The sequence below is a fragment of the Mixophyes fleayi genome, chromosome 12 (assembly GCF_038048845.1).
Source record: "Mixophyes fleayi isolate aMixFle1 chromosome 12, aMixFle1.hap1, whole genome shotgun sequence".
NCBI lineage: Eukaryota > Metazoa > Chordata > Amphibia > Anura > Limnodynastidae > Mixophyes > Mixophyes fleayi.
This window is the reverse complement of record NC_134413.1, coordinates 42,056,710-42,200,888: the sequence shown is the minus strand read 5'-3', so window position 1 is coordinate 42,200,888 and position 144,179 is coordinate 42,056,710. Positions and strand designations below refer to the sequence as shown.

At 40.1% G+C, this 144,179-nt stretch overlaps 3 protein-coding genes across 5 annotated transcripts; 2 read left to right on the top strand and 1 right to left on the bottom strand.

Moving 5' to 3' along the window:
* Positions 1 to 10,371: 10,371 nt before the first annotated feature.
* NUBPL (NUBP iron-sulfur cluster assembly factor, mitochondrial) lies at positions 10,372 to 34,592 on the bottom strand. The gene is made up of 11 exons (XM_075193068.1): positions 34,445 to 34,592; positions 23,690 to 23,837; positions 23,275 to 23,309; positions 20,242 to 20,332; positions 20,031 to 20,070; positions 15,038 to 15,128; positions 14,817 to 14,910; positions 13,952 to 14,037; positions 13,017 to 13,137; positions 11,615 to 11,697; positions 10,372 to 11,499 (listed from the first exon to the last, which is right to left on the bottom strand). The coding sequence occupies exons 1-11, from the start codon at positions 34,541 to 34,543 to the stop codon at positions 11,449 to 11,451; spliced, it is 939 nt and encodes a 312-aa protein (XP_075049169.1). The 5' UTR covers positions 34,544 to 34,592; the 3' UTR covers positions 10,372 to 11,448.
* Positions 34,149 to 39,614, top strand: DTD2 (D-aminoacyl-tRNA deacylase 2). Of its 3 annotated transcripts, none has more exons than XM_075193071.1 (4): positions 34,149 to 34,250; positions 35,975 to 36,085; positions 36,282 to 36,351; positions 39,177 to 39,614. In XM_075193071.1, exons 2-4 carry the CDS (start codon positions 35,975 to 35,977, stop codon positions 39,500 to 39,502), a joined length of 507 nt encoding a protein of 168 aa, XP_075049172.1. In that variant the 5' UTR covers positions 34,149 to 34,250; the 3' UTR covers positions 39,503 to 39,614. The 3 variants fall into 3 exon arrangements, with proteins under 3 accessions (XP_075049172.1, XP_075049171.1, XP_075049170.1); XM_075193070.1 differs by lacking the exon at positions 34,149 to 34,250 and adding an exon at positions 34,338 to 34,660; XM_075193069.1 differs by lacking the exon at positions 34,149 to 34,250 and adding an exon at positions 34,695 to 34,801.
* A 9,181-nt stretch (positions 39,615 to 48,795) lies between these two features.
* Positions 48,796 to 134,966, top strand: HEATR5A (HEAT repeat containing 5A). The gene is made up of 36 exons (XM_075192616.1): positions 48,796 to 48,985; positions 49,701 to 49,912; positions 50,130 to 50,238; positions 53,378 to 53,527; positions 53,693 to 53,855; positions 54,503 to 54,663; positions 54,822 to 55,071; positions 66,450 to 66,605; positions 66,713 to 66,963; positions 67,683 to 67,794; positions 68,616 to 68,768; positions 69,562 to 69,661; positions 71,020 to 71,129; positions 71,348 to 71,511; positions 77,890 to 78,065; positions 78,189 to 78,294; positions 78,805 to 78,995; positions 79,123 to 79,282; positions 80,325 to 80,514; positions 83,278 to 83,447; positions 90,701 to 90,727; positions 93,760 to 93,898; positions 99,369 to 99,548; positions 99,679 to 99,918; positions 100,504 to 100,685; positions 101,177 to 101,245; positions 106,046 to 106,222; positions 110,265 to 110,448; positions 111,225 to 111,473; positions 121,175 to 121,302; positions 122,654 to 122,801; positions 122,975 to 123,247; positions 123,788 to 124,012; positions 124,101 to 124,243; positions 124,965 to 125,178; positions 128,458 to 134,966. The coding sequence occupies exons 1-36, from the start codon at positions 48,866 to 48,868 to the stop codon at positions 128,757 to 128,759; spliced, it is 6,084 nt and encodes a 2,027-aa protein (XP_075048717.1). The 5' UTR covers positions 48,796 to 48,865; the 3' UTR covers positions 128,760 to 134,966.
* Positions 134,967 to 144,179: the final 9,213 nt, after the last annotated feature.

Below are 144,179 nucleotides of genomic sequence, written 5' to 3'. Positions count from 1 at the left end.
TATGTATAAGCATTTACGATGTATGATCCTGAATGAATATAGCACATTTATTATTATTATGCTTTAATGTAATCTTGTAAATTCCGTCATTTAATTCCGATACGTATGCGATTGTTTTTCTTTTCTTTTTGTTGTTTAGTATGTTTATATCTTAAAAAATTTCAATAAAAATACTGGATTTAAAAAAAAAAAAATGTGCGATTTTTAGAACATCACCGTAACATCATCAAGGGTATTAGGTCACACAGTTTATCGTCACATATCAATTTTTGTCAAAAAAGTCAAAAAAGCAAAATAGAAGGTTTAAAGGTACGAGCAATTGAACAGATCAATCTAACTAATATGGGGGGGGGGGTCGTTTCAACATTCTCTGTAAGCGTGAAGCATTTTGGATCTTCAGATTAAAAACTTTAATACCGTTCGGCCTTAATGATACTATTGAACTCAACAATATTTGTCTAGTTTAGGTGTATACAGGTATGCCATCTATTTTGTTATATTTTGCCATTCTGACTTATAATTATTTTTTTTAGGTAGGGTATTTACCTCATTTAATCTATGTAATGTGCATGTTCTTTCAGACTAATTAATCATGTCCATGACATTAGGATTTGTTTATTATCTGGGTTGGTAGTCTATTTTAATTGCAACATTTTCGGTAGATCATATTATAATAAGATAGAACCTATTTGGTTGCCTTTTTTATATCCAGTTCTAATATGGGATTTATGCCAATGTTGGTTATTTTATATTTTTATTTTTTCTTTAGTTTATTTAATGTCTTATTGTTTCTATTTTATTTTACTTTATGGTGCTAGTTATGTGGATCATGCTAGGTTTGACTTTTGTAGTCATTGATTATGTAAATCTGTTTAGTTTTAAACTGTTATAATTTCCAGGAAAATCGTATACCTGAGTTTATATGCAAAAGGATAAACGATACACGTAAATCATCTTTTTCCGGTCATGTGACTTGTTACATAGGAGTTCAGACATCTCCGCACTGAATGTCAGACTGTCGGATACTTCCTGGTGATCAGCTGATGATCATATGACCAAGTTCCATGTGATGAGACCTACATATATGAGGAAGTGCTGTTGAGTCTCTTTATTATATTTGCCTCTGATGAAGCGGCGGTACGCCGGGAAAGCGTCAGGACTGTTATCTGAGACCACATACTGGGTACTGGCCAGTTTACAACCCCGGGGGTTGACTTATACTACTGCCGATTTAGCTTACTGCGGATTGCCATTTCCATCGGATTGAAGACACGTGGCTGTAATTACTCATGGTGGATAAAGTCCACGGGCTTATGGAGCAAAGCTAAGTACCTGTTTGAACTCTTTGGTGCTATATTGCACCTATCGGTGCTTGTTATCTGGACACTGTTACAGGGAATATACCATTTGCCACAGTTTGAGTCACTATAGGATATAATCTTCGGCATAAGTGCCATTCCGCGATCTGGTTTCTGCAACAGAAATGTATTTTTTCCACATATGGTACCATATATTATATATATTTTTCTGGCCTTGGATCCGGGTACACCTTCGGACTAATTGAAGTCTGCTGACTTACAGCTGTATATTAGCTAATTACTGTCAATATCAGTTTATTAGCTATATATCTTATCCTTTTTACATGCTGAATGAGTGTATATGCTTATAATAAATTGTTTATTTTTATCCATATTTTATGCTTGTTGCTTTGCGCTTTTCCTGTTTGTATGTATCTATTACTATTACCTTTACCTTATTTTCTCTTGGTCTGTGTGTGACTATGTTAGGAAATTTAGACTGCCTGTCCCAATGGGGGAGGGACTGAGTGAGTTCCATTTATCACTGAGTGATAAATAGCTGATGATGATGATGTCATCAGCCTTTCTTTGAGTTCTAAAACTGACCTGGCTCTAAAGAGATACATTTCAGTAGTAATCTGTTTAATAATCTAAAGCAAAATATTTTTGCCAAGAACTTCACATTTGTATTAATTAAAAATATAGGTCTGCAACTAGCACAGTCTGTGTGATTTCTGCTTTTGGGTACAGCAATGATAATTGCTGAGGCCATGTCCTTGGAATGGTTGTTGTTTAAGTATCCATTTCAACAAGAAATGGGACAAATGTACTCTGTGTGTTTTTGTAATATCTTCCGGTCAGACCTAGGGAAGTTGTAAGCTTTAAGGGATTTTATGGTCTAACTTCAGTAGCAGTTATAAGCCTATAAACCACAGCAGAATTGCTTCCAAAAAATGTGGTAAACAGCAATTATTCAGATAGTCACCAGCAACAGATTCCAAATTTTTATTCAAGGCAGGGACAGAGCACATGTTACAGTTAAAATCTCTGAACAGATCCATGATAAGTGAGATTCCCCATGGGCATTTCATAACCTGCATAGCTCCAGTGCTTGCAAATGTATTAATTTATTAACAAACAGGCAGCCCGCTTTTACACCAAGTTCATAAAAAGCTGTTTCATCCTGAGCAATGCTTTAGCTGATCTCTCTAAAAGTATAGTTGATTTCCCCTCATGTTCTACATCTTTCCATGTTTTCTCAGATTGTGTGCTTTATGGTGTGCTTCTAGACTTGTATAATACTAATTGTGATATTTGGCTAAGAAGAAGACCTCTAGTAGCCGTGTGAGTTTCCCAGACATGACGCAAACTTATGTCAGGTTTAGTTTTTTTCATGAAAAAAATATTACATTCTTGTTGTAATACAGCAGTGTAATCAGTGGTTGAGGTAAAAAAAAAACAACAAAACACAGTATAAAACAGTATATTATACTGCCACCTCTCAGTCTCACTCACCACTTTGTGATCAATTGGCACAATGAACTCTGTCTACAATGCAGAAGCTATAGTGGCTGAGCTATTTGTTATTATATATTATTAACTTTAATTTATAAGGCGCCACAAAGGGTCCGCAGCCCCGTATATGACATACAGAAAACATTGAGCCATGACACAATACGATACAGAAAGAACAATAAATGAACAAAAATATAAACACAGAAACAGATAATATGGTAGTGCAAATCAAATTATTACTGGGACAATGAGTGAAACTGATGGTAGAAATCAGCAAGAAGTAGGCCAAAGCTAAAGAAAATAGGGCTAGGGAAGCAGGCCAAGAGGTACAGAGGGTGATGGAATAGTAGAAGGAGCACACAAGGAAAGAAGGCCCTGCTCCTGGGGAGCAGCCTGGGCAAAGTCCTGGCGACGGGAGTGAGAAGAGGTGATCCGTGAAGCAGTGAGGCAGCGGTCACAGGCAAAGCGGAGGGGGCGGCTAGGAGTGTAGGTAGAGATTTATCTAAACTTCTGTGCATTTTGGTCTCCAGAAAAATGTCCGACATTTGTATAACTTAGTAAGAGAGACACATTGTAAAGCAAAAGTTAATTCATCTGATTGAAGTTAATTCACTGATGTTCTGGCAAAACCTGATCTAGGAACAATTGCTCAGCAAATTTCTGATAGAGCCAGATTTCTGCATGCGGTTTGTTATCCTCAGTCTCTGTTCTATCTGTGTATTCCAAGTGTGCGAAAGGTGGGGAACACAGTACTCTAATTTTAGATACTCTTTAACATAATTTAGTAAAATACAAAGACATATTAAGTGCTATAACTTAATATGTCTTTGTATTGTAATTAAATAGTGTTAAAAAAAAAGCAAAAATTTGGGCTAACATTAATTTAAATAAATTTTAATCAAAATCCCTAAAACTTTGGGGGCTAGGAGCACTCTGGTCATTCACTTATATTTACAATACTGCCAATTCTAAATGTCCACTTCGAGTACAGTAGTAAGAGTAGCATAGTCTAGTAAGGAGTCATTCATGCTCCATGTTCTAAATTGCGGAGTAGGATCAAGTATCTGTAGTTTTATGCTAATAGGTAAATCATTTCACCAAATGATCAGACTAATATATGTTGCAACAACATTTGGGAAGAGAGACTGATGTATATACAGAATTAATTCTGAAATACAAAGAGTGGAGGTGCAAGAACATAGAGGATGTCTTCCAGACATCTAAATCTGTGACAATACCCTTCAATGCCTTTGATCCATGGGTGACTTGCAATGTTATTTTTAGAGATGCCCGGGCTCGGTTTTCCAAAAACCGAGCCCACCCGAACATCGGAGATCCGAGTACCGAGCCAAGTCGGCTCGGTACTTTTGCGCTCCCTCCAAACCAAAAATGAGGCACCATTTTACAGAGACACAGAAAGAGTAGCAGAGTTCTTGGCAGTCTCCAGTGCAGTTGGGCAGTGTCATTCATGAAAGAGAAACAGGAGAGGTGGCAGTGTTCAGTGTTGAAACAGAAATAGTAGGGGGGGCAGTGTTCTTAAAAGTCTCCAGTCACATTGCTCTGTGCCATAGCTCACAGAGAAACAAGAGGGATGGCAGTGTTCTTGTCACTCTCCAGTCATATTTTAAAATATGGGTGGGTGAGAGGTCCCAAGGACAATTCCATCTTGCACCACTTTTCTTTTCTGTCACTGCTGTGTGGCAATGTTTCCTAGATGTGCTATAAACTGCCATATGTTTTTTTGTGTCATTGCTCTGTCGCTTAGCATCCAGGCAGCTCGCTGCAGTCTTTGTCCGAAAGTGTATGAAAATTATATTGTGACTTGTGAGGTGGCCGAAATTTATTGGAAATTACTGGAAATCAGTATTACGGAGGCTTATAATAATGTAGGAGCTAAAAAAGAGCAAAGTTATGGGATTTTAGCATATTTTAGCAATTGTTTGGCAAAACCGCCCTCGCTTGTTTTGGTTTTGGTCTGTATTTTTTCAAAGCCAAAACACAAACTTAATCCAGATCCAAAACCAAAACCAAAACACGGGGGTCAGTAAACAACTCTAGTTATTTTCAAATCTGCATTATAAAATTAAACAAATCTCCTGCAACAATTTATTTACCCTGGGCAAAATTATTAATGTCCACCATTAGATCTTTAAGGAAATCGGAGATGTTGACATTGGAAGTATAGATAATAAATATAATGATGGGGCTTCCTGCTGGTACACCAAGGAATCTATCCTCTGACCTAGGACAAATTTCAGTTACCTGGAATTGAAGATGTTTGGCTATAAGAAGCAAAATATCCCAGAGGAAACCATCAATTTTGAAAGATTGAAAAAAATGGGTTTCCTGTGAGAAAACTATGTCTGCATGTTGCTGCTTGAACTCTGCCACAGCCATTGTATTTGGCCCTTAACATTAAGTGACAATATTTTAAACCCAGGGTTTGTTATATTTTTTGTCAAAGAAGTGTAAGAGGCCAAAAAGAATATAAATGTAAGATTTGACTTGATAGCTAAACGTGAAATATACTAATCCTGAAAAAAAAGTTATATACTAAAACCGGACCTTAATGAAGTCAAAAAGACGTTGAGAGAACAGTTTTATATTAATAAATTTAATTAATCAAAACTAAAACATCTTGACAGGGTAAACAAAGTAGCATAACAAGGGGAATATATATTTTACGGTTAATTACAACCAGCACTATGATTCAACAATTGAGAGATACACCAATGATGTTACTATGCACTAAACAGCGTAGCGTTCGCTTCTGCAGGTTATGCAAGTATGTGCTGGCGTGTACGGCCGTAAACGGGTACAATAGGAACATTTGCGCAGCAAGTCATGAAGCTGTGTATGTGAGAATACGCAGCTTGATGACTTTGGCCGTTCGCAGCCACCAAGTACGTGCATTAGTGCACGTACGCTGCGCTCATTTTGCGTCCCTTAATGACTCAGGACCTTGGTGTTCAACCAATAAAATAATTTAACTTCCTTGGATATCACCCCATACTGTTTCTATTGAATTTGAGCTTCTCTCATAGTTACAACCCACTGCACTGCTTGCGATGGCTAACACCGACTTGCTTCATCCCAGTTGGTTGCTAGGCACATGGGACTGTTCTTCCTCTTTGTCGTCTGTCACATGACCGCAATTGCAGCAATAGACTGTGGGGCGTTTGCTCCGATTGGCTTCCATAACTCTTAATTTTGTCAAGATATCTTGACTGCACTGAGCAGGGATAATTGTCTGTATGATCTCTGATATGTTTCCGTTTTTTGTTAATAAGTGTAAGTGGCTAGAGGATAAATCAAAACCTAAAACCTGGAAATTATTGACATCAAATCCCCCCAAAAAAACAAAGCAACTAACAACTACCAAATTATAGAAGATATTGTCAACACAAGTTAATAAAAGTACATTCACAACATAGAATCAGGATTTAGTCTGGGACAATTCAATATAGTCTATAAAACTTGCAGATTTAAAAGGTCGGATCTCTTAAACTGAACACAATCCTCTGAGTTATAACTAAAGTTATATACAGTTGCAGTGGAATCAATACTCTCCTACTACTATGGTCAAACGGTCTCATTAGATTATAGAATTGGCATACGCTGTTGACAAGAGAAGGACGTTTGGAAGGAAAACACATTAATGGGAACCACCTTGCTATTGACCGTTATTATACTTTTTTGGTTAAAATATCTTAGTTTCATTTGGTGGTTTAATTGCTTTTGTTTATCTCAGTCTAGATGTGATAATTTGAGTGGATTGAGGGCATTCCAAGCAAAGTAATTTAAATCATACCAGGACATCAATGACCAGTCAAGCTACATGCTTGAAGTCAACAATTGCTTTGGGGCTTTGGGCAATAAGTCCTGTGAACAGAATCTTAACTGGTTTGTCATTTCTTTAAAAGTAAATGTGGTTATGTTCCTATATTTCTTTTTTTAATGCAGGTTGTGAACCTATTTAACATGATGGAAAAGTCATTTTTTCCAAGAGGTTGTCCTAAAATTGCAATATCACTCTGTGGGGAACATTTATATGGCTGCTGCTGCAAAAAAAGAAAAGAAAAAAGTCTATCTGCTGAAAACATTTGGTTTCTGCTTGTTCCCAGGAGAGTGTAGCCTGGTCTCTTAGTCTGAGCCAGTCAATCATGAAGCTCCTTAAGCAGAGGGAAGTGTGTGTGTTTAGGAGGGCAGGAGGCGACTTATGCTATAAACATTCTAAAGCATCTCTGCTGACGGGTTCGATTTGTGTTTTGAACCCAGGATCTCTGTGCAGTGGTATATTGCTATGTTGTAATGTTGTGTTAGTGCCTCTGCCTACAGCATTTGTTTTCTCTGCCATAACAAAACCCCTGTAAGGAGTTCCCAGTAGTCTTCAGGTCTATATGAGGCCTGCTAAAACACTAGAGGCTGCTGGAGCATTTTGTGGCTTGTCCCTTTTTCCAGACATGCATTGAGCCGCTGCATCTTCGTATGTCACATATGTTCCATTTCTTGTCCTATTCTTCTCTCAGAAAGCACAAGGTAACAGGCTCTCCCTGTATTTGCCTTGAATATCCTGGTTTTCCACTGTGGCCTATGAGTGCCGCAATCCAATTTTGTTGATATTGTCCCTTGTTTCTCAGTCCTGGCATAGTCACACTCAGTTTGCCCCACTGTCCTCAGGCATCTGTGTGCTTCAGGGCACTCCCAAATGCAAAGATGACTGCTATAGGCCAAAGTGCACGCTGTTTCTGGGAACTCCAGTTGTGGTCTAGGTGTTATTCCTGCATCTAATCTGATTACATAGTGTCTGTGTCCTGTTTTTTTTTTCTCGATTGACCCCTAGTAGTGACACCTGCCTGTCTAAGTTTCGGTTTGACACTTCTATCACACGATCTATCATTGCCCAATGCAGACTTGACCCTGGCCTGCGACATTCTCTGGTTGCCTATTCCTTCCATTGGTTACTGTAATCTAGCCATGCCTAGAAGTAGTTAGCCCATTTGCAAAAGCTCCATTTATGTTGGTTCCTGCTGATCATTACACCTGCTCACTGCATCATATGGCATATGACAGTGGTTGCCATGGTATTCGCATGACACTTGGCAAACTATAAATCATTAACAGTAGCTTGAATTAAAACACTAAGGGGAAAAAAACAACAACAATCCTAGTAGTGGAATTTTAATTGCCGGCAATGTGCTGCAAAGTGCTTCAGGAATGGTCCAGGAAGGCACTCCGTGCTGATGTATCTCCCCTCAACATTCTGGGTACTGTAGCATGCGAAAATAAGCAAATTCGAGCCTCGCTCAGAATTAACCCCTACCCCGTGTCATCTTACAGGAAACCAGACTTGAAATACACCTAATATTTAACAGTCATTATACCAATATGGACTATTATTTCTATTAACGTTAACCGTGAAAAGACAAGAGTAAAGTAAATAAGTTGCAGAGTGTAGTTGGTGGTGAGAAATGTATTGGGAAGTGTTCTTACTTGACAGCTATGCCATTTGCTAATTCCTCCACTCACTGAACTGGTGTATAAACCTCTGTCACTAATACTATACACAGACACAACACACATGCCATTGAATGTATTCATAGCATAGCATAGCCAAACCCTGGATATTTTACAGTGACTCTTCGTGTCAGTCGAAATCTAGACAGTCTGTTTTCAGACATTAATGCTAACTTTGTTAATGTTATAATGGACTTTGGCTTAACAGTTTTCAGTCAGTTTCAACATACTGTGCTAATCTTTTAATATAGATTAAAGTCTTAGAGACAAATTATGTGCAAAGCTGCAGTAATGCTTATTTAAAGATCCGTGTGTATCTGTAAGAAAGACATCTGTCCTTACTAAAGTGCTAAATATTAAAATGCATTCAATTTTCTTACAAACTACAAATATTTGTACCAAGGAAGGCACCCCAACATTTTACAGTATCCTTCTCTGCAACTTCCTCATACATTTATTTTGAGTGTCTATATTTAGAATAGGACTACAACCACATATATTTACGGTTGAGGGAGCAAACATTTCTTAAATATTTTACATGTCTGAGGCAGTGGCCTACTCCTATGTTGTAACTTTTCTCAGAATATAATGTATAAAAGAAAAGTATTCTGTTCCATCATCTTGAATAAAATAACATAAACATCATATAATTTGCATTAAGAGTCTTGAGACATGGGCTGAACCAGTTAGACTGGCCAAACACAAGATTTAGTCAGCCAATTTGACCAAACTGGCCCACCGTTGCACAATTCATATCCTGCCAGATCAAACTGTGTTCTGCAGATTAGATCTAGAAGGATGGAAAATTTGGTTAGCCTATCTGAATGTGAGCGATCACTGCCAAAACCAGAAATGGTAAGTTAGTTTACATCAAGACTCACATTATACTCTGCCAATGCCTGCACGACTGTGTGCAATTAAGCCCTCCACGTGTGTAGGCAAACTGCTGCTAGACTGTATGGCAATTAGGCAGAATAACTGTAGATGTATGCTGTGTGTGTTTGGTGGAAGTGACATCACTGCCATCCACTTGCCATTCAGGAAGTGCTGGCTGACAGAACTGAAGATGAATGCCAGGTATTTCCTCAGTATATACCACACAGTAAAGACATGTTCTCACAGCTCTCCAGCCTCTGCTTTTGATTTGAACTCAGACAGTTCTACAATAACTAGGGATATGCACCGGCCACTTTTGGTGTCTCGTGTTTTGGATTCGGATTTGCTTGAGGTTTTGGGTTCGGATTTGTTTCGCAAAACACCTGACGAAAGGTTTTGGTTCTGATTTATTTTTAAAAAAGCATAAAAAGTGCTAAAAACCAGTTTTGTGGGGTTTTTTTTTTCACTCCTACGCTATTATTAACCTCAATAACATTCAATAACAATCATTTCCACTAATTTCCAGTCTATTCTGAACACCTCACAATATTGTTTTTAGGCCAAAAGGTTGCACCGAGGTAGCTTGAGCACATAATGCCAAAAAAAGAGGTACAAGATGGAATTGTTCTGGGCCCTCCCTCCCACCCCTCGCGAGATTCGACGCGAGACTTGGACGACAGAGCCTCGTTTTCAATTTTTTGCCCGCCGGAAATATCCGAACAGTGCTCGGATCCCGTTCGGATCCGCACTGTTCGGGTGGGCTCGGATTAGCGGAATCCGAGCCCGCTCATCTCTAACAATAACCCAATTTAAACATGTATGTGCTAAACAAATATATTGCAGAGTCAAGTGTTCACCAGTTCTCTAGAATTTAAGTACCTATAAAACAGAATAGTACACTGGTGTTTACAAATGTATTTTGCTTTCTGGTTTTCTACAATCTAAAATATAAAACATCAATGCAGGGTGGTGGTTTCATATAGCATATGCAAATGTATTATTTACTCACATAGAACACAGATAAAACTGCAGATAAAAGTGTGGGTAATGTAAGGTTCAGGAGATGGGTGCCAGCATTCCAATACCCTTTCTTATTTGCTTTCCTTTGGAAGTTGTTTACTTATACTGAGGCAGAATGTAATAAATGAGAAATACAGCTGTAAGCTTCAATTGCAGATATGTTCTTTAATAAATAAAACCGTAACAGGTAAAAACATCCAAAAAGTTTCAAAACTCAATAGCAGGACTGTTCAGTTGGAGATACCCTCGTGGGTTTTAGGAGCCATCACTTTTGCTGACAAATTCTGTACGTTGCTATTATACGACATCCTATTTCTTTCGTTATTCAGTCCACATCCACAAGCAGCTCTCTTAAAAGCAAATGTTTGGACCGCCCAGAGCAGCTCTAAATAATGAGTTACTAATGAGTTTCCTGCCAGTACAGAGCATCATGCCAACATATTCTATATGTCACCTCCACAAATGAGAATAAAAAGTATCTTGTATATAATTAAAATATAAACCATTGTCTTCCTGCTACATTGTGTTCTGCAAAGCAATTATAGACTATAATGGTGGTTTCTGTGTTGTTTCCCTCTCTGTTATCCAATAACTATACAGTGGTAATTTATTACATGGTATTGTAAGGCACGTAATACACAATATATTGTAGGCATTCAGACAAAGATGCAAAAACAGTCACAAATCTAGTCATTTAGGTGGCGAGCTGAATGACCAGATGTCACAATGATTCTTGAGAGCCAATGACCAAACACCCACGCTAATGTGTTTATTGTTGGACAGGATTTAGTATCCTTTCTGAATAAATTTTAACCCAACACTATTTTGAACAGATCGGGAGATCAAAGTTTCTCAAATTCTTGAAACGCTTAATGGTGCCAACGGATCATGGCAGGAGCAAGAGGCACTGACAACACAATTCACATTTGTTTCTGGTGTAGAAGTGCAGTTCGATGACATTATGAGACTTATGACTGCATAATGTGCACAAAAGTATTTCACCTCCAAAAATCCCTAAAATGTCTTAAAGTTCTTATAAACATAGGAGCCTAACTCCTCAGGAGGCACCATCGTGGTGTTCTCTTCATCAGATAACAGTACCATGTCCTTCTCACCATACACTGAAGCTTCTCGCTGCTTAATGCTCAACAGATCCTTTTTCATGTAGCTCTTACAAGAATACGTTCATTTGTTTGTGATGTGGATATTTCACCACTTCCATTTAGCAGATTCTGCTCATTATTTGCTGTGCAATACTCAAGTAGGCCTTGGCCTGCAAAAATAATAGAGGTCTAGTTTGTCCATAATAAATAACTATGCCAAAAACACCAGTAAGTAACTCATGTGACAGACATAACTCATGTTACGAGTTTGGCAGGATAGCTTACCTCATTGCTCTCTGGATCAGATACCACCACTGGCTTGCCCAAGTCACAGGTTTCCCTAATGTTAATATGTAGGGGGATGTCACCTAGGCACAAAGAAAACACACACACACACATATATATATATATATATATATATATATATTAGTGATAGACCCATGATTCTTGAGTTCTACCACAAACATAAGCATGGAGCATGTGTCAATTTGCTAAAAGTGAACAATCACTTTAACTATGCAAAGATTTCTGTAAGAATGGGAAGGATAACTATCTGTAAATACAACAGATACATTTTATCATTATGAATAATTTAAAAGGCTAAACTCTCCCTTCTGAGACATTCCCCTTAAGGGAACATTTTCACTTAAAACAATCAAGGCAAGTCAGGGGATTTAAATGACCAGCATGAGTATTTGAGGAGGAGGGGAATTCCACGAAAACATTATTAGCAAAAGGGCATGTCCAGGAGCAGGATGGGCTAGGGGCATCTGATCTCCCAAGCCGGTCCCATAGCAGGTTACCTTAGGCTGGGTCACCTGCATTTTTTTTTCCCGTTAAAACACTTCTAATAGGCTGCTGAGTCGAGTGTTACCCCCCGGGCTAAAATTTGCCAGCCCTCCCCTGGGCATGTCATATTAAAATCTGTCAAAAAATAGAGTTAAAAAAATACAAATATGTGAAAGGTTAAGGGTAAATGGTATTTTTACATGGTAACCATTCAACAAATAGATGAACGTTTTTGTTTTTATGCAGCCCCTAAGTGGACAATGAGGGCACAGATATTGTTCCACGCTGCGCCTGGAGGATTTTTATACAGGTGAAAGGGGCCTCACTAAGCAATCTTACACACTAATGTGTGCCTCAACACTAACATGTGTTCTGGGATAGTACACGAAAAATCAATTTTATAGACACAAATGTATCACTACTTCTCCTACTGCTTTCAATGTAAAAACTATCAAATTCCATTCACTTACATTTTTCATACCGTCACTGTGTATATAATATGTACACACACACACACACACACACACACACACACACACACACACACACACACACACACACACACACACACACACTATTTGAACTTTGAAAATATGCTAGGGCAGTTTGACAGACCTTTCAATATTTTTTGATTGGATGTATAGATATAAATTGCCTTTCTACATCAGAAGTAGGCTATGTGCATTCCTGTTTGCCAACTCTCCTTTTAGGTGACATTTACGAGCAGGAGGGATGGGATAAAATTGGGAGAATAATTCTTGAAATCAATCACCAGAATAAGTAGGTCAGTGAGCTTATGGGTTTACTACACACTAACATGGACTGTGAGGGTGGCTTTGTGCTGTCAAAGCTTTTACAGTTGCTAATAGCAGGTGATTATGGGTGACAGTCTTCCTACCTAGAATATCCAGTCCCATGGAAGCTGCAAGTTGCCGTGCACCATCTGCTCCAAAGATATGGGTCTCATGATTGCAGTTTGGACAGCGGAAAACACTCATGTTCTGCACTAAGCCCAGCACCTGTCGACAGCCAGAAAGAACAATCAGTTTCCTTTTTATATCCAGAACTACTCATTTACAGGGATGACTTTCATGCTCCCATGTAGTCAACAATGTCCTAGCTGTAACTTTGGGACTTATAGTCCTCTTATTTCCCACCCCTCCTGTCGTAATATACCCACCCATGTCCCCACTATTTAATGTGGCGCATGTGAATGAGGGGAGGCCGCCTTAACTTAATATTTACTGTTTCTTTAACAGAAATATCTTCAGTACTATTAGTTCCTAAAACGTTTCCACTGATTAAACGCAGTTTGCATTTTAGTGCTGCTTTAAAGGCACAGAACACCCCAATAATAATTATTTTTTTCCTCTTTATCTTTAATAAATATCGCAAGTGCACAGAAAGCTTTTTCTGCACTCACTTATTAAGGTCAATGGGAGATACAGTTTTGCTTGTTCTGTCCATGAAAAATATAAATACCTTAACAGAGCAATAATCCCAGTGGCCAATTTATCAGAAAATGGTAGCCCGAATTCATGACCAAGCACCATAACCTGAAACAAATCATCTTAAGAATATCCCTGTTTTACACAGCATGGAAAGATCTTTGACAATTTAATTTACGATAATTCTCTTTAAAGAAATATTTTAGCCAGTTTCCGGATATGAGCAATTATCTAAACAAAGAGTATAAACTGATTTCAGAATGGCTAATAGAAAATGAACAACTGTAGTGGTGATTCACTCCTGTATGAATCCATCAACCTCTCTCCTCTATGACAATAAAATGAGATAAGGCTAGAGATAAAACGTAAGCGAACTGAAACTTACAGGAACATTGACTTTCTGAAACATTTCAGCCCCTCTGCGAGCATCCAGCAATGCAATGTCCTGCGGAGTTGAGACTATCACAGCCCCTGGGAAGATAAATCATTTAGTTACTGTGCTCCCACTCACTGGCTGGAATGAGATCTTGCTCCCACTGCCTCCTGCTGAGAACATATAATGACCAAAACAGTGGGCCGGGGAGGGGAAATCCCAATGCACATTTTAACTGAATGAGTACTTTAATGGTAGATGAAAACTTATACATGCCACTTCAACACTAATGATCGCTTCCTAAGCCAACTCAGCAATTTAACATAACATGTACTAAATAGATTAGGCCTCAGCAGAACAAGGAGTAGCACTGGGGAAAGACTTTCGGGAAATGAACCATGAGACAAAATATTCAAATAAGCCTCTCCAATGGGAGAAGGAACTTGTGGAAGATGACATTTACATGGCAGCTGTGTGAGTCATTTGGTTATTAGAGCATAACACGGGCTTCTCTCGACACAGAACGTCCACCTGCAGACAGATCCGCTTTGGCACATAAGTGCAGGGCAGGTAGTTCACCCCTAGATGATTCTTATATAGGTAGATTAATAAATCTGCTTTTAGTAAACACTATAGTATTAAGGGAAGATACATTAAACACATTTCATGCCAGGGCAGATGGAATATAAATGGAAATAATTGAAAATGGAGAATCATGAACTTCTTCACTCTAAATGAGCAATTAATAGCTCATATCTTGGGTATGTCTTTGTCTAGTTACTAATCCAGTCATATAGTGATTCAGAGACTATTTCTTTCTGTGATACAGAATAAGCTATTGGGCTGCTAAGGATTCTGGAATGCGTTTACTCCATACCAGAGATTGGGATGTTCTGAGAGATAGAAAGCTGCACATCTCCAGTTCCAGGTGGCATGTCTATAACAAGGTAGTCCAATTCTCCCCAATCCACCTGTACCAAGACATAGAGATACATTGCCACAGATTAATACAAGTAGATGCTGCAAAATTTGGGATATTTTGTCAGTGAAAAAACAGCAGGGAAATATTTTTTCTTCTTTGGGTTTTGCGATTCTCACCTGTCTTAGTAATCGCTCAATCGCAGACATGACCATCAACCCTCTCCATACAATTGGAGCAGTCTCTTCCACCAGGAATCCCATGGACATGCTGGTATGGGAAGATAGAAGGGGATTAGCAGACTGAGCACCTCTTAGATACTGTGTCACTTGTTGTGTATATAAAGAAATCAATCTCTGACTTAGCTTGTGTGTTTGCTACGGCTAAGATCATACAGAGTGCATCTGTTTAACAAATGTGTGGGTATGAATTATTTTATGCTTATACTAGCCAATAAATCACTGTGTTTATCTGTAATGAAATTGGTTTATTGATATGTTTATGTGATGAACAGAAAGAAATATGACTTACTGCATAGGGGAAGGTTCCAAAGAAATGGAATGGGATCTAGTAGCAAAAGTTTAAATATGATGGTAACCCCTCCCTCTAGGATGGTTATGTTGACACCATATGATTCACCACATTGCTTCAGGGTTTAAGGTTTGAGAGGAATGTACTCAGTAGACGGTCGGTTTGGCCTAAAGCACAGAGTTTGGTGTAGAGTATATGGCTTGATTTTTTTTGCTGTTCGGTCACAATGTCTCACACTGTCTGTATTAGGAAATAAGACTCTGGACGTTCCAAAAGGCTACATAGTTTTCAATCCACTAAGATCACAATAGTGAGGGCAAAACACTCATGGAAAGTTGACTAGAACTTACTGCTGAATCAAAATATAAAGTAAAAATGGAATGTTTCCCACTTTATTTTACCATGTTACTTAACCCTCCAAATAAGTGCTTTCATCTTACATGGCCCATTGCTGCCTAACAATGTTTATTTCTGCTTTACTTCCTTTTCTATTTCCCATCTTCCCACTAATAGCCCACTTTGTTAATGCAGCCAACACTTTTAGAATGGCATATGATCTTAAAAGCCTAAGCTAAATTTGCATGGTCATCAATTTGTACTTGAAAACCAATAACAAATACTAAATGAAAAAAATATGAAAGCATGAACATTGGGATGCTGAGGTACTACTGTATACGCTTTGGTAAAGTGTGTCCATTAATTCATATAGCCTAATTAAGTAATTAAACAAGTTGAGAATTGTGGCACATTAATTAGCAATGTACCACTGGATCCTTGGGTTTCAAAAACTGCCCAGTGCGCTCTTTGTGTGCCAACGTATCCTCTTCCTGTTTACACATGTGTGCTTCTAAATAAATTGACTACAGTGTATATGTGCATTTGTTCGTCTGTGATAGAGAAATTAGACTAAGGTCTACTGAGGCAATGATGGATGTGAATGAATAAACATTCTCTGTACAGAGGTGTATAATATGTTAGCACTCTATTAAAAAGGGTAATAACACTAATAATACATTTAAAAACACGGATAAATCAGTTGACAAGTAATAATCAATTAGTATTGTCCAATCTTAAAGTAAAGTAAAATAATAGTTTACTCTTTGTCAATGTTTTAGCACTTGTAAATCTTTGCAAGAATATGTTTTGTTTTTGCCTGTTCCCCTGAATGACGCACAAAAAAAAAAAAAAAAAAGAAAGAAGATAGATATCACACTATGGATAAAACTGTGTAAAATTTTCAGTTATTATAAAACAAAGTAACTTTACCCAATTATTTAAAATATGAACTCGACAAAAACGCATGGTTTAAAATCGTTATTTATTGATTATAACAAACAAATAGCAAACTATTGCTATGAACGATTCTGTTGAACCTATCCACTTCTGTGATTGAGATCATAGCCATTACGTATCAGGTCAAGTTGAATTAGTCTGGGTGATCATCATCCTTTGCCTGTTCATTAACACAGGACTCCACAGGGACCCAGATCAAAGACATTTTTTAGAATACTTTATTTCTCAGTCAGTTGGCACTTAAATTGTTAACTAACTGCTGCTGGCTCCTCCCCTCTGCAACCCCGACAGATGGGGCCTTCCCGACAAACTCGATGGCCTCTCGTCACAATTGCTGTGTACCAAGGTTTTGCACAAGGGCCAAGGATCCCTTGGCAGCTGAAGGGGATGTAATGATCATGCATTGGGAATTTCAACTGGGGTACTTGTTTCCTCTCATTCCATTGATTCAGCGGGTACTTGAACAGGTGGCTCTGGGGGACCATCCAGTAATTCTGGTGGCGCCGAACTGGCACAGGAGGGTTTGGTACATCAACATTCTTCTGCTCGCAGTCGGCCAGGGTTGGCCACTTCCTCTCAGGCCCAATTTATTGGAACAGGGACCTTTCTATCACCCTGATTTTGTTCGGCTAGCTTTAACAACATGGCTGTTAAGGCTGGACTTTGTTGGGGCAGGTGGTTCTCTGAAGGGGTCGTACAGACCTTGCTGAGACTGCGTTCGGCTGAGCTCAGATTTGTGACTTGGAAGGTGGTATTCTTGTTGGCCATCGCTTCGGCACGCAGGAAGTCAGAGCTTGGGGCCTTATCCTGTACGGCTCCTTACCCGAGCCCTGTGCCCTCTTTTCTACCTAAGGTTGTGTCAGGTTTCCACATGAAACAGGAAATACTGGTTCCTGCTTTTTGTGAGGGTTCTTTGTTGGATGTTGTGCGGGCTTTACACACTTATGTGGATAGAACCTCTGCTTATCGCAAGACGGACTCTCTCTTTTGATGACTCTCATAACAGATGTCGGCCGGTATCTAAGGAAACTATTGCCCGTTGGATTAAATCTATGATTCGGCAAGCTTATGCGAGTTCTAGCAGGTCAGTGCCAGAGAGGCTCACAGCTCACTCCACGCGCTCGGTGTGGGTGTCTTGGGCTGCTCGTCACTGTGCCTCAGTGGATCATCTGTACAGGGCTGCTACCTGGTCCTCTGTTCACACTTTTACCAATTTAATGTTTTTTGCCGCTTCAGATACTACCTTTAGCCAGTGTTTTGCATGCAGAGGTTCCCGAGCAAACCCTCCTTTAGGGACTACTTTAGAAGGTCCCCATGGTAGCAGTGTCCCCCAGATTGGATGACTGGGAAAAGAAGATTTTGGTACTTACATTAAATCTCTCTGAATCCATCTGGGGGACACTGCGTTCCCTCCCTTTTGCTCTTCTGCTGGATGTTTGTTTGTTTGGTTCTTTCCTTGGGGCTTATACTGAGGCTAGCAGGGGTTGCAAAGGGGAAGAGCCAGCAGCAGTTAGTTAACTATTTAAGTGCCAACTCCATGCGCCCTCATACAACTCCATGGTAGCAGTGTCCCCCAGGTGAATTCAGAGAAAGAGGTTTGACGTAAGTACCAAAATCTTCTTTTTGTGTTGTATTCCAATCAGTACACAACACAGTTAAGTTGTAAGTAAAATACAGCAGGTTCTGTGCTGCATGCATATTCTAATCCAGCACTTGTCTGTACAAGATCTTAGTGCTGCATAAAAAAGGATACGCTTTAATGCTGTGTTTTAGACAGGATGCAACAGAAAGAAGAGCAACAGTATTTGCAAAATGAACTTACCCATACCTGCCTACTCTCCTGGAATGTCTGGTAGACTCCCAAAATTTTTGAAAGTTCTCCTGGACTCCCAGGAAAGCAGGGCAACATCCCGAATCCTACCTGCTTCATTGGCGAAGTGGGTGGGGGTGGGGCTAATCACTTCATCCTGGCCCCACCCGCTGATAATGTCAAGACAAAGCCAACTTTGGAGATCTCCCTGAGGGATGATCTCCAAAATTGTTCAGTATGATCTTACAATCATCATGGAATCTAAATAAAAAAAAAAAATGAGTGGACATCTAATTTTTAAAAAAAAAAAAAAAAAAAAGTTTGGGGAGCTTTCCTGATGGTAGTGCAGTTTGTCTCCCTGTTTTATTTTGACTTTCACTAATCTGCAACTCTACAAAAAAAGAAGAATGGATGAGGGGGCAACATGAGAGTCACCCACATAAAACATCTTAGGAGACCCTTTGAAAAAAACAGCCCAAAAGAAGAATCTAAAGAGGGAGAAGACCATTTTATTGTTATTATTACTTTTTATTTATAGGGCGCCACAAGGTGTCTGTAGCGCCGTACAGGGACAAACGAATTACAATACAAGGTGAGACAACACAGTACAGTAAACAGTAACTCAGTAAGCTCAATGCACAGCTAGAGAGGGCGGGGGAAGGGGGAGGGAGGATCCGCAAACGACGGGGCCCAAGAAGGAGGGCGCTGAAGACAGGGAGACCCCCAAAAGGGGGAGGAGGGAGCGAGAGGGGACGGGGGGGGGGGGGGGTGGAGGGCCCTCGAGGAGGAGGGCTAAGTAGCTGGAGAGCAGAGTTAGAAGTGGTGGAAACAGGAGGAGAGATGGCCCTGCACAGAGGAGCGTACAATCTAAGGGGAGGGGTGGACAGACAGAGACGAAGGGGAGAAAGGGAGAGTAGGGGGATGGAGGCAGGGAAGGGGAAAGAAGGGGGAGAGGCAGAAGATAAGGATGGAAGTTAAGTGGGAGACTGAAAGGCTTTAAGAAAAAGGTGGGTTTTTAAAGCCCGTTTGAAACTGGACAGATTAGGGGAAAGATCTGATGGAGGGAGGGAGCTTGTTCCAGTGGAGGTGGGCAGCGCGGGCGAAGTCTTGGATACGCGCGTGGGAGGAGGTTATAAGGGGGGGAAGAGAGGCAATGGTCAGAGGCAGAACAGAGAGAGCGGGATGGAGCATGAATAGAGAGGATAGTGGAGATGTAGGGCGCAGTGGAGTTGGCGAAGGCCTTGTATGTGAGTGTGAGGAGCTTAAAGAGGATTCTGAAGGGGAATGGGAGCCAGTGAAGGGCTAGGTAGAGGGGGGACCATATAAGCAAAGATCCAAAAGGATTTTAGGAAAACCACGAACATACATGAGGTATATCCAATAAATAGGGACAACACTCTATTAGCACATATTTAAAGAAAAAAAAATATAATAATAATCTTTAAAGAAAAATGACAATGTGGTGCTAGAACACAGTACTATCTAACAACCAATTTCGTTTATTAAGAATTACATTGGAAACGTATAAAGAGTCTTACCATCGAATTCCATAGTTATTAAGAGGGATCATCAAGTTCTCTGGAAAAGTAAGACACATAGCGTGAAATAGTGTTTTCTGCTCCCCTAAACAGTCAGAACCCAACACAACATAATTCTCAAGCCCTGTTCCTCATATAGGTTTGAATTCATTTTAAACTGTCCAATATGAGAAAGAAAATGGTACTATGAGCTTAAAAAGACATCACTTACTGCTTGACACCTCTGGGTTTCCTTTCAGATTCATCATTCGAGGAATGGATGGTCCGTACACATCAGCATCCAGTAGACCTACTGCATTTACCTTGATTTAATAGACATATAGGTTTTATCTCAAATGCTATACTATGCAACTATCACATCAACAGCTAAAACAAGAAAGGGAGGCAAGTGTGAGTACATGCTATTTACATCATTTTATTGAACATTTGTTTTTGTACCTTTTGTGCTGGTCAGAGAAAAGAGCAAGATGTGTACTTTGCATGGCCAACCACTTCTAGATCACCACTCTACAGTCACAGAGTTTACAATACAACTCACAGAAGTTACTTCTAATGCTCAAACCCTTTGTGAGTGATGATGTGTAGACATAACATTTACAATAAGAGGAAAAGAAATGCAGCTTCCATAGGGTACAGTAAGAATTTTTTATTTATTGGATGAATGCGTAGAAGATAAAAAAAACAAAACAAAAAAAGGGTGTCATTTTTTGCTTTATTTTCCCAGGTCACAGAAATCTGCCCATTCATCCAATAAACACCATGGTGGAAGGTTTGTTGGACAGTATAGAATGAGCATGCCAAACTCACAATGACTTATTTGGAACTTCTACTGTAGCTTCCTGTGCAATGATTTACATCATGTCTACCAGTGTTTAATGTGAACAACTCCTTATACAATAGAGAAGCAACTGAGTGCTTAATTTTCACCAGGGATTTCCTCCTAAGAGACAGGCCTTAGGTTTTGCTTAGGATAGCCATCACATGTAAAGTATTGCTAGTAGATTAATGGTTTTATGTATTTAGTAGTAACTTTTATTTTAGTTAGTGATAGATCCAGTTTGCACTCATCTGTGAGAGTCTCACAGGCAAGTAAGATTTTCTTTTTTTTATCTTACATAATTCCAGCCAAAACTACATTTTTAGGTTTGGGCAGACATATCCTTTAACGGTTCCATAGACAATAGTAAAAACTAACTGCCATGTTGGCTGTCTGCCATCTTCTATGGTAGTGAATAGAGAGCAGGAATGCAAGAGAGTCGACTACAATCGAAGCTGAATTTATTGGTGGAGCACCCAGCGGCAGCAGCCTAGGGCCTATATGTGAAGAGATGTGAATTTTAAAACATTGCGTGGAAGCATTTACTATTTTGCTGTTTGTCCCCGATTTTCCAATGTATAATGCACTTAAAATAAGAACACATTTAATTTACTATGCTACCAAAAGAAATGCTTGCAAAAGCACCACTGAAGAAAACACCAACCAGTGGCGAAATGCGTTTGGTAATATCTTCAAACTCCATGGATTACTCAAGGCAGTTTGATCTGGATATTTTTTTTCTCTTAATCCTATCTTTTTATTTTTTACTAATATTAGTGTTTTATTACTTCTTTTAGATTTGCCTAATCTTATTTCCATTGCCACTTTATCCATAAATGTAAATTAATCTTTACTCATCTCTTTAATCATAAATCTTTATTCACTCAAATACTCATTCTATACCTGTAGGATTGCCATTACTTTATAGTAATATATACTCTATTACATTTTTACTCCATACCATATCCCATTTTACTTTTAAATATACCGCCGGCCTGCCTATATCTACAAGATACAATCTACATTTTATTCACTGTCATGTCCAAAATTTCCACTGTACTTCCTATAGACTAACACAAGTTGATTTCTCATTATAACCTTATATAATTAATATATAAACCAAATCCCCAACCCCATTTGATGAAATGCAGTCCCAAACTTGCAAGGAACCTCCACCATGATTCACTGTTGCCTGCAGACACTTCTTATTGTACCACTCTTCAGCCCTGCATTTCAGCAAATGGAGTTGGGAATTTGGTCAGGATTAATGGTGTGCTCAATGCTGAGAAATGCAAGCAGGTAATTATCCATCATGCAATACCATCAGGGAGGAGTCTGACTGGCTCCAAATTTATTCTGCAGCAGGACAAGGACCCCAAACATACAGTCATTAAGAACCATCTTCATCGTAAAGAAGAACGAGAAGTCCTGCAAGAGAGGATATGGCCCCCAGAGAGTCCTGATCTCAACATCATTGAGTCTGTCTGGGATTACATGGAGACAGAAAGATCTGAGCAAGCCTACATCCACATAAGATCTGTGGTAAGTTTTCCAAGATATTTGGAAGAATCTCCTGCCGAGTTCCTTCAAAAATTGTGTGCAAGTGTACCTAGAAGAATTGATGGTTTGAAGGCAAAGGGTGGTCACACGAAATATGGATTTGGTTTAGATTTCTCTTCTGTTCATTCACTTTGTATTTTGTTAATTAATAAAAATAAACTATTAACACTTCTATTTTAAAGTTAGCTCTCAATTTAAAAACAAATATATGTATGGCCCAAATATATGGTACTCTCACTGTTTTGCTAATAGGGTGGTCCTAACGCTAAAGCGCCGTGGAGTGGCGGTTGGCTTAACATACATTTGCAAATATGTGCAACCGAGACTTTCATATTTTTATGTACAAGTAGACATGGCAGCTCCATTACTGGCTATAGCAGTGTGCTGGGGGATTATTCTCTGTTTTTGTTCCTTTCAGGATAACCCCATAATTTCAAGCACCTGCTATGAGCCTATAAATTGACTGAGCAACTTCCACTTCTGTACACTTCTATTTTTGAAAGCATTCTTACTTTGCAGCATTTTTTCCACACCTGCCTAAAACTATTGCACAGTATTTTATCTTAATATAATTTTGCTTGTATTAGAGCCACGCATCTATGTCCCAATTTGATAGACATCACCAGCACAATAGAACTATTCTATCCTTACTCTATCATATTGCCTTGACTCTTTACAGTCTCCACTCTATTCTTCATATATTTACCAACTGGCAAACATTTCTCTCGCTCTATTCAATTCCTATCCCATATATACTTTTTCTATTTGTATTCATTCATTTAATTTAACTTAATTTCTTACTATATATAAATATATGTGTGTGTGTGATCCACTAGTCACAGTATTCTGGAAACAAACTTAACTTACACGATTGCTTGCTGCGATACCCAATGCCAGGTTAACTGTTGAAAAGAAAATTAATGGATTAGGGTCGCTGATCATTAAGATCCACTCTATTCAATCATTAATGAAATGTTTAATCTAATATACATATTGAATGATTAATTCCAAAGTGGGTAAATACACCACAGGGGTATACAGATGTCCGTTGATGATTAAACGCCTACATGCATGCGAGTATTTTTTATGACACTTCAATAATGGATCAATAAACATGTATTTATCACATGTATATCACCCCTTCCCATAGAAAATGTGGACAGCTCTGGTCTGCAATATTCACGTTTTCGGCCGATATTACATCTTTCAGATCAGGCAGTATTAAAGTAAATACTTTTATTACACAGACTTGTGTATGTCATGAGAAAAGTATCCATTATACCTGCAGTTGTTGATTTGCCAACACCTCCTTTGCCAGACGCTACCACCAACACATGCTTCACTCCAGGAATTGGCTTCTGCTTCGGCAAACCGCGAGACATCACCTGGGCCTGTCTGTCCTTGAGCTTTTCTTCTCGAGATCCTGTTGTCTAAACAGAGGAAGCACCATCAGAGCATGACTAATACACACATAAAATATACACATGCTGCATTAATCCCAGTTGAGAATGTTAAGCAGCAAACCTCATACCTCTATAAAATAAAAATAACTCCCAGTGTTTAAAAGCACTGGAAAATGTATATTTAATAGAATAGAAAATTGTTATGATCATACTTTCACAATGAAATCCCACTGGTGCTGACAAAGGGGGTCAATGTATTAAGCGGGTGTGAAAACAATTTATAAAACCACTTGTTTAACCCTTCAAAACAAAAACTTGAATGCTCAGAACAATGCTGATTACTAATAGGTGAGGTCTATTCAACATTGTTGTTGGAGCAGTAGGATTTGGGTTAAGTAGAGGCAAATGTGGAACAGAGACAGTGAGGGTTTCTGGCTTCTAAGGATATTTTTAATGAACAGTTTATTTAGCCAGATTGGAGTGAAGGGTGGAGTTGAAAGAGTGACATTGGGTTTTACAGTTAGGAAATCTAAACTTTGTTATGAAGGTAGCATACATTTTTTTGAACTGCAAACAAAGTCTGGCAATCCCTGAAGTAAAGAAGATGAGGCACAGATGATTTGTCTTGGCGTAAGCAACACTGTGCAGAGGGAACAACAGTTTATTATTGTATTGGGTGAGAGCGAAGTCATGGAAGGAGAGGTTAGAGGTCAGGAAAGGATGGTTTACTCAGGAAGGAAGATAAATTATCATAATCCTGGCATATGTAATGAACATATTGTGGTCAGGGAGTGGTAAAACAGTTTGTAAAGTCAGAGACGCTGACATGTCTTGGAAAGAAACAAAAATTCTTTTAGAAGGCGACCACACTTTTCACTTAGAGACCTGTACGAATATAACACCTGTGGCAAGAACTAATTTTAAATAATAGTTAAATGGCAACTTCAAACTATTGTTAGGCATTACTCTGTATCAAGATAAAATAATGTATCGGAGATAATGTAAAATCCACAAATGTGTACTGTGCATGTCCACAAAAAAGCCAGACACATAACAGAGTTGCACATATGAACATTTGTGCATGCTTGCGACTGGTGAGGCAAGACGGGGGAAGGGGCGGTCTGACATAGGCTGAGTGTTTGTGTAATTGCAAACAGATCCGAAAGGAGACACAGATACATCTGTAAAAGCTGTATCAGTCGTGGGTGTCTGACTGTTTTTGCAAATACACTCTGAAGAAGATAACAGTCTCTGGTGCTAGTCTCTGACTTTATATACTGTCTTTTACCAGCAGCGTCTGATGGGGGGGGGGGGGGGGGGGGGGGACTGCAAATTCACCTCTGTAGCTGTTAGGGGCTTTCTTTATTGACCATGCATATATTATAGGATTTTGTGGACGGATTTTAAAACTATTTCTTGTTTGCTACTTTCATTAGTATTAGAAGGAAAATTATATAAAGCCTAATAGCAAATGTGATTTTGACTATCAAAACAAATGGTAACACACTTTTCTTGTGCTTATGACCTGGTTGTGTGTATGGCTATGTGGTTGTATATATGCCCTACATTAACCTGGTGCATATACTACAGGCGCAGAGCTGGATGCATCTTGCGATGAGTGCGACTCAGCAAATGGGCATAAATATGCTATTTTTCTGGGTAGATTTTGATCAAAAATTGTGCCCAACATGTTTCCAACTTAGAAAGAGGCCCAGAGTATTTATATTTAACTAGCTTTGTCCAGCCTCCATTTTGCTCTATTTCCTTGATGAAAGTGTACACATTAATAGAGTGTAGTGAAGGTGTGGAAAAGGTTTTTTTTATTTAATTTTTTTCTATATAATCTTCCAAATGAATACTTTATATATTTTCATTATTTTATGTTGTTAGAAAACATATTTCATAGTCAGTGACTAAACTGCCTTAAACATAATTAGAACGAGGATTTGGGCACAGGGAAGAGAAAGAGTGGCAAACACACCACATAGTAATAATTCACCTCATTACCATGAGTGCAATCCAGGTCTCTACCCTGGAGGAGGTTACATAACAGGGAGCTTAGCTTTAAGAGGTAAAGTATTTGTGTGTGCACATATTTGCCAGAACACACATTAAAAATGTGCTTCATTTTTATATACCCTGTTAGCAGATTACCACCTCATGCCTGAATTAATGCTCTGCGCATATATTTTCTAAATCACACTTTACCCACCCTCATGGACTGTCCGGGAGACTCCCGAATTCCGGGTATGTCTCCAGGACTCCCGAGAGAGCAGACAATTCTCCCACATCCTGCCCACTTCCTAGTGAAGTGAGCAGGACGTAAGCCTCAATGACGCGATTCGCTGAGAATCGCGTCTTTTTGGCTCTGCCCCTCCGCGACAAAATGACAATTTCATCCCTGGAGGCAAGGACAAAATGACACGACTATCCCCACCACACCTACCTCCGGGATCTCCAGGAATTAAAAAACTAAAAGTGGGCAAGTATGTTCTAAATGTAATAAAGTCTCTGCCTTCACAATATATTTGAGAAAACAGAGTGTTCACTATTGCAACTATGGAAGCCCATTTGAGTTGGGTGTTGATTGTTTCTAGGTGTGAAGAGTGGTTGTACCAATATGAATTCATTGGCAAAAGTCTGATCCACATTTCTGTGGATCATCTATTGGTGAAGGTAAGTGGTCGAGTGAATTTGATACAAACAGAAATAGTACTAATGACACCGTCACAGCTTTCCATTAACAGACTGTGGCGACGTGTGGTCTGTGTCATAGGTACTATTCCTGTTCGAAAATGTTAATAACACTCAGACACTTGGGGGGGGGGGGAAAGGGGGGGGGTTTGAATTGCTGGCGATGTGATGCGCCGACATTGCGCCATGCCATATCTCCTGCAGAAATCTTTGCTCATTTTATTCTTGGACCTCTTTGAGGTGCGAGAAAAGATGAGCAGAGAATTTACAGAAATCTCTGCTGCAAAGTGTCTCCGGGTCATCCGTGAGGCACTTTGCGGCTAATTGTATCCCCTCTTTTATATGCAAGTAACCACACTAACTTACTGTCACCACCACTTTGCTATCTATGTCAATATATCTAAGGAGGCATAGGTCACCTCATTTCTGATATTGAATTACTTATACAAATCCATGTTTGTGTAAAACAAATCCAATAGGTCTCAGGAACACAATACTTAAAATTAGGACTTGTGAGCAAGGATAGTATAGGTCCTACAGTGACTAAACCCTTGAAAGATAACATTAGAAACAGTGACATCTGCTGTCTGCAAAATGTAAAGCCCAACATACTGAAAAGCATTATGACAGAGTATTAAATGTATCCAATACTAACTGTCAAATAATCACATTTCACAATAGACAATATGTGAATACACATTAGAACCATTTTTTGTTTGTATGGAGAATCCATGTACTAATGACTAATGTAAATATAGCCATTTTGGAGCCATATGTATTTTATTATTTCATGTAATGCAGCTCAGCAACTGAGGATATATAAGATGATCACAGTGATTATATAAAACCATTATACGATGCCATGCAGTAATTAAATATTTATAAGACATAAATAAAATGGGAATAAAAATAAAAAAAAACCCTAGGAAACATACCAATGGATCTCCAGGGAGGTAAAGAGTTCGGTATCACACAATTAAAGGCAGATGTTTTCACTGTTCCTCACCAAAATTAAACACTCCTTATAAAATATATCTTTGTCCCAGTTAGAAACATTTCTTTTTACAGTTCAGCCTGCAGATGGGGTAGGTTTTATAACTTGGATCTCCAAGTGGTCTATTGCAAACCCCTTTGAAGAACACTGTCTGTTGGGAAAGACGTTCTGGGTACACAATTAACTGGCCCATAAACCTGCTCCTGAGTAAGTTTTTTTAAACACATCAATAGAAAATCCCCACAGATTCTGTCTCTGATCAGTGCTGTAAGCACATTATTTTAAAGGTACCGATGTATGTACATGACAGACACCACTTCTATTAGTTTTGCATATTGCTTCTTAGAAGCTTTCACAAATATAAATATGTATAAACCTTTGCAGATTTTTTTTAAAATTTCAAATGGCTACAACAGAATAACTCACAATAACTATTCATAATCAAGGATATTATTTTCAAGGGGTATAAACAGCTAGAGAAGAAGACTTACCCAGCCCAAAATATCAATCAATCTATGTATCCTCGTCCAGTGGAATGCATGAAGATCTGCTATTAAGCACCCAAAATTCAACCTGTCATAGCCAGATTGTCTCATTAATCTATGCCCTTCTTAGAAGATAAACCTTCCGCGCCCCCCCAAGGATAGGATATAATAATAGCCCTTAAAAATAACTTTGTTTCTCCTGGCTAAGCCTTTCATCCATCTGTATGGCTGGATTCCGATATTTCAAACAAGACACTATTTCAGAAGCCCCCAATTCAGAGATGATAAAACGATTTACAAGCCAGTCATGACAACTTATGATCTGCACCAGTGAGCCACAACATTTAACCACTTGCCTAATAGTGTGTAGGTCCCCCTCGTATCACCAAAACAGCTCCGACCCAATGAGGCATGGACTCCACAAGACCTCTAAAGGTATCCTGTGTTATTTGGCACCAAGACGTTAGCAGCAGATCCTTTAAGCCCCGTTAGTTGCGAGGTGGGGCCTCCATGGCTTGGACCTGTTTTTCCAGCACGTTCGACAGATGATGGATCAAACTGAGATCTGGGGAATTTGGAGGCCAAGTCAACAGTGTGAACTCTTTGTCATGTTCCTCAAACCATTTCTGGGATATTTTTGCATTCTGGCATTATCCTGCTGAAAGAGGCCACTGCCATCAGGAAATACCATTGCCATGAACTTGGTCTGCAACAATGTTTAGGTAGGCAGCACGTGTCAAAGTAACATACACATAAATGCCAGGACCCAAGGTTTCCCAGCAAAACATTTACAGAACACCACACTGCCTCCGACGGCTTGCCTTCTTCCCATAGTGCATCCTGGTACCATTACTTCCTTAGGTAAGAAATACACAAGCACTCAGCTGCCCACATGATGAATAAGAAAATAAAATTCATCAGACCAGACCACCTTCTTCTATTGCTCCATGGTCCAGTTGGGGCAATCACTTGCTGTCAGGACTGGGAGCTGGATGGAGCTACTAACTGGTATAAGCTCTACTGTACAGGGAGGTGTGGAGTCTAGCGCACCGCCGGTATTCGCCAGGGACCTCCATAAGGAGGTTTGGACTTCGCTGCTAGAGATGCGCATGTCGCGGTTCTCAAAGACAGTTACTAGTGTAATAGCGTAGAGGGTAGTAAGGACTTGCCGGGTCAAACCAAGAGGACAATGTGGTGCCGAGGAGGATTCACAAGAATGGTCAGGAAAGCCGAGGTCAAACCAAGAGAGTACACAAATCAAAACAGCATCCAGGAGGATAGTCAAACAAGCCGGATCAAAACAGGAGAACTGAAGCACAAATACAAGAAACGCTGGAGGCAGGAAACAGACCGGCGGGGGGGAGAGCAACAGAGTTCCCTCGGTCGGAAATGACAGGTGGCTGTCCCCGCTTCCTGATCGCGATGCGGGGATGGCGCCTGACACTTGCCCATTGTAGGTGCTTTCAGAAGTGGACGGGGTAAGTAGGGCACTTTGACCGGTCTGTGGCTATGCAGTCCCATACACAGCAAGCTGCGATGTACTGTGTGCTCTGACACCTTTCCATCATTGCCAGCATTAACTTTTTCAGCAATTTGTGCTACAAAAACCCTTCTGTGGACTAGCCTTTGCTCCGCACATGCATCACTGAGCCTTGGGCACCCATGACCCTGTCGCTGGTTCACTGGTTGTCCTTCCTTGGGCCACATTTGGTAGGTACTAATCAATGCACACCGGGAATATTCCACAAGACCTGCCGTTTTGGAGATTATCTGACCCAGTCATCTAGTCGTCACAATTTGGCCCTTTTCAAAGTTGCCCATTTTTCCTGCTTTCAACACATCAACTTCAAGAACTGACTGTTCACTTGCTACCCAATATATCCACTCCTTGACAGGTGCCATTATAACGAGATAATCAATGTTATTCACTTGACTTGCCAGTGGTTTTAATGTTGTGGCTTATCAGTGTAAATGTTAAAGCAACCAGTTCTTCCACAGACCTAGGAAAGCTCCATGGACTAAAATATTAAATGATCATGTTTTGCTTAACTGTGTCTCTCCTTGTGGATTCTGCACTAGTTAAAGTCATCAACAAAATTACCAGGGGAAAAAAAAAAAAGGGTTCTTTCCCCAAGAAGGGAAGTGTCACGGGCACTAGGAGGCTTTACCCAGTATCACCCGCTGATGGTCTTAGCAGAGCAGTAGAGTTGGTATATGATACTCTGATGGCAGGGTGATAATGGAACTGGAAACAGCAGATGGTTAGAGAATGCTCAGAAAGTCTATGACTAGCAGCACTGGTAAACAATAGGTAACTGAACACGAGGATCTGGATGGACAAGGGCACGTGAGGGTAGTCAGTGGTCTGTGCACAGCAAGTTGTACCACTGCTATAGTGAGAAGAATGTCCAGGAGTAATAAGGAGGTGGAAGTCAGCGGTCTGCGTATAGCAAGTTGTACCGCTGTCTGTAGTGAAGGAATGGAATCCAGGTGAAGGTAACGGGGAAGTCAGTGGTCTGCGAGTAGCAAGTTGTACCACTGCTTATGTGAGAGGATATATGCAACTGGTGACACAGGGAAACAGGAATCAGTCGTCTGCCTCTAGCAAGTTGTACCACTGAATATATATGTGAGGAAGGACACGAGGAGATGAATGCTATGCAGAGTCTACACGGGTACACTGAACTTGATCCCACGTTGAACTGCACACAATAATAATAATGAATGAACAGCACTGCACAGATAAACAAAGTCACTAGACTAGTCCAGCAAAAGGAAACACAGTCAATAATAGCAATAGTCTCAGAGGATGGAAACTCCGGAGGAGAACAACTCAGTCCAGATGGATATGCAATACACCAGCACAGTCAATGAGAAGTATGCATACCGTGGTTCAGATGAGCAGGCTGTTAGAGATAGCTGCATGGATACCTGAGCGGCCGGGAACAGACGAGATGCGAAGTCCTTGCAGAATGGAAGCGGCAGGTAGGTGCAGCGCACTGTAGGTAGGCCAGCAAGGATGACAAATACTCAGGAAGCAGTAGTATATTGAATAGAACAGCAGGAGACCACGGGAGAGTTGAAGCGATGTAGCAAAGCTGGAAGCCGAGGAGCGTAGACTCGATGCAACAGGCGAATAGACACAAATGGACACACTGTAGAAGCAGTAGGCAGCGGGTCAGCTGACGGCAGGTAGAATGCAGACTGGAGCGCTGAGACGAGCAGACTCTGTAGACACGCTGAAGTAGCGAACAGGAATCAGCTGGAACAGTAGCGATGTAACTCAGGAGAGTTTGCAGTAATCTGTAGCTGTAGATACACAGAGGCAGCGGATAGGAATCAGCTGCTGGAGTCACGATGAAACACAGGAGAGTTTGCAGTAATCTGTAGCTGTAGATACACGGAGGCAGCGGATAGGAATCAGCTGCTGGAGTCACTAGGAACACGAGGAATAGAAGTGGTCTGGAAACCACAAACGGCAAACAGGAATCAGCATTAGCTGAACACACATGAGTAGGCACTAGAACACCTTCAGAGACTCATGAGGAATGAGACTCCAAGATCAGGCCACGTGGTATTGACCACAGGTGCTTAATATAGGGAGTGTTGCCTGATCAGCCAATTAAGTTAAAGGAACAGAACTGAAGGTTAAAAGGGACTGCACATGCGCAGTGCCTCATAATAATGGACGGACACGGTTCCTAGCTGCCTTAGAAGTAGCACTCACAGTTCGGTGAATGACAGGAAGTCATATTAGCATTCTTCAGATTAGAATTGAGGATCAGGATGTAGAATATTAACAGGTAACTCCTTAGGAGTGGTTTACATTAAAAGGGAGGATGAATTCGGTACTGTAAATGCAATATTAAAAATTTTGAAAATTTGTAAAGCTGCACGAACATTTTTTTTTTATAAATTATACTAATGTGCTCCCTCCTATCTCCCCCTTGCTGGAGCCCCATGACTGTTACATGCAGCAGGTTTTTCCTGGAGCCTCTCAATCTTCTCTCAGCCAGGACTATTTTTTCTGCATTTCACTACCTTTAGTACAGGAGGAAGGAGCGCATTTTTACATATAGACAACCTTATTGGCAGCTCCTACAGCTGGTCAGGGGACATGCTGTGCTTGGACAGACCCCATAAATTCTCTAACCTGGGTCCCTGCACTCAAGCATGCTACTCAGGAGGTCCTCCACTGCTGGAAGTGTCTGTACTGCGCTTTGCAGTCAGCTGCAACCATGTTTCAGACATCACCATTATGGCATCAGTTGGGGATGAGGGCATCTTCAATTACTTCGGGATCTCCTCCCAACCCTACCAAAAAGCAGTGATACAGAAACACTTAAGCAGTAGGCTGCTGATGTGCAGTATAGTCACTTTAAATTAGAAGGTGAAAGAGAGCTAGTAGAAGAACCCAGATTGCAAGGTAGCTGAACAGAGGAAGTGGATGTAGGGGGCTCCTGCAAGCTGACCAGTACCTGTGATCGACAGCAGGAGGTAATGATCGGGGCAATCATTTGTGTCATATATGGTTGGGTATACACTACAGAAAATTTCTCAAGATGCAAAAGCTTTAACGATTTTACCGACAGAAAAAGAAAAAGTCCTGATCAGCATGCGGATGCATGTGTACACACTGTACACGTTTTACCTTCAGATCTGTGCTCTTCATCTGTCATAACTATCGACTGAAAAGATTGTGACTGTGCACATTCCATAGAGATCTATGGACACTGCTGGTCGCGAGTGCATACACACTGCAGGATTGGAACAACATTTTTAGTCCGGTTTAAAAATCAAATGAAATGATACGATGTGCTTTGGAACGATAATCATTCATCATTGCACCACACACACTAATGTGATATAGGGTCATACAACAAAAAAATAGGGAGAACCAGAATGTGTATATTGGGGCACTAAAGGATTCGGTGCAGTACTATGGAACAGTTGTGATATCGCGTCAAACAGTCGTTTATCATTTGTTTGGCCCGATAATCAGCTGAAAACACTGTAATGTGTACCCAGCCTATGTGTGCCAGTGTATGCACATGGACCTGGCAGCTGCTGAGCCATTACTGTCTGATGCCATAATTATTACATCTGATCAGTAAAAGAATTATCATGCATTTTGGAGTGGTAGTTTGGAAATGAAAGCATGTCCATTTGTGGATAGTTGGAGTGAATGGGGGAGGATGCTTGTGGTTAGAATTGTTTTAAAGCAGGGGTAATGTATAGGGACATAAAGAGCGGAGCATAACAGTTTGTGAGAGGGGGACATATTACCTAAAGTTTGCCTTTACAAACCATCACCGCTTTAAATATTCACTGCAGAGTCCCCGATTTCCAGCGACTTGCAGAAATCAGAGGTTCATACCCCCAGGTGATCATCTCTGTCCTGTGTCCAGAGAAGCAGGCTGCTGCTACACATTGGGACTGGTCATATTTCACTCCATCGGGAGATACTCAGCATGTTCTGGGGATATTAGTGTGCCCACAGGCAGGGGCGCACGGAGCATGCGCAGCAGCTCAGTTTAGGCAGCACTCTACTATACAGCAGCCGCGGCGCTGTCAAAGAAGCGTCCGCAGCGGTACTGTATACAATACAGCACCGCCGCGGACGCTTCTTTGACAGCGTCGCGGCTGCTGTATAGTACAGTTGCGCTATATAGGGCACTTTTTTAGCGGCGGGGAGGGGTTTCTGGAGACCCAGAAACCCCCCCCTGCATGCGCCACTGACAGGAGTGGGGAGACAGATACCCAGAGCCCCGTCATGCTGGTGGAGAGTAGGCGAAGTGGCCAGGAGCAGCAAGGTATATTAAGTACATAATTTACCATGTTTCACATCCCCTTTTCAGGAATATGTTCTTACTTCCACTGTTGTGTTGTGCTGTGCCTGTCAGCAATCACAATAGCACATGGACATAGAAACTGGTACGGAGATAGGTCCATGTCAGAGCTGTCAGTCAAGCTTGGGCCACACAATACCTCACCCTTCCTTACATCTAAAAGAATTTCTCCACCAGTCACAAACATGCTTAGCCTTTCTCCTTCCCTAAGCCGGATAAGTGTCATGCATTCCTAAGCAAACTCAGGAATGGGAGAGGCAAACAGCATGCATCCTGAACCAAAGCACTATTGACAACTTTGACATAGATAGACTTCCTCAAAAGGCGGTTCTTTTTTAGGGTCAGCATACAAATGAGGTCACAGAAAGTATGATGAAGAAAGTGATCAGGGATTCAGGAAAAGGGCAATAGAAATACAGTAAGTGACATACATTAGAATGGCTATGAAAAGTTACACTAAAATGCAGTATCTGGACTGCACAATTCAATAACAGCTTTTTAAGCAAAAAAAAAAAAAAGCTTCACAGTCTAAACATATTAAGTCTCAGAAATCGAATCTTGAGTCTCCGTAAAATAGAGAGCGACACTGCAAGGTCACATCCACACACTTACCGTACTGAAGCAGACTGCAGTGGCCGAAACATACTGTCCCCGCTGGAGAAATGTCTGCGCCCGCACTGCTATAAACACAAGGCCTCTGACGGCCGCCATCACCGTCACTTAGCAACGCGTGCTAGGTCCGCGGAAGTGTGCGTTCCAAACCTCTCTCTCGTATAGCCAATGACTTAGCTGCGAGTGGCTGGCTGTGCGTAAAGGATTACATGGACGGTGAGTGAGAACAGTGGTAATTGTCCAGTGATTGAGAGGTAGTCTCTTAATCATGGCTCTTCAGGTGCTGTTGCACTATAAGTTCCAGTATACCATGCCAGCGCCTGGTGGGACTCCACAGTAGAGGCGATGGTTGCCTTGGTGTGCTTTTGCATTTTTGGTGATGTGTGGCACGTCTATGGTATCAGTTGTCCTATAGTATTTAGTGGAAAATGCAGCAGACATACTCTGCTCAGCATAACAACTATGGATGTAGAATACTTATTTTGTTTTACTAGAGTTACCACATGAATTTGTACACAAACGTATTCCAGCAGATTGTGTGATGTAATTAGATCTTCAAATCCATTTCACAGATCTTGTGTTATTCTACTTTAATTACAATTATTTTAATTCTAACACCTATTTTTATAAGTTTATATACACTTTTGCTTCAATTAATTATTGTACCAAAGTTGTCAACGTTTGAAAATGATTTCTCGAAACACTGCTGGAAGGTGCATGAACGTTTGTTGCGTATGGTGCAGTCCAAGCCGATTTAACGCATTACATCCTCTATCATGACATGTGTACTAAACATAATCATAATAGTTTTGCATTTTGAAAGCTCTTCTTTAATAAATATTAATTTACAAAGCCCATAGGCTAACAACAGATAGTGAGAAGTGCGTCGTGTGAAGAGGAGAAATTGAATCAGTCAGCAGAGCCGTAACTTAGAATTCTAGCGCCTGGGGCGAGAAAGACTAATGCTGTCCCACTAGCCCTCAATTTTAACCAAATGAAACCTAAAATATTCCTAAACTGCGTCCCCCTTCAGCATTGCGCCCTGGGCAGTCGCCCCTATTGCACAGCCCTAGTTACGGCCCTGTCAGTCAGTTGGTTAGTATTAAAAAACTGGGATATTTCCAGGGACACATTTGAAAACCTAGGACTGTCGCTGGAATTTAGGCACGGTTGACACAACTATGTTCATATTATTTGTTTATAAAGTAGCTGTGCAGAGAATATTTATCATTACCATCAGTCTCTGCCCCTTTGGTGCTAACTGTAAATTCCCTAAAAAACACAGAGCCAGCAGCCTATTAACTATTAGTATGTTTTTGAACTGTGGTTCTGTGGTAGAAAACCTGAGCACCTAAGGGTAACCAACGAAAACTTGAGGAGAATATGCAAACTCCACAAAGATCGGCACTGGACCAGATAAGCCCTGGTTAGAAACCAATTCCCGACCCTAGCGGGCATCCCTGAACGTTTGGTATGTTTAAGGTGTAATGTTCATTTATCACCTGTCTCCTTTTCCTGCATAAACCACAGATGGCGGCACTTGAGAGGGAGGTAACTGCCCGCGTTGTTCTTCAGCAGTGTTTACATGCCAAGCTGCAGGTCAAACCTCCGGATAAAGACACTGATGCTGAGTGGGTGGAGGTAGGTAGTCTGTTTGTGCATTGGTGACCGTGTTTGTGGAATAATTAGAAAATAATGTAGACTGCAGCTAGGTTAGGAAATGCAAAGACTGGAAGGTGTTAATCATTGCTCTTATAGTAACAGTGTCCAATATAAATATTCTCTATAATGGATTTTTACAGTTAAACTATAACAACCTCTACTTCTCTATTTACAGATACAAAAGGGTATGATTATTTATATATGCTTCTTTAAAGGATCAAACAAAGACGTCATTCCAAAAATAGGTGAGTAAATAACCCAATTTGTCCTTTTTATCACACATGAAAAAATACAATTTTAATTTTTTGGAGCAAGAAATTATGCAACATTCGTTCCTTATTGTAATAGATCACATACACATTTGTAGCTCTTTTATGCAGGACAGAAGACCCTGAAATAATTGGAGGCATGCCTCTTTGTTGAAATCAACCATCTAACAAAAATTGCTATAGTGTTAGGAGCTGCGGGCACTGCCTCGACTCTCTGCTTCTCCCCGACGTCCTGGCCGTCTCCGTGACGACCGGGGCGTCACTTCCGTTTTTATTGGCCCCAACGGACGCCGAGTGTGCTAAAGAGAGCACCCCGGCAGGTAGTGCAGCCGGGCGCAGGCGCTGATTATATCCCAGCCTGTGGGCTGATTTATTAGGCACTTAATTAATTAACTGGGGCCTGTTGATTATCACAGGGCTGAGCCCTGATTGGTTGGTGGCAGTATATTGGAAACAACCAATCAGAAGTAGTGCCGAAGACCATCATTATTATCCACTATTTGCATGTTTACATCAATCCCTGACCACCCAGCTTACTCAGGCATATATGTATATTTTCCTCGGTCTGTATACGTTCTTAATTGCGCCAACACTTCCCTCCCGCTTCTCAGGGTGCAGCTGGCGTTAGTGGCAGAATCATGCAAATCTGCATGGGTGCATATGCATGTGCGCATACACAGACTGATTTCATGCAAGATACACTACACAAACTAGTGTGGTACTCACTCTGCATCAGCTCCTAAGTGTTATTTACTAACATTGCTCCAAGGTGCATATCTGTAGCAAAATTATAGCAACTAATCAGATATTCGCTTTCTGGGCCTAACCTGCACGAAACAGTTGGGCAGATGACAAATACGTAGTTTATCGGGTGAAAATCTGAAGTGAAAGAAGATATTAATGAATGGTGCTTGCACATTGTGATTTCAGTAGCCAGTTTGATTGTTTTTGATGCATTTTTTCAAGACTTGATTCGATCAGAAGTAAATCTCGTCACCCGTTCATCATCATCATCATCATCTCCATTTATTTATATTGTGCCACTAATTCCGCAGCGCTGTACAAAGAACTCATTCACATCAGTCCCTGCCCCATTGGAGTTTACAGTCTAAATTCCCTAATATACACACACACACACACTAGGGTAAATTTTGATAGCAGCCAATTAACCTACCAGTATGTTTTTGGAGTGTGGGAGGAAACAGGAGCACCTGGAGGAAACCCACGCAAACACGGGGAGAACATACAAACTCCACATAGATAAGGCCATGGTCGGGAATTGAACTCATGACCCCAGTGCTGTGAGGCAGAAGTGCTAACCACTTATCCACCGTGCTGCCCATTGACTGCATCAGCCTATGAGTATTTGGTCAACTGGCCTTTTGGATACCAGGTTTGTGCAATTTTGCCATCTGTGTGTGGCCAAATTAAAAACAGATAGTGATGTGAGTGGTGAACAGTTCACAATCCATGGAGATATATGTGCTCAAAGATCAGTACATGAAATATTATCATCATCATCATCTGGAGCTTTCCTTATCTACCTACAAAAACATTAAATATATTATTTTTTTAATTTTTTATTTTTTTTTATTCTAACCATAATCCAGAAATTTATGCTATGAAAACCAGGGTTACTCTGTAAATTACCATGTATGTCAGTTACCCTTTAAGAATTATCACGCTTCTTATACATAACATTTTAATATGGCTAAGCCAAAACATAAATTATACTATATATAAATGTGATATTACTGTGTGTGGGTGTGCTGTATTGCCTACATGGCTTATTTTACTATGAGTTTGTATTACGTGTAACAAAATAAGTGATTAAATGTGTATATGTTTATACAGACTGTATATACTTTATAAGTTTGCGTTTATAGCTAACAGTTCCAGAGGAGATGCATGTTTTCCCTTCCGCTGCATAATTTGCTGCATTACCATCTGCAATAGCATAACGGGTAAATGAATAATTCAAACGTTATGGACAATTTCTAGATTTTCTTTCTTTAATGGAATGTAGTATATTTTTTTTACTGTTGCCTAAATAGAAATTTTGCAGGCTATAAACTGGTCTTCAAAGGAATAAACACAGAGAGATCCCCCAGCACACTGCTATAGCCAGCAACAGATCTGCTATTTCTACTGTAGATAAAAATGCAAAAGTCTTAGTTGCACACACTTTCACGCACCTGCTATAGCCTATAAATTGATTGAGCAACTTCCATTTCTTTATTTGTCTGAGAGGCATGTTGGTGTCAGTAGCTGAGGGGGAGTGCTGACATTGGATTGCTATTTGGAGGCTTCTGGGGTACCTCTTTGGTAAGTTAGCTCTCAATTTAAAAACACATATGTATGGCCCAAATATGTGGGACTCTCATTGTTTACAGTTAGGACCACTCTATTAGCAAAAGCACCGTGGAGAGGTGGGTGGCTTTAACATACATTTGCAAATGTTTGCAACTAAGACTTTTGCATTTTTATCTACAGTAGAAATAGCAGATCTGTTGCTGGCTATAGCAGTGTGCTGGAGGATCTCTCTGTTTTTGTTCCTTTTAGGATAACCCCACCCTATTGTAGCATTGACAACTAACTGACAGTAATACATTCCCTCAAAAATCATATTAAACTGTGCATATGTTATTATAGAATGTAATGTTCGTATTTTAGCAGCTAATGTTACTTTTAGGCACTTTAAAACTGGAACTATGAAGTTCTGAGTTTGGTGCTCATGTGAATGGGGCCTCGAAGAGAAAAATATTTAACTACATTAATTTATTTTTATTTTTTTTCTGCAGTGAACTCCCTACTGAATGTGAAACTGAGTGAATCCGATACTGGGAAGCATGTGTCAATCACAGAACTCCCAGGAGATGTCCTTGTTGTCCCTCAGGCTACACTTGGAGGAAAGACGAAGGGGCGTTGCATGCAGTACCATTCAAACGCGGACAAAGAGCTAGGCATGGAGTTGTATGCTCTTCTTATAGCTCAGTGCCAGCAGGAATTAGAGTCTCACCCCAAATGGGCAGAGGGTGGCGCTGTGCTGCATTTTGGAACTTATGGAAACAGACAAGTTTTGCAGCTCAACACTAATGGACCTTACACTCATTTACTGGAATTTTGAATTCTGTACAGGTTATAGGATAGGAGCAACACTCCCTTTATTTAGTTATTGTGACTGAGGTGATTCATTATGTAAAGGCAATAAGTAAATACATTTATGAAAAAATGTTTAATTGACTTAATGGTTTTGACTTGTAATACTGCCAAACATGTTGCTAAACATCTCTAATTAAGTGCCCAGTTATAGTGTTTTGTAACTACTTCACTACTGGGTTCCCCGAAGTTACAAAAATGGCAACACTTAATATAATACAAGGAGTACTACTCTCTACAAACAGATGCACAGATGGAGCTTCAGTAAAAAAAAATCTGCTTCGCTCCTCATGGATGTTTTAACGGGAAACAGGTTAAAGGCATTAGAACAAGTAAGAGGTCTTTTTCATTATTAAATAATACCCATTCAAACTATAAGAATATCCCTTCAGGATTAAAGGTTCCTTCCTGACATTTTTATGCAATTCTTACAGTTAAGCACTATCCTGGTAACATTTTATTTTACTCATATGGATCATTATTTTAGGTTTGTAAACGTGTGTTTTGTTTTCACTGACAATTATTGTATGCCTGTAACATGGTTGCAGTGAATCATCCCGCACAAAGTGTGAAACGTCTGTTTCTTAAGTAGAAAGGGAATCAGGCGATCACAAAAGGTGGTCTTACCTTGGTCACATGACATGTATATCAGTGTTGTCAATATTAAGCAACAGCCAAAAGAATTGGAGTTGTAACATACCTGTCCTCATCACAGTAATCGATGCTGTCTTTCCTGAAGTGATTCACACGGACAGTTTCGATAAGAGAGGGGACATCACTCCCAACATGTTTGCAGCACAGTGTTTAGTATTGCTGCCTCAAATTGCTGGGGCCATGAGTTTGATTTTGACCAGGGCACTAAGTTTGTATGCTCTCTCCGTGTTTGCGTGCGTTTCCTCTGGGTAGGTTAATTGGCTATAGACAAAATTGAACCTCTTGTGTTTTTGTAATAGAAAATTTAGACTGAACTCCAATAGGACAGAGACTGATATGAATGATTAAATATTATCTGCAAGTGCTTCTATAATGGCACTATATACATAAACATTAATAATAGTTATAATCGATTTGATAATGTAACTATTCATAAAAGAAACATATGGTCTAAAAGGCAAATTGCTACACTATTCTTGGCCTTATTTAATCTCCTCCAATTCCTCACAACAAGCCACATGCACCACTACTCTCTCACCAACATCTAATTCTCTCTCCATTAACTTTTATATCAATTTAGTCCTTTTCTTCCACCCATGAGGTTTACTATATTCATTGAAGTTTGGAACTTTTTGGGTCTATACAACAAAAGACAAACATGTGTTTGAAACCCTATCAGACATGGCCAACACCATAATGCCATCTCCGCCCTGGAATATTTTTAGGGGACGGGGATTTAATTGACTGCTGTATTTATTTATTTAATTTTTTTTTGTTTTTAGGTACCGCAGCGTAAAAAATTGTGCAATTCAATTTAAAAACGGGTAACGCCTCCCCCGCATGATAACCATTGGTGCTTGCAAATTTTGTGGGCAGGGGATGGTTTAACGGTCATCTATAATAAAAAAAAAAATGCATTGGCATACATTTGTATTGCATTACATTACCTTTTAATTTCTAATATCTACACACAGTACTTTTTTTCACTATACTTTTTTTTTACTATACAATTATCTATGCCATGACAAAACACATTAGTACATACATATTAGTACATATATATATTAGTAAATATTGTGTTTATTAATTTTATTTTGCATGCTTTTGTAAATCACTTTTTCCATGTTATGCATTACTGAGAAACATAATATTTCTTTTTTTTTTTTTTTTTTTACATTATTACATGATTTCAATCGTTTTCTTATGTTTTTATAGTATAAAGCAAAAAAAATGGGTTGCGCACAGCTGAATATGTGGACGTTGACCTATATATGGTATAAAACTCAGCTGCTATAAATGGTAGAGTCCACTCCCCTTATAATAGAACTCACAAAAGAAGGTTATAAGCGCTAGAGTTAAAACAGAAAATGATGTGTCATAGATATTATAGGATGACTGTGCATAATTATATTACATGAGTAAAATAGCAATGCGTGGATTAATGGCAGCAGACTGCATCTAAAACAAGATTGGTGAAGTATCCAATAAATAGAATATAGACAATTTATTATAAACACATAAGAATCGTTGACTGACAGTTATGAAAATAGTAAAGGTAAACCCATATAAAGGATAAAAACAAATGAAGGATAAAATCATAAATATAGCTAAGAGATATGAAAATCGGGAACCCAATGATCCAGATAGACCCTAATGGATGGATTGTCTGCTTCCAATATAAGGGTAAGAATAGCTTGTCGAGAAAAGTCCAATATAAGAACTGTTCATTGAGGCCCACAATATTCTAAAAGACACCACAACATTTACTATATATATATATATATATATATATATAAAGACAGACCCCACCCACCAATACCAGAATCTACTGAAAGATGGTTGTGAATCAGGAATCTTACCAAAACAAGAACATTCTTACATAAACATAACACATCCATCCATACCTGTCTTTTACTATTTATCTAAAGTCCACAAAAATGTCATCCTCCCGGTAGAACGATAATATCGGGCATAAATTCTATCACATCTAATCTTTCTTAATATATCGATTTTTTTTCTGCAAAAATATGTGACGCATCAGAAATCATACCTACGAGATACATCGCATATATTGAACATACTACAAAACACACAATGGAATCAAGACTACCGGCTAATCACCAGTGATGTGACATCTTTATACACATTTATAGATCATCAACAAGGTCTCAACAGTATAGAATACTACTTGACTGCAGATTCTGTACTCCATCCACAACAGACACAATTTATTTTAGACAACATCGAGTTCATATTGACACATAATTATTTTTAGTTTAACAACGTATATTATTTACAGACTCGAGGAACAGCCATGGCGACCAGGTTCACCCCCAGTTATGCTAATTTATTCATGAGTCATTGGGAGGACGAATATATCTGGTCCAACCCAGGACTGGAGGCGAACCTGGTCCTATGGAATAGGTACATAGATGATATTATCTTCATATGGAAAGGAGATGATGTTTTAGATACAGTCTGCTGCCATTAATTCACGCATTGCTATTTGTTATGAGCGTTTTGTCGCTATCCAATAACGATTGCCGAATCTCGGTTTGTGTTTCCAACGCACAAAGATTTATTCTCAAAAAGTAGCAGAATATATTCAAGCGAAATAATAATAAGTACAGCCGTTACTTATCGCAGGCGCTCTGGATCCAGTGAACAGTCATTCAGTCCTGAAGTCTGTGGTCAAGGTGACTGAACACTACATGAGAGCTACTGCTTATATGCATACAGAGATACAGTGAAACAATGCAGATGGTATAGCTTGCTTCTATTGGTCCAGGCATCAGGAGGGTCCAGGGGGTTACACATCATAGGCTGATTCAATCTAAGGAATCCAAAGGTGGGGGTCTCTCCAGGGGATGAGCTCTGTTCTTCCCGCCAAACTGCTCTGTTCTTCCCGCCAAACTCCAATCAATCCATTAGCATTTGACAGTTAATATCATATTAAAGGTTTATTCCTAAACATCAATAACTAGAGTATGCAATGTGCGATCTCTTCGCCGAATGCACCGAACAGCTGCTGATGTAAAGGGGATTAATATGATATTAGACATGACACATTTCCTTTAACCTGAACCATATGTATCACTAATATGCATATAACTTATAATATTACACATAAACACTACTATATTTCGACATAAATAACTATGTGTTGCAACTACGATTAATGTGTACTATTTACAAATGTGTGTGTTGGTGCGAATGTATACTAAAGTGTAAAAACTGTTATTGCCACGTGTTGCGGCTGGATACGCCCTTCCACGCCGTAGTGTGCTCTACGCATAATTTCAGACAAAGACGATCAAGTTTGCTCGATATCAATTGAAATGACTTTATCCAATTTGCTGACTTCGACATATTTTACTCATGTAATATAATTATGCACAGTCATCCTATAATATCTATGACACAAAATTTTCTGGTTCAACTCTAGCGCTTATAACCTTCTTTTGTGAGTTCTTATGTTTTTCATTTTTTGCACAGCCATGAGAGGTGTGAGATAAAACTGGCGATTTGACAGTTTACCGCAAAGAATTGAATAGCTTTTATCTCTTCTCCCTCCCTATACTTTCAATGGATCATCTACTTGACCGCGATGGTACTGTTTTTGCGAACAAAATGGTGCATTAAAAATAGATTTGAATAAGGGGCAAAGTTAACACGCTCCAGAATGAGTGACAACCGTGTTAAAATCACTTACCGCTGTGTTAAAAAAATTACCATGAGAATGATTTCCACCCTTAAGGGGAAGAAGATCCAAGAAGATGAAGCGGAGGTGACTCAGTACTGCCTTAGTGGCTGAGTAGGCCTTTGTCTTTGCAGCTACTGACAACACAGCCCTTACAGGGGCCAGTGAACCATCCAGACCTAGGGCTAGATTTACTAAGCTGCAGGTTTGAAAAAGTGGGGATGTTGCCTAAAGCAACCAATCAGATTCTAGCTATCATTTATTTAGCACTTTCTACAAAATGAGATAGGCAACATCCCCACTTTTTCAAACCCGCAGCTTAGTAAATCTAGCCCCTAATCTTGTTAATTTTGCTTACATGCAAATTGAAAGTCCATGGATAAATAGCAAAGAATTTCTGAAAGTACAATCAATATTCTCATAGCTAAGAGAAATAAAAAAGCATCCAGAGTATATTAAAGAATATGCCCCTTATCTGTGTTTATCAAAAACATACCAGTATGAAGCTCGTTTAGTAGAGACCAAGGTGAAGTTTTTAAGACCATGCTAGTAAAATATAATTGGTTCAGTGCTCCAAAAAATATTAGCACAACTTCCCCTGCTAGATATATTTGCTCAGTACATTTAGTTTCCTCCTTTCATATAAACTAGGATATTGTCCTACCTTTTTCCAACTCGTCAAGATTAAAGAAAAACTCTCTTGCATGATATTGCAGTAAAGTTTGTTACTGGATAAGTGCACAGCCACCTATTAAATGGACCTACTGGCATTTCATTGCATTGGATCCTTTCCTGCCTCTGTATATAGGCATATTTACTGTGGCTGACGAGCAGAGGTCCTTGCACAATGTAAGAACTGATGCTCTGCTAAATAAACCCTCAGGAGGACGATGTTCGGGTAGAAACAAATCCTTTGTAACTGTAGTTGCCAAACTCGTTTTTTTTATTGCTTTTCAGAATCATAATTATGCATTAAATTGCATTTTGCAATATATATATATATATATATATATATATATATATATATATATATATATGAACCCTTATACACAATCATCCAGTTTTCATATATCCTGTTTTGGTCTTTTGAACTCACCACAATTGTCTATTGTGAGTCAGTGTAGGTGCTGTATTTAGAATGAGTCAATATGTCATTTATTACTATCCTGATAATCACTGAGTACTGACGTGTTACTTGTGTCACTGAACACTATCATTTCAACCTTATGAATAATAGACTTTTCCCTGTGAAGCAATGTTAAAAAGAAGAACATTCTTTTGTAGTAACAAAAGGAACCATAGCTGGTTCTGTCTGCACATACAGCTCACTTCTGTTCCATAGTTCCCGGGTTTTCGTAATGTTGTAATCAATAAATTAGGATTAGGTTTATTTGAACACGGACCTCCATCCTTTTGTATTCTAATGGTAAACGTTACTGTTTTTGAAAATTAGTATGTCATGTACAGTTGTCTACAAGCATTGTGTGGCAATATTTAAACTTGTATATCCAAGACCAGTCCATGATTTTTTTTATATATATATATATGTCAGGTGCCGTCCCTGCACATTCAGGAAATGTCAGGGACGGGCGCCTTCCTGTGCTGGGCAATCGTGACTTGTTGCCTAGCAATGGGACGCGTCTGTATTTGGGCCCGGCTGCTGCCGGCGCTTGTGTGGCTTCTCTGCAAGTCCATTGCTAGGCAACAGGTCGCTCTCCCTGTCGGCAGTCAGCGGATTCTGACCGCCGATCCCACTGTCACCAATCAGAATACAGAGAGTACTATTTAAGGGTGCCAGAGTATAAAGGTCCCCTTATGCTCCAGCACTTCTGTCTGTGTTTCTGCACTCTGATTGTCCTTTTGGTTACTGACCTGGCTTTCCTGACACTGTACTGGGATTCTCCCTCTGGCATATTTTGGATCTCCTGATTTGACCTCTGAACTCCCTGACTGTGCCTTTGTCTGTCCCTTTGGTACTTATCAGTCTGCATGATTCTGACCCGGATTGTACGACCACACCAACTCTTTATACCTCTCTGGTGGCTACCTGGGAGGCCCGCGACCTGCGTGTCTCTGCTGCGAACTCCAAACTCCCTTGCGGGTAGGCACGTATAGAGTCCGCACATCCTAGACTAGCGGTGTCAATACCAGTAGGTGGGTCTCAGTATTATGGCTAGCGTGAAAATGCTCCACCCAGCTCTTGGAGCCCAACAGAATCTTATTATAATAGAAGAATCCATTGTTTCTCCTATTATAACAGGCACTATGTGAGCACTACAGCTAGCAGTGTGTGTTAGGCCACTGACCACCAGTCGTGGTAGATGGGGAGAATAGTGATATATATATATATATATATATATATATATTGTCCATAAGATTTTGTAGCATAATTTGGTCATTTTCAACCACGTTGACCTGACATTGTACTATGTGATCCTCCTCCACTGATCAAATTCAGCAGGCTGGAAAATATGGTTGGCTGATGTGATATATTATAGGGTTCCTGTATGCCTGGCATCTGACTGGTAATAAATAGGCACTGTGCCACTGTTAATAGAGCAGAATCGAGGAAGAAGACAGACAGAAGAAGAAGAAGACAACAAAGCAAAGAGCAGACAGAGCATGGAGAAAACAGAACAAGAAGAAGCAAGATACAGAGACAAGAGAAGTTGAGGACCCCCAATGGAACCCAACATTCCAGGATCCGGCCAAGCAGAAACTGTGTTAAGACATCGGCAGCAGCACCAGACTCCAGGTTCAACTTTGGCCTACATAAGTTTAGAGCTTGACCTATTCCGTTCCTCCACTAGAACAGGAGTTAAAATGAGATCAGGTCAGGAAAGAAATTTCAGGTTTCTCCATAAACCTACATATCCACAATTAGCTCCATGTCTCAACATCGATACTCCAGATTCAACTTATATTGACCTAAGTTTAGAGCTTGACCGATTTTGTGCCTCTTCTAAACCAGGAGTGAAAATTAGGTCATCTGAGGAAAAGTGTACACTTCTCCAGAGACCTGCATGTCCCCAATTAACTCCATGCCTTAACATCCAGGGCTGTTTTAAAGAACAGGACAGTCATTAAATAATGTATACTTTGCCGTCCATTACACCTAATAACTACCTTTTCGTTCAGCAGACAGATTATGGGATGAATTCAAACAGTCAACTAATGATCTGCAATAAAGTGTTACATCAAAGGCTAGAATCAAATCTCAGTGTTAGATAGCCATCATATGACAAGCTCAGCCAGAAGATTGGTGAGTTCAGAGCTACAAATGTCAAAAAGCCCAAGACCCTGCCACCAATCAATTAAAGGATTTAGCTATATAAAATATTAAAAGTTGGGGCATAATAAAAAACATGGCCTTTGGCAATAAAAAAAACAAAACAGAGCAGAACCATAATGAAGAAAAGACCCTGGACTCCTTTGATCCGGGCCACACCATAATTGACAAGATCTATGCAATTTGTTTAGAGATCCAACTATTTGGAGTCAAGGCTGATGTTTAAATTATCAGTATGTGGCCGGTTTGCTACACTGGACTCTCTTTTGCTACAGGATTTTGAAGTTACTATATAAAGTGCACCAGTTGCTTACCGTGTGTGCACAGACATTTTGGGAATCAATTCACTTGGAATCAGAGGCAACACTGAGTCACTTTTTTGTTTTAAATAATGATGCCAAAGTTTCATACTGCATTAATATCTAACCATTAAGAACATTTAAAACTTTAAAATTGCAACAGTCAGGTTGTGTGAGAGGCAACACCAGTCAGAAACCACTATCTGTGACTGGTTTCCCTGCTTATTCCCCTCATCCCTCCCCTCCTCACATTAACCTCACACAGGCAGGGTATCCGATGGGCTGTGAAATGAACAACAGAGGCAGGAGAAAAATGGCTGCATGGAGCAGACCCCAAAGCAGGAAAGGAGGTTAGTAGTAATACTTTGATTTAGAGTGACATTAAAGTAGCAAACCCATAAATAAATTGTGTTTTTTTAATATACATCATGTGGCACAGTGAAGAATCTTGATATTTACCATTTTATTTGTTTTTCCTTCAGGTTTCAATTACTGATATATAATTCTGCCAAATGTCATGGACTACCTTGGCAACCAGTCACATGATGTAGTGAGCAGAGAGGCTTTGGAATGCCCCTCTGAGTTCTGTACAATCACCCCCCTTCTCCCCTCTGTGCCTTCAAGACATGCTGAGAGCCTGTGTGTGATTGGCAGCGATATTTTGAAAAGGAGATAATAATTTGTAGGAGGACTGCTAAGAAAATCAGATGCATACTTAAAAGATACTTAATTTAAAGAAAAAAACAAAACCTATGTGGGATTGCTGCGTTAATTAAAGTGATCTGGGAATGCTGTTCCTGTCACAGCACAGCTTTTCTGCTGTCAAAGAGCTGAATGAAAAATGTAAGGTTTCAAATTGCTCACATCATGTACATTTTTCCACTACCTCTGAGTCTTTGTCCAAGTTTATTTTATCAACTAAACAGTGCCACGTCTCTTTGTATGCAGGGTGCACTGCCTGTTCGCTTGTATTTAACATAAATTAATATTTAATGAACACAAATTATTATCATGTTCAATGGTCATGACGGTTATCTGGTGCAGCAGTCTCCTCTATATTCGCCTAATAAATGCAGTGCGTTTGGTATACATAAACGTACAAGATAGTGTTTTTTAATGTTGGTAATTATGTTGTGCAATCTACGAATTCAAACACTCAATGCCTAGAATCTATAGAACTATATTAATTAAACTTAGTCGAGTAGTTCATTGTTCTTTATACCTATTCTGCTGCTCAAATCTATTACATCGACGTTCTGCAGTTTTGAGAGCCGATAACCAAGCCTGAGATTGGCAAGTCTTCGAGCCGATTGCCGATAGCAAGACTGGCGGCCCCAACAGACCTGTTCATAGAGCCCAGATGTTGGATCTACGGTTCTTGACCGAATAATGGAGCAGTCGGGCCGGCTGCTGCTTTTGGATGTTGCTGGACTGGAGGAGCCTCAGCGGGGTCTGCGTATACTAGAATGGCTCCGGTACCTGAGGATAACGCTGCCCGTCACTGCTCGGGTAACTATAAAAGGGGGCGGATGCTGAGTGCATGAGTATGTATAAAAGACCTGACACTAGACTGGCATAATTGATGTGTGTAAGTGGACACATTTGGGTAATCACTGTTGAAATCTCAGTGTTTCGGAAGCTAAAATTCTAGGTGAAAAAGTATTGTTAAACTGACAGGCTAACATATTATCCACATACAGTATTTATATGAAGATAATTATCTGGATCAGGAAATGTCTTTTTAGATGTCATTAAAAGGTCTGCAAACACCAAAAAAAGTGTATAGGGAATAAATAAGAACTAGATCGCTATGACTTTGGATCCTAAACTAAACACATGCTGACACACTTTCCAGATTATGTCAAAATGTTCCTGGAAACAAATCCATTATTATGAGTCCATTTTCAAAGTTGATTAATTATTGGATGATTCCATTCAATTTTAATTGTAATTTAGCTCATGCCATCTCTATTTCATACGTTTCTTGTTGTTTAGGTCATTCTGTTATAACTCCTAGATTGAGCGATTCAACCACTGTGTTATGCTGACCCATTTAGATCTCACTTCACTGGTTGTTAATTGGTGACATAACATTGGATAGATTTCATGTTTCTGCAGATATATTGTATTTTCACTTTTGAAATACTTTGTGTGCAATTGAAATAAATCTGTAATGTAAATGTTATTGCTGTACATTTACTGAATTATTTCTTACTGTTTGCAGGCTGAAGTAAAGCAGAATCAGAAGCAGTTGGTTGAGCAATTGACCCTGGTAATGACTGGCTCTCCTGGTCCTCCAGTTCGTCGACTCCTGGCCCATAATCTTGCGGTTGTTTACGGTTTAGGAGACACTTTTTCTGTTTATGAGACAATTGATCAATGCAATGATCTGGTCCGCAGCAAGGATGATTCTCCTAGCCACCTGCCCAACAAGCTGTGTGTATTTGGAATTTGACTTTTTTTTTTTTTTTCTCACTATGTGAACCTGCTGTTTAAACCTGCTTTTAGTCTTCTCCCTATGGGATGTGCTGTCTTTCTTTATGACCTCTTCTGTATTGTTTTAAATGTTTTCATCATTTAGCACACAAGCTATAGTTCAGTAATGAAGTGTCTGTAACGAATCTGAAAATCATGTTCCTCTTTCTTAATGCAGCGCTGCTGTTGCGTGTCTTGGAGCATTATATCAGAGGCTGGGTCGTCTTCTAGGAAGCACATTCAGTGACACTGTTGCCAACCTTCTAAAAGTTCTGCGTAGTGCAGAGGTGAAGTAATGTTAATGGTTTCATTCTGACATTCTAGTAACATAGACTTGTAAACCTTTCATAAAATAGTGAGACCTCTTGGATCCAATTCATCATCATCATAATCATTTATTTATATAGCGCCACTAATTCCGCAGCGCTGTACAGAGCACTCACTCACATCAGTCCCTGCCCCATTGGGGCTTACAGTCTAAATTCCCTAAGACACACACACACACTAGGGTCAATTTTGTTAGCAACCAATTAACCTACCAGTATGTTTTTGGAGTGTGGGAGGAAACCAGAGCACCTGGAGCTAACACGCAGACACGGGGAGAACATACAAACTCCTTACAGATAAGACCATGGTCGGGAATTGAACTCATGACCCCAGTGCTGTAAGGCAGAAGTGCTAACCACTACGCCACCGTGCTGCCCAAGTACAATAATAATTTCGCACTTCATCCCACTTTTGCTCTAACCTCATCAGTTCTAAAAGTGTCTTTCTCTTTGCAAACTTTGCTGAAGAAATAGCTATGCACCTTGAACTGTAAGTTTTTTTTTTTTTTTTTAAATTAATTTTAGTTCTCTAATGCTGCTGTGGTTCTCACCTACAAATAACAATGTGTGTATTGCAAGTCACATATGTAGGGGATCAGTGTTTCCTGAAGAAAACGCTGTGTTGCCCTAGAAATCTTTACTAGAGTTTATGTTTTCATAGAACTCCTAAATTCTATAAATGAATTAAACATAGTTCCTATTTAGCTTCATTAGCATGAAAAATAAACCAAAATATGGCTGTATGGACTGGGTATTCTTCATATGAAACAAATTTTACTCGCTCTGGTGATTAGAAGCCTGCATGCACAGTTGTAAATCATTGTATGTACAGCAAACACACTGAAATAGAACAGGCAGAAAATTAGCTAGAGACTGAAAAAAAATATAAATAACCAGATATCTTTAATTTTCTTCTATTTGTCTTCTACAAATATTATGATAATATGCATGACTATATAAAAATAGTTTTTTAAAATACTGTCTCATTATTTGCATGCTCTTCCCCATAGACCCGTTGTTTCCTCCCCGAGTTCTCCTGTAAATCTATTTCAGGTGTGGTCATTTTCTTACACTACTAACTAACGTCTTTGCGGTGTAGTGTAACAGTAAGAAATATATCTGGCATCATTGGGGTGTGACCAGGACCAGACATATCTGACAGTACAGGAAAAGAGGTGGTAGACACAATTCCTGAAGTGTGCTTATAGATTACACAGGGGGATGGCATAACTTATTGTCTAGTATATAGTTTTCCCTGTGCTAAGCACAATTAAACATAGAAAATATTTTAAATTGGTGCCCTTTTAACTTCACAGTTACACAATAGTCAATACCAACCAACACAATACCTCTTGTATAGCAAGATAAGTACACTGTATATAAGAGGTGTAACATAGCCTTGTATTCTGGAGATCATTAGTCCTGCAATGTACTTATTTACCCATTTAAATTTTTTATGTACTGAAACTTGGAAGACTTCTAAAGGAATGTATAAAAATTAATTTATTTGGTACTTATTGTGTTATACATAATGAAAGTTTGGTAAATATTTCCAAACAGCTGTGAGTGAGACTCCCAATGTCAAACCCTCACACTATTGTTTCTTCAAGAACAGACATCAGAACAAACACATCTGTAGTAGAAGAAAGTCTATTACAATCACTTATTTACTCAGTAGTTTTATTTAGGCTCTCTGGGGCATATTCAATTAGCCACTTTACTCGCAAAAGTAACGCGGTGTTAAAAGTATTACGGTAATTCTAACCCGGATTTCAGCTTGCAGCTCCCTGAGCTACAAGCAGAAAGCCGGCGTTAAAGGTACCGTATTAACGGTAATTACGCGGTAATAGTGCGCAAGCAGAGTTACTTTTGACAGTAACGCGGCAAATTGAATATGCCCCTCTGTGTATTGAAGGAAATGTTTCTGAATAGTATAATAGTTTTTATTTAATTTAACAAGACATTGAAAAAGTGGTGTAACAGGTACAGTCCCTCCAAATATATGTTATTGTCTGTAAATGTGGTCTAGTGCCTCTGCCTTAGTAATGCTACACCTATAGCACTTTTTTTTTTTTTTTTAATATACATGTTTGCTCTTGAAGTATATAAGCAAACACGTTACAGTTGTCTGCCCCCACACCATTCCACTGGCCCATACCCCCATACTTTACCACATTCCATCTCATAAACTATATTCTTCTATACTGGAACCATTAGAATATATACAATGTTTAGGACATTCAGACCCAATGTGATACAATGCTATACTATTACTGCATCCAGAAATGGACTTCAGTGGCCGCCATGAGACAGACACACAAACATGACCAATTCCATCATGTAGTTCTTTATCTGATCGTGCCTTTCCCAATTATATTTTTGACTGAATTCACCAAGGATTAGATAACAGGCTGAAGTAAGGCGAGGTTTTTATGCTTGTTAATTGAGTCCAGATTAATTAATTGAACAGTAAGTGCAAAAACCAGATCAGACAAAGGTCTCCCTCCCTAATACATTTAGTCTGTGCTGGGATGACATGGCTCTGACACAGTCTTTGATGCCTGTGAGCGCTCAAGATGCACAGAATGGCTGCAGAGAGGCAACCAGAATTTTACAATGGATTACAGGACACGTATTTGTTTAAAAAGTAAACAATATGAAGTTATTTTTGTTTTCCTTTCTGTTTGAGTAAAGTTTTACCCCTTAAAATGTATACAACATTTTGCTGCCCAAATCCAGACTACCAATTACATACAAGTTTACAGTCTAGGTTTTTGATTGCCAGAAGGGGAGTGGCTTCACTCAAATTTGGTGTGGATTGTGGGTGTGGCCTAATTGACCCACTATTCAAATCGTACGTGGGGAGTTAAAAAAAATTATCTTTTTGTCATAGTGTCTTCTTCCTGTATGTAAAATCTCTGTTTACATAGTGAAAAAGTTTACAGATTATCCACCTCTTCTAGTTATTGAGATATTTGAATGTAAAATATATGGTACAGATCCAATTTTATTCTTTTTTTTTTTTTTGCTTGTAAAAGCCTGCTGAAGTTGAAGTGATATTATTTGTTGCAGCAATGTGTTTTTTCCTCTTTATGTACAGTCTCAGGGACGCTCTGAGATCATGCTGAGTCTGGAACGAATTGTGGCTGGTCTTGGAACCTCTGCCTCATCCTGTCATCGAGACATCTACAAGGCCGCTCGTTCATGTCTGACAGATCGATCCATGTCTGTGCGCTGCGCAACTGCACAGGTGCTTGCCTCTGAATCTGTCATTTGTGGGAAAATGTAACATTTGAAAACATTACAAAGTCCATGACCACCCAACCCAATTATTTAGTTTATCACTTTGTTTTCCTCATAGAAAAATATAGTATAATGTGCTGATCACTTTTTCTCTCCATTTCTACTTTTACAGTGTCTTCTGGCCCTTCAAAATGAGGCATCCTTTATGTGGGGCTCTGATCTAGAGAGCCTGGTATCCCTGTGCTTCAAGGCCTTTGAAGGCAGCAGTTATGATGTACGCCTAGGAGTATCCCGTTTATTGGGGAAAGTATTAGCCAGAGCCGTGCAAGGAACATGTGAGTGATGGGTTTAGAAAAGATTCTACATCTGTTTCATGAAAAGTATCGTTTTATATAAGCATCTCACCTTTCTTTTATATGTAATGCAGCCAATGATTTAAGATAAATTCCTAACATTTGATCAGTTATTTTATAGGCACATTAACACTAATTATTTTGTAAGCAATACATGTATGAAATCTCTTATGCAGAAACCCGATATGCAGAATGGTCTGAAAACCATAAATACAAAAAGTAAATCACATGCAGACAAGATCAGTATCTGCATGTATCAGCGCACCAAATTTAGTGCGTTGAGTTTAGGCTTTCCTAGACTAGGTTCACGAAATTAAAGAAGATCAGATAAACTGTATACTGAAATGAACAACCAAAGAAAGCAAAACCAACATACTGGTAAACTGCTAGCAATGAAAGCTGGTTTGTAAGTGTACTTAATGATTTTATCGAGGTTCCCCATGCCTCTCACTTCAAGTTTTGGAGAATTCTGGGAGAGCGGGTGCATCTTCCTCTGTTACATCCCAGTTTAATAAAGCACTATACAGCAAATAGAACCATACTTTGCATTACTGTATGGTATATATTGTATAATTTGTTATCTTTACATTTATATGATGAGCATTGTGCTTTGTTTTCCATGTGAACAGCTCCTTCGAGGCAAAACATGCGTAGATTGTCACAACAGGATGCTCTTGGTCTGCTATCGACTGGATTTCTACGTGGGAATTCTGGGTTTCTTAGAGGTAGTGGAGACCTGCTGGGTGGAAATGGAAGCACAACTCGCCATGTGCGACTAGGAGCTACCCAGGTAGATCCTTACATCACAAATTCTCATCTCCAGCAGTCAAGTTAAAGCTTTAACTGGATGTTATTGAAAGATATGACTATATTTGATGAACTTGAGCTATGTAAACTTGGTTACTGTTTCTATAGTTTATTACATGTTTACTCCTATTGTTTCCATAGGCATACATTGTGTTTATCAGTACACTTGGAAGCCAGTGGCTTGCCAGAAATGTCCCTGTGCTCTTGTCACATGTATTAGACCTTGTCTCCCATCAAAAAGTGACCCAGACCCCCATAGAGGCTGCCTGTGCTAGACGTTGCACATCCTACATTCTCCGAGCTACTCTGGGGGAGCTGCTGGGAGAGAAGGCCCAGTTGGAAGCTGCTCGAGAGATATGCGAGGTCATCAAGAAACTCATGAAGTCTGTGGGTATGTGAAAATGTGTTATCAACCTTACCACTCTTATCACAGCATGCTTTGTCTTTCTGTAATGGTTTATTAATCTTTTCTCATTTTTTTTGTTTCTCTTGAAATAATGTAAAATAAGCCATACAAAACTGATGGTATATTTACCATTAGCATTTCTTGAGCAAGTAAAGTTAATTCTGCAGAGAAGCTGATGAGTTTGAATGCTGTATTTATCCTTGCTTTATCAGAAACCCTTATGGCGAACAATGATTTAGGACTCTTTTTATAAGTTGATCTGAATGCAAACATACTGGTGCACATCCCTTTAAATGATTACATTTGCCTAGTTGGCTCGCTGATTGTAAGTTTTTTCTCTTGTTTATGAAAGAACACCGGTTGTGTTTACTAATGTGAGTTTGTGTTTGTGATCTGCATGCGCTACAGGTACAGTCAGAATGACATTGTAGATTAGTAAGCGTTATTTTGAGTCTTTTACTGGCAAAGACGTTTGTAATTTATGTTGTAAAATGTTTGTTTGGACTCCTTGAATTGTGACGTGGAGGAGAGCTCCGACTGTAGGTCCAGCCTCCTTCCAACAGAGATTGCAGGAGCTTCAAGACCGTTAATTGCTAAATGCACACTACTAGGTAATGTATATAGCTAATGGTTGTGGATAGGATGGGGGTTATATTTGCAGGAATGAGCACAAATTGGTTAGTCAATTCAGTTTTGGTTATTTAATTAGGCTAGCTGACAATATTTAAAATGTAATGATATAGAATACAGCTATACAAATCTCTAGAGCTAGGTACCTTAAAATTCACTACACATGCCAAACATTTTTGTTTAATTTCTAGAACCTGCTTCCATTTTCTGGTTTCTATAATTGTCTAACTGGTTCTGTTATTCTACATTGTTTTATGCTGGTTATACCTGAAATGTAGTTAAATCAGAATTTTGCTAGCCGGGTGGCATTAAGAAGTAGCTTGGTGGGGTCAGTTGTAATACTTTGTAATAGTATGGAAAAATGTTGGAGGTTATTGCCCACATCTGCCAGGAATGGTCAGACTGGTGGTCAGTGGTTGCCCCACACTGTAGGCTGTAGTGCTCACATAGTGTCTGTTTTACTAGGAAAAACAATGGTTTATTCTATTATAATAGGATTCTGTTGGGCTCCAAGAGTTAGGCAGCAAGTAAAAACAGCCGGGTGGAGCACCCGGGAAATGGGTGCTGGGGAGAACACCTATATGTTTGATGCAAATGGAGAAATGTATTTAAAAGTCTTCCTTGTGGTTCTTTGTGGATCTGTCTGGTCCCAGCGTTCTTGGGCTGCCTTCTTCGTTCCCAAGTGCTGGTGGGAATTGAAGAAATCGGCGCTAGTAGCACCCCTCCAGTAGATCCATGCAGAATTTGGTGGAATCTCTACAGGAACGAGTATGAGAAAATTGGACCAGTGGTGTCTGGCCTGTTGGAACACGGTTCCTCATGTGGGGACCAAAGAGCAGTAATGCCCGTCCCATTTCCTGTAAAGCTTCCAGGGACCTAAGCTCCATAGCCAGGCCTAAAGATCCCTGGCTGTGACAGCAGGGAGAATGATGATCTGGAGTCTGGCCACTGTCCCTCTGGAACCCTAGACCGCACCTTGGAAGATACTTTTTAGTGTGAGGTTTAAAGATGAGGAGGCTGAGACCCCTCACTCCGGCAGTGCATGGACAAGGACAAAAAACACCCTCCCCCTCTCCTGTGACTGAGTGTAATATTAAAGGTGTGAACAAAGTCCAGGGTGATTCACAGCAAGACAAGTCAATAACTTGGACTGGTTAAAGGGACCAGGGGCTGGATTGCTAACTGCCAACATGTGTCGAAAAACGCTTTAATCAAAGCCTAATGTAAACATTGTGTGTGTGTCATTACTACTTTTTAGCGATATGTAGCATATCTATTAAGAGCTATTACTGAGCATTAAACACTTATAATTATTCAACATCTATTCCATGCTAATTCCTGAGACTGACAGATAAGCGCTAGCATTCTAATCTATCAGCCTGGCTGCCCTGTGTTTAACTCAGTCATGAGTCAACACTCTGCCTGCTGCCCGATATAAGTGGTCAAGGAATACCAGCAAAGAGGTTCTGAAGCAGCTACACATACTACCCAGAAGCAAGTAGTTCCAGGTTACGATAAAGGAGCCTGATGGTGCTAGCAACTTCAACTGGGGGCACGAGTAAACCCATCCTGTCACAATAGAATACTTGTATTATTTGATGTTGCCAAGGTATTTTATTCAGTTCAACTACATTATTTAAAGGCTACCTAGGCTGTGTTCTAGTTAGGAGAGTGCTAATTAAATATATATACTTTTTCTCTATCCTCCTCTGGGGGACACCGGGGACATTGGGGTATAGAGTAGGACAGGGCGAACTGTCACTTTAAACTTCTGTTTAACTAAGCCCTAGCTCCTCCCGCTCCATACCCCACTTCCTGTTAGCCTCCGTTTAGTTTAAGTGCCCGGCAAACGGGCTGCGTTTAGGGCTGAGTAGCAGCCCAATTCTGTTTATTTTTTTGTTTTAAATGCTAATCTGAGATTTTGTCTCCTGATTCTGACAGCCGGCGGCTCACTGAGCCGCGTAGGCAGCTGTCAGTCACCTGCACTCCCTGGCTGCTGTTAGTGGGACAGACTGCAGTATGCAGCGCACAGCATGAACGGCTGTACGCTGTCTGGAGGGGAGGATCGGAGGTACCGTGGAGGTGCCTCCACTGCCAGTGGTGGGAGCCCGTCTTCTCTTGTTCAGGGATCGGTGGTTTCAGTCTACCACCGATGTCTGGGTACGGGAAGTGGTGGATCGGGGATACAAGAGCAATCTGCTCAGTCTTTATCTTCCTCCCAGGCGGTTGTTTGCCACACGGCTTCCCAATTGTCCACGAAAGCGATTGGCTTTACGAGAAGCGATCCAATCTCTCCTCTCTTCCGGAGTGATTATTCCGGTGCCAGATTCTCTAAAAGGTTTGGATTTTTTATTGCAACCTTTTTCTCGTGCCAAAACCAGACGGCTCGCCCAGACCCATTCTGAATCTAAAATCATTGAACACTCAGGTCAGAGTGACCAAGTTCAAGATGGAGTCTTTGCGCTCGGTCATTCACGGCATGGAACAGGGAGAGTTCATGGTGGCTCTAGACATCAAGGATGCCTGTCTCCATGTTTCTATCTGGCTGTTCAGTCAGAGTACTTCCAATTTCAAGCTCTTCCCTTTGGTCTGGCCATGGCTCCATGTACCTTCACCAAGATCATGGCGGTCATGGCTGCTCTGCTAAAGTCCAAGGGGATTACAATCATCCCTTACCTGGATGATCTTCTTTTAAAGATAGAATCTCCAGAGGTGCTTCAATCACATATCAAAGTAGTCATCCAGACTCTAGAATCTCACGGTTGGATTCTCAACTTCAAAAAGTCCAAGTTGATCCCATCCCAAAGGATGATCTTTTTGGGTCTTTTATTGGACACCCGACAACGATGGGTGTTCTTACCTCAGGACAAAATTCTAGCCTTACAGAAGATGGTGAAATCTCTGTTGGTGGCAAAACAGTCCTCTGTGCATTTTGGCATGAAAGTTCTGGGCAAGATGATATCGACTTTCGAGGCGGTGCAGTTTGCTCAGTTTCATGCACGGCTGTTCCAGTTGGAACTTCTGTCGCAATGGAACAAATCTCATCTGAATCTGATGGGCCAGGTATTCCGCCTGTGTCCGCTTCAGTCGCTTCTTTGGTGGTTGCAGAAACAAAATCTCTGCAGAGGACGCACGTTCTCAATTTGGAATTGATCCTTAATCACAACGAATGTCAGCCTTTGAGGTTAGGGGGCTGTCTGTCTTCACGCTTGTTTTCAGGGTCTTTGGATGCCGAAGGGATCCAAACTTCCAATCAATGTTTTGGAACTGCTAACAGTGCTTCATGCTCTCTTATTAGCGCACAACGCTTGCTGCAGGGAACGCCAGTGAAGATTCAGTCAGTCAATGCCACGGCGGTGGCATTCCTCAATCATCAGGGCGGCACCAAGACTCCCTTGACCATGCGAGAGACGCACAGGATTTTTTAGTGTACCGAAGCTCACGTTTCGGCGCTCATGGCCATCTTTATTCCCAGAATAGAAAATTAGGAAGCCTATTTCCTAAGCAGGCATACTCTGCATCCGGGCAAATGGTCCCTCCATCCTGAGGTGTTTCGTCAGTTGGTGGAAAAGTGGGGTCAGCTGAATGTCGACATGATGGCATCTCGGTTGAACCACAAGGTCCCCCTCTTCTGCTCCCGTGCAAGAGATCCTATGGCTGTCACAGTAGGTGCTATGTCTGTCCCTTGGAGGTACCGCTTAGTGTACCTTTTCCCACCAGTAGCCATGCTTCCACGGGTGTTAAAAAAGGTAAAGAGGCAGGGTGTTGCAGTCCTTCTAGTAGTGCCAGATTGGCCGCGAATGGCCTGGTACACCAACGTGCTCTCCATGGCAGGAGGTTGGTTTTGGCATTTTGCGCTACGCTCAGACCTATTAACTCAAAGTCCTTTTTGTCATCTAGGTTTACAATGTCTGGCTTTAACGGTGTGGCTGTTAAAGCCATGATCCTGCAAGCTAAGAGTTTTTCCAAAGGTGTGGTGCAAACCATGCTTCGGGCTCGTAAACCGGGTTCTGCAAAGATATATCATAGAGTCTGGAAGTCATATATTGGCTGGTGTGAAGAGAAGGGGTATCCTACTTCTTTTCGCTTGGCCAGGTTACTTAGGTTCTTAGGTTAGGTTCTTGCAGGTTTGCGCCTTAGTTTTCTTAAAGGTCAGGTGTCCGCTCTTTCGGTCTTCTTTCAAAGAAGACCCGCTGTCATGCCTGATGTGCACGCTTTCATTCAGGGCGTGCTCCATGTACAGCCTTCATATGTTCGTCTGGTAGCAACATGGGATTTGAATTTTACAGCATCCGCCTTTTGAACCTTTGAATACAGTGGAATTCAAACTTCTAACCTTGAAGACGGTCTTCCTTTTGACCATATCTATGGCACGAAGAGTTTTAGAGCTTGCTGCTTTATCTTGCAAGTCTCCTCTTCTTGTTTTTCATGAAGGCAGGGCAGTTCTTTGAACCAAGCCTTTTTTTTTCCGAAGGTTGTGTCTAGATTTCATTTAAATCAAGACATTGTCATTCCTGCCCTGACTTATTCTAGGTCTTCTGAAAACAATGATTCTATTCGTTATCTCGATGTTGTCTGAGCCTTGCGCATTTATGTGCGAAGGTCCCAGAATGTGTGCAAGACTGAGGATCTTTTGATTCTCTATGATGCTCACAAGAGAGGCTGGCCAGCTTCTAAGGTGACTATTGGTTGGTGGATTACGGCTGTTATCCATCAGGCTTATAGTGAGGTTGGGGAGTCTGTAAATACTTCCTGGGTGGCTCGCCATGGTGCCTCCAGTGAACAGCTCTGTAGGGCGGCCATGTGTTCTTCTGTACACACAATCACTAGGTTTTGCAAGTTTAATGTGTTTGCATCCAAAGATGCAAGTTTTGGAAGGAAGATGCTTCATGACGTTTCTTCTGAGCGTTCCCTCCCGTGAGCCAGCTTTGGGATGTCCCCGGTGTCTCTCAAAGGCGGATAGAGAAAATGGGATTTTTGTACTCTTAGTCCATTGGGGGACACCGGGCGCCCACCCTTAACACTCTGGTTTCTCCTACTGCTTGACATGTTGTCTTGTTGTCAAGAGAATGTTGTTGTTTGTTAATTTTATTCTCTTTTCCTGTTTTTCTCTATCTCTGCTTTCTGCGGGCTTGATAAAACATAAACTGAGGCTAACAGGAAGTGGGGTATAGAGGGGGAGGAACTAGGGCTTAGTTAAACAGAAGTTTAAAGTGCCAGTTCGCCTTGTCCTACTCTATACCCCAATGTCCTCGGTGTTCCGCAATGGACTAAGAGAAATGGATTTTGCGTAAGTACAAAAATCCCATTATTCTGCTTAAAGCCAAAGTGTGTACCAATAAAGTTTTTCAACTTATTAGAGGTGCCAGTCAAGGTAGTCTATTATACCTCTCCTGTATGCATTTACCACAGAGCCCGGACAGCCGAAATCAGTGAGTTGACATCTTTCTATCTTGGTTAAATCTCTTGACTAAATATGCCCCCACACACAACAAAAAACCTTTTCACTGAGTTATTGAGACACACACACACACACGTTCAAATTTGGATGGTCCTACTTCTAAAAGAAGTGTGAGGGAAAGCACATGCTGGTAAAATATTTGGATACATTATGGAGTACTTAGATGGATTTCAATTCTTTTTATTGAAGTTCTGTTAAAACGACTGTCTTCAAAAGTTACCTTATATATTTGGTGTGGAACACTCTTAACCATAAGCATGTACAAACAATGTATAATTATAAAAGCACATGCCTGCTTAGATAATTAGCTGAACAGTTAGATTTCACTAATTATATAGGTGTGTTACCTTAATTGTTAAAACCATTTAAAATATACTCCATATATATCACATGGGAAAATATATATGTGTATACTAAACATATGCACACATACATCTTAGCCACTATGTCTCTCAACTTCACACTTAAAATTGTCCAGTAGGCATTCTGCAAAGTAAAAATCCAGAAAAGTTCACAATTGTTTTGATGGCTGGATTGATCCCAAACTCTGTTAGGTACATTAACTGGGAAGTTAAATGTACTGGTGTTGAAATGATGTGCTGTTTGAAAATGTTGAAGCATTTGTGGGTTGAAAAACTTTAGGATTAACTGAATTTGAAAAGTGTTCCAAAAGTCAATCTCATATTGGACCTTGCATTTGAGAAATGTATCTAAATAAATGACCGGATTGGTGTTTTACTATGGCATTTGAGTATGATAAAACACTAGACACTTTTATGAAAAGTGCAACACTTGCAAATCCTGGGGCCATTGCAGAAATAGCTTTTATAATTTAAACATTTTTGGAATATAACTCCTGCCCGGATTTATATAACAACTCATGAAAGCTGTTGTGCTTTCCTTGTGCTTTCCTACTAACAAACTTGCTCATTGTGCCCAGATATTGTGTAGATCTTTCTCAGGGCGTGGAGATGTGGGCTGACCAGCAGGCAGCGCAGGTACCAGGCATTGGGAAGACACTGCTACCAGAATTTTGGGAGTGACACAGAACGCAACCTCATTTATCTGTCTGTAAACGGTTGAGGGCCACAGGACCAGAAACTGACATACATTAAATGATAGCCCACTGGAGACAAGTACCCTCTTCCCTATGGATATTCTGAACAAACTCTGGTTCGGAGAGTGAATTGCCGCCGGCCCCACCTGGATGGTTGGTCTGACTAAGGCCAGTAATCCAGAGGCAGCCCCTTCAGCCATGGACCATACCTGGGGGGCTGATCCTCTTTATCATAGGCGGCACCCAGATGCCTTGCTTCTGGAGGGTGTCAAGAGCTTGGGTTGGATCCTACTTGATTCTGTACCGACACTACAAGTCGGGATCCCACAACAGATCAACATCCCTAGCCAGATAGGCAATTCAGTCCCACACCCTACCTACTTTCTATCCTGTATCTCTTCTCGACCCTTGAGTTAAGATCTACTGTGGTCTCTGTTCTTTCATTGATATCTGATACAGTCTTACCTGAAAGCAGTATAGGAATAGGATTGGTAGTACATGGAGAAAGTAAAAATAGCTTGCTCTGGCTACCCCAGGCTCTGACCTGGTATGGTACTCCCAAGGCTGGCACTTTACTTCTTAGAGTGGGTTACTTCCAAGTGAGGTCTGTACCGGTAGGTGAGAACAGGTAGGAGTCTCTGGCTCCCAGCATTAGGAGAGATGCCTACAACATTACATCTCCACCTGGATGGCTTTTCAACCTCTTCTCCGTTTACAGCAGGGCCCTCGCCTCTTAAGTCTGGCCCTTCATGTGAGCACTGGTCTTACAAAGACCACAGCGGTTGTAGCCGCCTATCTGGTCCTGTGGGGTGGGGGGTGGGGTTAGTCTTGGTTAGTCTTTGTCAGCACTGGACAACATTATCAAGGCAGGTTCAACCTGCACGCTGCAACAGCTTCCTACCCATGCTTCAGGTTACGTGACTACAGCAGTGACAGTTCTATTTACCTCCATTCCAGTTGGTTCCCTTATCAAGAATGTTCTTCTGGAAATCGTTCTGAATAACAAGGCCACAGTCTTCAGCCGAAGTGTGTTCTGGTGTGACAGGCTTTCTCCCCATTGTCTTGTAATACTTCACAAACAGGAGGTTTCTTAGGTAATGGTACCCTACTTTGTGATTCTTCCTTAAGGGAGGTTATATCTTACTCATTTCGGGGGATCGGCTTCCACTTTCAACTGGGTAGTCCAGATGCTATGATTACCAAACTCATATCAAGAGGAGGCCCTTCTTAAATGAGGGCCCTAGACAGAAACATCTCACGACAGATAGGCTTTGGACCTGGGTAAATTGTGACACCAATGCCGGCCTATAGACTGGAGAACAGTGGTCCTTCGTCAAATGGGGGGCTCCAAATCCGACTTAGGTAACTGATCTTTGAGAGGGTTCTATAGATATGGGTTGGACCAAAGGGTCATGTTACTGCCCCAACAGAGGGCTCGGTCATTCTTCAAGGGTTCCAGTCCTTCTTTGGTTTAACTATGCCAGGGTTGTGGCATACATCAACGAACAGGGTGGGACCAGGAATGCATGAGAGTGTTCAATTACAGCTTAGTCCATTGGGTGGACTTCTGTTCAGTGGTTCTATCAGGGAAGGAATCCTCTTCACGCAGATCTTCAAAGGCTGTGCCGGCAGTGGATTTACCTGATATACATCTCCGGATGCCTTGGCATTGTCACCAGGACCTGGATTCTGTTCAGGACCAGGGTTCCAACAGGGTTGAGGTGGCAGTCATGACCATGCAGTGGAAGTTCCGAATGGGACATCCATTCCTATGCAGATTCCCCCGAATCTCCGGAGGGTCTATAGAGGGGAGGCCCTGTTAGAATTCTGATGACTTCAAATTGAGTCCATCGGATCAGGATGCAGTATTCTAATCGTGCTGTGTCCTAGTGAAGAGGTCTTTTACTTAACACAGTCCTTCTCTCTTGGAGCCCCCTTCCAACCGGGATCAACCTCGGCTACCCCTCTTGATCAGGATCGTTATGGCCGGCTTCTGACAGTTATGGAGGTTCTCATCCAGAATAATGGTCACCCTTTGGGTAGGCCAGGAATCCTCTGGCTACCACAAGGCATGCAGGGCCTCCGTGGGGACGTGTGAGTGTTAGTCATTTACACATCTACCCCCCTTTTCCTGCTCCTCACTTTCCAAAAGAGATTGCAGGTGGGTCTCCGAATCAGTTCCTGACAGTTCTGGTATGTGCTCATCTTCTTGGACTTGGTTTGTAAATGCAGAGATTTGTGAATGGGCGAGACGTGTGGACCCTTCTCTTGGGGTTCGGTAAACACCTCCACGGTTCCAGCTGCAGCTCCAGTAGGAGGCCTGACACTATGTCCTTCTTCACTAACAACTTGCTTACCACCTTGGGTTCAGCTGAAGTGTGGTTTCCACGTGGAGAGGATCTCCTTGATCAGAACCTTGGTGTAAAGGGGTCCCCTTGATGGTATACCTAATTTTCCTTTATGTGATGTCAGGGCTGTGGCACACCGTTCCTTTTATTCAGCCTATGAGGCTTTATATGGTTCATTTGAATTTGGAGTCTCTGTTCTGGTGTTTGGGAAGGTAGTTTCCTCTTGGGACCTTATCTTGGAGTTTTCTCTTACCAAATGGTTCGTGTTCCCCATCTTATGTGGAGTGGCCATCCGGATTTATAATTTACCCACTATATTGGGTTTATGCTGAGATAGGGAAGTCTGATGGCTTGGCAGATCATTTTCAGGAGCTTTTGTATTCTGTCCAACAGGCCTTGTAGGTTCTGTCGGACTCTGCATATACTGGCTTGGTATCCATTCCACACGGTCCATGTGGCTCGGCTGGGGTGAACTTATGGGTGCTTCGGCAGATCACCTCAGCCGAGGAGTCGTATAGTCCTCTGGCTGCTACTCACATGGATAACCTTGTTATTGTTGTGTCTTCCACAGCTGGTTTTTGGTCGCAGTGTTGCATGCTGGATTATCAGAGCATTCCCCCTCCCTTCAAGGGACTGCTCTAAAAATCCTCATGGTAGCAGTGTCCCCCAGATAGGGTGAGTGAGAAAATAGGATTTTTGTACTTGCGTTTAATCTCTTTCTCTGAATCCATCTGGGAATGTAGAGAAAGATTTCTGCTCTCTACCTAATGGCAGCGCCAGACATCTAGTGCGGTTCTGAGTGACAACAATCCGATAAAAAAACGCTGTCACTGATTTTAACTGCAATGCCGGTTTCTGTATGGTATGTCCTGTGTGCCTCCTGTGAAAGTTTGGATCCAGTAATAAAACACTTTCCACTACTGACCCAGAAAGTGTATGTGCTGCAGCACATACACCCTTAGTTCTAAGTTTTAGAATAAGATAAATAAAGTAATCTAAACTAATATCGTCAAAAGATAGCCGCAGAGCAGCCACAGAAGTCAAACTCCATGGGCACTTAAAATACACTGATGCTAGGAGGGGTTGCAGAGGGGAGGAGTTCAGTCAGCAAGTATAAACAAAAATGTATTAACTTAAGCGCCAACTCCCAGATTACCCACATTCAACCCATGGTAGCAGTGTCCCCCAGATGGATTCAGAGAAAGAGATTTAACCTAAGTACAAAAATCCTCCTTATTGTGTGTGTTTTATGGAGCCCATCACTGCTATTTTATGCATATGACCATATGACAGGGCATATGCCTGGCATATTCTGTGAGTGTCTGGGCGCATGGCTGGTATATTGTGTGTTTGTGGGGGGGGGGGCATGGCTATGAATATGATTCATTCAATATGTCATTTTGAGCTGTATAATATATTACTCATTGATTATTACTCATTGTGATCTACATTTGAATGATATTTGTATAGCCACACGTGCGTAGCTCCCCCATTTTTTTTATTTTAAAACACAATTCTGCATAATTGCTAGTTGGTTGGTTCATATGTGTTATAATAATTTGTCTGTGACTGATGTCTGCTTTTATATACAATACTTAACTAATGTTTGCTACCATGTGATAGCCTTCCCCACTGTATACTTATGTATGTATTTACCATAGGCTATAAAACTGACACCCATTATGGACCTATTTTGATTTTTGGAAAGAAACAAATAGATAATGTAGCACACATTGAATATTTATACAACATTATATGTTTGATGTTGACAAAGGTTTTGTCTAATTTCTGCTTGCTTTATGACATCCTTTTTTCTTCATCTTTGTCTGCAAAGCCCCTTGCCTCATCCTGTTTTATTTCCCATTAGATGCTGTGCTAAGTGACAGTAACATGGAGACACGGTTCTGTACCACTGATATCGCTGCCAGTCAGCATGTTTTGGTCTGCGCCCTGCAAGAGCTTGGGGATCTTATTTTGGGACTGGGTACCACAGTTGCTCCTTTGCTGCGTGACTCCAGTACTGGTAATCTATTTGTGTCTGCAGATATGGGGCTTATTGTCACGTTTGTGTAACTTGGCGTTTGTTAGACTAACGCATTTCTTCATTGCTGCTTTCCCTCTGTCTTGTAGGGGTCCTGGATGCTGTGATCTCAGTAGCTCTCCACCCTAGTCTAAGTGCCCGCTTAGCCTCCGCTTGGTGCCTTCGCTGTGTGGTTGTGTCTCTGCCTTCTCTAGCAGCCCCTCTCTTAGATCGTTGTACTGAACGCCTGATAGCCCTGAAATCCTCTTCTGAGGCAGTGAGCGGGTATAGTCTGTCAGCAGCTGGACTGCTTGGGTCCATCAGACTATGCCCGCTTGGTGTACCACAGGGGAAAGGCAAGGTAAGGATTGCTGTGTTGAGCAGTGATGAACAAATATAGTTTCATTTACCAAGACCGTTGCGAGTTTGTCAGTGTGCACATGGCATAATTACAGCTACTGTGTGCACTGTAGTAACATACAATTGCTGCTATTTTGCAGCCTACATAGCATGTGTATTTTTTGCAGAGATGTTAATTGCTCACTTCTGTACTTGGTAAATGATACCACTAGAGACCTACAATTACAGTAATTTAAAGGGGCTTTCTGACTTTTTGTTTGTTTTTGTTTTTAACCTTTTCCATTTTTATTTTTTGAATTTGTTATTTTATACCCTCCCTTCCCCCATATTTTTCTAGTTGGGGTTATCTACAAATGTGACCACCACCATTTCTATATAGCACATACTGGGATGCTGCAAAATAGAGCACTGCTTAAAGGGTCCTAGGTGAGGAAAAGTTGTCATTGGGGAGAATAAAAAACTTAATGAAAAGTGAAAAATGCCCTTTAAAAATAGCAGTATATTCATTATTATGTCAACGTGACTTGAGTGCCTTAAAGTAATTAAATATGGCATCGTGATTTGTTTGTTAATAACTCAGCAAAACAAAAATTATGTCATCCCAGTGTGTTTCTAATCACTTGATAATATTTTTTTCATAAACCCCACACAGCAGCATCAAGTAGTAACAGCATAAAAAGATGATGTTCAGCTGTCACTTAACTTGATTATTTGTTTCAGGTAATTATGAGCCTGGCAGAAGACCTACTGTGTTCTGCCACCCAAAACAGTCGTTTTTCCATGCAGAGGGTACAGGCCGGTTGGCTCCTCATTGCCTCTCTCATGACTTTAGGTAAGAATTTGCTGATATTTATATACAATTCACACGGCAGGTTCTATTTAACAACTTTAGTTAATCATTCCCCCTCTTGATATCCTGCTCTCCACCCTCTTACCTGGAGCAGCCTCTTACTGCGGTTCTCTGTATTGTCGTACTAAGTTAGTCCATAGCTCCCAAAAGAGCTCCGTGGAGCTTTTCCATGGGACTTTTCACAGCTCTCGGGCCAGGTAACTGGAGGAAGGGGGAGATGTTTGCATATTGGGAAGATTAGATTAAGAACAGGTTGCCCAAAACTTTACAGCCCCTTTTAAAGGTCTCTTGCAAATGTAATTGGTTTGCCTAGTCTGGCTGCAATATACGGAAGATAAACATTGTTCAAAGTAGGTGTTCAGGATTCTTTTATTTTTTAAAAAATTTATACTGACCCTGAAGGGAGTATTCTCTATAAGAGGGCTGGCTATCTGCTGGGCTGGTGTTGTCTAAGACTTCTGCTGTCATATTTCTCAGAAACACCATTGCCTCAGTTATAGAACTTTTGTTTTTAACATATGTTTTCACATCCTCATCATTGTTGGGGCCAAGAATGTTCAATGACAGGGTGACCGAGGATGTATGTAATTGACTCCTGGCATTGTATTCAAGTGTCCTGTTGAATACGTTTTTGATATGTTTATATATCTTTCATATGCTCTGCTTTCATTTAATAGGATACTGAATTTCCTAAAATCTATTCACCTCTGTTACTTGATGATCTCGCCTATAAATAAATAATAATAATAATTTCTCTCCTGGTCCCTTCTCACTCTTGTGCTAATTACCTACCTACTCTCCAGGCCCTGCTATGGTCCAGTCGCATTTAGGCCGGCTGCTTCTTCTTTGGCGGAGTGTATTCCCTCAAAGGCCCAAGGACCTGGACACTGAGCGTAGTAGGGGGGATGTTTTCACCTGGCAGGTCACTTTGGAAGCACGAGCAGGCGCTATGAGTGGTGAGTGACCTCCAAAAAATATTACACACAGCACAACTTGTTGGGTCTAGGGGCCTGATTCATTAAGGATCTTAACTTAAGAAACTTCTTATTTAAGACTCCTGGACAAAACCATGTTACAATGCAAGGGGTGCAAATTAGTATTCTGTTTTGCACATAAGTTAAATACTGACTTTTTTCATGCAGCACACAAATACTTGATAGCTTATTTGTACACTGAAATTTAAAGTTGATATTTGTGTGCTACATGAAAAAACAGTCAGTATTTAACTTATGTGCAAAACAGGATACTAATTTGCACCCCTTGCATTGTAACATGGTTTTGTCCAGGAGTCTTAAATAAGAAGTTTGTCAAGTTAAGATCCTTAATGAATCAGGCCCTAGATGACTATAATCATCACTCTTTAGAAACTATTTACAATTTATGTCTTTATGTATAGTATAATCCGGGCATGAGGTCTAAGTGAAGGCACTTCCTGCAGTTCAATATATGAAAGGGGACTCAATCCATCCATTCCTATTCAGTAAATCAGATTTGATTGCTTGTGTCCATCAAATCATAGTGGACAGACTAAGTTCTGTGATGGCAACTGCAGAGGCTGCCTTTTCATAGTTAGAAAGGTCCATCTCCTGGCTGCAGGTAACACCAGGTCCCAAATTTGATATATATGGTGAACAAGATGCAGAAAACAGCCTAGTTAACATGGTCATTTTTATGCCTTTTTGGTTAATGTTAAAAATTATTGACATGGGTTATATTTCTCATTTCTGACTCTGTGCTTTCTTTCCCAAGCTATCCAGAGCTTTATATTACACTGCAAGGAGCTCATGACAGAAGATATCTTACAAATGCTCCTTCCTCCTCTACCATGTGCAGTGACTTTGCTCACCCAGTAAGTGTTCCCATAGTCCATAAATTATATGTAGAATACAGAGGTATGGCAGACGATAAAAACTGGGGATGTTAAGCATACAGTATTATTGTTTACCTTAATTTATTTTTAATATTTTTTTATATTTAACAAGCATTTTTACATTCTTATAGCTTTGAGGCTGTTATTCTGGAAGCTATAGGAAGAAAATAAATGGAGCTTATCCCATTTAAAGCACAGCTAAACTAGCTGCGAGTTCCCAACGGGTTTGAAAAGTGGAGATGTTGCCTATAGTAACTATTCGGATTCTAGTTATCCCTTATTTAGTACATTCTACAAAATGATAGCAAGAATCTGATTGGTTACTATAGACAACATCTCCACTTTTCAAACCCGCCGAAAACTTGCATCTTGTTACATTTACCACAAAATCAAAGATAAGATTAGCGCCTTCCTAGATTCCTTTTAGGCTGCCGTGTGCATATAATACCAATAGATATAAATCACTGAATAAGACAATCAGAGTAAAGTCCACAATTCTTTATTAGAAACCTATAGTCCACATGTAAATAAATCACTATAGACCACAAGCCGTAACTTTGACTGGCCTATAACAATGGTCTAGGCTTATTCAATGATATATAGCTAAAATGCCAACAGGTTTCACCTTTAAGTCTGTTGTGCCATAAAAAGTTCAGTTTTACCAATAATGTCTCTGATATTTACACGCACACACTCGTCGGTGTTGTACGATATTACATGTCCTCACTCTGTTTTCCAAAGTTGGGTCCGCTTGTATTGTATATAAATTGTGAGTACTCATATGAACCATGAATGATGCTGTTTCTTGTGATACCCTGACAATTGTAGCGTAGGGTCTTTCCAAGCAGTTAGGGACTATGTATATGATGTCCAATCTGTGTCCGTGACAGCAGACTGCTGGAATGTGTCGATCTGATGCACTTCCTATAGATTGGAATGCACCCTGCGTTCCAAATGCTGAACTTCCGGTATCTGCTGTAGCGTTGGGAACCCCCTTTTTTTTTTTTTTTTTTCTCTTTTCTCTTTTCTTTTTTCCTTTCTTTTTTTTTTTTATTCATTGTACAATTTGTTACATTCACCCACTTATCTTTTATTGGAGATTGAGATTGAAACATTAACAAAAAACAAAACAAAAGTATTGTGAGTTTATCAGTATCACGGAATTGCACAATCTTATACCATATGCGGGGGACACAGCTGAATATCACTTGTAATGTATTATGTGACTCTGTTGTGCTAAAGAGATATTTTGCATAAATCACCTGTTTATGTGCATAGCCCCACCCCTTATTCTTTTTGTGAACTTTCCATGGCAATGACTTTCATCTAATGTCTAGGTTACCGAGTCTACAGAAGCTGTATGGAAACCCCTTGAAGTCCTCTTCTGTGCTCTACAGACAAAGACTTTACCAGTTGCTCATTTTACTGCCTCCCAAAACATATGAAGGTATTTTATGTTTCATCACGGTCACTCTAATTGTGGATTTTTGCAAGCACGTTGTGTGAATTACTATTAATGTTGATAATAATGGTTTGCTGCAACATTTTTCAATCTATTTTAACACAATAACAAGATATGTAAAGTTGCTATTTCCCTAGTGCAGGCTGCATTTTGTGCTTTCATAGAGAACTTACAACTTGTCTATTTCTTTATATTCCCAACAGAAAGCCTTTGTGCCATCATGAAGGAATTGGTTGCTGACCTATCCTCCCCTGACTACGCCCCTAGTGGGGCTGCAGTCTTACTGCCGTCACTTTGTCATCCTGACGACCTAGTTCTCTTTGGACCATCACTGCAGGAGAATGGCCACAGGGCTTTAGAAGAGCAGGTGAATTGGATAGTTGGTCTAACTAATGTGGTAGTTGTGTGCAGTCCTCTGGCTAAGGTCCTGGTTAGCAGACAACTGTTAGGACTGTAGTCCCAATTCTTGTTTTGAAGACTTTAATGCTGCCAGAAGGAATTCTGCATCATAGTTACTGGCTATCCAGCAATGCAACAGTGTGTGATCTTTAAATACTTGCCTCTATGAACAGTTCATACCAGATCTTTAAGACTCCCCTGGACCAGACCCTGCAGCTCTCTTCAGCAGTCTTTTGCAATTGTTTGTCTAAAATAGGGCTTTTGGCTACTTTAGGAAATATGTTATGTTTGAGAGGAAACAGCCCTCAGCCCCCTCTATACATTTCTGGTGAATTACGCCACTATATTATGCAAAGTTACCTATTAAAAGTGTCCCCATCCTGTTAAGTTTGTCTGAATACGGGCTACCTGGCTAAATAGGACATATTCTGGAAAAAAAAATTATTATCTTCAATCCAAGCACTTTGAAGTGCTGTGCAAAACCATACCGTATATAAGAATGTTTCAGGCTCTATTTTTATAATGGAAGCACCTCCATTCTAAACATCCTTTGAAATGTGACCAGGGTCCTATAAAGTCCTACATAAAACTGTAATGGGACTAGTTTATCTCAGGAGTTAATTACTGTGTCCATAGTTTTAAGTTTGACTTCTTTCCAGAGTTCAGCAGAAAGATGTGTAATATGCAATAGCGACTTTGAGAAGATGGAAAATGAAGTTAGTGAATACCTCCCAAACATTGAGGTTCATGCTTATGGGAACCCTATCATTCTGTTTTTTGAAAGAGGTGGATTAGTATTAGATCTTTTATTTAACAGGCAGAACAAAAAGACAAGATATTACTACATACCAACCTGACCCAAAAAAACAATTGAAGAAAAAATACAAGGCAAGGGTACCAGGGGCAAATGCAGGATTTGAAGACCGGTTTCCAAATGTTTGCATGGGGAAGCCTATTTAACAAGTATTGTGGTGGTACTTGTGCCCCTGCAATACCTGTTCTGTTATTGGCAATAACAGATTAATATAATATAAGTTGAAAATTCTTTATTCTTTAAGTAAAGTTTTTTTATTTTTTATTTTAATGAATGCTTCTTAAATATTCAAATGTTTTTAAAAGAAGTTTTTAATCAATTTTTTAAGTTTTAACTTATTTTTATGCACACATACACATAATGGGGGGGCACACATGGGGATATAGAGGGAGAGAGATGTACACTTACTAAATTGTAGAGAAAAGGACGACCGATTGGGGAAGATTTTAGAGACAGACACACAGTGGGGTGGAAAAGACACACTCTGCACAAATACGAGGAGACAGGAGTGGGCTGAGGAAAAGGTGTAAGTGAAGGAGTAAAGGTGGCAGTGGAATCTAGTCTGTTTAATGGTCGCTCGCTGCCCTCTTTGGGTCCTGACTCTGCATGTGGCCCATGGTGTGGAGGAAGGGGAGTCCCCTTCTCTAATTTCTCCCTTCTACCTCTCCTTACCCCAATTCCCCTCATTTCATTTATAGACTCCACCTTTGGTAATTTAGCAATAGAGAGGGGGAGAAATGAGCTACTCCATATGACACTACTCACACTCCGTTCATCTGTCCCTTTTCTTTCTTTTTTCCTGTCACTTTTATCTTGCTCTCTTATTTTTCTGTAGTGCAGTGGGGCAGCTGCGATCTGCCAGGTGTGTTCCTGCAGGGGCTAGTAGGATCTATGTGCTGCAGTAATAGGCTGCATGACCCCTATTTCACACAGTGAGAAAAGAGGGAGGGATTCCTGGTTCTGACCACTTTAAAAAAAAAAAATAAAGCTTTCTACTGACTCCATTAGGTCACTGGGGCCCCTGGACTACGTGAAAACCTCAGGTTACTGGAGGTGGTAATTTGAGCTTGAAGGAGCGAAAGGTCAGGGCAACTGGAAACCTCCCCACAAGTGCACACCTGGATTCCTCTGATTAGTTTAATTTTTGGGAAAAAATCTTGACTGTACTTAATTTAGTTGTTTGATTAATTTTCACAAACGCAAATGTACAGGGGAATTTTTCTCATGTGTGATAAATGTTAACATTTTTGGTCCAAATTGCAATGCAATATTTATCCTACTCTGTGGAGCAAACATTATGTCTGGATTGTTTAGCAAAGATTTAAAAAAAAAAAAAAAAAAACAATTTAGAAAAAAATTACTAAAGTGACCTTTATAAATTGTTATTATAAAGGTTTCTTTCTTTCTATCTGGGGGATACTGCTACCATGGGTTGTATGAGGGGAGCGTGGAGTTGGTACCCCAATAACTAGTTAGCTTTGTTAAATGTATCAAGGTGACAGACCCCTCCCCTTTGCAACCCATGTAGCTCCTCAGTTTTAGATTACGTGCCCAAGGAGTTGGGCTTACTTTCTTGCTAGTCTAGATTTATTTTATTTTATCCTTTTTTACAAAAAGTATTTTTTTATTTTTTTATTTAAAAGAATACAGGTAGTGTGCACTATAAAGAGTGAGCACACTTCCTACCTATACAGCCGCACTATAGCTGTCTTACAGTGAGAGCTGGACAGCTCTCACTGACATTTTCCGGCTTTTCAGTGCTGACAGACGACTTAATTAAGTCACTGTCACACTGATAGATTCCCTATATATTGGTACCATAAATGCAAGGAGCGCCTGTAATCAGAGCGGTGGTGGCTGGCACTTTTTGTAACATACCAAGTTCCTCCCTCAGGAATAGAAGGGGGGGAAACTTGGTTACAACTATTATCCATCACAGAATGGATGCAAAATCAGAGTGACTGCTGCAGGCTTACTAACTGAAGAAGTTGCAGCTAAAGATCACTATTACAGGAGCTGGAAAGACTCCAGGGCGTAACTAAGGAAAATAGAGTTCCCCCACCGCACACAGGACATTGGATTCTTCCAATGATGCCAAATAATGCCCGGGAAACCAGCAGACTCTCAGCCTGAACACTGCAGACGTTGCTGACAGACTCCTCTCCTGTAGACCTGGCTTAGGCTGTTGGAAGGCTAAGTACCTCAATTTATATATTATATTGCTCTATACTTCTATACTCAATTATTGCTAAGGGGTATATTAGTACTGTTTGTGCATTTAGCATATCTTATTATATTCTGCTTACACTCATATCAAAGGTTATTGTAATATACTACTTTTGACTACCGGTTATAGATTAGTTTTATCCTTGTATCTATACCAAAGCTTTCCTTTCTGACTGTCTATATTGCATACTGTTTCCTTTTGCGGTGACACCGTTTCCATTCGGAAACATGTCTGACAAGGGAATGGCACCTCGTGCAAAATACTTTACTTGTTCAAAGTGTAAAGTTAAGTTACCTATTGGACAACAGGACACGGGATCGCTCTGCATTGACTGTGATGCGTGGGTCCTGACAGGGTACCACCTCTACCGGAGGAACCGGCGTGGGCAACTTCTCTGGCGCAATCAGTTGTGACATTGGTTCAGCAGCTCACTAGGCCAGCGGAGATACCAGCGGTTTTCGCACTTCTCCCCTCCACATTAGTAGTTATTGACCCCCCTGTGTCCGTCACCTTTCCAGTGACGGTCGAGACAGTGGATTTTAGGCAGGCGGGCCCATCGTCCTCGCTAGCTATCTCAGGTCCTTCTTCTGGAGAACTGGCTTTGTCCACATCCCTGCTCAGAGGCCTAGATTGGTTAAACAGTTTCTTAGTCTTACCAAGACCAAATCCGTCAAGAAACAAACAACACCGACCTACGCATCCTCTTCGGTCCCTCTCTGATTCCGAAGGGTCATCAGAAGAGGAGGGAAAACTCATACATGATTCTGATTTCGCACAGCAACAGACCTGGAGGAATCCCACAGTTATCAAGGTATTGATAACCTGGTATTGGCAGCACATCAAGCCCTAGACTTCTTGGACCTAGAAGAACCAAAGGCTTCTGATCATGATCTTTTTAAAAGGAGACGCGCAATCCGTTTTCCTCTGTCAGCTGAGTTAACAGAGATTGCGGAAGCAGCCAGACTGTAGATTTACTATCCCATGGATATTCCTTGCCCTTGCAAAGGCCATGGAAGCATGGGCTGACCAATTGGCGGCAGGGCTCAGACTTGCTCCCTCTGGCCCTGCACCTTAAGGAGGCTTCAGGATACTTATAGGAGGCTGCCCAAATTGCAGCCTCCATTTCATCCTCTATATCTGCGTCTGCTGTAGCAGCTTGAAGAACCCTGTGGTTGAGGTCCTGGGATGCAAATACTGAGTCAAAGAACTATTTAGAAACACTGCCTTACTCAGGCGCAGTTTTATTCAGTCCTGAATTGGACAAAATTTTTTGCCAGGCCACTGGTGGCAAAAGTACCTGTCTTCCAGTAAATGTACCTAAATCAAGAACACCAAGATATGGGTCATTTAAGCAGCCCTTTTGGTAGTCCCCTTCTGTAGAGGCCAAGCCTCCAGGGCCAGACTGTTCGGGGACAGGTGACACTCTCCCAGAAATAAATCTTCCTACTCTTTGAGATGTCCCTGACCCAAGCTTCCAGAGAAGCTGGCAGCCTGACTGTTGTCCACCCCTTCGTGCGGCTACGGGGTTTGGAGGACATCTGCTTCTATTCAAAGTTCATTGGATGGCGTCCTCCAAAGACGGTTGGATTCGTGGCATCATGACAAGGGGCTTCATAATAGAACTTGCAGGTCTAACCCCTCGTTGTTTTTTTTACATCCAACCTGCCCCGCGACCCGGAAAGAAGCTTCATTGTGTTGCCTTTCTTCTTTCAGCAAGGGTCTTCTCCCTGGTTCCTGGAAACCAGGAAGGACAGGGATTTTACTCCAACCTCTTTCTGGTTCCCAAGCCGGATGAATCAGTCCGACCCATTCTAAATTTAAAGATGCTAAATCTTCACCTGCGGCTGGACAGGTTTTTCATGGAGTCCCCCTGGTTAGTAATAAATGGGTCGGAAGCAGGCCAATACCTGGAGTCGATAGACATCAAAGACGCATATCTGCCCATCCCCATTTGGAAGGGACACCAGGCCCTGCTTCGCTTTACAGTAGATACTTTATACTTCCAATTCAGGATGCTACCCTTCGGCCTCTCATCAGCACCAAGGGTGTTTACAAAAATAATGTCGGTTATGGTTGCCTGTCTTCACTCTATGGAAGTTAGAATACTTCAGTACCTGGCACTTAACATCAACACCCTGCAGCGCCACAGCTGGATAATCATTTGGCAACAAACAGTTGGTTACCTGCCAGAGCATGACCTTCCTGGGGGTCATGGATATCAGCATACAGAAGGTATTCCTCCCAGAGGACAAGATCCAAGCAGTTCAGGACACAATATTACAAGTTCTGGCCTGCAGCAGACCATCAGTGCGCCTTTCCATGCGCCTCCTAGGCAAGATGGTGTCCACCTTTGAAACACTTCCCTAAGTGGGATCTCTTAAAAAGTGGTCAGGACCCCACATGCACTTGGTTGCCAATTGAACTGGTTGTCCCCTGCGGCGCGGGTGTCTCTTTGGTGGTGGACAGTCCAGGAACACTTGGAGATAGGCAGGTCCTTCGACCAGTGTCCTGGATCATAGTGACCACAGACGCCAGTTTGAAGGGGTGGGGAGCTGTGGTCCACCATTTCCAATTTCAGGATCATTGGTCGTATCAGGAGACCCCCTTACCAATCAACATCTTAGAACTGAAGGCCAGGGGTCCCCAGTCCTTCTGGAATCCAACAATACCACGGCAGTGGCTTATGTCAACAGACAGGGCAGGACCAGAAGTTTTGCAGCAATGAGGGTGGCATCTCGGATCTTAGCATGGGCAGAAAGCCAGGTTCCCTCAATCTCTGCAGTATTCATGCCAAGCATCAAGAACTGGGAGCCACATTATCTAATCTTATCTCCCTTATGGGGGCTGCTTTAGAACGTCCCCGTGGTAGCAGTGTCCCCCAGATAGGATGAAAGAAAAAAGAGGATTTTTATACTTGCCATAAATCCGTTTCTCTGATTCCATCTGGGGGACACTTCGTTCCCTCACTTCTGCTCTTCTGCTGTGTGTTCTTTAAATGTTTGACTCCCCTTCCTTGTGGCTTTATAATTATACTGAGGAGCTACTGGGGTTGCAAAGTGAGGAGTCAGCTTGATACAATTTAACCAGTTAAGTGCCAACTCCACGCTCCCCTCATACAACCAATGGTAGCAGTGTCTCCCAGATGGAATTAGAGAAACTGATTTATCTTAAGTATAAAAATCCTCTTTTTATTATATTGGACCTACACAATAACTTCATGTTTTGTTAATAGCTTAAGTTGAATAACCTCATGTATGATATTAACATTGTTTGTTCATGGTGTTTTCTAATAATCATCTGTACAGCTCCTCTCCAGCAGTGGAATTCCGGGTGGTAGTTTGGACTATGACCCTCATGCCATCTACCAGATGCCCTCAGAAGGAGTGTCTGCACCTGCTCCCTTGCCACCAACCTTCACAGTCATCCAAGCTTCAGCCTCACTCTTTGGTGTTTTGTTATCAAATTTGCCAGAGTCGCAGAGGTAAGATCATGCATATGACATACCGAACTTGAATATTTTTGTGCACTGTTCTCTTTTTATTCCATGTACATAAATGTCTTACCATATGGGTAATGTTTACAATTTCTCTTTTGGTGTTTGTAGAGCTCAAATATTGGAGCAGTTGGTGGACTCTATCAAGCAGTCAAAGGGCTCTCGTCAGCAAAGTTTGCTGCTATCTGCTCTGTCTGCCCTGTGCTGCTTCCTTAAAGTAAGTTGTAAAATTGGGACATTGTCAAATCATCATTTTCAGTCACTGTGTCCTGCCAAATGAACGATTCATAGAGAACAGGCTCTGTAGTTTTGATTGTTCTCCTGTTTGGGTGAAAATTCACTCCCATGTGGTTTCTATTACACCGTTCTATTTTGCTGTCTTTCAGCATAGGTGGCTTAGTCAAAATTGATGGAGTGTTTTCTAAAATCTAATCCTTGTAATCGGATCTCTCTATACATATCTCTCTGTTTCTATATATTGTTACTCATAAATAGTAACCGACAGATATTTCATAGTGGCTATGTTTCAGTCGGTTAGATATGTCTCAGTGAGACAATTTCCCATATGTCTTCCAGCTCAGGTAGACAGCTTTGTTCGCAATGCTTAGTGTGGGTCTTATGCAGGTAGCAAAGTATTGTTATTTCTTTTATGGAGCCAGATGCATTCATCTTACTGGCTAACTACCATGTGTATATTACATTCATTAATTAATGTATGTTTCTGCAGCACCTGGCTTCCGATCGCATTAACTTGGAGCCAGAGGAAACTAGAAGACCATGTCTCTGCCTGATTTTAGGAGCACTGGAGAGTAATAGCCCAGGGTTGCGCTGTGCAGCTGTGGAATGCATGGCCAGGTTGGTCCATGTAGTGGCCGACCCTGTGTATACTTCTGGGTTAGCACAAGCGAGTTTTGACAAGTAGGTGATTTCTGGTTAACCTAAAATGGCATTTTATAATTTTATTCAATACCCCTGAGCTGTCCTTGGACTTAATGACTTAATATTGCTTGTTCAGATAGTCTTTTCCTTTTTTTGTGCTTTTCAGATTGAAGGTGGCTAGAGATGTGGTCGCTAGAACTGGTCACTCTCTAGCTTTAGGCTCTTTGCACAGATATTTTGGAGGGCTTGGCTCCTCCCAGCACCTAGCATCTTGTGTAGCAGTCCTCCATTCATTGTCTCAAGATACAACATCCCCTGAAGTTCAGGTGAGCAGTATAGCTGAGGAATTTCAGCTATAATGTTGGACTCTCTTCTTGAACATCTTTATTAAGAAATCTGAATAAATGCTATTATTATTAAGGCACAATGCTGAAACTTTGGCAGAGATTGTAGTATCTGTTAAGAACAAAAATCATCCTGTTACATTTGGTAAGAGTCGTCATAGGTTTGATAATTCCAATAACTTACAGGATTTGGGCAGTTGGAGCATGAAGGTACATCACATAGCACATCACATCAGCAGGAGGTTCAGGTTAGCCATTCAGCAAAGAATTTATAGAATTCAATTCAGAAGCTATCTGACTTGGTTATGATTAAAAAAAAGTGGGATACTTTGGACAGGAATTCTTGTAACAAGTATACAAAATGTCTAGTTCTTGGACCTTAAGTTGTGAGTGTACTAATAGATATGTTACGTTTGAGTACAAGTCGATCTAAAAAAGGTCACATATAGTAACATCATATTGCAGTCTGAAGTTACACCGTCATTGCTGAGCATCAATGAGTTGATGGGTTGAAGTTTTTGTGTCTATTTTTCTAGACAGGCCAGTAACTTGTCTCATTGTTGACCTTGTTTAAATACTTTTTGTTTGTGTACAACACTATCTTCATGATGTTAATGACAAACATACCAGGGCTCTAGAATTGTGTTATCATTTGATTGTATTATGTGATGTGGATTCTCACTCCATCTTTAATAACACAGATCAACTACAGAACAGACTGAGTAAAAAGAACTGGGAAAGATTGAGAACTACGTCCTTGGATGTCATTGTCATTATATAGGGATGTGATTATGGTTTATGGTTGTTGCATCACTGTAGATAACATTTTAAGAATGATAAAGGTCAACCTTAAAAAAATGTGCTTAAGTAATCCTTACTAGAAAAACCATTATAAATGACCAGCATAATCTGGCCATTTAACATTGATGAAAAAAGATTGGGATTATCTAGCATGTATATGTAAGGTTGACCAAACAAACACATGAAATTATGTCTAAAAGTGTCTTAATGTTTTTCTCTATAGACATGGGCCCTGCACTCCCTGTCCATCATCATTGATTCCTCTGGACCACTGTACTATGTGCATATAGAGCCCACACTCTCCCTCCTTATGACTACGCTGCTTAGCACACCACCATCGCATGCAGAAGTCCACCGCAGTTTGGGTCGCTGTCTGAGTGCTCTCCTGACTACACTGGGACCAGAACTCCAAGGTGATTTTATACATGAAATATCCAGCTACTACCAATAACTTGCTCTTCTGTACTCCCTAAGGCAGTTCAAGATACTTATGTAAATCATAAATGTGAAAAAAAATTTTTTTTTTAAGTGTTAGAGTAAGCACTATCACTCGTGAGATATTAGTAGTAGCAAAAGTGCTCTGGCTGTGGCTTGGTGTGAAGCATACTTTTATAAATTAAAGTTTAAGTACGTAAGTGTTTGGTTATAACGTAACTTTGGTGAACATATGTCGTTCATTGTGATTGTTAATGGAAACCTTAACAGGTACTGGATCACATAGCCTCATCTACCTCTGCATTTATTTCTGAAGAACAGGCATAAGCTCTATCCAGCTATAATAACAAATAGGTTTATGCTCTAATTGATTGACCATTACTAAAGCTAATCTTGATTTGTTTGGGGGAAAAAACAACAACTTTAATTGTAAAAAATGCATTTGGTTTCTTTCTTCCAGCAGCAGGCTTATCACATTATTTGCACCAGGATTACATTCTATATGTGCTGTACATGTGATCAGCACGGTCATACCTTGATAGCCACACAGCCGTCATGGTGTGCTATAGCGCGGATAATATGAATGATCCTTGAAGTGATTTTATAGATGGCTGCAAATGCTGTTGGAAGTTTTTGAACAACTACCTGAACATGTTGTTAACCAGTGTGACACCTTGTAGGCAAAATCCATTAATTCAATATTGAAGCATCTAAAAACAAAATGCTGCATTTCTCTGGAGGAGAAAAAACTTTAACATGTGTGTGTCACTTGCCTTAAGGCACAAGGAGTATGCAAGCTCTGTGTGTATGAGCTTAGGGAAGCTTACATTGATACCGTGTACATGGCATGTGTTTTTTATATTTTGTGTCTGTGTAGCTTTGTGTTAAGAGTGCTGATACACCCCACTCTCACACCAAAATTGTCCACCACATAGCAAGGTGAGTGGTTTACCATTAACGTATGTGACAGACCTAAGATTGATTTATCTTATTGGTTTAGATTTTTGCAGGAAGATTTGCTATTGTACACATATTTAAAGCTGTGTTACCACCTTGGGAGGAAGTGGAGCATAATTTTTCACAGGCTTAAAAACCTGTCTGAAAATCAGAGGTTTGTGATGTTTTGAAGGGGCTTGTCAGTGGGAGGACCAATGAAAGGTGCAATCAAGGACACCGTAGCTTCTCATTGGTCCTCCCTCCCAACCAGCATATTCTGCAGCCCTTTTAAAGTGATCAACAGAATTGTTCACCACTGTAGGTGGTTATGCAGCTGTAAAAATATATAATTTTCATTATGGGTGTGTGACCACCTCTCTTTTCACATTTGGCTATATTTTGTTTTATTTTTCACTTTTAGCACAATTTATATATTATTTTTTTTTAATAAAATCTCTTCATTCAGGACAGATACCAATAAAGATTACAACAAAATTTGTAAACACTGTGTGGCAGTCCAATCTAATGTATATTACCAACTTAATACAAGTCACAAACGTAGTATATTTGGCACCTAGATTGCATCAAATTGCGTAGTTTATATTGTGTGAATGATGCAGAAGCTGTGAGACTCGCATGCCTTGCACTAGTAGAGGCTGCGCTAATGCGGGTGTATATATTTTCATCAAAGAGAGAAAAAGATGGAAACCATTACTTCCCTATTTTAAAAAACAACTACGAATTGAAATGTATTAACCGAGGACCCCATGTTTTCAAGAAAGAAGATTCGGAATCATACAAAATACTTGATTCCATTGTGTGCAGCTGCCAAAGTCAACGTAGGACTGACATTAGCGCAGGGGTGTCAGGTCTTCCCCATGAAACTGCTAACTGGCAATTTGCAGATATAGAGTACATATATGCCTGCTTAATTTATTTACATGCTTTAAGGTTTTGGGAAGTGACTGGAGTAGTAATAAGTCTTATGGCGAAAAAGGCACTACTGTTTCCTTGACTGCTTTAATAAGATGCTGAATGCTGGACCAGCACTTCAGCCTGGACAGGCCCACCAAATAAGTGCAAAAGATCCAGTCTACAACCCCCTACAGCATCTATCTAAAGTTAAGGGGGAGAAATCATGAATCCTTGAGGAGGCCATAAATGATTGATAATAGTTTCTATGCGTTCTCTTTCATATGCACACAAATTGTACTTCTAGGGAGATTTGAATTTCTAGCACTCCAGTCATCTAGGTCTAGTATCACCGCCATCTCATGTTCACACTTAACTTCGTACACTTCTTTTTTGGGAAATATTCCTTTTACACTTCTTTTTTTTTTTCCGTCTCTAACATGCTGGAATATAATGTAGAAATAAGTCTATTAGCTGAATGATGGAATAGGTATAGTGCCTCCAGTGCGTACAAATTGATCCACAGTGGGACCAAGTTTTTGCGGGTTGGATAAAAGTTTTAATGCCACAAAATGCAGTCAATTATGCAGCATTTAAATGCTAAGTCGAGTGGTGCTGCCATTGACAGTATAGCAAATGGACAGGAATCAATAGAAGAGTGAAATTGAAACAGGTTTGAAGTGAACCAACTCAATTTCACCCAAAGCCAGACCACAATATTTCTGTATTTTTTTTTTTTATAGGGATCATAATTCTGACATCCTTGCAGATGTCATGTATCGTGTGTGTGTCTGTGTGTTTTTTTTGTTTTTATTTAAAATTTTTATTATTTAACCCCTTTTCCATCTTGTTTGTATGTGAGTAATAAGATTTGCTTTGTATGTTCTCTGTAGATAGCGGAGAGTTGGTGGCATCACAGAGGAACTATTGCTTGCTGGCCTGCTCTGTGATGCAGGAGAACCCAGACTGCTTGGTGCAGGCACAGGGCATCTCATGCCTACAACAGCTTCACATGTATGCTCCTAAATACGTCAACTTGTCTAGCTTGGTGCCAACATTGTGTGTAAGTAATGCCTTGTGGAGTCCTTCCATTGTCATCTATGTTCTTTTTCAGCATTTTCTAATGTGATCCTGTTTGTGTAAGGCTCTTTATCCCTTCCCACTAAGCAAAGTGTTTAGTATTAAAGGACCCAAATCTTCACCTGATGGCTGTGTTGCTTTCTTAGCTGATTTCTGGAAATTCTCCAAAAAACAAAATTAGGAAGTTATAAAAATGATATAAATGCAGGAAAATAGGATTTTTATACTTTATAAAATCCATTTCTCTTAGTCTATTGTGGGACACTGGGGACGACAGAGAAACTGGCACTTTAAGAACTTCTGTTAACTAAGCCCTAGCTCCTCCCTCTCTATACCCCATTTCCTGTTTCCTCGATTTATGTTTAACCAAGCCCACAGAAAGAAGAGATAGAAAAACAGAAAAGAGAAAAAACAACATTCTCTTTAAAGCAATACAACATGTCAAACAGTAGGGGAAACCAGAGTGTTAAGGGTGGGCGCCCTGTGTCCCCCAGTTGACTAAGAGAAACGGATTTTATGTAAGTATAAAAATCCTATTTTCTCTGGCCTCCTTTGGGGGACATTGGGGACTTCCCAAAACTGCATCACGGGAGCGAATGCTCAGAAGAAATTAAACGAAACAACTTTCTCCCAAAACGTGCATCCTTGGATGCAAACACATTAAACCTGTAAAACCAAGTGAATGTGTGCACAGAAGACCACATGGCCACCTGACACAACTGCTCACTAGAGGCACTATGACGTGCTGCCCAGGAAGCACTGACTGACCTCGTAGAGTGTGCTGCAAGATTATCTGGAATAGGCTAACCAGCCCCACTGGAAACCTGAGGAGGGACTGATCCCAGACTGATCCCTGAGGAGGGACTGACCCCAGGGACCTTCCCAGATGGGAACATGCAGATAGGCATTCTTGATGTCCAGAGCCACCATGAACTCCCCCTGTTCCATGCTGTGAATCACCGACCGCAAATACTCCATCTTGAACCTGAGCATTATGACTTGAGTGTTCAAAGATTTCACAATCAGAATGGGTCTGAATGAGCCGTCTGGTTTTGGTACCAGATAAATGTTGGAATAAAATCCCAAACCTTGTTGTGAATCCCACACCGGAATGATCACTCTGGAAGAATTGAGGGAGTGGATTGCCTCTCGCAGAGCCAGTCACTTTCATGGACATGTGGGAAGTCCTGTGGTAAAGAAACGTCTCAGAGGATGACGAAGCAGTTTAATTATGTACCCCCATCCATAACTCCCCGTACCCAGGCATCTGTGGTAGACTGAAGCCAGCGATCCCTGAATAAGAGAAGACGGGCTTCCACCATTGGTAATTGCAGAGGGGCAAAATGCCTGTCACGCGGACTGCTTGTCTGCAGACTTAGCTGCCGGATGCCCCCTGGTGGCGAATGACTGACATCTGGAGGCCTGGCCCAAAGAATATTGACTGCGAGACCTACCTGAAGACCTGATCCTGCACATCCTTTGTTTGCATTGACAGGAAGAAAAGTGCTCTTTTCTCCCGTCCCTTGACTGATAATGGAGTCAAGCTAAAGCCCAAACAAAACACCCCCAGAGAAGGGATCCTTGAGGAGGCCATAAATGATTGATAATAGTTTCTATGCGTTCTCTTTCATATGCACACAAATTGTACTTCTAGGGAGATTTGAATTTCTAGCACTCCAGTCATCTAGGTCTAGTATCACCGCCATCTCATGTTCACACTTAACTTCGTACACTTCTTTTTTGGGAAATATTCCTTTTACACTTCTTTTTTTTTTTCCGTCTCTAACATGCTGGAATATAATGTAGAAATAAGTCTATTAGCTGAATGATGGAATAGGTATAGTGCCTCCAGTGCGTACAAATTGATCCACAGTGGGACCAAGTTTTTGCGGGTTGGATAAAAGTTTTAATGCCACAAAATGCAGTCAATTATGCAGCATTTAAATGCTAAGTCGAGTGGTGCTGCCATTGACAGTATAGCAAATGGACAGGAATCAATAGAAGAGTGAAATTGAAACAGGTTTGAAGTGAACCAACTCAATTTCACCCAAAGCCAGACCACAATATTTCTGTATTTTTTTTTTTTATAGGGATCATAATTCTGACATCCTTGCAGATGTCATGTATCGTGTGTGTGTCTGTGTGTTTTTTTTGTTTTTATTTAAAATTTTTATTATTTAACCCCTTTTCCATCTTGTTTGTATGTGAGTAATAAGATTTGCTTTGTATGTTCTCTGTAGATAGCGGAGAGTTGGTGGCATCACAGAGGAACTATTGCTTGCTGGCCTGCTCTGTGATGCAGGAGAACCCAGACTGCTTGGTGCAGGCACAGGGCATCTCATGCCTACAACAGCTTCACATGTATGCTCCTAAATACGTCAACTTGTCTAGCTTGGTGCCAACATTGTGTGTAAGTAATGCCTTGTGGAGTCCTTCCATTGTCATCTATGTTCTTTTTCAGCATTTTCTAATGTGATCCTGTTTGTGTAAGGCTCTTTATCCCTTCCCACTAAGCAAAGTGTTTAGTATTAAAGGACCCAAATCTTCACCTGATGGCTGTGTTGCTTTCTTAGCTGATTTCTGGAAATTCTCCAAAAAACAAAATTAGGAAGTTATAAAAATGATATAAATGCAGGAAAATAGGATTTTTATACTTTATAAAATCCATTTCTCTTAGTCTATTGTGGGACACTGGGGACGACAGAGAAACTGGCACTTTAAGAACTTCTGTTAACTAAGCCCTAGCTCCTCCCTCTCTATACCCCATTTCCTGTTTCCTCGATTTATGTTTAACCAAGCCCACAGAAAGAAGAGATAGAAAAACAGAAAAGAGAAAAAACAACATTCTCTTTAAAGCAATACAACATGTCAAACAGTAGGGGAAACCAGAGTGTTAAGGGTGGGCGCCCTGTGTCCCCCAGTTGACTAAGAGAAACGGATTTTATGTAAGTATAAAAATCCTATTTTCTCTGGCCTCCTTTGGGGGACATTGGGGACTTCCCAAAACTGCATCACGGGAGCGAATGCTCAGAAGAAATTAAACGAAACAACTTTCTCCCAAAACGTGCATCCTTGGATGCAAACACATTAAACCTGTAAAACCAAGTGAATGTGTGCACAGAAGACCACATGGCCACCTGACACAACTGCTCACTAGAGGCACTATGACGTGCTGCCCAGGAAGCACTGACTGACCTCGTAGAGTGTGCTGCAAGATTATCTGGAATAGGCTAACCAGCCCCACTGGAAACCTGAGGAGGGACTGATCCCAGACTGATCCCTGAGGAGGGACTGACCCCAGGGACCTTCCCAGATGGGAACATGCAGATAGGCATTCTTGATGTCCAGAGCCACCATGAACTCCCCCTGTTCCATGCTGTGAATCACCGACCGCAAATACTCCATCTTGAACCTGAGCATTATGACTTGAGTGTTCAAAGATTTCACAATCAGAATGGGTCTGAATGAGCCGTCTGGTTTTGGTACCAGATAAATGTTGGAATAAAATCCCAAACCTTGTTGTGAATCCCACACCGGAATGATCACTCTGGAAGAATTGAGGGAGTGGATTGCCTCTCGCAGAGCCAGTCACTTTCATGGACATGTGGGAAGTCCTGTGGTAAAGAAACGTCTCAGAGGATGACGAAGCAGTTTAATTATGTACCCCCATCCATAACTCCCCGTACCCAGGCATCTGTGGTAGACTGAAGCCAGCGATCCCTGAATAAGAGAAGACGGGCTTCCACCATTGGTAATTGCAGAGGGGCAAAATGCCTGTCACGCGGACTGCTTGTCTGCAGACTTAGCTGCCGGATGCCCCCTGGTGGCGAATGACTGACATCTGGAGGCCTGGCCCAAAGAATATTGACTGCGAGACCTACCTGAAGACCTGATCCTGCACATCCTTTGTTTGCATTGACAGGAAGAAAAGTGCTCTTTTCTCCCGTCCCTTGACTGATAATGGAGTCAAGCTAAAGCCCAAACAAAACACCCCCAGAGAAGGGAATTTTCTCAAGAGCCAGAGAGGCCTGAAGCTGCAGAGGCAGATATTCGTGCCCCTATTAGTCCAGGTATGGTAGTAACTTTGGCCAGCCTTGCAACTGGAGCATTCATACGTGGAGGCGCCTCCCATTTTGCAAGACCCTCCGAAGGAAAGGGATTACATGACTGCAGCCAACGAGACACCTGGAAGTTCTGGTCTCGTGGAACCCGAGGTTCAGTGAGAAGGCTCCGCAGGGATTGCCGCCTTAGGAATTTCAAGTACCTGACGCACAGTTCGTATTAATTCCTCCACACACTATCAATCATAATGAACCTCCTTCACAACAGAATGAGTGTTCATGTCAGAATCCATCGCTAATACGCTCTCCTCCTGGGAAGAACAGTCAGAATCTGACTATATTCGTAGCAGGTGTGCCGGCGTGCGCTTGCGCTTACGTGAAGAGAACGGTGTAGTAGATGGTCTCCTCCTTCTCAGAGCGGATGTTGCAGACACCAAACCCTGTACCGAGGACACAAGCCCACGTACCCAGACCGATTCGTCAGAATCTGCCACCACAGGTCCAGCCGGACCCTGACTTGGCAAACCAGGAACAGAATCCACCTCACTCACCACAGAGGAAGAGGGATTTATAAAAAGACTGCCCACAGACTCGAGACCACACCAATTGGGCAAGTTCAGCCACAGTATTGGGAAGAGACCGAGCGCAGACGGGCTTTGGCGATTCAGAACTAGAACCTGCTGGTGCACAAGGCATGCAATCTTAAGACTGACAGGTTGCGCACAAGGCGTGCGCGCCTGGCTGTCCGGAAGGTAACTTAACATTACAGGCTGCACAGAGGCACCTCAACATAGAAGTTACCCCAGCCTTAACCTGTATGGATTTTTCCCTATCTAACCTGTTAACAGATGGGACAAAACACACAGATAATACAGTCAAATAAATCGTGAAAACACAGTAAATAAGACATGCAGCACACAAATCAAGTACAGAAAGTGAGTACAATACAGCCAAGTAGCCCCTACAGTCCAAAGGACAAAATACTGGAAAAAAAACACCCCTTACAGGACAGGAAAAGGGAGAAGCTGGAGCTGTAAAATGGCTGCCTATTCTGGTGTCTGCACACATGGGAGTGAGAGACCACCAAGAATGAAGTTCATGAGAGGAAAGACACCTCCCCCCAGGGCCCAGCACTGGATTGACAGGCGTCCAGCAGGACAGTCCCCTCCAATAATCCAATGCCTAGCAGGGCTCGCGTATCTCGGTGACCCTAGCCTTCCCAGTCCCGTAAGCATGTTAATGTTTTGTTTTCTTGTTTGTTTGTTTTTTTATATAAAAAAAGAGGCAGCCAACTTACCTGCTGCCATCCCTGCTGCACCTCCATGGTACCTACGATCTCCCTACTAGAGTGCAGCCGTTCATGCTGTGCACTATCAGTAGTGATTGACAGATGCGGATGCTGCTTAGTGAGCCGCCGGCTCTCAGAGAGCAGGAGGCAAAAGCCTCCAATAGTAAAATAAATGATTAAAAATAATATAACAGAAATAAACTGCTGCTCAGCCAAACACAGCCTGTTGGTAGGCCAATTAAACTAGAGAAAACAGGAAGTGGAGTATAGAGAAAGAGGAGCTAGGGCTTAGTTAACAGACATTCTTAAAGTACCAGTTTGCATTGTCCGTCTCTATACCACCAAAGGACGCCAGAGAAAACCAGAATAATGAAGCATTTGTATTTTTATAGCTGATAAGTGTTAAGAGCAAGCTGGTCTGTTTTTGCATCAGTTGATGCATGGCACAAGTTAGTATTGCTTCCTCTGAACATTGTAGCCCTGGGGCTAGATTTACTAAACTACGGGTTTGAAAAAGTGGAGATGTTGCCTATAGCAACCAATCAGATTCAAGCTGTCATGTATTTAGTGCACTCTACAAAATGACAGCTAGAATCTGGTTGCTATAGGCAACATCTCCACTTTTTCAAACCCGCAGTTTAGTAAATTTACCCCCTGGAGTCTAAAATTATCAACGTTTGTATCAACGCCAGACACCCCCACTCCCCCCCATTCCTTTGGTTTTCCTCCAGGTGCTAAAGTTTTTTTTCCTCAACAGACTAAATACATAATGGAAGACAAGATGTCTTCTCACTAAAATGGCCCTGGTGTATGTCTGTATGTACCTTTTGAAGTTAGATTGTAAGCTCTACTTAGAATGACTATTCGTCCCTATCAGCTGGTTTCTGTCATTGTACAGCACTGGGTAATATGAAGGCGCAATATACATTAATAATAAAAATGGGAAAGAGACACTCAATGTTGCTAGACTTAGGCAAAGGAAATTCTAAGCTGCGACGCTACACCATGTAAAACTAATCTGGAGGGAGTCTAAAGGCCCATTTTTATAGGGTAGGCTAAAGTTAACATGCCAGTCATTGCTCTCCTCCAACAATGCATTATATCTATTAATATTTGTGCACTTAGATTTCAAAGCTGTTCATAATGTTCAAAACATTATTGGAAATCCAGATACCTGGCAGATTCCAGACTCTGAGTGGATGATCAAATACCCAGGAAATAGTTGGTGTAACTGGACAACATGCTGATCTAAATCTGGATGAAGGGAAGACCATATTAACCAAGTCGGGTGGCTGACCATATCTAGCCTTGAAAAATTTAATATTTCTTAGGGTAACATAAGATCTGTCATATATTAGGACACAAACAGCTGGACCTGTTGAGTGACTTTTTATACTGATTTAGTTCCTCATCCAAAGGGAAAGAAGAATATTGGGGAAGTGAGTCATGAACAGGAAGTCTTTCTCTATTATGGAGCTTATTAATTGAGGTGGATCATAGAAGCACCAAAAGAGGAACTGAAATGTGTTTGTTTTACTATAAGGGTATAGGTACATCCTACCAGTTGGTAAATTGCTAATATCCCGTAGGCAGATAACATTGGGTCATTGCTATGTATTACAGTTGCACTTTTGACCTAGTCAATAAACCCACTGAAAATCAGTGTTTTAAAGAGTTGGAAAAGCGTACATATAAAAGTGGACCAAACAAGAGTGGTAATTGAATATTTGCAACCAGTTTGTCGCAAATTCTAAGGAAGACAGTAACATATAAGAAAAATTCGAAGCAGACCCTTTCCCATTATACAACATGCAAGTGTAATCCCAAATCTGTAAATAGACTCCAGTTGCCCCTTCCTCACTAGTCTGTTATTTTTATCTCCTGCAGGAGGTCTTGCTGGATAATTCTATGTTGGTATGTCACCTCCTTTCCCATTGTTTGCGCTGTCCCTTCTTGCATCCCTCTACTTTTAACTCAAATTATATGCATATTCCCAGCCCCCAGAGCATTGTTTGTCTATTGTATGAGAGAAATAGGCCAGAGGAACGTGCTTGCTAATATTTTGTTTTGAAAGCAGAGGCATATCTACTGTCCAAGCAACGGAGCAATATTAAATGTTTGACAAGAGGATAAAAGATTTAGATTCAAATTGTTACAAGGTGGTGTCATTAAGAATACCTTCATTGAAATCATATATCCTCCTGATGAAGGCAAGTTAAAACATTTTGGGATATATTTACTAAACTGCGGGTTTGGAAAGTGGAGATGTTGCCTATAGCAACCAATCAGATTCTAGCTGTCATTTTGTAGGTTGTACTAAATAAATAACTAGAATCTGGTTGCTATAAGCAACTTCTCCACTTTTTCAAACCCACAGTTTAGTAAATATACCCCTTTGTTTCTTGGACAGCACATTGTGTGAACATTCATGTTTGAATCCACTGTTTTTCACCAGACCTGTCTTAGCTTGACCTTTCACAGTCTGAATGCAATTGAGCTTAGCAATAAATAACCTATATAATGCCCACCCTGCTTAATTTTCCTGCTTCATGTCACCAAGACCGGAACCTTCTTCAGTTACAGTGAAGTTGGTGGTTCTGGATCTTAAAAGCTCCTTTAACTACTGCATTTGTGCATGTGATAGAAAAGATTCTGGTTTGTTTATACCACCTGCTGCTTGACCCATTTTGATGTTTGCTTCTATTCATTTAATTATGTTTTAATTTATTTGTATGTAATGAGTACAGCATAATTATATTGTACTGCATATATGGAAACAATATGTCTCTCTTGGTGTGGACTTTTAAATACTTCATGTAGATTAGTCGTTCTCCAGCCTGTCCTCAGGTCTCGCCAACGGTGAATGTTATGTGGATCTCACAGGAGCTTAGGTGAATTTATCGGATTGGGTTTAAAAGCTTTCTCCATTTTTCCAACTTACGTTTAATATATTGTGCTCCTTCAGCTATAACTTTTCCACTCCACCGTATTTCGTCACTGTGCTTCCAGTCCCAGATACCAGCTCTCACATATGTTTGAGTCACTGTCACCAACCCTAGCTCAATTGTAGATTGACCAAATGTCATGATTGTATGAGAACACAAATTGCCTCTCAATGTGTTGTTGACTCAAATGTGATTAAAGGTAGGGAATTGTGCATAGCAATGCTAGTAGGAGTTGGAATTGGGGCACCAAAATGTAAACTATATTTTTTCCATTGAGTGTAAGTACCTGCCTGATAATGTCAACTTTTTAGACAACTTCTGACAGCATCCGTAGCCTAAACATACATAGTGTAACTCATTTTCCCCCACAAACGGCTCCTGTAACTAAATTCTCTTCCACAGTCTCCTCTTCCCATCATTAATTTCCAACTCCCTCCTGTGATATTTAATTCTCTCCCACAGCCCTTTCCAGTAATTCATCCTCCATTGCAATTCATATCTCCTCCCACCCTTTAATATCTTTCATTCTTCTCCCTGTAATTCATTTTTTGCACACGCACTGTTGTTTCTTGTCTGTATACATGTGGCATGTAGAGGTTGGCATATCCCTGGCAGCTGGCACATACCACACTATTTCTCCGGGTGATAGGCCGTGAACAGAAACAACACAGTGATGATGACTCCTAGTGACACCGATAACCAACCTGATGTGTGATACAAAGGCAATCCCTTTCTGTACCCCTGCTTATATAAGAAGAGGTGTAGATGAACGTAATTGGCCTGCCATTGGAAGATGACAGGCTGTTGGTTTGCACTAGGCTGCATTTAAGTAAAAAACAAAAAAAACAACAAATTTTATGGTGGAGAAACTCTCCAGTTCTGATGTGCTCCTGGGAAAAGATCTGTGTAACATGCTTGTGAGAAAAGAGAACAGGTTTGAAAACTGCTGCACACCAGCCCTACACAGTTAGGTGCATGTTATTTTATTACAGCCCTGAAAAGGTAGTTGCTGCACTGGAATTTCAGTCCCTTAACTGTTGTATCATCTGCATGTAACCAGAAGTCTACATACCTTGAAAGTTCAAAAGATTCTGCTATATCCACCCACCGTGCTCTTTTTTTTTTTTTTCCTAGATTAATAAAAATAATAATGATGAACATACAGACATTAGTTACTTCACCCTGTAGCATTTATGTGACACTGGTACTATCAGTGTTCTTGGGTTCATGGCTGTGGATGGCCCTGTTTAATCTGTGGGTTCGATTTTTATATTTCTATATTAGCAGAATGGCAGCTGCTAATCTTGTTAATAGGCGTGTATTGCAAATATACACTGAGATGAGGTTCACTGTGCAGGATGACCCTTATCATTATGTTTTACTGCACATTAATGGATAACGGTAAAAGTCCTGGGCATAAGGAAATGTTTAGGTTTTACTTTAAGGAATGCCTGTTGTAGTGCACTATAATCTGTGCTCATTGGCCTACAGTATGTAGGAAGGAAATACCAAGACTTGTGTGGAATACAATGCAATAAACATTTAAAAACAAATATCTGTATGTTTTTACTTGCTTATCGGCTCTGACCATATCTGGATTGCAGCAATCACTCAGGCTGCTTCTAAGCAGAGTACTTAGAAGAAGAAAATGTATATTCCTTTGCATTCTTCACTTTGCACACTTTATATAGGATAACTGCATTTTCTATCTTTCCCATTTTGCATGGTATGGAGTTACATGTATTTTTATGTGGAGTGATACAATATACTCTTTTGTTTAAGATGAATTTATAGTTTGCATTGGTTTTCATGTTATGTACAATGGTAGTGGTAAGGTTCATTGTTGTCATTTAAAGTGTGATATAAATGATTTGACTCATGAGCTGAGCTGCATTTGCACGAGTAAAGTGTAATGAAGGTATCTGCTTCTAATTACACATCTTAACATATTCATTTTCATATGTCTTGTATGGTGCTTGTCACTTTGCCCATATTAACCAGGTTCATCTGAGCAGCCCTCACTTGGTCTTACGCCGGGCTGTGTTGGCATGTCTGAGGCAGCTTGCACAACGGGAGGCAGCTGAAGTGTCTGAACATGCCATGACTATGGCCAAAGATGGGCAAGAGGACTTTAAAATGGGTGAGTCTTCCTCTTTGTGACACATTAACAGCTTTAGACAGTGATCCGTAGACTACGAAACCCAGCAACGTTTCAGAAATTATATATACCAAAGTTAAAGGCAAATAAATATCTTTGTGCCTTCAAATGGTCATATATATTATATCCCTCATACCCTAAATTAGTATACATATTTTGGCTCAAATAGCAATTTCTACAAATATATTCTAAGGGAACAATCATATTTTCCAGTATATGATCCAACTCAAACTTTTGCTGCTTATCGCTATAAGTGTGTGGTCAATTAAACAGTATAAACTAAGCTGCCTCCCTCTTAAAGATCAATCCTCGCTAGTTAGAACTTTTTGGGTGAAGGCCTCACAACTTGTATTGAGTAGTAGTTAGCACAACTTATGATGAAAGGATTCCAAATGTTTGTGCTGTAGCAATGAGTGTGCGGGGATGTGATGCATGTATGGCCAAATGTGACTATGCCAGGCTGGCAGGACTTTAAGGCCTGTTTCTGAAAGACACCTGGGGATATATTTACTAAACTGCAGGTTTGAAAAAGTGGAGATGTTGCTTATAGCAACCAATCGGATACTAGCTGTCATTTTGTAAAATGCACTAAATAAATGATAACTAGAATCAGATTGGTAGCTATAGGCAACATCTCCACTTTTTCAAACCCACAGTTTAGTAAATGTACCCCCTGAAGTTATCTATGTAACACCCCTTTTTCCTGTTAGGCTGTATATATCAATTTGTGTGTGCGGTCTGCAAATGAAATTCAGAATTCAGTACCTTGTATTCCTGATTGCGCAGGGCCTCCACCCTAGTCTGATTACCGAAGGTTCTTCTTTGGGTAGTGTCCTGGTTGTAGCAACACCAAAGGGACCCTCCGCCCCCTTCATTGGACCAAAGGCACACACAAATGAATAATATCACACATGAATTCTCTTTAGAAGCCACACTGGCACACTTATTAGTGTGGTATAAGCTTCTAAAGGAATTTTCAAATATTTTAAATCAAAAATATAAATTGTAGCTTAAACGAACAATTGTATATAATCAATAAATAGTACTATATAATACCTATCTTACCATACATATATATTCTCTCTTCTCTATTATTCTACTAATAAGAGGTACCTCTTTAAACTACAGTCATCTGGCAAATATAGCTAATATCAAACAATTAACATGAAATGGCAGTACAGTGGCCTAGTGACCATGGCAGCACAGTGGCCTAGTGGTTAGCACTTCTGCCTTACTGCACTGGGGTAAGAGTTTGATTCCTGACCATCGCCTTATCTGTGTGGAGTTTGTATGTTCTCCCCTTGTTTGCGTGGGTTTCCTCCGGGTGCTCCGGTTTCCTCCCACACTCCAAAAACATACCGGTGGGTTAATTGGCTGCTATCAGAAATTGACCATAGTCTCTATGTGGTTGTGTGTTAGGGAATTTAGACTGTAAGCTGCAATGGGGCAGGGACTAATGTGAATGAGTTATCTGTACATCGCTGCGGAATTAGTTGCGCTATATAAATAATGATGATTATGAAATAAGTTCAGCAGTATAAATAGACATATGTTTGCACTTTGTATTTCACCATCTATCCCTTACACATGACCATATAGTCACTTTAATATTGTAGGCTCCTCACAACACAGGTTTGTGAATTCCTCTTGTATGTGACTGATAGTATAGTGAGGTAGTCTGCACAGTTTCTCATACATGTAATTTTGTCTCTGCTCCCTAACTATCTGCCCCTGCACTAATCCCTTGTTAATATTATCTCAGTCCAGAAAAAGGTTTCATTTACATTACAATCTTCAGGCCTTCCCACCTAGTCCCTATCTGACTATTGGTATAATACAGAGTGCCGATAAATCAATAAACAGATAATAAGATGTTACTTATCTATAAAATGATCAGCCTCTTTTAGTTCAAGATGGCTTTTTCCAGTCAGGGCTCCAGTTGTTTCTCTCTTTGAAAAATACCTTTTCCTCCTTCTCTCTATATCTCTCTGGGGTATTTTCTTTATTCCAGACTTTTACTTTAAACAACGGACAGGGGTGTACTCCCCTCACCAACAGCTCCTATTTACCAATAGCGCTCCTCTGTATACAGGGGTCTAATAGAAACTGCTCCCTCCTCTTCTCAGACTTTTGGTACTCTCACAGAGTCTCTGTCCTGCCTCTCTGCTCCCTCTGTTTTGCTCCCAAGCAATAGTACAGGGGTACACTCACTTCTCAGTCAGCTCTGTTTTATTCTTGCTCTCTTCCACACTCCATCACCCCTTTCAACTGCTGCACTCCAACTGCTAGATTTAAAGTAATTTTTCTCACTCCTTAGCACCTTCCCCTTTCACAAGCTCGTTCGGAATCCCTCCGGCAGCAGCTCAGTGCATACCGGGAATTGCAGTCCCTGATTGACTACAGTTCCCTAATGCGCATGTGCAGACTTCCGTGTCTGTCGGCGCTGCATCCACTATAATCCACGCTATAATAATAATCCATGTAATATATAAAATAATATAATCCACGCTATAATCCACTGTTTTTTAAATTCAAATCCGATTTGATGAAAAAAAAACTTAGTTATTGGACCAATTTGTACACTAAAAGAGGTAGCCATTTTGAATGAAGCTCTCTCCATAATATTAAATTCTTACTCAAGGTATCCAAGTCACTTCTAGGTACTTTTGAACCACTTATGATTTGAAGTTGGTGCCAATAAAAAGTGTTTTTGGTTTTTTTTATTTTCTTTATTTGAAGGATAAGCACCGCTAGTGGCGTATAGCTTGTAAACTATATACTGTTTATTTTCCATGCACCTATAGTAATAGAGCCAATGTGAACCTTCACTGTGTATTACCTGGATTTACTGCTTGTTATTTCTCTCAAGGGAATCATGGAAATAGTTGACAGAGGCTAATATGTTAGATCTGGTCAATGAATTGAGCTACTTTTAAATGTATTTATCACATGCATTTGGGACATCATGTATACATGGATGTTTACATTTTTTAGATTTAGCAGCTGCTCAAGGCATGGTCCCAGCAAATATCAACATACTGGTATGCAGCCAAGAGATGCTTCACCATGAACATTTAATTGATTGAACTTGTAGTTGCTATTTGGTGAATCAACAAAAATCAGTGCAACTTCACTGCATGAAATCATATCTGCATTCATTGCCGCAGCCAACTGTGCTTTTATTGGTTAGAAGCCCTGTCATTTCATTTGATGAAATTGCAGTGCTTAATTTTTATTGCCTATTCAGACTAACAGATATTGTAACATCCCTGCATTGAGAGACTGTGTAGAGACCACTGGCTACGACTGACCGAGGCTGCAAAGTTTGTGAAGGGGCATCTCTATATTATTGAGGGGCAGGATGAAGCTGAATGTGTTTGGGGCTACATATACTGTAATTGGGTGTCCTTTTGTAGATGGAATAGATAAATCCTATGCGAATCAAGCTAATTTTATTAAATTGTCAAGTGTTTACTGTATTAGGGCTATATGGATGTGTACATTGCAATTGCCCACCATTGAATATAAAGGCCAAATCTGTTTTGTTAAGGGGATAATGAATTTGTTGGGAGTTATATAAATGATGGAAAATAAGTTATGTGTATATATAGGTACTGTATCAACTTTTCTATTTATTTTTTTTGTTTCTCATTTTAAAACCGGGATATAAAAATATCAGTATCTGGTCTATGTTCGTCTCTGCTCTATCAATTATGTTTTGTATGTTGTGTGTTATTTTCAGTGTTGTGTATGTATGGCAACTTTCAGGATTCATCAGTACAGCATGGTTTTTATTCCGTGTTCCAGGACAACTGCTACTTTTTTGTTCTGTTTGGATGTAATTCTCGGTTTTTGTTCTTCTGTATTTTTGGACAAGTGCATGGTGTCACTTATGTTACTTGTTTACTTGTATTTTTTTTATTTTTTTTAACTCAAATATTTTTATTAGATTTTCCAAAGTAAAAAGTATACATGGCTAAACACTTGTCACATGGCAGGTAAATACGTTGGTTACGTTTATTTGTAGTTTTCAGGATCTTTAAAAGTTAAATTTATTGAGTGATATAATTCAAGAGTCATTTAAGAATTGCAAAAACTGCATACACACAATGCTTCTTTAAGTACGCAAGTACACCTACTGGACTTCTAAGTGCATTTCAATTTACACATCCTCTTCTTAAATGTAAATCCAATGTGTTCCTAGTTTTGCTGATTTGGCAGATGCTGTGTAAAATGTGCATTGTCAAAGTCAATCCTACTTCTAGTTTATAGCAAAAATCGAAGGAGCAAACACATCCCAGTATAATAAATTGTAAGATGATGTTCACAATGAAGATGATGGGCCTGATTCATCTTCGCACGCAATATGAACGCAGCTTGTGTTAAAAAAAAAAATCGGAATTAACTTGCACGCACATACACCTGTACTAAAGTTCACACATATCTCAAAAAAACGTTTCCAGCTATATATGGATATATGTACGTTCTGGCTATACATTACTTGCCATATGCAGACAGACCGATGCAAGATACGCACATGTGTAAAATCAAGTCCCTTCACAATGATGGCAAAAAATAAATAAATCATAAGATTGCTATAACTATTTATACTATAATCATGAATAAAAATATGTTAAAATACATAAATAAAAAAGTGAGTTAAAAAAAACACGTACCCAAGAGATGCCCAGAGCTTGAATCGGATGAATGAGTGTGTGCTTGACCTTGGCACGCCCTTACTGTACATTGCCTACGTGCGTCTGCCCCTTCCTGCTTTAAGTGTCTCGGTTTTCTTGATCAGAGATGTCCTACTGCTGGCAGAGAGTAGGGATTTGTGCTGTGGCCACAGCATTAATTTCCTTTTTCTGTAGATTGTATGTTGCAAGATCAATGTTCTACTAGATGGTTTACAAGTGAGGCAGAAGTGATATGGTTTTAAATAGATAACCAACGCATTTCATCTGAATGGGGGTGGGCAGAAATCAGACAAAACAGGAAATGACTGCATAAATATACCCCCTTGACGGCTTTACCGCATTTAAAGCTATACTGCAAAATTAAATCTATTTTTTTCTACTTCAGTGGCAAAGTAGATGAACTCGTGCCTGATCCGCACTAATATTTTTGCTAGAAATTATGCATTAACAAACTTTAGAGAAAAATAGCATTGCATGTGTCTACTTTACTTTACTGTTTTTGATAACTGTCTAGCTGTACTTTTAATTTATTGCTGAATATTGTTGAGTAGGCAATGCTGTAAATTGAAACCTAGCCAGAATGACCAGCTAATGTGACAAGCCACTTGTGGTCATACTGGTCATATTGCTTAGGTTAAGCACATGTGTAGCCAGCCTTTGTTTGCATGTGTTCTTTATTTTGCTTATTGGTTTCATGAAATATTCCTTCTTGACTGCGGTATTAGAAGTTGTATGCTCTTTCTCCTCATGGGCAGATATAAATATGCGGGAACTTGGCTTGGAAGGAGTCTTGCTGAGCCTTCTAGACAGGGAGAATGACCGGCAACTGCTTGAAGATGTGAAGGAAACACTGCTACACATGCAGAGCTGTACAGGCCTGAGCCGGCTCTCCTTCTGGCTTCGGCTGCACAAAGATATTCTCTCTGCTTCTGCAGGTAGGAATAGGAGCGAGTCAGGTGTGAGCATATGAACCAGCAACTAAAATGTCACCTTTTTATCATCCCTTACACAAACTAGTAAAATATGTTCTTGTACATTGGCTTATTGGTTTTCCCTTCCCCTCAGATTTTGCAGCAATGGCCTCAGTGGATACTACTCAGGAAGATGACTGTGAACAGTCTTGCTCCGACTCTGTACTAACATCTAATAAGGAGGAGGCCTCGGCCCTCTCAGTTAGTCCTCGTTGGCACACCAGAGTGTTTTCCATGGAATGTGTTTGTCTACTGGTGTCTCAGTGTGTAGACGAGGGAGGTGCTCACTTCAGTGTGGTAGAGGCTCAGGAGATGAAGCACAAGGAGCCAGATAGTGAGTTGTTGCTTGAGAATGGTACTAATATGTTCTCAACTGTATTCTATTGTTGTTTTAAAAGCATTCTCAAGTTATGTTAAAAATGATCGGATTCCTTGTCCCGAATAATGTTGTTTCATTTATACTTACAAGGCCATTGATTCTAGTGCTAATTGAGAGAGGTGCCACAAAGCATGGGAGTGATGTGACAGATCTGTAGACCTGTGATTCATTGCTGCACTACCTCCTCCTGTATGCGTTATAGTGGAACCTACTGCCCTTACCTGGGGCGGAAAAAGGTTCCAAAAAAAAAAATGTCAATACATAACTATAACACCCCAGGAAATTGTGTATTGACATATTGTTTTTTGTAACTTTTTTTCCGATTCAAGACCAATGTGCAGTTTTATACTTCAAGATAACTGGTGATTTGAGACTGAAAACCAAATAACTTAATGTTGTTTACTGGATTTTAATGGAGAGCAGGATAGGTACAATACATTTCAAGGAGTAATACATCAGCCTTGTTTTCATGCATGATTTTTGCACAGCACATCGTTTACACTAACTAAGATCTGGTAAAAGTAGTTTCTTGTTCCTCAGGAGATTTCCTGGTTCTGCATTTGCAAGATCTGATTCGTATGTCCTTCATGGCTGCCACAGATCACAGCGAACAGCTACGTTTGGTAGGGCTCCAGGCTCTGCTTTTGGTCATACAACGATTTTCCTCTGTGCCTGAACCTGAATTTCCCGGGCATCTTATTTTAGAGCAATACCAAGCCAATGTGAGTTCCTGAAACACATTGTACAAGAACTACTTATGCGTGAATCCCTATGTTTGAACAGTCACCATACATTAACAGTAGTATATATGTGTGTATGTGTGTGTGTGTGATATAAATATATATATATTACTACCAAAAATTATTAAATGTGATTTATCTTATCTGTTTCCTGATAGCCCATAGCTGAGCCACTGTCAGTTAGCCATTACAGCAGATATCGGCATTGACAGCATGGAAGAGGAATAACATGGTCACTCTGGAAATACCTTCTCTCTTTTCAGCATAAAGTTGCTCATCTACAGGTGTTTCCATCTTCAGACTTTAAGTCTTTATCTTTAGGTGAAAATCACAGATGGAAGCCATAAAGTCTTTTTTCATCTACACAAGTTGCTATTTTGTTGGCCATGGATACAGCAGAAGACTTCTTTGTACTGATATCAGACTGCCTGGCTTATATGTACTTTGTTATGTGTTTGTCTCTATACCAACAGGTGGTAGCAGCAGTAAGACCAGCTTTCATCACTGACACTCCACCTGATGTTACTGCCAAGGCCTGCCAGGTAACACATCTCTCTCCCCTCTATTCTCTGATTTATTACTGTGTTGTATTATAGGATGTCACCAATATGAGAGATCGTGTTAACATTTTTATGTAATTATTTGGTGTAAGTTAAGAACATTATAGTGGAGCTTTTTAGTTGTTGTAAAGATAGAATAAAATAACAGCAATCAGGTGGCACAGTTGTATGTTAGTTATCAAGAACAATGGGAAGAAAGATGATAAATTACATACTTACACTAAGCAAATGCTAAACATATGTATGGTGCATTTTCCAATTAGAGATTTCTCACCCTAAATAACAATATTTATTAGATTTGAGTTAGATTTGTTTACTGAGATATCGGAAGTACCCAAAATGCAGAATGAGAATTTTTTAAATTATGTCGTCCTAGTTTAGATATATAGTTTAATAGAAACAGTTGTCATTGCTTATCCTTAAAACTGCATATCTGTGTGTATCTAGCAAAATGAAAACATAATGTATTAGTTCATATTTTGATCAAAACATTTAAGCCTGCATCCCAGAGTCAAAAGCACCTCATTATATGCAGATCCTACACTAACCTATATGCTTTAAACACCATTAAAATGAAGTTAAAATCAGATGCACTAGCCTCCCTGGTATAGGGGTTTACATCTAGCAAGGGCTGGCTTGTGAGCCACACCCAAATGTGCCTTAAATAGGCTTGATGGACTGTGTGTATCTAGCAAAATGAAAACATGAGTTTGCTAGATACACACAGATATGCAGTTTTAAGGATAAGAGCTGACAACTGTTTTTTTTGTTTTGTATACATATATGGGCATTTATATTGCTATGCAGCTGGTACTATGTATAATATGGGATATACTGAGCGCAAGCTTATTGCCATGCAGATGGTATTATATATAATATGGGATATACCGAGCACGGGCTTGTTTTTTTCTTTCTTTTTTTCTTTTCCTCTGATATAGTTTAATAGAGAAGTAAAATAAATATTATAATGCAATGACATTGCCAAGCTGCCAATATTGGGGGGTAGGTTTAGACAGTGCCTTTCTTCCAAAGCTTACCTCCTTAGAACTAAAAACATTGAATTAATAGAATTTAGTAAATCATCATCAGTTATTTATATAGCGCAACTAATTCCGCAGCGCTGTACTCATTCACATCAGTCCCTGCCCTATTGGAGCTTACAGTCTAAATTCCCTAACATAGACAGACAGACAGACAGACAGACACACACAGACTAGGGTCGATTTTGATGGCAGCCAATTAATCTACCAGTATGTTTTTCGAGTGTGGGAGTAAACCAGAGCACCCGGAGGAAACCCACGCAAACACAGGGAGAACATGCAAACTCCACACAGATAAGGCCATGGTCGGGAATTGAACTCATGACCCTAGTGCTGTGAGGCAGAAGTGCTAACCACTAGGCCACTGTGCTGCCCATAAATGTATGGACGGAAGACTTGGTTGCCTCCAGACACAAATACTCTGCCAAGGCCCTATGCTGTGCCGTCCAAGAAGCACTGACTGACCTCATTGAATGAGCCATGACATTCCCAAGAATTGATTGTCAGAATGCTCAATATGAAGACCACGGAGAGTAACATAAAACCACTTTGTTTCATTCACATTAAACACAAGTCACACAGGTAAAAATCAGATGCAGTAAATGGTACATCAGCTAGCACAAGTCCACAGAAACTGGTAAAACAGTATCCCAGGATTACCAGGTTAGCTGAGGCACAGGAGTACTAGATACCTGCCAGGTACAGGCTTAACAGGATAGCCAGGTTTAGCTGGGAGCTGGAGACCAGGCACAACTGGATGGACTGAGCGTACAGATTATCAGGACCGGAATCTGCACCAGAGTACGGAGCTGGGATCCGACTATAGCAACACTCTGGAACTGTTTGTGGAAACTCAACTCTGGCACCTGTAACCAGGCAAACAGAACTGGAACCCACTATTAGGAACTCAGAACAGAATGAGTTGAAACTGGAGACAGGAAATCAGAACTGTGACTAGAAATGGATAACTCAGGACTGTTAGACAGCCACAGACCTGGAACCCACACACCGATACACAGAACTGGAAATGAGCCATAGAGACTCAGAACCAGCCCCAGGTACAGAACTGGCGATACCGGCAAAACCACAGGCACTGCAGATTAAGCGATGTAAGCATTCTTGATGAATGCAGAATTCTTGCAGAAAGATGAGCATTTTGGAAATGCAGGGAACTTGCAGAGAGATGATCGCTTGGTAATGCAGGGTGTTTGCAGAAAAATATGCACTTTAGAATTGCAGGAACAAGGAGAATTTGGCAAGCCAGAGGTCAGAAGCCAGAAAGTCCACAATAATACCAGGAAGTAAGCAGGAGCAAGGTCAAACAAAGCTGGGGTCTAGGTTACTAGAGGAGGTGTAACGCGTAGGAACAAGCAGGAGTCAAATACCAAAAAGCAAGTCATGGTCAGATTACAGGAGTTCTTACAGGGAGACCAGCAGTAGTGACAATTGATTAACTGGCTCAGATTGGCAATCTTTTAAAGGCCAGACACCTGTGATTAGGATCCAGAAGTAATGATGAAGGCTTAAACACTTGCAGACAGGAGCAGACAAAGCCAGTGCAGCATTTGGAGAGGCGATACTGATCTGCAGCCTGAGGCAGATCGTGACATTGATTTTCCTACAGAAACATAAGCTTGACGGATCATAACTTTACTCCATCTAGACCAGTGTTGGCTAACCTGTGACACTCCAGGTGTTTTGAAACTACAAGTCCCAGCATGCTTTGCCAATATATAGCAGCTTATTGCTGGAAGGGTATGCTGGGACTGTAGTTTCACAGCACCTGGAGTGTCACAGGTTAGCCAACACTGATCTAGACACTGACTAACAGCCACTCTTCTGTGTATCATAAAGAACTAAAAGAATATCTCTCTACGCAAGAATGAGGTTCTGTCAACATATAACCTCAATGCTCTGACGACATCTAACAATTGCAGAGACTTTGCACTTCCCGGGGATGAACTCTGTGCAAAAGTAGGAATAACAATTTCATTGTTCAGGTGAAATTTAGAAACCACCTTGGGCAGGAAAGATTGTTTTGTGCTCAATATTGCTCTGTCATTCTAAAAAATAAGAAATGGCTATCTGCAAGATTGGGACGTCAACTCCTGATAGTGTTTTTGCTTTTTATATGGCCAATAAATTTAATATCAACTGCTACGGGAGGCTCTAAAGATGTTTTCTGCAATGCAGAAAGGATCAAATTAAGATGCCTATGAGCAATTGGTGGAACAGAGTGTGGCTGAATGTGTAGGACACTCTGTCGGAAATTCTGAATTTCCAGAAGGAGAGCTAACTTGCTTTGAAAGATATACAGAGACAAGACCTGAACCTTCAAAAAAGACTCAGGCCGCCTTCCAGACCATTATGTAAGAGTGACCATATTAAAACAAGAAATGGATCAGAAAGGTAACCAGCACCAAAAGACAAGATGTATAGGGTCAAGGATAGCAACCAGGAAGAGAAACCTTCAACCTTGCTTGTGTCGTTCATTTAGTTCAGAAAAAAGTTTATGTCAATGCTTAATCATTGAATCTTTAGTGTTGATAATATCAATGCTTTGGACAATCTTACACCGATGTCTGTTGGTGGTTGTTAAACTCAACAAAGCTGAATTCCATGTAAAGTTCGTCCAGTACCAGAATAAAAGTGTCTCTTGGGTTGTCTCATTTCATTATATCATTTGTGTTCAAAAGGAAAACATACCCATAGTGTGCACTGATCAGACTTTCAAACGCTCTCTCAAAACCCACCTCTTAACTCTAATCTGTGCTACCCTCACCTGCTGTTTGTTCTCTGGTTATATCAGCTACTATCCCATTCCTCTAGCTCCTATTGTCTGAATTTTACCCTCCCCCTATAATTTGTTAGCACTCACAAGCAGGGCACGCTGTCTCATGTCTGCCCTTTCTCTGTTAAACTCTCATGTCCTTGTTCTATTTCTTTGTATGATTTATTTTTGTAGGATTTTAATACTGTCTATCTTGCACTGCACAGTTTTGTGGCACCTTCTAAATAATAATGATGATATGGTGATGCTGCTGTGTTAGCATTGTCAAATCCATTGTAGGCTATCAGTGGATTGTAACTAAGCTATACACAATAAAAGGTATTCTTTTTGCATGCATGCATTACAATTGATCGGAGAACAGAGAGAACACAACACCAACCCTTGTGTGTATAGAAACTGTTCTGTTTATTACAATCAAGATTACACTTTCTTATAGCACTCAAACTTTTTCTAGCATGCAAAACGATATAACACCTGACATCTATCAAATTGACCCTAGTCTTTCTCTCTATGTCTGTCTTTGTGTGTATGTTAGGGAATTTAGACTGTAAGCTCCAATGGGGCAGGGACTGATGTGAGTGAGTTCTCTGTATAGCACTGCAGAATTAGTAGCGCTATATTAATAACTGATGATGATCATATGTCTAAAATAATTGGGGCTATAAATCTGTCATTATGATTTTAGCCTTGCAAAGTAAATTTTAAAACACTACGAGTTACAATGTTCTCTAAAATAAACTATTTCTTACCAGTGTTTCTCTTATCTACTTTTAAACATGTTTCACACATCACCTTGAACATTGCCACGTACTCATTATTTTTCTTAAGACTTCTACATTATATTTGAAGCAATCTTAAAGGCTCAATTCACCTTATTAAATGACTCTTATATTCTAATTTCTCAGCATCTAAAGGTATACAAAGTTACAGTGATGTTTATCTCTCATACAGGTGGCCAGTGCATGGCTTGCTAGTGAAGTTGTAAAGGACCCCTCAGACCTTCACAGAGTTCAGCAGCTACTTCTGTCTTCTCTGAGCAGAGTGCAGATGACAAAAGAGACTTCAAGTGTATATAGTGAGAGTACTACTACCATGGAGACCCTGGCTGTACTTAAGGCCTGGGCAGAGGTAACTAAAGCCAACACAGTCCCAACACTTGTACCTGTCAAAGTACACATTGAATCTATGTAAGAACATTACAATTTTACAGTTAGTATTTACAGGTACATGAGCGATAGTGTTGGAATTGTGTAAAATAATTATTTTTTTTGACTTATTTCTATTTTTGTTGGTTGCTAAGAAAATTTTAGTCGAGACACCTGACACACTGAAGTATGTTTCTGAAAAGAGGCATGGGGTGTGAGGGTTGAGTAGTGGGGAGTTCATTAAGTGGAAGGCTTCAAGTTTTACAGGTCTATTAAAGTCAGCAAAAAAAAGCTTCAAGATAAGCTGTGATATAAGGTGTGCTCTTTTTGAATAATTTAAGATATTCCTAAAACATACATTTTTTCATCACCTTTTTGGAGTGGGAGAGTGGTAACATAAGTCATCACATTGAAAGTTTAGACAAATAGTTGTAATTTGGAAGTTTCCCTAATTTCAAGCCATGTATACCAGATAGAGAGCAAGACAGGGAAGTATTAGTTGTTCATTTTGCTTGCAGATTCTTTGTTGTTTTTTGTATTTTTATTTATATTGGAATGTGTTGTGATGTATATGAGTGAAAGCTGACTATGGGACATGTTCAGAAATACAAGGTGTGCAGTACCACTGTGAGGAACAATTCTAGTGTGACTGCTGAAAGTTATTTTAGAAAGTATGCTGGTTTAAACGTAAAAGTTTCAGCATCTTTCCAAAGTTTGTTCCATGAGGACACTTCCTGCGTAAAATGTTGTATAGGAAACTGCTGATTGCCTCTTAAGGCTTTATACCTATGACACTAGCTTGCATCCAGCTAATTAATGAGAGTAAATTTAGTTTCTTCATCAGCAGTAAGGGACACAGGCATTGGGATAAACTCTACCCTTTAGCACTTAATAGAAAAAAACTTGTCCTCCTCCCTATAATCTTCTGTAGACTCTGTTTCTCTATAGTTCTAAGTACCTTCACAGAGTCTATGCTCTTATGTAAATATTAAATTAAATGAAAGCAAATATTGAGCACACCATTTATTAGGAGTTCTCAGGTCTTTCCCTCACATTTATTTTCATTATCTCTGTCTCCTGGACCGTCTTGCAGTTATATTTGCTGTCAAAGCCAGGGAAGTAATCCTGATTACTTTGGCACCTCAACCAATAGGTGGCTGCTCTTCTTTCAGCATTTGTGGCTGGATTTACCCAAACAACAGTGTGGTACATGTCTGAACATAGTTTAGTGACATCATCCAGTTCGACACTGAATAAAAATGAGCCAGGTAGGACTTAAGTTGGTTCACTTGGACTGCTGGAAAAGTAATCCGTATGAGCACTCTTGCAGCCTTCTCTCAGAATGTTCTCTTGCACTTGAAGTTGGCTATAAGGGTAGAGGTTTTTTTTCAAAGCTTTTTCCATTTCTAACTCCTAGGATTTTCTATTTCTTCCATAATTGGGTACTCGGGTCTTCACCAATGTTATGAAGTCCACCAAGAAGTTTTCAGTCAGCCTGCCTGAAATAAACTTTATAGCTGAACCATCAAGTGATCTGTTTGGTTTTAGGAGTTTAATTTTGCATTCCACTTCCCATCCCAAGAGAGCCTGAAGAAATACAAGTTCATCTAATTATGCTGGACTGGCCTTTATGGACCTGGCACGTGGACCTGATAAATCTCTTAATTGCTAGTCCAGAACAAATTCCACCGACACAAATGTATTGTTGCAGGGCACCTTTTTCAACCCACAACCTGAAGGATTTTGCTTGTAGACTTGGTTGTTGAAGCCATGCTGCTTATAAAAAAGGGCCTTGCAGTGTCCACCATCAGGACGATTTTGAAGGCCCAGAATGCTTCTTCATCCAGGGATTGTCACAAGCTATGCAAGTGCTATGGTACCGTGTGTATGGAGATATGATCGGATCTGCAGAGGTGTTATCTTCCCACCTCCAATTAACAGTTATCATTATTTTGTAAGTATTCTCACAAGAAATGTGCCATCTTTTGGTACCCATTTGATCCATGGGAATTCAATTTAGTGTTGTAGAGACTGCCCTTTGAGCCCTTGTGCATTGTTCCTGTTCAGCTTTTTAGCTATAGGATTTGCATGCCAGGTGTCGAAATTGGCTGCCCTGCTTGAAATTCTCCCTTTGTAATTTTTAAACAGGAGAAAGTAGGATAACACATAATAGCTTCTTTCTGCCAAAGGTGTTTACGATTTTCACATGTCAACCAAGGGCTCATCCTGCCTACCCTTTTTCCTCATCGTCACAATGCAGATGGCATACTTAAGAAGTGGTAGAGTATTAAGCCATTATATATATTATTATTATTGCCTTTATATATGCTTCTCCTGAATGGTTCGAAGAAGGAACTGTAGCTTCTCCTGTTTCACCTTCCACTGTATCAGGACTGCAATTCATAGGCTCTATATTGTATATTTGTGGCCCTTAGCCACTGTTATGATTGTGCTTTTGATTCTGGCAGCACGTCCTTCCTGGGGGGTGCATGATGTGGCTTCTGTAACGTAATTCTCTACCAATATGTTTTACTGATTCTATCATATTATTGTGACTTCCTCTGCTGATTCCTCCTGTATTAAGAAGGCATTGCAAGTAGCAATCACTCGTTTTCCTCTCTCGTTCCATTCCCTTACTTTCTGAGAGTTTTGGGATACCCCACCATCGGAATCTTTTTACTGTTTGGGAAGATACCGGCTTTACCTGCCCAATTTTACCCACTTCACACTAGTTGGTCACCAAGGGGTGCCTTACTATGCCTAGGGTTCCTATAGTCACTTAGGCAAATGCAGTTAAAAAGTACAGAAATACATTTACTATAGCAAAAGTAATCGCTAGAATATTATATACAACAAGTAAATAAATGCCTTACCTCACTAGCTTAAGAAGTTACAGTCACCTGGCTGTCCTGACTTGCAGAATCTAAGACCTATGGATTTCTCTGAGCTGCAGATGTAGCAGCAGGCAGTTTTCCAAGACACAGGACAGCAATCATTCCTAGGACTGCTGGTAGAGAACAGAAACTCAACACCAGCCAGCCCTGTAGCTTCCAGGAATCTCCTTATATCCAGGGTCAAGTTTTCACTGTGTTTTCCCTTCCCCAGGATAACCCCTGTCTCTCTCTCCTCCTTGAACATTTGTGAGTGCTGGACCAGGGGGTTGGAGGGAGAGTGGAGATGTGCTGTCCTCCCACATTGGCTCGCCTACTGTGTCCATGCCAAAATGTCTGGGTTAGTTCTGTGGGAGACAATGGATACTAATTGGCCTTCCCACCTTCAGATCTAGGAATGCAGCTACAGCCCCCTCACCTGTATTTTGGACCCCGCCTGATCCTTACCTATAACCCACCTGGCTTCAATTTAAGAACAATGTATAACATCATTATTGCAATATCAACCATATACAATAAACAATATACATTTTTACAATGGGTAACATATAGTGAAAAAGTATCCTATATAGGTATGGCTATAATATCCTCTTATCCACATGTAATTAGACAATGCATTTGCACTCTGTTATGCTGAGAAACATTAACAGGGCTATAAAAGTACTTGCTCCACATTTTGTGAGAAATGAAGGACAGGCTGGTTAAGGGGATATTAAACTCGTTTCGTGACACCGCTCATCAAGAAGAGTATTTTTCACTTCCTGTTCTTCCTCAAAACCTTGAATGTTTAACTTGGCTTTGCACAACTAGTTCTTATAATTCTGACCTTGTTTAGCTATTAGTAAACTGGGGATAAGCTGAGGTTGAAGAGGGTTATAGGAACTAGGAAAAACTATGTTTAGTAAGCACTTGCCTTCTAGTGGGTGGAGTTTAGCTCATTGTATGTTTCCCCCCTAAACACATCTGAGAAAGGGATTTTAACAGTAAGCAAAAGATCATCTTTTCAAAGGACATCTGTCATGAAATAGAGTCATCTACACAAATTCTCTTCATTGAGTTCTGAATAGATTAACATTTATTTACTCATCCCTTTTATTGTTGTATGCTTACAAATACAGTATGACCTTTTAACAGATCAATATTGCAGTGATGGAGAGGAAAGCACCTGAAGCAGTGGCTTGTGAGAACTCTGAGGACAGTCTCATTTCCTTGGTGCAAACTGACATTTCAACTCTAAGCAAGTTATGGTTGTCAGCTCTGCAAGATTACGCACTGCTTACACTTCCTGCAGAGTGCAGCCATCAACTCCCTCCACAGGGTAAGTCTTGCTAGCATCAAAATGTGGAATAGGACAGTAGTTACATAGCCTAATTGAGAGCATCCCTTGTTTCAGTTGCTGCAGTAGTCTAAGTGGAAATATCAATTAAGTTATATTAGAACCTGCAGCTATCAATTAAGAAGTTGCAACTTCATATAATATAGCCACGACAATAATGTCTGTACTATCATCTGGAAGGGTCAGTACTCAGCCAATCAGAAGTGGCTATGTTGTGCTCCAAATAGTCATCATTATCGTGTATCGTTGTATCTACATGAGATGCGCCTCCTACTATGCAATACTCTACATATGTACGTATGTGTACGTAGTACGGAAATGCGTATCTTACAGAAAACAACTGATGTGTGTCCAACTTCCTTAATGTTAATTACTGATACTTATTCAGCTTTTGTCTCCCTTCATCCAGACACAGAGTTTGTGGTTCAGTCTCTGGTGATTCAAATGATGACTGAGACAAGTGATTTTTGTCCTGATTCTGAACAGATGTTACAAGTATATGCATGTGTGTTTAGTACATGGAAATTAGGCTTTCTAAAATCAAATTGCAATTTTTAATCTATAATATAGTCTTATCTGTAAGATATTGATAAAGAAGCATAACACTTATACCGGTACACCTAATTTAAATACATTTTGGCACGGCTTCTATCTCAACCAAGACACTTTTAATATTGATTCTCTGATTAACGTTTACCATCTTTCAACTGTTCTCTAATCTTCTAAATCCTGATTTAATCTCTATCAATATATTTCAGGCGGAGCATTTTATACTGCAGAGACCAGCGATGCTGCCAGGCCACACTATCTTGGCTCCTGGGCTCCCATTCTTCACGCTACTTCCCTGTGGCTTAGCAGCTCTGGTTTCCTACTTTCAGATCAGGATGAGGCCGGCAGCCGGCTCTCCCGCCCTGTCACCCCAACGACTATGGGGCAGGAGTGCAGCACACGGCCACATGCCAAATCACCTGAAGATCTGAACTCCGAGAGGTTTCATCTAATACTCGGTATATGGCTAACATATATTTATTTCATAATCAATTCATTTGTAATGTATAGTACCAATATATCCTTTGTACATCACACTCAAAAATGCGTTAATGTACTCCCCTAATTGTTTATATTAGTTGTAGTTAAGTGTAATAAAAAAAGAAGAATCCTTAAGAAATTGTAACAAAATCAGTGATCAATGTATTCCAGTTGTCCCTAAATATCTCAATTAATAGTATATTTAGGCTATAAGAAAATAATTTTGCAGCAAACATATTTTGCATATTTTATTTTCGGCTAACAAATCAATAGATCAAATGCTCATTCCATAATAAGACTATACCATAGTATCAATAAATTATGATTACTTAAAATATCCATCCTGCAGAGAATTATGCCTTTAGTCAAGATGTGGAATTTACTGTTGCAGGAATTAAAATATACTTCTTAAACATAGGGAATAGAAATAGAGTAAAATTGTATCAACTGAGCACGTCGGGTTTGCAAAACAGAAGAGGTGAAGGAACTCTTTATTGCAGGGTAGATATATGAAGGAGGTATGCAGAGGTAGACAATCACAGGTACAGAAATAATGATGATGAGTTCAGAGGATGTACCTCAGTGGCTGAAGGCCAAAGTGGCAGGTGTAATGCAGGTATCATCATTATGATCATTTATTTATATAGCGACAGCAAATTCCGTAGCGCTTTACAATTGGGAACAAACATTAATAAAACAACACTGGGTAATACATACAGACAGAGAGGTAAGAGAACCCTGCTCGCAAGCTTACAATCTATGGGACAATGGGAGTTTGTAACACAAGGACATGTGCTACATCATATTGCACACTGTACCAGCTGGAACGCAAAGGTAAAAGTACTGAGTGGGCTGTGTGTGTACCAATGTTGGTCAGAGGGTTGTTGTCTTGTGTTAGCTGTGTAAAGGGTGGTAATAGGGGAGATTAAGAGGCTTGCTAGAGGAATACTATAAGCTTGTCTGAAGAGGTGGGTTTTCAGAGAACGCTTGAAGGTTTGGAGACTAGAGGAAAGTGTTACTGTGTGAGGGAGGGAATTCCACAAAGTGCGTGCAGCCCAAAAAAAGTCCTGTAACCGAGAATGGGAGGATGTGATAAGAGTGGAAGAGAGAGACAGATCTTGTGCAGAACGGAGGTGTCGAGTAGGGAGATATTTTGAGACAAGTGAGGAAATGTATGTTAGTAGTAGAATTTTATATTGGATTTGTTGAAATACAGACAACCCATTGGTTTACATTTAGAGACTGACAGTGGCTCAGCAGAGGAAGAACGTTTTGCAAGGCAAATCAATCTAGCCGCTGCGTGCATATTAGATTGTAGGGGTTCAAGTCTGACTTTGGGAAGATCAGTAAGGAGGGAATTGCAATAGTCGATGCGGGAGATGAGTGCATGAATTAAGGTTTTTGCGGTGTCTTGTGTGAGATATGTGCGTATTCTGGAAATGTTCTTTTAGATGTATGTAACATGATTTAGATATGGAGTTGATGTGGGGAATAAATGATGGTTGTGAGTCAAGGATAACACCTAGGCGGCGAGTTTGCGTGGTGGTATTTATGGTCATGTTATCAACAGAAATAGAAATGTCATGCAGGAAGCTTCTGTTTTTTGGTGTGAATATTATTAATTCAGTTTTTGAAAGATTGAGTTTGAGTTGGCGAGAAGACATCCAAGATGAAATGGCAGAAAGACAGTCAGTAACGCAAGACAACACAGATGGTGAAAGATCAGGAGAGAATAGATAGATAGATTTGTGTATCATCCGCATAGAGATGATACTGAAATCCAAAGGAGCTTATTAGTTTTCCAAGAGAAGTGTAGATAGACAATAGTAGAGGACCTAGGACTGAGCCTTGCGGTACTCCAACTGATAAAGGAAGCGGAGCAGAGGTGGATCCAGAGAAATTAACACTGAAAGAGCGATTAGATAGGTAGGATGAGAACCAGTATAGGACAGGGCCTTCAAGACCTAGGGATTGTAGCGTTTGTATGAGGAGAGAGTGGTCAACAGTGTCAGATGCAGCAGAGAGATCTAGGAGAATTAGAAGAGAGTAATGGCTTTCAGGAATCCACGGTAAACAATAGCTGTGCTGGATAAACTGTTATGTGAGTTAAGGATTGCTCCCAACCCCCTAAATGATGTAACTGATATGATAGGTTTCAGTTGGTCAATGCTGTCACATACAGTTGTTTCCAAGAATTTAAAATTTCGTAGAATCATTCTTTAGGTTATGGGACTGTCTATAGAAATGTGTAAAACATATACAGCTTTTTTTTATTTAAGTATTACCAGTGTGTGAGCGTTGTGCTTAATTTTTCAGTCTCAATTTATATTTTCTGTTGGCATCTCCTTGGCCAGATTGAGGAACAGCAGCAACTCTCCCCTGTAGTCTGTTGGGGGATTTCTTCTCCATCTGCCCGCTCCTACCGCGGAAATCCTTCACTCCGGGTGCTGAATGGTATCTAATCACCCCACCTAACACACGTGTTATAGACACCTGAGATCGCTAATAGTGAAAGGGCGGTTGGGAATTAGGAAATGCAATGTACCACAGTGGTTTTCTATTAGAACAGCAGTGGCTAGTATTTTCCAAGATTTTGACTCCCATTCAGCTCAGCCTCAAGCTATGCTAAAAGGAAGTACATGTTTTCTTACTTTGCACTGCTTCTTGTTTGATACGTGGGTGGTAGGTTTTTTGGGGGTCCAGTTCTTTAAATGCTTTCTATTATTGTACTGCCAGATAATAGACATCCCTACATTTTCTGGCTGGTTATTTTTCCATTTTCTTTTTTTTTTCGTGAAGTTTTATTTTTGCAAGGTCAACAGAGCAATATGTTACAACTGACAATCGGAACACAACTAGTCAAGCTAAATGACTAGACATATAGTGATGACAACCAGCGTAGCATCAGTAGACAACTGATGTCGGCATAGGGCTATAGATAAATAGAGTGACCAAGAGTTTATATTATGGAGTAAAAAAGGGAAAGAGAAAAAGGGGGACGGATTAAAAGGATGAGGGGGGGGGACTGAAAAGTGTCAATTTTCATATAAAAAAGGAGCAAAAGGTGAGAGGAAAAACCACAGAGGTAAAAGAGAGAAATAGGAGGGACAATTGGCAGTGAGAGGTTATGAGAATGGCAAGTTAGCCTGCAAAAAGGAGATCCACGGGTCACAGACCTTGGCAAAAGTCCTTGAAGAATTGCGAATGATACTGGTCATATGTTCCAATCGTTGCGTCTGCCAGACTCTATTAATTATGGTCTGGAGAGAAAGGGGAGCCTGCTGCCGCCAGTCCACTGCAATTAGGCATTTGGCTGCCGAGAGAATGTGTCTAACCAACTTATTCTGATGCCGGGTTGCTGAGGGGACCCCAAGAGGGAGAAGAAAGAATTTAGGCACCAGGGGTTTGTCCACCTGACAAATTGCTTGAATCAAAAGTTTAATGTCAGACCAAAAATGTGTCCGATTTTGGGCACACCCACCAAATATGAAGAAAAGAGTCCCCCCTGAGAGCAGCCCCGCCAGCAATGATCAGAGGAATCGGGGAGGATATTGTGGAGTCGTGTAGGCACAAAAAAAAAATGTTGTAAACATTCTCTTTTATTCTGACACAGATAGAACTGGAGGCAGCGTTCTCGTGAATCTCAGACCATTCTTCATTTAACAAAGTTTCGCCAAGGTCACATTCCCAAGCTAATTCATGGGGATCTCGGAGGTCTAAAGTTGAGGGAGCAAGTTTGTGGTGAGACCCTTCGTAGAGGAGTGATGTAAGCAGAGAGATTTAAAGTAGTAGGAGGGCAGGAGGAAAGATAAACTTTGACAGAATGAAAGTAGCATAGCTGGAGATATTGATAGAACTGTTTTAAAGGGGATAAGGAAGCGAGATTGAATTTCAGAAAATTGAGGGAAAGTCAAAGAAGAAGATAGGTGGTCGAGGTATCTGACTTCCCGCGAGTACCATGGTAAAAATGCGTTATGGTTTATTCCTGGGGAGAAATCTGGGGAAATAAATAATGGGATCACAGGAGATGGGTGAGGCGATAGCCCATACTTTTGAGAAAAGGAGCGTTTAGGGGGGACGAGCTCTGGGGAGCCGTAGGAGGGTGGAAGGCGACAGTAATCCCAAACCCTCAGCCTCAATTTTAGACCAAACTCTAGAATTTCTTGAACCATACCACAGGACACATTGAGCAAGTTGGGCGGAGAGGCAGTATCTTCGGTCCGAAATCAGGAATCTTCCGTCCCCCATCCTGTGAGGACCTCTGAAGAACTTTAATCCTAACCTGGGGATTCTTACCTGACCAAATGAATTTAGAGATATGAAATTGGAGCACCTTAAAAACATAGGGGGGAACATGGATGGACAGGGATTGGAATAGAAGTACAGCGGTCTAGGAAGAATATTCATTTTACCAGCATTCATACGGCCGATGGCTATTTTCCATTTTCAAAAATTATGCTTAGCTGTGTGAGTGGCCCGTCTCTCCTGACTTCATATCCTCTGGGAATGTAGGAGTAAACCCTATTACATTTAAATTGGCCAGGTCTGTTGGTTTGTCCAGGGTGATGAGGGCCTACAGCCCTATTATGTGTAAAAGCATAACCTTCCTCACACTCCCCCACCTCCACCCCCCTGTTAGATCCTTTGAGTGTATTTTGGAGATAGTGGTGGACCTGCTCTTGGATGAGGAGGAGTAGGATTAATGTCCGGTACAAAGGTATGAAGCTAAAGACAATTTGGAATCAATCTTTGGGCTGGTCCCATTGTGGACTACCTTGGGCTGGGTCACTGGGCTACTTGCATTTTATTTTTCATTTAAAATGTACCTTTTTTCTCCCCCCTCCATTAGCATTCTCACTGGCCTCTTGGACTCACACAGTCTCCTCATATAATTTAGCTCCCAACTCATGGCGCATGACGCCTCTCTGGAACAACCCCGCCTTTCCCCCTGGACTCCGCCCTATTAAATTTTCTCACTGGACGGGTTGTGGCATCAACTTCCTCTCCGACATCAGGCCATTGCCAATCTTTCCATCTTTTACTGATATTCAAACGCGATTTCGTATCCCTTCGTCCTGCTTCTTTCAATACCTACAACTTCGGCACTTCTATAACGCTATCCGACGTACAGTCGCTGATATACATCTAACTTCTCCCTTGGTCTCTTTTTGTAATCTTCGCTCCTCTTCTCAGGGCCTGATTTCCACATTCTACCGCCTCATGGTAAAATATAATTGCCCCCCTAAAGATTCTCATGAGCTCAAGTGGGAGGAGGACATGGGGGAGTCGCTCTCTCCCGGGGAATGGGTTAAGATTCGTCTGACTCTCTCTAAGACCTCTATTTGCATCAAGATTAGCGAAAACAGTCGCAAGATTTTTTACCACTGGTATCTGGTCCCTCACCGTCTTCATATGATATACCCAGACTCCTCATCGCTATGCTGGCGCCAATGCGGTCGGGAAGGTACCCTGTCTCACATATGGTGGCATTGTCCAAAACTACTTCCTTTCTGGAAGTCGGTCCATCGGTTAATTTCTGATATCACTCAGATCTCCCTTCCCCCATCTCTGTCGTATTCCTTACTCCTGCGCTCTATTCCCAAGATATCAAAATCAACTCAGAAACTCATCACACATATACTTAGTGCTGCTAGATGCCAAATTGCTCTATTTTGGAAAAATCCGAGCCCTCCCTCTCTGCCATCGGTTAGTAACCGCACATGGCAGGTTTACCATATGGAGTATATGACTAGCATTCTCCGCCACACCCCCGTCCAATTTAACAAGGTCTGGAGTCCTTGGACTGAGCACCACGGAGCCTCCTCCCCTCTCGCATTTTAAGGCCCTTAAGCCCCTACTATCAATCCTAAACCGTGTCATGGTTCTCCACCTTCTCCTCACTTTTCTTTTCCTCGCTTTGGCTAGTGATTCCCCCTGTCCCTCTCACCCCTATTCTTTCCTCTCTCTTTCCCCTCCCTTCTTTCCTCCTTAAATCTATTTTTGCTTCTTCATATCATTAACAATATACTGTTTATATTTCGTGGAAACTTCGTTGCAGCTTTCTTTCACCTGTATTGGCTGTTTCCCTTTTTGTCTGTTTTGTAAAACTCAATAAAACATCTTTTCAAAAAAAAAAAAAAAAAATGTACCTTTTAGGCTGCTGAGCCCCCCACCCACCCCCTGGACTAAATTTTGGCGCATGGCCCTGAATGCAATTCAGTCTTCCAGAGTACCATTCAGATCCTCTTAGATGCAGTGGTCATTTGTCTGGTTCCAGGGTAGCAGAGTGGTCTGGGGTTCTACTTCAAACTATTTCTGGTTCCTCCCTTCGTGCGGATTCAAAATATTCTGGGGTAGTTAATTCAGTCGATGGGGTAAACTGAATTTCTGTGATCCCTGGACATCAGGGAGTATATTCCTATCTGTGACGACCATGATTGGTTCCTCGGGTTTGCCTTCCAGGGTATACACTTTCAATTTTGGTGCTTTCCTGTTGTCCATGGGTCTTCATACCCTTGGGCATCACCAGGGGGTCATGGTTGTGCCATATCTGGACTATGCGTTGGTGAAGGCCTATTTCAGGTAGCTGGCAATTTACGAACTTGAGCTGGCTATCCAAACTCCAGTGTAAAAGACGATCTGTTGAATGTCGTCTACCTCATTGCATTTGATGTGCAGATTGCATGGATCAGGATTTACATATATGGTCATTGGCCATATGCTTCATTTACTGTACATGCTCCAAAGAGCACAAAAAGCTCTTCTCTTGCTTTGCACTTTGGAGATGTTTTGCCTCTGTCAAATTCATTATAGACTTCTATAGCCTGTCTGTTCTTAGTGCCTGTGTGTGCTCTCTTCAGAATTGTTATATGGTTGTGTACTCAATTGCCACTCCGCTCTGTCACTGTACTATCGGCTTTAATTAATATTGAGTACTGACTTTATTTAGGCCATTGTTTTCTGTCACTGTACACTTATCTCTAATTTTACATTGAGTACTGATGTTATTAGACTCGCTGTGGTGGCCTGGCTCTGCAATAGTGTCATAAAAATTGTTTTATGCTTTTGTGCCCTGTATGTATGTGTATATAATGTATATATCCGTATCTACTATATAAATGCCTAGTGGCATGTGTGGGAAAAAAAAAACCAAGCTGCAGCGCCACCTGCTGGGCAGAGTTATACACTGACCTATATATTTCTTGAAGGAGAAGTGACAGTTGGGAGTGGTTGGTGGTTGCCGGGGGTGACAGTGGGGAGTTTTTAACACCTTAAGTAGCGCGATGAAGGATGAGGTGATGGAGAAAAATGATGAGGTGGTGACATGTGGACAAAACCACGTTAAAAAAGGGCGCTTGCGTCGGGAAGTAACGCTCTTCCCCTGAGGAGGCCTGGGCTAGGCCCAAATGCATGACGAGACCCTTTTTAAGACCTTAAGTAGCTTGATTTGACTAGAATGCATGAGTATCATGTATGGGTTAACTTGTGTGTGTGTGTGTGTGTGTGTGTGTGTGTGTGTGTATATATGTATATGTATATATATATATATATATATATATATATATATATATATATATATATATATATACACACACATATATATATATACACACCGATTAGTCATGACATTAAATACACTGACAGATGCAGTGCATAACATTGATTATCTGTTTACAATGGCACCTTTCAAGGGATGGGATATATTAGGCAGCAAGTGAGTAGTCGGTTCCTTGGAAGCAAATGGACAAGCGTAAGGATCTGAACAGTTTTTGCAAGGGTCAAATTGTGGTTAGTAGACGTAAGGCTCAGAGCATTTCCAAAAAGGCAGGTCTTGTGGGGGGTGTTCTTTGTATGCAGTTGTTAGTATCTACCAAAAATGGTCCAAGGAAGGACAACCAGTAAACCGGCATATGATAGGGTCATGGGTGCCCAAGGCTCATTGATGCACATCGGGAGCGAAAGCTAGCCTATCTGGTCCAATCCCACAGAAGTGCTACTGTACCACAAATTGCTGAAAAAGTTAATGCTGGCTATGAGGGAAAGGTAATAACAAAAAAAAGAAGTGAAAAGAAAAAATACTGAATTATCTGATGGTGCACAATACAGTCAGACAAATATAATTATCATATTTCCATATAAACTTGTATAATTATGATTAAAATATACCTTTTATTAACATATGATTAAAAGAAATATGTTGCTATATTAAAACCAGCGAAATATATTGCATCTATGCATTGTCTCCAAAAAACAAAAATCCATTGGGCTACAGATAATCTCCTCTTAAATTCTAACGTGGCAGAGAGTGAATTGCTGACTGCCTAAATAAGTCTTAATTTGGGATTGGGCAGGTTGTGAATAAGCATACTAGAATTTCTCTATCTTAAATAATGTTCCTATTATCATAAAATGAATAACGAGTAGTCAGACTTGCGAATCTAAGAGGAGATTATCTGAGCAAGTAGCCCAATGAATTTTTTTATTTTTTTTGGAGACGAAGCATAGATCATTTTTGATTATAGAAATTGTCGAGGTAGTGAGTTGTTTACCTATTATTTACAGGCTTAACAATAAGTATAACTCTTAGATGTAAGAGAATTACATATAGCAACATAGCATTAAGTTAATATATCTCCAATTTCTTTTGTATTATATATTGAGAAGTAATAAGTCACACACAGCAATTTTAAATCACTTTATTCCCTATTCACAAATTTCGCTGGTTTTAATTTAGCAACATGATTCAAATAATGATATGTTAATAAGAGGTATATTTTATTCATAAGTATACAAGTTTATATGGAAATATGATAATTGTATTTGTCTGACTGTATTGTGCACCATCAGATAATCCAGTATTTCTTCTTTTTCACTTCTTTTTTGTAATTTAATTGATTTATTATACTGGTAGGTGGCACATCTAAGTGCAGTGGTTTAGATGATAGACCTGCAACAAAATAATAAACAATATATAATGATAACAGAGTATATACAGTCAAAACTACTTTACTAGTGTGACAGAACTCTCTCTATGAGAGAAAGGTTTCAGAACACACAGTGCATTGCAGTTTGTGGCGTTGTTTACCTTGGAAAGAGGTAGTCAGGTGATTTTAAAGTTGCGGCTGATCTGTATGTATGTGTATGTATGTATATAGATATAAATAATATCTATCCGGGCTGTGCTATCCCATTTCATTTTCAAAGACATATTTTGAAACTTTCAGACTGGACAAGTCTGGGGTGCATGGATAAAATATCACTGTTTCACCATCACTGTATCACCATTCTCTATCATATATCTTCAATATGATTTTATTTTTAAGCTGTAGTATATCTGTGAGTGTTACTTGATGTTTTCTTTATATACAACAATACAGCTCACAATTGCAGCATAGTGGCTATTCAGGTTGGTGAAAAACTGTTAGCGAAACACCTGCAGTTTCTGGAAGGTGTAAATTATTTTGCTTTGTTGCCTTTCTTGATTGATATAACATGCCTAATTAATGGTAGCTAGCATTTGGTTTTTTTTGTTGTTTTTTTTTAAACTCTGTGGAATCATAGGAATGTCAGATCAGTAATATTTTTGGACAGGGTTTTAATGGTGATATTTGATTTTTAATGTTCCACCAATTAAATTTTTTTCTTAACTCTTCCTCTGTACGCTGGGTGCTCTCGGTAGGAATCTGTGTGGAATTTCTCTGTTGTCTCCCTGTGGATGCTCCTATGGAGAGAATAACAGCCTGTCTGAGAGCCATGAGGGCTCTTTTTCGAGGTGCGTGGCCCTGGACTCAGATAGGGGCCAATCAGGTAAATACTATTGTTTTAATCATGTTGTGTATTAACATCTCACATTTTCTTGCTTAGTTTATTGACACAATAGTACTGTATTCCTCAATGAGCTCAACAAGAAAATTATTTTTCTTGCTTGTTGAACGGGGGCGAAGGGAAGGAGGATGCCACAGCACCTTGGGAGTATTCCAAAACAGTCCCAAGTGGGATTGGTGTTCCAAAGCAGATTGAAGGGAACTCTAATCAACCACACCCCAGAAGTTTACAGCTAAATCCAACATTTTGCAAACGTCATTGCATGGATTTTGGCTCATACCATCTTGGAGTATACAATAATGGTATGAGCCAAGACTGACGTGGTGACCTTGCAGAGTTGTTCTACTAATGTCTGGTGTTGTATTGCCCAGAATGTGGTGAAGGTATTGTACAATGTTCTTCAAATTATGAACGGTATCCCAAAGTTTGTAGGTTGTTGCTGTGAGAAAGCAGGTCCTATAAGAAATAGTAATTTTATATGCTGCCCTGCACTTATGCGCCTTATTGGGAATCCTGATAGGAAATCTGACCAGCAAATTGACACAATGATGGAGCAGGAAAAGTTTGGCACACCACATCCCAGGATAGAAAGAAATGAATTGCAAAGTAAAGTCCTCGTTCAGGCAGAACTGGGAGAAAGCCTTTAGTAGGAATTCTGGAACAGGATCTAAAACTACCTTCTCTTTGGACAGGATCAATAAAGGTTACCACCAAGAGAATGTTGATTCTGAAATCCATCTAGGAAGAAAGATCCGAATTTGAGTGTATAGGTTGCTAGGAAAGCATGGAGAAGGGAGGCACTTGAACCTTAAGGGAATTGAGGCTCAGTTTGTGATCCTGGCTGAAGAAAGTTAAATAGTGGCAGAGGGAAGAACTGTGAAGAACATAGCTCCTTTTTTATTAGGCGTTTACAGAAACATAGAATTTGACACCAGAAAATAACCGACTGGTCCGTATAGTCTGTCTATTTCAATTCTCGGTGCATTAATAAATGAGGCAACTGGGAAAAAGAAACTAACATAGACCGCAGTTGTCTATGCCCACCTCCTAGAGACACCAAGCCATAAGTGTATAACGTGTGGTGTAGAAGTCAACTCTTTACTGACCGTCCATCTAGTGGCAGTGCCACTATGAGAAACGGTGAGTAATAACACAACTTGAAATTTTGGTAGTCATTAGTGAATGATGCATGCATGCATACATAAATGGTGCAAATGAGTTCTAGACCCTGCTGTCGAACAGGTTTTCTTATGCTATAAAGCAGGACATGGCCATCCATCTAGCTTTCTGTCCACAGAACGCAACACAAGTCTTCTGTCTTTGTATTTCCCAGGAACTTGCCATTGAGTTGGTCTCTGTACTTCATCGATTGCTGCTCATGAGAGAGTCCTCAGAAGTGCAGCTTCTGGCCTTGGAGGTCGGAAGACAGATCCTCAGTGCAGCTCAAGAACACATACAGGAGAGGAGGAGAAGTGCGGAGGGTAGGAGATTTGTGAGACCACTGACTTCTGTAAAGTTCAATTCTGTGGTACAAGTGGGATTAATGTAAAGCACAAAGAGTGGGATTTAGGGGTAATGAACCTCAAGGGTTCATTACTATCTCAGTTATTCCAAGTATTTCAATGATTTTGTTTTACTTTACCCTTTTCTTTAGTTGATGATGGAGCTGAAGAAAAGGAGACCTTGCCGGAGTTTGGAGAGGGACATGACACTGGTGGCCTGGTACCTGGGCATTCTCTGGTACTTGTTGCATTGGAGCTGTGCCTTTGTATTCTCATCAGACAGTTGCCACAATTAAGTCCCCGTCTGTCTGGAAAGTCAACTGGAAGCAATGCAGCAAAACAACCCCTGTCACATGATGCCAGTTTGTTAATCTCTGCTTCCCTGGGAATTCTTGCACAGCTGCCCTCCCTCTGTTCTCCAGAAGGTAAGAATAGGTAGACGTTGGACTGCACTTTTCTACAATGTTATTTTTCAAGAAGTGGATGTGGGATAGAGCAAAACATGTTTATTTTTCAGCTTGAGTTTCTTATGTAGACAGAACACTGTTGGCATACTCTTACTCTGCATGCAATCTGTGCTCACCTGATGCCTATATCTTTTTTTCTTAATGTAATTATTGACAGTTAAGTTCAACAGCTCAGGAAGTACAGTTAAAACAAAACTGATTTGTTCTTTATGCTAATGTGATGATTTTTAAGCTAATTCACATAGTTTTTTAATGCAGATTCCTGTGACTTTTCCTCTGTATGGGAATAGACTGTAATGGGTCCACATCAAAAATGCTTTTTGCTGGAAAACAGAATAATCTGTGATTAAGGAAAGCATAAACCGCCTACTTTATATGCTGTGTTTGCTGTCTGCAAAGAGTCATACATTTATTTACATTTACTAATATGAGTGGTTGCTTGCTTTGCCAAGGTAATAATTGCATTGTGTGATTTATTAACTTAACTCATTCTTATAGGCAGCGTGTCAATCCTCCCAACCCTGCTGTACCTGGTAGTGGGTGTACTGCAACACACAGCTGAGAAACCCCCTGATGGACGACTACCCCTGACAATAACCTCTGCCTTACAAGCTCTGAAGGTTATTGTGTCATCTCCCATGTCAAGAGTAGAAAAGGCCAGAGCCTCTTGGACCAGTCTTTTGCACAGTTCCGCTTCCTCCATGCTTCAGTCTTGTGACTCAGGTGTGTATTTTTAGCATTGATAAAACTATACACTTATCCCCACGACTGTCAACTTCGTAATCGACATCTCCCTTGTGGTCTCCTACAGGTCAAGAGATGGACAGAATTTGCCTGCTAACTGCTCTCACAATATTCTTACTGTCTGCTAATCCAGAGGTGTTGTCTGAGCCTGGACTCCAGAGTGCCTGTTTACAAAGATTCCACTGCAGCATTGACAGCAAGGATCCCAATGTAAGGTCACACAATACTATGGGCTCAGTGTGTTGAGTCATATATGGAGGGAAGAGTGGTGTATTTCCACTCATTCCTCCATATTATCCAACTCTCAGCAGGGGGACTTTTGGGCACATGTCTGGAGTAAGGGTCAGTGTGGAGTGAGGGCAGGCATGCATGACACGGAGATTAATCATTACCATATGTTGTGTTGTGTCTCTCTTTTCCCATCCTCCGTGTAGCATAATTCTCAGTCATTCTGTGGTTGCGAAGTTCAGCTCTGCTCAGTTTTTTTTTTTTTGCAGATTTGTGTTGTCATAAATAAATATTACATATGGTGCCTTTCTGTTCTAAAAATGGAACATTGCTGCTCTATGTTTGTTAGCACATAGAGCCCTATATCTGGTGGAGTATGGGATTTAATGAGCAATGTTAACTGTGTTCTCTCAGTTAAGAGAAGGTGAACGGTTCCAAAATCTGTAACCGGGCTTGTGTACATGGTCTCCAGTTCCACCGCCTCACACTTTTGAGATTAGTAAATGGGTGATTGTCTAGTGTTCTCTATGCCTAGTTCATTTCCCTCCAGTGCACTTATGTACACCATATTCATGTAGCAAATGATGCCTGTTACTTGTGACATGCAGTGCCACAGATATTGAGCATCAGTATGCTGTAATTTCTTTTCTACTGTGCACAGCTAATCTTATAGACATGAATTTAATTCTTTTCACTTTTTTAGGAACAGTTGAAATGTTACCGGCTGATCCTGTCCATTTTTCAGCATCCTGCTCATGATATTGTTGCTCCATATATACGTGGCTTGGCGCCCCGTGTGGTTGGTCATCTGAGCCATGCAGATAGCAGGAAGCCTCAGAGTCAGGCCGAGCTTCTGGTCCTGCAGGAAGGTGTGCACCTGCTGCAGGCACTTATTACGGCTAGTGAGGAACAGAACCGTAAGTCTCATCCGTTGGAATTGGGTTTATGTCTTGTAGCAGCATGAATACTTCCCAACATTTAGACATGTAAAATCTAGATAAAATAAGCCCACTTCTGGATCCATCCAGGAATGTCTAATTTTGAGCAAACACTGTCTATTTTGACGTATGTCCTGCCCTTTTTCGACTTCCTCGAATTGGGTCTTTCTTATCAAAATCTGGAAAGTTGGGAGGTATGTGTCGTTAAGCATGAACCCAAAATCATTTTGGGCAACTTTGAAATGTGTCTACAGTGTCACATTGGCATTGTCCCAGGTGATTTATCAAAAATATTATTACAAATGCAGTGTTCATATACATGTATAATAACAAGCTATGGGTGAAACACAAAGGCATAATGGTACATAATTAGAGAAACCAATAATAATAAAAGTCTTTTTATTTAATCATTTGGAAGCAAAGAAGTTGTCTTGCAGGAATTTAAACAAAAGGGAGCAAACGAACCAATAAAACCTAGAACATAACAAAACGGTGAACTATGAAAACTTTCAATCAAAGGAAACATTTTTAGGAGCAATTGTTCATTGTTAAATAAATGTCCAATAGTTTGATTATTGCCTTCAAAACAATGCTTCTCTGGTGTTTGTGACTTTTTGAGGAAATGGTCACCATACGGGGTCACAGGATTGTCACAACTCTCCCAAGTAAACGACTCCACTGGTAAAAAATATGTCAGTAAGTCTAAATGTTCGTGCTTGCTGACTTCAGTTTTTTAGGGAATGGATGTTGTAAATTGCAATGTCTGTATTCATCCAGCCTTTGTGTCGTCTATCAAGGATAGTGGGAATCTTTGTCCAGCATATCTTAGAAAAAGAAAGAAAATTGTAAGTAGATCAGGGGATTGGTATGTGAAGGTAATTTGTAACACTCAACTGGGTCTGTTAATAAAGTGCACCCTAATGGACTCCATTGTTTTGAAGGCAATAATCAAACTATAGGACATTTACTGGACTCTCTCTGCTAATCTGCTACCTAGAACCTTCACCAAACATCTTTTCGTTAATCATACTTCTATATGTTGCTTTTATTTCGTTCACCACTATTCGTCGTTGATGTTTAAGATTATACCATTTTGATGGTTGCTGTCAGATGATCATTAGAATTATTGCTTCATATATTCTATATCCTGTTACTCGACTACTGTCATTCAGCTACTAATCTAATACTCAATAGGACTGTTGCCTTTCAGAGCATTTGGTATGAGCGCAGTTTCTTTATTTGTATAAATGTAATCTCAAGGAGTGATGCCTTGGATTCTAAGTGCTGCTGTACTAAGCCAGCAGGTTTTTAAGATTTGATGGCAGTTCACTATAATATTTACGCTGTAAAATCAGGCCGATTGTATGTGATTGACAGCAATATTGTAGCATGTGTTATCAGCTTTAGAGGATAGGATAAAGAGACCTAGAACAATTTTAGGTGATTGTACCTTGCCTACAGTAGATCATGATTTAATATCATTTTTTTTGAAAAGGGCGGGTTCAGTGATCAGATATGAAGCCTAAAATCTGGCAGAATGGCATCAACAAAAGGAAGTAGTATGTGTTATACAAGGCAAAGCATCAATTCCAGTTATGATTTTAAAACTGGTCTCTTGTGAGTTTTAAGTAATTGAGCAATAGTGAGTAAGTAAAAATCTCCTTGACCACTGTGCAATGACTGCCGTTATTTCCAAGGTCCTTCTCCTAGATTGTAGTAATAATAGAAAAAACTGAAAAGAACATAGTAACATCTTCGTAGGACATTCAGGCCACAATTTAAACATGAACTTTATATCTTCCATATTATTATAAATAGGTGGACATACTCCTTGTGATCTAGAGGATTTTTGTTATCAAACCATACATGTCAAAATGAGACATTTTAATGGATGCTCCTGCCTCTCCACCCAAGTGTTGAAGATCACGGTTCAATTTGGCAAACACACGTTGGCGGCCAGATTTACCGAGATTTGGCTGTTTAGATTTAGGGCCGAGCAGCCAGGTCTCTTCAAACATAACTACGGCCTTTTAGTGTGGTCAGAATATAACTACCCATACAGGGCAATAGACATTCTGCCCGAATTTTACAGCCCATCACTAATGATACTATGGATTTCATTTGACCATTACTGTGCTTTGTGGTTGTATTGGGGCTCCACCCTGTGGTATTGGGTCAATTGCTCCATATTAGCTGTGATTAATGCGTGTGACCAATGTACAGCTTAAAAAGCATGTCAAAAGTTTAATTCAGTTATCCGAAATTTCATTATGCATTCATTATTATCTTGGACTACAGGATGAATTATGATGGCTGCACCAAACATGCAGGAAAACTTGTTTCCTGTTAAACTAAATTGTCTCTCCTTCCCAATATGATGATTTGAACCATCTTCATTTTACAACAATACAACCGGGTGAAAATTGTATCAGAGGTCATGTCAGTGTAAACTAAAAGTTTAATTGTTTTTTTTCTTCTAAACAAGACTTTTATGTAGTAGTATGTTTCTACATTTTCCCAAGTGCTTCAGCTCCCTGCCATCACATGGCTTCACCAAATTAATTAAAAAGGTAAAGATGATAATACACCCCATGATGTGTGCAATCCCATTTGAAAATAGCTGGGGGGAAAAAAAGTACCCGTGCTATATTAATATTCCACATCAAGGTAAAAGGAAAGGCAAAAAAACCCCACAAAAACGTTCAAACTATTTGTTATATTATTGATATATTTAGTGCAAACATGTTTATCTGCTGTAAACCTAAAACCATTTGTAACCATAAAACAATATAGAATTTTCTCTTATGCATTATTGGATAAACAGTAATTTTAGGGTGGCCAAATCAAACTTGGATTGAAGTAGTGTTCTGGCTGCTCAAACAAATAAGTATAAAATGCAGAAATAGTTGAAGTTCCTTAATTTCACATTATATAACTAATTTTGTTTTTATGCATGTGTGTTAATATTTTTGACTGACAATTTTTAAGGCCAGTTAGCCACTGGCATTAAGAAATCGCTAGTGCCATCACACTTCGGATGTTATTGCGTTTGACATACAGTGTGTAACCATCACTTAAACCTACAGAGGTCAATGGAGGACACGCCATTGACTACTTTTCATTCACTTGCAATGAACATGAGTGAATAAAGGCAGTATCCAAGAGACACTGCTGCCACTGCTGCTTTTTAACGCCAGTGGGTAACTGGCCTTGATCTAGCACAGGAATATCATGTGATCCTTCTGTTACTCTCTGCAGGTCCCCCCATGGTGTCTGTGGTGTTCCATCTTCTAATTTCTTTTCTGTTGGATGAAAACACACTCTGTTCTGCATCCCCATGTTCCAGGGCTCTTCACGACTTTGGCTTACAAAGCCTGACACAATTTGGTGCCAGCCACCCTATCCAGTTTCGGCAACTAATGGGTTCTTCCACGGCACTACGTTCTCGTCTTGAAGCTGCTCTTCGGGGTAATCAAGAGAGCCTCAAACCTAAACCTCGCAATGTCAAAGGAGGAGGGCAAGGGTCCCCAAGTATCCAGTTGAAGACAAATTTCCTGTGAGGTCTTCGCTACTTCCTGCTAACTCAGCTACTCTGCTCCTTGCAGCCTTATTGCCAGGATGTTTTTCTAACTCTTGATGTCAAAAGTGCCTGCAAAAGAGAAGAGATATGCAGGCATTTCTATCAATAAAAGGAATGAAGGTTTTTCTTTAAATACCATGTTAACAATTCTCAGTAATCTTAACACCAATGCCTTAATGAATTGGTTGGCAAATGTTTTAATATAACCTACCCAATCTTGTTAACCTTGTTCGTTTAAACCGGAAAACCACCTTCCTTAAACTGCAAGAGGATATTTAAGACTGGGTGACAGTGAATGTGGAAGGATTGTAGTCATTAACGGGCTGTTTCTGTGTTTAAGCACTATTTCTGTTTTAAATTTAAGAGCACATATGATGAAGAGGAGAAATGTTAGAAAACATTAAAAAACATTCTAGAATTATATGAAGTAACAAAAGGAAAATCATGGATAAAATATAGGTTTGGAAAGATTCTACCTTTTTATACAGTACTTTCTGTGAATTAACATTGTGCCTCTCTGCCTTGCACGCTGTTGCAATTTTACAGCTGTTTTCTTTAATTAGCACATATGATAAAATATTAACTAGTCATGTGGTGACAATGACATGTTGAAGAATGTTCTACAATACTTCTGTTTTGCACTGCCGTAGTACCGAATACTGTGTCTTGTTTTTTATTCTTTGCATAACTACTAATACTTTTTATTTAATGTACTACTTTCCTGGCAATATAACTTGGAAAGTTAACACTATAAGGTGGAAAAATAACTTGGTTGTCACATCACCAAAGATGACCTGAACTGTAGTGCCCCTATATCTACCAATGCATATATCGCAGTTGTTGAGATTAGACCTTGTTGAAAGTCCCTTTAGGTGACCAGCCTATTGGCCAGTGTACTGTGACAAAGCCAAAACTAGCTCATAGAAAAGTGCTCAATTGCTGACTCCTCTCTATCAGTACTCTACACTTGGCTTATGCTCCTTTCCTTATGATATATTACCATAGCTTTCTGTTTGATGCAATCCCTGTCAACAAAAGTAGTCTGGCAAATTTTGTACAAATGAAATCCACATTGAGCCTTTAAAATCTTAAATAGTATTGTAAGTTCCCCCTATATTACAATGATGTTTGAGGAACTATAAGTCAGGATCTACAAGTATGATGCTATTAAAGGGACAAGAATACCTAATATTACATGAGTTCATATGTATTTACTTATTGTGCAATCCCACTCCTTATGTGTGAAACTTCTTTGGAACAGAGGTCAAGGATTTGGCAGCTGTTTACCATTTATCAATGAAGGTGTTTCCAGTCCTTTTAATGATATCACATGGTCATTTAATATATCCTGTATTGTGACATAATTTTTAGTGGAGAGTTAAGAATTGGTGACAAAAGGTGTTTTAATATTCAAGCTAGCACAACGTCTTTACTGAAATGAATAATGCTGTGATAAATCTACAACATCTGTTTGACCTATGCATTAAAAACAAATTTATAGCTAGAGTATATTGCTTGAAGCTCATCAGCAGAATAGTTTATACATACAGCAGATACATCATATTCTTCTTTCCATTATTGTCATTTGTATTAGCCAGACTGGTGGTCATTAAATTCCACATGGAAGGTTTACTTTTTTTTTCTTTAAATAGCAAGTTAAGTACCTTTTTGAACATGTATTTGACTACAAAAAGAAAATGTATTCTTCTACAAATCATCTCCTTTTAAAAGTCTCTGGAGGTTACAAAAAATATGGCTGCTACTTACACAGAGCAGACAGAGCTCAGATGGTCGTTGCAAAACCTCTCTGCTCACTATATTAGGTGCCATGTGGTTGTAGTGATCATGGTAGTCCATGACACTGGGCAGAATTATAAATCATTCATAGCATCCTAAAGAAACAAACAAAGGATAAAATGGTCAATTCCAATATTCTTATATCATGACACAGTGATTTATGATAAAAGAAAACAAACCTCATTTTTTATGGGATTGCTGCTTTGAACACAGGAACATAAGATGCATTGTGAAATTGTACTGTCCAATAAATATTTTTGACCTGTGATCTAATTAATACTGCGATGATCAGGTTCCACATGTCCTTTGAGTTCAGATGACATAACTAGTCTGATTATAACTATAGAACATTTCCAAGACATACCAGTGTAAACATTACATGTGCAGAATTAATGTGTATTATGTGTAAAATGGTGACCATGGGATACTTAGTAACTGATGTGGCTGTGGTTTGTTCCCACCAGAAATACTAAACTTTTTGAAAAGTAGAGTTTGTTTGTTTTTGTTTTTTTTGTGGTACAGTTAAACTGGTGTTCAACATCCAAATAAGAGAATTTTTTGTACTTACGATAAAGCCGTTTCTCTGATTCCATCTGGGGGACACTGCTACAATGGGTTTGTGTGAAGGGAACTTGGAGGTGGTACTTAACTAGTTAATTTGTTAATTGTAACATGCTGACAGACTCCTCCGCTCTGCAACTCCCTGTAGCTCCTCAGTGTAATTCTAAAGCCCCAAAGAAGGGAAGTCTAACAACCAAGAACCGAAGAGCAGAAGGGAGAGATCGCAGTGTCTCCCAGATGGAATCAGAGAAATGGATTTAAAAATCCCCTTTCCTCTTTAATCCAATCTGGGGGACACTGCTACCATGGGGACCCCCTAAGCGAGGGACCGCTCTGACAGCCCACATGTAGAGCACTACAGCCAAAGCTGGCGTTCTTTAGACGCAAAAACATTAAATTGAATTTTGTAAATGTGTGGACCGATGACCAGGTAGTCGCCAAGCAGAGCTGGTCTGCAGAGGCCCCATTCCGCGCAGCCCAAGAGGCCCCCACTGAGCGTGAGGAATGGGTGGCAATGCGAGAAGTTACAGGTCGGTTCACACTAATGTAAGCATGGTTGATTGTAGAAGTAAACCATCTGGCTATGGACTTCTTGGAAGCAGGCCAGCCCCTCTTAGGGGAACCAGTACTTTGAAGACCTCAAGTCCGCTGGACATAAATACTTAGGGCGCTAACCACATCAAGGTATTCCGAAAGAGGATGGTCCCAAAGATGTTGAAGAGTCCTGGTATGCTGGAACCACAATTTCTTAGTTTAAATGAAAACCTGACACCACCTTTGGTTAAAAGGAGAGCACCGTACATACCGCCCTGTTATTATGAATATCGAGAATGGTTCTCTGCAGGGTCGGGCCCCTTGCTCTGAAATTCTGCGGGCCGACGCAATGGACAACAGGAATGTGACCTTCCATATAAGGAACTTTAAGTCGACTGACCATAAGGGTTCAAAGGCGGATTTCTGGAGCATATTTAGCACTAAATTCAGATCCCAGGGTGCCGTGGGCTGAGCATATGGGGGTTGAATTTGTAGAATGTCTTGCAAAAAGATCCGTATTCTTGGCAAAAATAGAGTTGACACCTGGACCTTCAGAGAACCCAGGAGGAGTCCCACATCCACACAATTCTGGAGAAAAGCCAGCAGCCGGGGCAGGTGAAAAGCAGTCGTCTGCCGATGTTCACACGGCCTAATGTATGTGCGCCAGATCCTGTGATAAATACGAGCCAAAACTGGTTTCCAAGCTCGCAACAGGGTATTTATGAGCGAGAAACCCCTGGACTGCCAGAGGCTGGCTTCAAACAGCCACGCCGTTAAAGCTAGCCGAGGCAGATCCTAATGCTGAAAGGGGCCCTGAAGAAGAAGATCTTTCTGAAGAACTAGCCGAATCTTCTGTCCTACCGCCAAGAGCAGAACTGGTAAGCCTCCTTGTTTGACTCACCAGAAGACGCGTGGAATCACTGGAATGAACGGAAAGAGTTGGCCTAACCAGAATTCCCAGCGTATGGTAATGACGTCAACTGTCGCTGTGAGCGGATCCCTGGGCCTTGAGCAGAACCTGTGAAAAAGCTGGTTGTGCCTCGAGGCCATGAGGTCCAGGTCCAGTTGACCCCATTTCCAGACCAGCATCTAAAAAACCTTCTAATTGAGCGGCCACTCTTCTGGTATTACCACATTTCGACTTAGTCGGCCTCCCAGTTTTGAATGCCTGGATTGTACACAACTGAAAGTGAGGGGACAAATTGTTCCGCTCAAGACAATACAAGATCTGAGCTGTTACCTTCATCGCCCCTGTGCTCTTTGTCCCGCTGTGCATGTTGACATATGCCACAGGTGGCGACGTAGAAGCTGATCTGAAGGGGCTTTGATCAGCAGGTCATCCAGAAAGGGTACTATCTGCACCCCCATGGAACAGAGGCAAGCAGCCATGACTGCCATGATTTTTGTAAATACTCGGCGCCGTTGAGAGGCCAAAGGGGAGCGGCCTCAACTGATATACGCAACTCCTACCGTGAAGTGGAGCAATGGCTGGCGTCCTTCCCATATGGGGACACGGAGGTAGGAGTCCCAAATGTCTATAGATTTCAGGAATTCCCCCGCTTCCAACCCGTTTATCACTGAACGAAGAGACTCAATAAGCAATCTGCCCACCCTTAGGTGCACATTTAGAGTCTTTAGGTTCAAAGTTAGTCAGTAGGAGCCATCTGGGTTGGGAACCAAGAACAGGTTGGCGTAGAGCCCTTAGCGTCTCTGGCCTACTGGAACCGGACAGATGACACCTCCCCCTCCCCCCTGTCTTCTTGTTTGGTCAAGGGGCTAAAGATGTTATGAAAAAAACCACGAGGGGCCCGACTGGAGAGATCTATAATAAATCCCTTTGTAATGATCCCCTTGAGAAGACTCCATCCACTGTTCCATGAACAGCTGCAGACGCCCCCCCCCCACCTTCCCCTGCGAGTAGAGGAGGTTGTGAGTCAGTCTGCCGGTTTTTCTGGGAGCTTGGCGGGACGCCTGTTGGAAAATGAAGACCTACCTCTCTGGGAGTGTCCTCTGGATCTAAAGGGTCTGCCTCTGTTCGCCTGGCCTCTGGCGGAGGAGACCCTCCCAAAGGGCTGGCGAAAAGAGCTGACCTCAGTGCTCGAGGGGAGGGGAGGGGCCTGTCAGCATGTTACAATTAACAAGTTAACTAGTTAAGTGCCAACTCCAATCTCCCCTCATACAACCCCATGGTAGCAGTGTCCCCCAGATTGGATGAAAGAGAAAAAAGTTTTGAATAATAAATAAAGGTAAACTTTGTACCAATCATTCATGTGTGTGTAAAGGGTCCTACACCATGTCAAAATTAATATGTTTGAAATTGTAAGTATTCATGCAGCCTTGCTTGAGTGTAAACTATTTCCTTTGCCATTATCCAGTTGGCTCTCTGAAGTTTTCTCTAATAAGGTTAAAAACAGGTGGTCTGATGTGCATGGGAGAAATGCTTCCCTTTCAGATCAGACTCATCACAAATCTGTTTCATTCTTACAGATCCTAACATTTCACTGTCAGTGTTACTGGTGGCTTTTTTTTTCCATATAAAGCAACTTTGTTAAAGCAAACTAAGCGACTATAAAACCTAATTGTGTTGCTGTAGCCAAGGCTAATTCGAACCTGTGAGAGGATGTTAATGAGTAGATGTCTAAATGTGGACTATGATTTTCTTATGAAGTGGAACTGTCAGTGTCCAGCAAAAAAGATAAGGGCCCTGCAGCTTTGACCCCCATATGTCCACCCCCAATCTCTACAAGAGATGTCTGTTTCATTTGTGTCGTCGGTGTCTTTATTGTATTAAATGTAGCCACCTATACTAGCACTACCTGGAGAGACATTCTCAAAAATTATGATAAAGGTGACCATTTTAAACTCCTAACTTTTTGGAAACTGCTATTATATATTTAATCACAATCTTCAGTTGCTTCAATTGCACATTTTTATTTTTTTCGTCTTCTAAATCGGCAACACTAATTGTAATGTCTATATGTGATTATTTTTACCTGTTTTGATGTTTAGACAATTCTTTGCCTAGCATGTGGTGTGAATTGAATGCAGTATTATTAATCACTGTGAACAATGCACTGTGTATGAGCATTGACAGAAAGGTGTGATATGTCAGACAGCCGCAGCTGTAAACTTGTGTACTGTATTTTTAATTTTTGTATTTTTAATCTTTTCTGCTTCTTGCAGAGTCTGAAAACTGTGTTAAAGCAGACTCCAGATGCAGTTACCTTACACTGATAACCAAAATGAAATCACTGTTTTCTAATGCTCAGAAAAATAAAAGTTAATTTCTTCATAACCTGGTCCCTTTTTTTCTTCTACATAATGATTTATGATTACCAATGTTTACTAAAGCACCAGACTTGTAGGGGGTATAGTTAAGGTGGGTCAGAGGTTTGACAGTGTCGATATGTTTTATTTTTTAAGTCTTCCCATGAAGGTTAGTGTGCCTTAGGGTTTTCCAGCTCTGGTTCTCAAGTTCCCACAAATGGTCATTTTTGAGGCTTTTCTTTAAAGGAGCATCCCACCCAAACATTATTTAAAGGCCTATAGTGTCAGCACTTTTGTGTCCTACCACCTATTATTTTTCTCCTGACACCATCATTCCTCCATTTCACTGTTTCACATATGTTTTTAGAACAGTACCCAGGACTTATGCTCAAAAACTTTTCACTTCTTTCAGTTAGGCCTCCTTAGTATGATATGCCGGCTATGTAAGGAATACCAACACTTGGAAAAGGGCAAATGCCAAGGTATCCATTTAAATTTATACACCCAGAGGTTGGCATTAACTTCAACAACATTTATTTATATAAGGCCAGCAAATTCCATAGTGCTTTGCAATTGGGAACAAAGACAGTAATAAAACAATACTGGGTAATACAGACAGACAGAGAGGTAAATGAGCCCTTCTCGCAAGCTTGCAGTCTATGGGACCTATGCTTCTAAATGTCTCATAAGTAGATGAGTAAACTACAAAGTGGCTGCAAAACTGAATTGTAATTCAGACTCTCCATATTAATGAGCAACGTAGTTCCACACCATGGGGTAAATGTATCAAGCTGCAAGTTTACGGCGGGTTTGAAAAGTAGAGATGTTGTCTATAGCAACCAATTCGATTCTAGCTATCATTTTGTAGAATGCACTAAATAAATAACTAGAATCTGATTGGTTGCTATAGGCAACATCTCTATTTGTCATACTCACCGGAAACTCGCAGCTTGATAAATTTACCCCCATGAATGACTTTAGTTAACAAGGAGTACCCAGTTTTATTTGCACACAGTGATGGAACAGCAGAAAACTATTTCCGGTACTACTTTGCAAATTAAGAGTAAGAGTATATATATATATATTGTAGCAAAGAGGCCTATTTGCCACAGCTCTCCTGCATAGGGACAGGTGAGGTCCCGGGAAGTCTGCAAGGGAAAGCTTCATAATGAGTTAATTCCCACACACTCTTTCCCATCTCACACAAACACACAGGTGTGCCATATGCGTGTTATTGATTTATTATCTGTGATTGGTTTTGTGAAAGGCCCTTTAGGTTCCTCAGCATTAGTGGTAATAATATGTGAAGGAGTTAAAAAAATTGGTATTGCCTTAAAAATGCAATCAGCATAATCACCAGCTCCAGCCATAATCTCAAGGACCCTGGATGAAGGCCTAGGACAGGGGATAACGGATTGTGACATTGGGACTACTGGCGCCAGCTGAAGCTGATAAGAAGAAACCATAAGCGTCACACAAAGAGAACTATCTAGCTTTGTCAGAAGATTTATATTTACTCAGGAAAATATCAATCGTGCTTCTATCCCATAACCAGATCAAATGCTTTCTCATGTATAAATGTAACCCACTAATAAATAAGCATAGCTCAGTATCCATCTTGACATTGGCATGTCTGTGTCTTGATTACTGATCTCCTGGTTAACAAGCATCTTATCTCACTGATATCTGAAGGGACTTGATAAAGGAGAGGTAAATTACCCCAACATTACTTGGGGGCTCGTCCGGGATCTTGGACAACCTATACAGATGACAAGCAATGCTTGCAGCATCAGCTAGAATCACGGACAGCTCAAATCCGTGCGATGAGTAAATTCAGCTGTGATTTTTCCACTGATTTACTCTGTCCAGTATTCTTACAATCAAGGTATGCGGTGGTATGCCCGAGTCTGCCACAAAAACACTCATGCACAAAGTATATAATTAAAAAAGTTTATTCTAACATGTAAAAAACCATAATAGGTACAACCAATGGGGACTGTTATCGGTGCCAAAACAATTGGTAGCGAGGTAGGTGCACCTACACGCTGACCAGATATTATATGTACCAGTCCAGCAACTGTATAAAAACCGTTCCACTCTATTAATATAGAGATTGTAATAAGATTTTCACGGAATTACCAAACCCTGTCAGGGATAGTAATATGGAGAATAAAGTGGTGTGTTTGGGAGGTCCAACTCCGGAATAACTGATGAAATCCAATACGGAATGTCAAAAGGTAACAAAGGTCTCTTACCAATTTCTGGCGATGTATTATAGGACCGGTACCTTGATATGTACTATGTACTGTGTAACCGACATGGATCCTCCTCTTCTAGATGTAGATATTATATGGAGCTCTGTGTGTAGCTCTTGTTCTCACCACATAAACTCCAAACACTAGTGCGTGGTCCCGCTAGTGACTGACGTCATAGAAGTGCGTCCCCGTCTCCTCCGGGACTCTTCAGAAGTATAAAAGTGAACGGTTGGTAGAAAGATGCACTGGTATGGGCACTAGACTGTAGTCCACAAGAATGGTTAAAATAATTGCTGTTCATCTGACGCGTTTCATCCCCATATAGGCGATTTCCTCAGAGATAAGTTTCACACTGACTTCGGTCGTCTTTTAAGACCACAGCAGATTGCAAACAATTAACACCTGGTAAAAAATGAACCCTTTGTAATTCGTGCATGAGTGTTTCGCCCCTATACTTGTAGAGGGTATGATATCCATTAGAAAAAGCATATATATATATATATATATATATATATATATATATATAAACAAACAAAAATCTACACATATTTCCAAGTTGACATTTTCATATGTAGTGTTGTTCTCTTGTTGTTTTGACATTTCTTCTTAGAAACATATAAGTATCCATACACTTAGATGTTCCTCCACATATATACATGCATATAATTATACATATATACACATAGTATCTATCCAATTACACACATAACCATTTTGGAAATATACATATATATATTTTATTCTATTTAGCTGACATTCTAACGTAAGGATGAATTGACATTAGCAAAATTGCTATTTATTAGGTCCATATTTTAATAAACATTAGACTATAATGAGAAAGGTATAAAATATTGTGAAGATCTTATAGAAACCAGACTCTACCGTTACTAACAAGCAGACATAGAAGTAAAAAATATATAATAATAAATAAATAAATAATAAAAAAAAAAAAAAAAAAAAAGGAAAAAGAGAGATCACTATATAGGCAGACAACTAGTTGTCTAATAGAACTCATTCATATAATATCGTTAAGTTCAAGAGACTCATTTAAACCTACAGGGTACAGTGTATCTAGGAGATAAATCCAGTATACCTCCTGTTTGCATAATTTTTTATATCTATCTCCTCCCCTTGCTGTAGGTTTAACACACTCCAAACCAGTAATAGAGAGACCTTCTGGATTACTATCATGCTTATCACAAAAATGTCTCGACACACTGTGAGATCTCAAACCCTTTAGAATATTTCTTCTATGCTCGTTGAAACGCAGTTTAAGTTTTCTTGTCGTACGACCTACATAATATAGGTTACAACTGCACCTCAGTAAGTAAATTACATAAGAAGAATTACAGTTAATAAAACCACGTATATTATACATTTTCTTTGACTCTATATTTTCCACTGAAATTTCCTTATTCCTAATATATTTACAGGTTATACAGCGGGTTCCACCACATCTATAAGAACCATCTGGAACCGAGGCGAACCATTTTGATTGTGTTTCCATCATAGAACTACCACTACTTCCAGAATTATCACATGACTTTTTTATTTTTATTTGTGAGTGTCTTTTCAAAAAACTTGGTGCCAATAGATTTTTTAAATTATTTGCTTTCTTAAAAACCACTATTGATTTTTCTGGTAAAATAGATTTCAAAACCGGATCTTGTTTTAGTATTGAATAATTAGAGCATAATATCTTTCTTATTGCTGTGGAAGATTCATTATATTTAGAAATAAAAGCCCATTCTGTATTATCCTTATTTTTGTTGACTCTACTGTGATCCCTTTTCCCATCACTTTTAGCCCCTGCAATCTTTTTTAATTCAGGATCAAGAGTCCCATTATTAGGATTCAACAGAGTTCCTCTATTCATTAGTTCTACTTCTTCAAATGCTTGTTTAACAAGTAGGGGAGGGTACCCTCTATCTAGGAAATTTTTGGATAATATCTTAGCCTGATCTAGATAGGTATCTTTATCCGAACAGTTGCGACGTATGCGCATAAACTGTCCTTTTGGTATATTCTTTTTCCATTTATGATAGTGGGCACTTTTGAAATGGAGATAATTATTACAATCTACCTTTTTAAAGAAAGTGGAGGTGGAGATATGACCATCTTTAACCACTAGGGACAGATCAAGAAACTCCATGTTTGTTTCATGGTATTTGTGAGTAAATTTAAGATGATATTCATTCTGATTCATGTAATCAACAAAAGCTTGTGCTCGTGCTTCTCCCCCTTTCCAAATAAAAAACAAATCATCTATATAACGGCCATAGAGGACGAGGTCCGCCCCGAACTCACCCACCCACACGTGGGACTCTTCAAAGGCTCCCATGTACAGGTTGGCGTAGCACGGGGCGAAGCGTGTCCCCATGGCCGTCCCCTTAATCTGCAAATAATAATTACCATCGAATAGAAAATAATTGTGCGTTAAAATAAAAAATATTGAATCTACCAGAAATTTCTGCAGTTCGACTGGCAATTCGCCATTTAGTTTAAGTGCTTCTTCTATCACCTCAATCCCTTTCGTATGTGGAATATTTGTATAAAGCGATTCAGCGTCCATAGTTAGGAACGCAAATTTATCTTCCCACCTAATATCTTGTAGTAGACCTAACAAATGTGATGAATCCCGTATATGTGATCTTAATTTTGTCACTAATGGTTGTAAATAGAAGTCTACATAACTCGACAGATTAGCTGTCAGTGATCCAAGACTTGAAATAATGGGACGCCCGGGAGGTGACTGTAGTTGTTTATGAATCTTTGGTAAGTGGTAGTATATCGGTGTAATTGGATGAGATACATATAAAAATCCCATTTCACTTTTTGGAATTATACCATCTTCTACACTTAGATCCAAAAAATCCTTCAATAATACTTTATATGATTCTCCAGGGTTCTTAGGTAACTTCTTATAAAACACCTCATTACCCAATTGTCTATGTGCTTCTATTTTGTAATCTATCAGATCCTGTATAACCACCCCCCCACCTTTGTCGGCATTCTTAATGATGATAGATGAATCCTGTTGTAACAATTTTAAAGCCTCCTGTTCTTGGAATGATAGGTTAGCAAGTCTCTTTCTTTTATTGGTTTTTGTATTACCTCCCTTATTCCTATCTGCACCGTTAGATTGAGAACATAAATCCTTAAATTGTTCCATAGTTACTTTATAAAAACAGTCCATTTGTGGACTTTTCATAAAAAATGGAAAAAATTCTGATTTTGCTTTAAATTTAGATCTATCATATGTATTGTGTTGATTAATATCAAAAATAGTAGTGGGAGAGTCTCCTACGCAGTTATTCTGAGCCCAATGATAATAACAAAACCAAAAATAAAAACAAAAATAAAAATAATAAAAATAAAAAAAGAGTGAAGAATCACAAGAGAAGTGGAGATTCTAGACCCCTCGACAAGAGAGGAGTCTTTAATCTATCAAAAAAAGTGTTAACTGAAGCTGAGATTGAACTCCTCAGCAAAGGATTGAACTTTGCTCCATCAACAGGCCCCAACCTTTTTGAATTATTCACAGAACTAAATAAGTACATGAGATTACTCTGCCGGAAAAAATATTTTATGAATAAAAATTTGAAAATTAAAGGATCAGATACTACTTGCCAACCCATTGTTGTGGATACTGATCAAGAAGTTCAGGCATTGGATATTTTAGAAGAATTATGGGCTCAGAATAACTGCGTAGGAGACTCTCCCACTACTATTTTTGATATTAATCAACACAATACATATGATAGATCTAAATTTAAAGCAAAATCAGAATTTTTTCCATTTTTTATGAAAAGTCCACAAATGGACTGTTTTTATAAAGTAACTATGGAACAATTTAAGGATTTATGTTCTCAATCTAACGGTGCAGATAGGAATAAGGGAGGTAATACAAAAACCAATAAAAGAAAGAGACTTGCTAACCTATCATTCCAAGAACAGGAGGCTTTAAAATTGTTACAACAGGATTCATCTATCATCATTAAGAATGCCGACAAAGGTGGGGGGGTGGTTATACAGGATCTGATAGATTACAAAATAGAAGCACATAGACAATTGGGTAATGAGGTGTTTTATAAGAAGTTACCTAAGAACCCTGGAGAATCATATAAAGTATTATTGAAGGATTTTTTGGATCTAAGTGTAGAAGATGGTATAATTCCAAAAAGTGAAATGGGATTTTTATATGTATCTCATCCAATTACACCGATATACTACCACTTACCAAAGATTCATAAACAACTACAGTCACCTCCCGGGCGTCCCATTATTTCAAGTCTTGGATCACTGACAGCTAATCTGTCGAGTTATGTAGACTTCTATTTACAACCATTAGTGACAAAATTAAGATCACATATACGGGATTCATCACATTTGTTAGGTCTACTACAAGATATTAGGTGGGAAGATAAATTTGCGTTCCTAACTATGGACGCTGAATCGCTTTATACAAATATTCCACATACGAAAGGGATTGAGGTGATAGAAGAAGCACTTAAACTAAATGGCGAATTGCCAGTCGAACTGCAGAAATTTCTGGTAGATTCAATATTTTTTATTTTAACGCACAATTATTTTCTATTCGATGGTAATTATTATTTGCAGATTAAGGGGACGGCCATGGGGACACGCTTCGCCCCGTGCTACGCCAACCTGTACATGGGAGCCTTTGAAGAGTCCCACGTGTGGGTGGGTGAGTTCGGGGCGGACCTCGTCCTCTATGGCCGTTATATAGATGATTTGTTTTTTATTTGGAAAGGGGGAGAAGCACGAGCACAAGCTTTTGTTGATTACATGAATCAGAATGAATATCATCTTAAATTTACTCACAAATACCATGAAACAAACATGGAGTTTCTTGATCTGTCCCTAGTGGTTAAAGATGGTCATATCTCCACCTCCACTTTCTTTAAAAAGGTAGATTGTAATAATTATCTCCATTTCAAAAGTGCCCACTATCATAAATGGAAAAAGAATATACCAAAAGGACAGTTTATGCGCATACGTCGCAACTGTTCGGATAAAGATACCTATCTAGATCAGGCTAAGATATTATCCAAAAATTTCCTAGATAGAGGGTACCCTCCCCTACTTGTTAAACAAGCATTTGAAGAAGTAGAACTAATGAATAGAGGAACTCTGTTGAATCCTAATAATGGGACTCTTGATCCTGAATTAAAAAAGATTGCAGGGGCTAAAAGTGATGGGAAAAGGGATCACAGTAGAGTCAACAAAAATAAGGATAATACAGAATGGGCTTTTATTTCTAAATATAATGAATCTTCCACAGCAATAAGAAAGATATTATGCTCTAATTATTCAATACTAAAACAAGATCCGGTTTTGAAATCTATTTTACCAGAAAAATCAATAGTGGTTTTTAAGAAAGCAAATAATTTAAAAAATCTATTGGCACCAAGTTTTTTGAAAAGACACTCACAAATAAAAATAAAAAAGTCATGTGATAATTCTGGAAGTAGTGGTAGTTCTATGATGGAAACACAATCAAAATGGTTCGCCTCGGTTCCAGATGGTTCTTATAGATGTGGTGGAACCCGCTGTATAACCTGTAAATATATTAGGAATAAGGAAATTTCAGTGGAAAATATAGAGTCAAAGAAAATGTATAATATACGTGGTTTTATTAACTGTAATTCTTCTTATGTAATTTACTTACTGAGGTGCAGTTGTAACCTATATTATGTAGGTCGTACGACAAGAAAACTTAAACTGCGTTTCAACGAGCATAGAAGAAATATTCTAAAGGGTTTGAGATCTCACAGTGTGTCGAGACATTTTTGTGATAAGCATGATAGTAATCCAGAAGGTCTCTCTATTACTGGTTTGGAGTGTGTTAAACCTACAGCAAGGGGAGGAGATAGATATAAAAAATTATGCAAACAGGAGGTATACTGGATTTATCTCCTAGATACACTGTACCCTGTAGGTTTAAATGAGTCTCTTGAACTTAACGATATTATATGAATGAGTTCTATTAGACAACTAGTTGTCTGCCTATATAGTGATCTCTCTTTTTCCTTTTTTTTTTTTTTTTTTTTTATTTATTTATTTATTATTATATATTTTTTACTTCTATGTCTGCTTGTTAGTAACGGTAGAGTCTGGTTTCTATAAGATCTTCACAATATTTTATACCTTTCTCATTATAGTCTAATGTTTATTAAAATATGGACCTAATAAATAGCAATTTTGCTAATGTCAATTCATCCTTACGTTAGAATGTCAGCTAAATAGAATAAAATATATATATGTATATTTCCAAAATGGTTATGTGTGTAATTGGATAGATACTATGTGTATATATGTATAATTATATGCATGTATATATGTGGAGGAACATCTAAGTGTATGGATACTTATATGTTTCTAAGAAGAAATGTCAAAACAACAAGAGAACAACACTACATATGAAAATGTCAACTTGGAAATATGTGTAGATTTTTGTTTGTTTATATATATATATATATATATATATATATATATATATATATATATATATATATATGCTTTTTCTAATGGATATCATACCCTCTACAAGTATAGGGGCGAAACACTCATGCACGAATTACAAAGGGTTCATTTTTTACCAGGTGTTAATTGTTTGCAATCTGCTGTGGTCTTAAAAGACGACCGAAGTCAGTGTGAAACTTATCTCTGAGGAAATCGCCTATATGGGGATGAAACGCGTCAGATGAACAGCAATTATTTTAACCATTCTTGTGGACTACAGTCTAGTGCCCATACCAGTGCATCTTTCTACCAACCGTTCACTTTTATACTTCTGAAGAGTCCCGGAGGAGACGGGGACGCACTTCTATGACGTCAGTCACTAGCGGGACCACGCACTAGTGTTTGGAGTTTATGTGGTGAGAACAAGAGCTACACACAGAGCTCCATATAATATCTACATCTAGAAGAGGAGGATCCATGTCGGTTACACAGTACATAGT

Coding starts and splice junctions, on each gene's coding strand:
- DTD2 (XM_075193069.1), top strand. Junction 36,086..36,281: donor CTGATGCTGAGTGGGTGGAG/GTAGGTAGTCTG, acceptor CTCTATTTACAG/ATACAAAAGGGTATGATTAT. Junction 36,352..39,176: donor AGACGTCATTCCAAAAATAG/GTGAGTAAATAA, acceptor TTTTTTCTGCAG/TGAACTCCCTACTGAATGTG.
- HEATR5A (XM_075192616.1), top strand. CDS start 48,866: ATGGAGCAGTCGGGCCGGCTGCTGCTTTTGGATGTTGCTGGACTGGAG. Junction 66,964..67,682: donor TACCACAGGGGAAAGGCAAG/GTAAGGATTGCT, acceptor TATTTGTTTCAG/GTAATTATGAGCCTGGCAGA. Junction 124,013..124,100: donor GCTTCAGTCTTGTGACTCAG/GTGTGTATTTTT, acceptor GGTCTCCTACAG/GTCAAGAGATGGACAGAATT.
- NUBPL (XM_075193068.1), bottom strand. CDS start 34,543: ATGGCGGCCGTCAGAGGCCTTGTGTTTATAGCAGTGCGGGCGCAGACA. Junction 14,911..15,037: donor TTGAGCGATTACTAAGACAG/GTGAGAATCGCA, acceptor GTCTTGGTACAG/GTGGATTGGGGAGAATTGGA. Junction 11,500..11,614: donor CTGATCCAGAGAGCAATGAG/GTAAGCTATCCT, acceptor TTATTTTTGCAG/GCCAAGGCCTACTTGAGTAT.